This window comes from Rhinatrema bivittatum, chromosome 15, assembly GCF_901001135.1.
Source record: "Rhinatrema bivittatum chromosome 15, aRhiBiv1.1, whole genome shotgun sequence".
Classification (NCBI taxonomy): Eukaryota; Metazoa; Chordata; class Amphibia; order Gymnophiona; family Rhinatrematidae; genus Rhinatrema; species Rhinatrema bivittatum.
In genome coordinates this window covers 57972677-58116248 of record NC_042629.1, presented here as the reverse complement: position 1 = coordinate 58116248, position 143572 = coordinate 57972677, and the positions used below count along the sequence as shown (strand labels likewise).

General features: G+C 44.3%; 3 protein-coding genes and 1 long non-coding RNA gene across 14 annotated transcripts in view; 3 read left to right on the top strand and 1 right to left on the bottom strand.

The window, feature by feature from the left end:
- KIF17 (kinesin family member 17) overlaps positions 1-43223 on the top strand; it is a 49196-nt gene extending 5973 nt beyond the window's left edge. For 2 of the 8 annotated variants that reach the window (XM_029578429.1, XM_029578430.1), the window contains exons 3-16: positions 9038-9139; positions 9918-10245; positions 14807-14953; positions 19426-19527; positions 20992-21181; positions 28703-29155; positions 29580-29650; positions 30296-30488; positions 31499-31539; positions 34153-34310; positions 36498-36729; positions 38683-38941; positions 40334-40398; positions 40742-41727. In XM_029578429.1, coding sequence (XP_029434289.1) covers positions 10015-10245; positions 14807-14953; positions 19426-19527; positions 20992-21181; positions 28703-29155; positions 29580-29650; positions 30296-30488; positions 31499-31539; positions 34153-34310; positions 36498-36729; positions 38683-38941; positions 40334-40398; positions 40742-41092 — 2493 coding nt within the window. In that variant the 5' untranslated portion in view covers positions 9038-9139; positions 9918-10014 and the 3' untranslated portion in view covers positions 41093-41727. The other 6 variants (XR_003852844.1, XM_029578433.1, XM_029578434.1 and 3 more) reach the window with 6 other exon arrangements.
- An 8956-nt stretch (positions 43224-52179) lies between these two features.
- DDOST (dolichyl-diphosphooligosaccharide--protein glycosyltransferase non-catalytic subunit) lies at positions 52180-80300 on the top strand. The gene is made up of 11 exons (XM_029578618.1): positions 52180-52432; positions 62318-62428; positions 64878-64964; positions 65442-65545; positions 66247-66341; positions 66665-66758; positions 67124-67272; positions 67981-68128; positions 74187-74307; positions 75342-75448; positions 79806-80300. Exons 1-11 carry the CDS (start codon positions 52279-52281, stop codon positions 79953-79955), a joined length of 1320 nt encoding a protein of 439 aa, XP_029434478.1. The 5' UTR covers positions 52180-52278; the 3' UTR covers positions 79956-80300.
- Positions 80301-85585: 5285 nt separating this feature from the next.
- On the bottom strand, positions 85586-86574 carry LOC115076557. The gene is made up of 2 exons (XR_003852794.1): positions 86503-86574; positions 85586-85769 (listed from the first exon to the last, which is right to left on the bottom strand). It is a non-coding gene; the product is annotated as an uncharacterized LOC115076557 (long non-coding RNA).
- A 109-nt stretch (positions 86575-86683) lies between these two features.
- DDI2 (DNA damage inducible 1 homolog 2) lies at positions 86684-141954 on the top strand. Of its 4 annotated transcripts, none has more exons than XM_029578129.1 (10): positions 86684-87006; positions 107524-107653; positions 113131-113361; positions 114678-114804; positions 117140-117267; positions 119533-119661; positions 127819-127922; positions 132266-132470; positions 134602-134664; positions 137282-137418. In XM_029578129.1, the coding sequence occupies exons 1-9, from the start codon at positions 86869-86871 to the stop codon at positions 134616-134618; spliced, it is 1209 nt and encodes a 402-aa protein (XP_029433989.1). In that variant the 5' UTR covers positions 86684-86868; the 3' UTR covers positions 134619-134664; positions 137282-137418. The 4 variants fall into 4 exon arrangements, with proteins under 4 accessions (XP_029433989.1, XP_029433987.1, XP_029433986.1 ...); XM_029578130.1 differs by having other exon boundaries at positions 86686-87006; positions 132266-132455; XM_029578127.1 differs by lacking the exon at positions 134602-134664 and having other exon boundaries at positions 86685-87006; positions 132266-132455; positions 137282-141954.
- Positions 141955-143572: the final 1618 nt, after the last annotated feature.

The following is a 143572-nucleotide window of genomic DNA, read 5'->3' as shown; positions in this document are numbered from 1 at the left end:
GTGTAAATGTTGCTGCTCACTTTAAGCTTGCATTGTGGCTCAGATATGTCCCTACAGCCATGGACTTAATGTTTGACTTCCCCTTTGTTTGTTCTTTCCCGGATGTTTGAAATAATAATGTTACATTCCCTTGCTTTGTTAACTAAGGGTTAGCTCTGTGTCTGGGTAGGTGTGTGCTGACTGGACTGGTGCCAGTAGTTAAAAGGCAGCAGATTAATTAACTTATTTTATTTAAAAAAACATATATCCTACCTTGTCTACAAGTCTAAATAGGTGTAATAATGATACATCCACACCTATATGCTAAAACAGAAGTAAATATTACATAAAGCCAAACATCAGTGAAATCCAGCACAGGTACCAATCATACAGAAACATTTATCAGCCCAAGCCCAAACCTTAATATAGCCAGATGAAAATTATTTCTTTATATCTAAATTCTCTTTCAACTCTTCAAATGCTTGTCCACAAACAGTAGGGCTCATAAGTTTACATAACTCTGGCACAATTTGTTAGATGCGTGGTGTAGTATAACAGCAGCTTAGTGTACGGTCCACGATACCAGATCAACAAGTCTCTACCCGGACTCGGCGTATAATGTGGTAAGAAAATCCCCATCCCTCACAGATGCAATTACTATGTCTTCCTGCCAAGTAATTTCACCCAACAGTGTTTTCCTTGGAACATAACATCGAAATATAGAAAATGACGGCAGAAAAGGACCAAAAACCGTCCATCCACTCTGCCCAGCAAGCTTATGGCAGCATCTGCTGTGCCACACAAAAGTCACCCTCTTACTTAAGTTTCCCAAACTGTCAAAGTCCAGGGCTCTTGTTGGTTGCTGTCTGAGACCAATTCCCTGTCACCTCTTGCTGTTGAAGCAGAGAGCAATGTTGGAGTTGCTTCAACAGTATGAAGGCTTGGCCTCTGTTGGAAACAGGATGCTGGGCTTGATGGACCCTTGGTCTGATCCAGCCTGGCAAGTTCTTATGTTCTTATTGGTTAAGGGTAGTAACCACCACACCAGAAAGATACCCCCCATGCACTTTTTTTTTCATTTCCATTCTCCAGCTTTATTGCCAAACTCAAAATGTTTCTGCTTTAGAAGATCTAATTGAAATGCCACCTTTTGCGATATACGAACTTCGGTATATAAAAGCTTTAAATAATAATAATAATAATCTAGTTCTTTCAATTCCCATCTAGTTTCTGTAATTTATGGATCGCCGGAGTTCTCTTATGGCTCATCTCTAGTTTTGCTATCTTCTCTAAAAGCTGTAGCCTTTTCAACTCCCTTTCTTTTTTAAGGAATGAAGCTTGTGAAATCAGTTTGCCCCATACTACTGCCTTTAAACATTCCCATAAAGTCCCTGGAGATAACCCCCCCCCCCCCCCCATCCCCTGTTATTAAGGACTAAGTATTCCCAAATATTTGCTATCTAGCCTCCAATAATGTGTTCCTGCCGCCCTGTCTAAAGATTGTAAAGTTAACTAGACTGGAGCATGATCTGACCATGCAATATTACTCAGGTCTGTTTCTTTAATAGAACCCATCAAAGATCTGTCTATTAAAAAAAAAAAAAATCCAAACGAGAATAAGAATTATGCTAATAAGGGAAAAAAAGGCATAATTCCAAGCTGTGGGATTTTGCAGCCTCCATATATCTACCAATCCTCTGTCCATAATCAAATCCTTTAGTGCTTGCTTAGGCTTCTTCCCATCCCTGAACCCGTATTATCTAAATAAGGATACCTAGTTATATTAAAATCACCCCCCACAATAAGATGGCCTTCTGCCCACTCTCCCAAAATACCAAAAATTGTATCTAAAAACTGTCCTTGATCAGTATTAGGGGCATACATTACATCATTCACCTTTACCTTGACTATGTTAAACCTACCCTCTACATCTCTTAGGTCTGCTTGTATGTCTGCTACCACAGATTTAGAAAAAAGTATATCCACCCCACAATACTTCTTCTCCACTGGGCTGCAGCGTGAAATTGTTGCAGGGACGCTATGGCACAAAGTAGCCATTTTTTCCGATTGGAAAGAAGGGTCTCTTGACAAAAAAACAATAGATGCCTTAAGCCTTGACATTTCTTGAAAAAATAGTCTTCTCTTACTGGAGAATTCAAGCCCTTATTATTAATAGAAACTATTTTTAAGTCGTCCCCCCCCCCCCCCATTGAAAAATATCATCCACCTCCACTGATTTATTATTCCACATTCTTCCTGCCAATCTTCCAAACATAAAGTCATTCTTCCCATGGACAACTCCCAATCAGCCATACAACCATACCAAACAGTCTCATTCCCCATTTCTCTTGGAATCTCATGCACCAATCTGAGCTCTGATACCCCCTCCCCACCACTTCCCTTAACACCTTCCTGCCCATTCCCAGGTTTGGTCCACCTACCACCAGCGTGGACCCCCTCTAACCTGAGGAATGAAATAACTGTGCCAGACCACTACTCCTCACTCCCCCACCCAAACCCATCTATTTCTCATTCAATAATAATGTCTTCTCCTTAGATAAGAAGAATCTATTCAATCCCTAGTGCATACCAAATGTATACCCAACTAGATAATAGCTTATCAATGGGATAAAGATCCCAAGAAGGTCTCAGATCCTATATTCCTCAGCTTGGAGCTTCCTTGGGTGATGACGATCCACCCGATTAGCGTCGTAGCCTTCTTCCTCCTTTACCTACTCTCTGCCATCTCAGTGGCTTCTCTCACTGCTTGCCACCTTCTGACACTTGTGGAACCAACAGGCCTGCCACCCGCAGAATCTCCTTGACCTTCCACCAAATGGATAAGCAATGAAGCTTGAACAATCTGTAAGGTCCTTGACGTAGAGTAAGGTAGCCCAACACAGCACATTACAGTAGTCCGGTGCAAAGATCACCAATGCATGCATAACTGTTTTAAGTCAGGCTCCGATAAGAAAGGTTTGTTAAGAGAGCATACAAAGCTTAAAAAATTAGTTCTTTACCACCTTTCTTAGCAGTGGGGTGACAGGAAAGTTGTACTGAATGAAAAAACATAGGTCATGAAGTTGATTTGGATGAAATCAGAAGGAATGTCTGACAAGGAAATCCTAGCCAAATAGAGAACTTTTTTTTTTTATATATTCAATACCAACTTCTAATTAGCCATACAATCATCTATTTCTGGAAGACACCTTGAAATGGCAGCGAGGGCTTCAGAGACAGGGTAAATTAGCACAAAAAATGGATATCGGCTATCCTACACCCAGATTAGCTGGCATGTTGGGCAGATATAGATATCTGTACAGCAATGCAATTTACCTGCACTTGATTAACTATTAAATGCATCCTAATGCTGTTACCTAAAGCTTACTAAACTGAGGATTAATGAATAAGATCCTGGTGTGGACAAAAATCATTATGAAAGCTCCAGCACGGTACTGTTAATGTATGACTCTTCAGACTAATTGAGGTTGGACTGTCAAGAGGTGGGTTATTATCTGGCTTCTGAGTGATTGAGGGTCTCTGCTAGTCATCCCCCCCTACACAGCTGTCCCTCAGCACGCTGTGCAAGCAGGACGATGATGTGAGCCCCAGCAGTGGAACAGGGGACTCCTTTCCTGGGTGAGGCCACAGGCTGGGAGAAATTCCCAGTTCCCTCTCAGCTTCAACATCACATGGTGTAACTGTATTCAGCAATCACGATCCTGATCCCATAAGGGTGGTACTTGATGCAACTAGGAAATACAAAAGAAGGCTGTATCCAATGACTTACTGATGAGATCTGAGTGGGGGGGAGGATGGAGGTTGGAGTGCAAGGCATAAAGAGGTGAGTGGTTCTGTATGATGGTTCCCTCTTGAGAGTTTCAAGATACAACAATCTGATGCTGGCGTGAAAAGAGGACACAGTTGGATTGGAAAGGCTGGAGGGGGGCCGGGGCAACTGCCCCAGTCTGCTAATGTGAGAGAGTTCAGGCTCGCCGTGTCTGAGACCAAGGTACCATTCCCAGACTGCGCTGCTTCTCCAGAGGCAGCAGGTACAGCCCCTGGGCAGAGGGAATACTTTCTTGTTTTGTCCTGCTCCTTTGGGCTTCCAGATCAATTAGAGCCAGTCTCTATTGTTTATACAAAGCCATGAGCCTTCTTTCACAACTACTGGATTGAGGAGGGTTCACCTCCCCCTCCCCCCCTATTTTACATACCCCTCTCAACTCTGTCCATTCATTACAGCAACAGTCGTCGTTTGCTCCTGCCAGAGCCCTGCAGTTGTGGGCCTGAAGTTCAGCTGCTAGGTGTAGTCTTGCCATGATGACTGTGCTGCCATCCTCCCCTCCCCAGCTGAGAGCTGTGCACACGGCTTCCACCCCCATCCTTGGACAGTTTGGGAACATGGAAGACTGACCTAGAAATCAAATTCCGATCTTCTGCATGGCACTGCACTCCCTTCTGAAGTACGGACTCATCCTCTGAGCTCACGAGGATGGTTACTTAATCCAAAACTTCCATCTCCTCTTCTGCTGCCTTTGATCCTCCACCAGTTCTTCCTCTGGCCAAGGCAAATGCTGTTGAACACAAGCAGAAAGCCTCCAGTCTGGTCCAAAGTAAGGTTTGCTGGAGGCCAAGCATGCACTCATTAACTACCCTGCTGAGCCAGTGGCCACTGTCGTAGTTCTCTTTGGAGTCTGCAGATGTGTGCAGAAACAGAGCTAACAATTGTGGCAAAGGTGAGATACCCACTACTACCTATAAACAAACAATACCTATAAACAAACACCTATAACAATACATATAAACAAACAATAAGCAGGATACATTAACACTATGCAACCTACTGTATACTTCCCTAACACTACTTCGCATCAACTCATTGACTGTACATGTATACTACAGAGCTCTGTTCCATGGATCCCAAGATGTTCTATATCTATATCTATAATAACTTTGAACACTGCCCTGCATCACAATTGAAGGGGTGATTAGAAAAACAAGGAAATAAATACATGGGTATCATGGCAGGAGGCAGGAAACTTAGCCACCACATCTGGCACTAGGTGTTGTCTGATGTGAAATAGAGTGATCTGTGTTTGCAGTAACTTGTTGCAGTGGTTCCTAAACCTGTGCTGTGGAACTCCTAGCCAGTTGTTTTCAGGATATCTGCAATGAATATGCATGCAGTGGAGGCAGAGCATGCAAATCTACCTCATGCATATTCACTGAGGATATCCTAGAAACCTAGAGTCACCCAGGAGAAGTTTGGGAACCACTGTGCTAGAGAAATAGGTGTGTGTCCCAGTGCTACTAGCACTTTGAGTTGGTATGAGTGTTTCTTGCACAGTCATATGAATGTGTGCTGCTATGGCAGTACTGTATGTGATTTGTGTTGTCGCCACAGTCCTAACTGGGGAAGCCCAGAGTGGATGTGCTTGGCGCATGTACTCGGTTTAATGTAGGAATCCTAAGCCTTTGGGGCCATTTGCATAAGAAGGCTTTACCATCTGACAAGCAGTTACTTTGAAGGAGGGAGTTGCTATTCGGAGAGACTATAATACAATTGTAAATGCCTTTGCTCACTTTTTTGTTCCTCTGAATCGAGTTTTTACTGTGTTACTTCGGTTGAACGTTACAATAAATTCTCTCTTTGTGGAACCAACTAACTCCCAGAAGCCTTCTGGTCCCCAAGTGGCCAACCTTGGTGGACTGAAACCCATTCTGGGGCTGCAGCAGTGCTACACCCCACCTCTCCAGCCCCAGAATGGGTTATAAATGGGTATCTGTAAAGCAAAATTCACCAAGCGTTGGATTGTTCACCCACTGATAGCATAAAAATCAAGACGAGCTCTTGCAGAATTCAAGCACGACGAGGGAGGGGAGAGGAAGAAGAAAGTAGGTAGTTTAAGTTTTAGTTTATTAAAACTTAATCGCCTTGCAGTGTATAATAAAGGAATTTACAATAAAAATACACCAAAAACATTTAAAATCAATTATAGCAAAACAATCAATTATTCAAGCATGACATAGCTAAACTAGACTAAAATATGAAGCAATAATAGTCAAGAGAGAGAATAAAGGAATTAATTGAAAACCCAGTAGGACAGAGCAGGTGTGAGCCAAACATTTGGACTGTCAAAGGTCAAAAAGACACCAAAGATCCAAGTCAGGGGCCAACAGCCAATCAGACATGGGAGACTGCAAAAACCCATACATACAGAACTCATAGTCCAAGAAGCAAGCCAGGTGTGCTCTCCAAAAGCCTTTAGCTTGGGGGTTCTCCTTGAGACACACCTAGCCACTCAGGTTTTTGGGATATCTGCAATTAATACGCAAGAGAGATTTGCATGCACTGCCTCCAGAGAACACAAATCTATTTCATGCATATTCATTGTGAATAACTTGAAAATCTGACTGGCTAGATGTGTCCTGAAGAACCCCCTGCTTTAGCTAATTCAATGCAAGTAAACACAACTGAGTTAGAAAGACCCAGTGTCATCGGTTATGTTCTGGTAAGTTGCTCTGATTGGACAGTTAGGACCATGCTATCCAACCCCTGCAGATGCTCCAGGATGCCGCCGCCCGCATCCTCGCCAATGCCCACCAATGTGATCATATTACCCCTGTCCTCAAACACCTACACTGGCTGCCAGTCTCATCCCGGATAACATTCAAGTCCCTCGCCATCCTTCATAAATCCCTCCACAACCAAGACTTGCATTGGTTCAACGAGCACCTACGCTTTCGCACCCCTGACAGACCCACTAGAACTCAATATCAGGCAACGCTGCACACACCCCCTCGCCTGAGCTCACAAAAATTATGACCAGCAGAGAACGTGCCCTCTCCATCGCAGGGCCTGCTCGTTGGAACAATATGCGGCCCCCCCAGCCGTCGCCAGGAATTGTGTCCAAAGAAATTCAAACAGAACCTGGCTTTTTAAACACCTGAACTATTTCGTCCAATCCCCTCCCCCCCCCCCCCCAATGCTTGCACCGCCCCCCTCTGCTGTAAATACTCTTTTTGCAAATACTCTATTTTCTAAACTACCCTGTGAATTCATCTTATGGGTGAATATTTCTCCTCTGTGAACACATCTCATCGAAAACCCTTTAATATCCTGATAATACCTCCCCTGCAGCTACCCTGTTTAAAAACCTTCCCCGATCACCCATTTTATACTTCCCGTTATCAGACCACAATTTATCCTCTTGAATGTTAATGACCTTCCTTTCAAGGTTCTTTTATTGTAGATATTTTCACATGGTTAATCAGTTTGCTGCTGTTCTCTGTGTTTCTTGTAAAGCCTGTTGCTGCGTTATCTTAACTGTAAAAGGAGGCGATGTTCCCAACGTGCCGCGGTATATAAAGATGCTTAAATAAACAAACAAATAAATAAATGAGCATAAGAGGGGGGAAAAAGGATCAGTCAGCCTTCACAGCAGAGGCAGCACCATTACCGTGAGACCCTGAAAATGGAATATGTACCCAAGAAGTGGAGAGAGCGAGATGAGAGGACATAGAGACATCCAGTAGGACAACTTCCAGCTCAGCCTGGGGGTGAGAGACGTCCCAGAGGATAGAGTCTTGTGCTTTTTCCTGCTTGGAACAGAACTGATTATACCCTTAAAGAGAGGCAGAAAAGTTTTGCTAAATAAAGCTTGGGTGACTGCTTATTTTGTTTCCTGGTTAGTGTGTTTCTTGGGTGAAGTATGCCACCAAAGGCCAGCCTTAACCCAGCGGCAGCCTGGAGCTGGAGAGGTCATTCCGTAAAGGGTGGGGCCACAGAAATGACATCATCCAATGACACTGTGCTATGTCACAAAGTGGTGTGCATGCATATAGAAAGTATGGAGAGAACAGGTATGAGTACGTGAATGAGTGAGAGGGAGCAAAGCTGCGAAAGAAAGGGGAAAGTAGACTTGAATTAGGATAAGATACACAACCCTGGTCCTTGAGGATTGCAGACCGGCCTGGTTTTCGGGATATCAATAGTGAAACTTCTTTATTGACATTTGCATACGTTTGATCTGAGAGCCAAGGTTCATTTGCATAGCTTGCTTACTTGTAAAACCAGCCGGATTGTGGTCCCCGAGGATGTGGCTCTATGTCACAGCAGCTTTTACAAGGCGAGTCCTGCCATCCTTAGTGGGAAAAGTGGCACTGATCCATTAAGATGGTTTGCATGAGAGAGATTTTAGCCAGGCTTTGAATATAGAAGGACATTGTAAAGAAATGTTTTTAGGGCTGTTCTTCAGTAGAGCAAAAGAAGAGGGGTTGTTTAAAGTAGCTTTCCTGTTTTTCCAGGAGTGTAAATGCATTTTGAACATGTCCAAATCACTCCAGTAGGAAATAACGAGAGCTGTGTGCCTAGGGCAGTGCTCCAGCCAGGAGCAAGAGTAAAATTTGGGCCTGAGCGCTCCTAGAAGTAAATAAAAGGCTGGTATGCATGGGGTGATCAGGTGTTTGTAAGCTTATCTGAGGGAGAAGTGGAGAGCATTAATGGGGTTTTATAGTGGCGGTTCCACCTTTACGATCTGAATATACATATGTTGCCTTTTTTTGTTGGCCAAGTATATATTTCTTAGGAGGTTAGAATCTGATAAAGCCCAAATATTTTCCACTATTCATCTGCCAGAGGCCCAAAATAGTTGCTTGGATCAAGTGCATAGTGAATAGTAACTCCCTATTTATTCAGACTACTAATACTACTAGAAATCATTTATAGAGAGCCAGTGCAGGAATATTTGGCACTGTAGGTGAACCTTTAATCATGCTCCCTTCTTTGGTGACTGGCTCTGGACCTCACACTGGTGGGAATTTGGCAGTCTAGATAACCACCTAGTTTGCCTAAAGGGAACATTGGCCCTGCACTTACATACTTCTACTTAGGTGCATGCGCTTCTTCACATATCTAGTACATCTATATCATATCTAGTACATCTCTGTACTCTGCTTGACAAGCTGAAGAATCCTACTTTTCAGATTCTCTTTTCGTATCAAAGTTGGTCCTTACCTTTAATCACCTTTGTGGCCTTCTCTGTACCTCTTCTAGGTGTACGATGGCTTTTTTGAGATTGGGTGACCAGAGCTGCACACAACATTCAAGATGTGGGTGCATCAGGGACTTGGCATAATGACCTTTTCTGTTTTGTTTGTAAGTCTCTTCTGAATAATTCCTGACCTGCTGTTAATCTTTACAATTGCTGTTGCATACTGGGCCAGTGTTTTTAGAGAACTATCTATAATTGCTCCAAGATCTCTTTCCTGCACAGTAACGATCAGACTAGCAGTTTATATTGCTTTATTTATTTTAAAACTGTTTGTTTAAGTAAACAGGCAAAGCAGAATAACAAAGTGCAATTCATTCCACAAGTCATGGAGTCTCCAAAACCAACTTTAAAAAGTGAGATAAAATAATAGTAACAGCCCCATTCATCCAGTTATCACACTATACAGTCATATGAGCATAGTCCCAACCCGCTTCCAAACCTGATCATATCTACTTACCTGCCCCTTGAGACTATAGGAGATCTTCTTAATTAAAACTCAGCGCTTCACTATTTGGTTTTGATTATCTGGAATAATTTTGTGTCCTTTGTTTCCAAACTCCCAGAAGGGACTTTTCATTGGACCCTTTCCCTCCCCTCTCATGTAGGTTTAGTGGCAGTAAGCATCAGAGCGGATGCACTGAGTGTGACCTGCATTTACTGTTCTCTAGCAGCAGATGGCAGCGTAAGATTGCAGTGAAGCTCTGGGCCTGATGTAACCAGGGGAAGGTTTGCACAGGGCAGCCAGGGACAGACAGACTAGGGAGGCAGGGAGGGACTTCCTGTCAGAAGCTGGAGGTTAGTTGCTGGAGGCAGGTGTAAAGTTTCCCTCCTGTCTAAAATGCCTTGCAGAGGTAACCAGTGAAGCTGCTTTCATCCCTCCAGGCTACGAGGGATCCTTCCCCGGTCTCCCTGTGCTTGGATGCAGGCAGCAGGCCCCTTCTATGTGCTATCCCCTGACTTGATACGGTGAGCTGGGAGGATGGCCTCGGAGTCTGTGAAGGTGGTGGTGCGCTGCCGGCCCATGAATGAACGGGAGATGGACCTGCGGTGCAGGACGGTGGTCAGCCTGGACAGCAGCCGGGCTCAGTGCTTCATTCAGAAGCCCGGGGCCGAGGACGAACCTCCCAAGCAGTTCACCTTTGATGGGGCGTACAACCAGGAGCACCAGACGGAGCAGATCTATAACGAGGTGGCCTTCCCACTCATAGAGGTGAGTATCCAGGGACCTAAATTTCAGGTTGTCAGATCTGCTTGCATCGAAGGTTTCATCTCGTGATGTAAATGCCTTTTAAAAGACTGGGTTTAGTGTGACTTATTACGGAGACAATTTGTTCTAGAAAAGCAGCTGTGCGCGTGCATGTATGCAGCTGCTTGTGGATGTGTGTGCATGTGAGAGATTTCCTAGGCATACAAAGTTTTTAAATTCATTTTATAAAATATTTAGAAAAAATCCTTGGTAATAGTGGAAATCTCCTTTTTATGAGTGAGGGGGTTTACTTCCTTGTGCATGTTTAATTGGCGTGTTAATTCCATTCATTTCTCTTCAAAAACAAACAAACAAACAAAAAAACTAAAAGAAAACAGTGTAATATCACAGAATGACAGGTACACCCAATATGCATTCATTAGACTGAAAAATCAAAATGTTACCGTATTTACTCTTGGGCCTCCTGTAATTCATGGTCTCTGCTCAGGTTCTTTCTCCTTAGCCCTTGACATTGCAAACGCTGGCTGGACTGTAGAATCCCGAAATGTCTGAAAGTGACAGAGAGCTGCTAAAATAAATCTATTTCAGCCAGCTGCACGCTTTTTATTTGCACTATGAGTTTTCTGCTTGGCTGACCATCACTGCCTTATTCCCAGAGACCTCAGGACAGCCCTGGAGGGATGGCAGTCCTGTCTAAATCTGCATAGCTGAAAGGTGAAAGTGCACAGCATGTTTCAGGGAAAAGGAAGGTCTAGGGTCTACAGCGGCTTAGAATTGGGATGCATTTCTTCACAGAAAGGGTGGGGAATGCATGGAATAGATTCTCAGTGGAGCAAAATCCAATGCAGAAGATCCATAATGGTAGGGAAGTGTGAGGGTAAGACTTGCAGATCATAAGAACATAAGAAATTGCCATGCTGGGACAGACCAAGGGTCCATCAAGCCCAGCATCCTGTTTCCAACAGAGGCCAAAAACCAGGCCACAAGAACCTGGCAAGTACCCAAACACTAAGAAGATCCCATGCTACTGATGCAATTAATAGCAGTGGCTATTCCCTAAGTATAATTGATTAATAGCCATTAATGGACTTCTCCTCCAAGAACTTATCCAAACCTTTTTTGAACCCAGCTACACTAACTGCACTAACCACATCCTCTGGCAACAAATTCCAGAGCTTTATTGTGCGTTGAGTGAAAAATAATTTTCTCCGATTAGTCTTAAATGTGCTACTTGCTAACTTCATGGAATGCCCCCTAGTCCTTCAAATAGTTTTGTGCTGTCTCAACAGGAAGCAAAAATGGGCAGATGAGAGAGGTGTGGATTTCTTTATCAGCTTTCATATATATATTTTTTTCTACAGGGACTGTTCCATTTCTGCTTCTTCCCGCCCACTCCCCTTGTTCCTAGGAAGTACAGCTAGCTGGGGGGGGGGGGGGGGAGGGGATAATGCCTGTAGCCACGACCCCCCCCTTGAGATCCCTGAGCACTGCCTCCACAGTGCTGTAAGAATGCAGATCCTCTCCTGGGGAGATGCTGCCCCTGAAAAGTGCTGCACTCTTCCTGCTGCAAGAAGTTATAGAGGCAAACAGCTTTGTTTTTAATGGCCACTCTCCCTGCTGGGGCATCAGATGGGCTTCTCAACCACCAGCCCGTGGACTGGCACCAGTCCCTCTGGCATTTCTGTCGGTCTGCAGAGCGACAGCGATTACAAGAATGCGCGAAGGAAGCGAGAGCTGCTGCGCAGCCGCACTGAACTCTGCCCCCCCAGCCAGCAGGCGCTTTTCCTAGCCCAGGGGACGGATGTGTGGTTTTTTTTTCAGTTCCGCTCTCAGGCCTCTCCTCCGTATGGGAATCCAGGTGGGGACAGGGCCCCCCACGGGGCCCTGAGAGCAGAACAGACGCTGTCTCCGGTCTCGCGCCAGCTTGTTAACTCTCAGCTGCAGCTGCTCCCCTCCCAGAGATTGAGCCCAACTGGAAAAAAAATTCATTGCAGTAGCATTGGAGAGGGAGATTGGTTTTTTTAAATGAGCGCTGATGACTGATGGTGGGGGGGGGGGGGGGGGGGGGGAGGGAAAGAGAGTGTGAGGGATTTTTTTTTTTCAGTGATGAATTGGTGGCTGGTTGGGAGGGAGAGGGAGGTATTTTGTTTCTTTTCTGAGGAGAATACGAAAGAGAGGGGCTATTGTTTTTTGTTTTGTTTTTTTTTTTAGAAAAGTTTTCTTAAAATGGCACTGCCCAGCTGCAGGGTGACCCATGGGTGGGGGAGAGCGTATAACCCCTCCATGTCCTAATATTTTGTGGATCCCCTCTTCCAGGGCCGGTGCAAGGGTATTAGGTGGCCTGGGTGGAACTGTCTGCCTTGTGACCCATTCTCCCCTCCGCCCTGGCCCAAACTCACAAGTACAAGGTCGACATATATAATAGATTTTACATGAAAAGGGACATTCAAGATGGAGTTTTCTGGGATATTTCCAGCAGTGCATGTAAATATAATACACATATGGTTTGTGAACCAGAAACCCTTGCTAAAAGGTTGGAACTCGTATGGTATTAGACCTATCGTAATGCATGTTGGGTGTAGGCTTGGTACTCAAAGCCAGGAATAAAGTGAATTACAATTACAATATAGTGAACCTCCTGTACCAAAACAGCACTAAGTGCCAGCACTCAAAAAGTAACAACCCTACTTCTGAAAAGGCAACGCTGTATATATTACACCAGGCCCTAAAACACCAATACACCACAAGCTTAGCTGCTATAGAACCCTACACAGAAACTGCGCACTAAGAGGCTGATGCAATGCCATGAGCTCAGGCTAGTGTGTTGATTAACCCACGGTTGGACGTGCGTCCATAACCCCTTATGCAAAACGGGGGTTAGCGCATCCAAACCAGCGCGTAGCTAATAGCGCTTATCACATGTAAATTCATGTTGATGAGACTATTAGCCACTTACATAAAAAAAAAAGTGCGCCCAACACACATTTTTACTTTCAAAAATTAACGCCTGCCCCGGTGCAGGTGTTAAGTCTTAAGGAGCCCCTAAAGTTAACAGAAAAGCAGAACATACTGTAGTTCCTCCGACTTAATACTGTGGAAATATTAAGTTGGAGGAACAAAAAAAAGGAGTAAGGTTAAAAAAAAAAAACTCTTGCCAGTAGTCAGGTTGGGAAAACGGATGCTCAATTAACGAGCGTCCATTTTCCTAACCCGTGCACAGTCACGTCTCCTGGGTGCCTGATGCCAAGGAGGTGCTAGGGACGCACAATTACCCCCAGTGCCTCCTTTTTAAAGCAGTGGCTCATTTGCCTACTGCATCGCACGCCCAGGAGAGGCGGATGAGCGCCCGTTAGGAAAGCCGCTCGATCGTGAGCGCCCGTTTTTCGTGCGCTGATATTGTATTGGTCTGTATCACCCATGCAGAACACAGACAAAACCTCACCAAATATGGAATAAAAAGACTATAAGGTAAAAATTAAAAATGTACAGACAAAAACTGAACTGGAAACCACGATACTGGATTCTGGGTGCAGCGCAATAATGGGAAAACAGAAACACTGACTCCGTTGAGAGAGAATATGTATTGGCCTAAACAGAAAATTACTTCCCTAAAACAATATCTCATCAATTAATAAGGGCACGTATATAATCAATTTCAAGTAAACCTAAACATATTCATTAAAAAATATTTTATTCTTTTAAACAACTTACAAATCAAGTATATAAACAATTAAATGTGTACCCACTTATGTTTATATATCAAAATTTTGTATAACAAATTAAAAAAAAAATAGTAAAGAATAATAAAAAAATCACAAACACATACCCACCAAAACACTCCCATAAACGTCCAAGACAAAATTATAAAGAAAATTACAAAATAACAAAAAGTAAAATGTAAATATATGCAATTTTTGCAGTTTACATAAATAGTCTGTAGATTATCCCTAAAGTATATAAACTGTTCCTCAAAAAATTTCCAAATTTTCATCCAAGATGTAAACCTTCATATACAGGGAAATTCCCATGGGTTTGAATGCGAAACATAGATGTTAATATACATGGGAATCCCAGACTTCATATGTAAGAGAACTTGCAGCGTTTTCAGTTGGGTCGCCTCGGTGCAGACGTTTTGCTGGTTGGAGGATTCTGTTTTCCTAGTGGTCTCGCCGCGGTATTTCTTTGGTGACACGAGTCCTTTTGCATGATTTAAGATTAATAAGCGAGTCTGGTGCCAGGATGAGAGTGAAGCCCCGAAGCAGGCAAGCATTGCCGCTGTTGAAATATAAGCTTGTAGCTGACAAGAAGTGTTCCCCCCAAAGGCTCAGGACACCTGAGTGAACCACGGCCAAGTGGGCACCGCACCTGATATAGGAACAAGTGGCACCTGACGCTGTGTCACTTGTATATACCTGGCACCTGAATGTGCAGTAGGCATGCATGCGTGTCACCCAGAATCGTAGGAGGCGCTGATCAGCTTGTGGATTTTCTTCAATGAATTTTGTCGGCTCTCTTTCCTTTGTGTGACCTCACTCTTATTTTTGTTGGCTCTTTCTACCTGCAGGGCGTTACAGAGGGATACAATGGCACCATCTTTGCCTACGGGCAGACAGGAAGTGGGAAGTCGTTCAGCATGCAGGGCATCCCGGATCCGTCAGCTCAGCGGGGTATCATACCGCGAGCATTTGAACATATCTTTGACTACGTGCAGGTAAGTGGCAGATGGGGCATGCTATAGCTTTATAGAGCATCTTTCGCATAAGCTGTTTCCCAGAGTGATTTGTAAGAACGTAAGTGGTGTCCTTTTGGGATAGACTAATGGTCCATCGAGCCCAGCGTCCTGTCTCTGACACTGGCCAGTTTGGATCACTTGGAAGCTGGACATGTATGTATGACTTTGTGTATAAAGTAATGAAACGAATGGAAACGAAATTTAAAAAAAATGCCACAAAAAAAAAAAGGGAATGAAACAACTTGAATACAATTTTTGCCCATGCACGCTCCTAATACGCAGCAGCCTGTTGCTCACTCCCACGGTAAGAAGTTGTATTCTGCAAATCATCCTAGCTAATAATTGTTAATGGACCTGCCCGCCTGAAACTTGTCCAAACATTTTCTAAACTCCACTATACTATTAACATTGACCACATCCTCCAGCAACAAATTCCACAGCTTAATTGTGCGTTGACTGAAAAAAATGCTTTATTAAATTTTGTTTTAAATCTGTTACTAGTTTCATTGAGTGTCCCTTAGTCTAGTATTGTTTGAAAGAGTAAACATTCCCTATTACACCTCTCATTCTTTTATAATCCTCTGTCATGTCTCTTCTCCAAAAACCATAAGAGAGGGTAAGAAGTGTTCTAGCAGTTTTAGGATATGTGCATGCTGCACAGGGAGGAAGGAGTGCCAGTTGGAGGTTAAGGAAACACAGAGGGAGGTTAAGTGACCTTTTGAAGGTTTCACAGTGAGTAAGTAGCAGCGATGAGACATAGAAGCAAGGCCGTAGCTCTGTGCTCTATTTGCTGGACTCTCGTGATCCTGTGGAAAACGTGGAACTTTCTGGTGTCAGTGAGATGTGGTGGGGCAGATGGTGCTTTCTGCCTCTCTGAGATTGGGAGCAGAATTGGCATCACGGTTGGAGAGGCCCTGTAACCCTTTCCGGAGGGGAAAGAGGGACAAGATCAAAATATCGGACTTTATTGGACAGCTCTAAATCCTATCCTCTTGCACATGCACATGTGCTGAAATGGTTCTCGAGAGCCTGTTAAATGAAAATATCGGGGGGAGGGTTACATTAGTGAAGCACAGCAGGTGAGAACCCCTGCATAACAAATCGGTAGCACATCGCTGTGCAAGTGTGCACATAAACCTTATTGCATGATAACATACTTTTATGCCATAAACTTTAAAGCAGTGAATAGTTTATAAAATAGTATGAGTATGATACTAAAATTGTGCTGAGCTCCTCAGCATAGGTGCTCGTATTCAGCAACCATAAGGCGCCTTAACACTGCTGAATTCCTTAAACTAAGGCCAGCTATGGCCTCTCCTAAGTTGAGGCTCCTAAATTGACCTGGCCCCGCCTACTTTTAAGGTGCTTAAATTTTGGTTAATAGCGGAGGTAGGGGCGGGTGAATTTTTAATTAAGACATAAAAACATAAGAATATAAGATATGCCATACTGGGTCAAACCAAGGGTCCATCAAGCCCAGTATCCTGTTTCCAACAGTGGCCAATCCAGGCCATAAGAACCTGGCGAGTACCCAAACATCAGCTAGATCACAAGCTACTATTGCTTATTAATTACCGTCATAGCAGTTTATGGATTTATCCTCTAGGAACTTATCCAAACCTTTTTTAAACCCATTTACACTAACTGCTGTAACCACATCCTCTGGCAATGAATTCCAGAGCTTAACTATGCGCTGAGTGAAAAAGAACTTTCTTCGATTTGTTTTAAATGAGCTACTTGCTAACTTTGAGTGCTCCCTGGTCCTTCTATTATCTGAGAGAGTAAATAACCAATTTACATTAACTTGTTCAAGTTCTTTCATGATTTTGTAGACTTCTATCATATCCCCCCTCCCTTGTCTCTTCTCCAAACTGAACAGCCCTAACTTCTTTAGCTTTTCCTCACAAGGCAGGTATTCCATGCCCCGTATCATTTTGGTCGCCCTTCTCTGCACTTTCTCCAGTTGTTGCGACCGTCGCTGCCCGACATCTCCACTACGCCCACCTTACCTCTTTGGCGACTCCCTCTTTGCTTGATGGAAGATTGGCCGCCGCGGCATCATCTTGCCGACCTCCTCCGGCGTCCCCGGACTGGCTAGACGCTGCACTCCGCCATGTTTCCCAGAAGCCTAAGGGCGCGCGTGTGCGCGTTGTGGCCCCGACTCAAGTACCAGCAGTGGTGTGAACCTCGGGGGCGTCCCCCTGAGATGACGTCATCCTTACCGGATACTTAAGGTCTCTGAATTCGCTAACTAATCGAGTTAGCAAAGGAACGGAAAGGATTCCTAGCTTCCTCCAGGTATCGCTGTGGATGGGATTCGCTCTCCGCATACTGTGCTACTCTGCCTCCTCGGACTTTACCAGAGGTACCCGCTCCTCGGGGGCCTCGCTCTCTCTCTTGCTTTTCAGGTCGCAGTCTGGAACCGGTACTCGCTCCTCGAGGGCCCACGTTCCCGGACTTGCTACTGAATAGCACTTCTGCCAGGAAGTCTTCGCTGCCTACAACACCAGTGAGTTACCATCTCTCTCTCAGAGCGTTCCCTGGAACCAGGTACTCTCTCCTCGAGGGCCTAATTCATGTCCAGTTCCTGGGCTGCTTCTAAGAGACTATTGTGTGAGTGTTAGCATCAAGGTTCTGTTCCTGAACTCACTATATTCAGTTTCTCTACAGCTCAGTTATCCAGGATCGCTGTTCCAGTAACTGAGGGACTACAGCCCAGCCGGGCACTACCAGCTCACTACTGCCACCTCTGATGGTTCAATATACTGTTTAATAAAAGAACTAGTGTGTGTCTGTCTCCAAACTCTGAGCCTGACCAGTGGTCCCTCTCGGGATCTTCCCCCGAGGGCGTGGTCATCAGCCATCGGCCCAAGGATCCACCCACAACTATCTCAAACACTAACACCAGTGCAGCTATATCCTTTTTGAGATGTGGTGACCAGAACTGCACACAGAATTCAAGATGCGGTCTCACCATGGAGCGATATAGAGGCATTATGTCATCCTCTGTTTTATTTGCCATTCCCTTCCTAATAATTCCTAACATTCTGTTTGCTTTTTTGATCGCCACAGCACACTGGACCGACTATTTCAATGTATTATCCACTATGACACCTAGATCTCTTTCCTGGTTGATAACTCCTAAGGTAGAATCTAACATTGTAACTACAGCAAGGGTTATTTTTCCCTATGTGCATCACTTTGCACTTGTCCACGTTAAATTTCATCTGCCATTTGGATGCCCAGTCTTCCATTCTCACTAGGTCCTCCTGCAATTCATCATAATCCGCTTGAGATTTAACCACTCTGCATAATTTTGTCTCATCCACAAATTTGATTACCTCACTCAACATACCCCTTTCCAGATCATTTATACATATATTAAAAAGCACTGTCCAAATACAGATCCCGGAGGGACTCCACTGTTTAACCTTTTCCACTGTGAAAACTGACCATTTAAAACTACTCTCTGTTTCCTGTCTTTTAACCAACTTGCAATCCACAAAAGGACATCACCTCCTATGTCATGACTTTTTAGTTTTCTTAAAAGCCTCTCATTCGGGACTTTGTCGAATGCCTTTTGAAAATCCAAATATACCGGTTCACCTTTGTTCACATGTTTATTCACCCCTTCAAAAAAAATGTAGGAGATTTGTGAGGTAAAACTTCCCTTGGGTAAATCCATGCTGGCTGTGTCCCATCAAACCATGTCTATCTAAATGTTTTGTGATTTTATTCTTTATTGCAGTTTCCACAATTTTTCCCAGCACTGACGTCAGGCTCCCCAGTCTATTGTTTCCCGGATCACTCCTGGATCCCTTTTTAAATATAGGCGAATAGAGATCAAGTCAACTTAAATCTTTTGATTCTCAAGCTATATATAAACAGTTGATTTTGGTAATAAATCACTTTTACACAATGCATAGAACAAGCAAAGAACCCATAACATAAACCACAGTGTAGCCCTCTAATTGCTCATGTTATTGATCCTCCCAATGCCGTGACAAAAGCACAACTCGCATAAATACACACACTCATATGTCCTCATTCTCACAGCTTGGATCTCTCTCTCTCTCTCTCGTCTCATCTGGCTGGATCCTTCCTGTTTGGTAACTGGCACCTCCTTTTTACTGTGCCAGGATGAAGGAAGGGAGTGAAGGAGGATAATGGCTACCTTGCTAAATTGTCATTTTAGATGCCCGGCAATGCCCCCTTCTCCAAATTCCCTCCTAGTCCTAGCAGGGTTGTACTGTAGCAGTGATCCTTGCAGACATGAGACTGTGTGTGTGTGTGTGTGTGTGTGTGTGTGTGTTTTTTAATGCCTGGCATATATGTATACAACATGGCACAGTATATGTGGTCAGTGGCTTGTGAGTTGAGGTGCAGTGTAGCGTGTGAACACACATGGCATTTTCCTATACACTGAAGGCTTTTCTCTTGGTTTTGTGTAGTGCGCTGAGAATACAAAGTTCCTGGTCAGAGCCTCGTACCTGGAGATTTATAATGAGGATATCCGGGACCTCCTAGGGGAGGACACCAAGAGGAGGCTGGAGGTGAGGACAGAAATGAGGGGTGCGCAGACAGCAGTGTAACATCAATTGCTGTCCCCTGCAGACTCCGTGGGAGAGTTGGGGGAGAGAATAAGTTTCCCTGTGTGCCTCAGACATTTTCCACCCCGGGCACAGACTCTAAGGGGCAGGATTGGGGGGGGGGGGGGGGAGGGTGCCGCCCATCAGTACTACCTCTCCAGCAGAGGGGGAGGATGAGGGATCGCCTCTCCTTGGCACAGACTCTTGTGATGGGGATGGTGGGTTGTTTTGTTTTTTTTGCTATGTCAGTGATTCTGGCAGGGGATGAGGGAGGGGTGTTCAGGTTTTACAGGGTGACTCTCTGAATTGTAACATTATGATGTCCCTTAAGGAAGGATCCGGCTCAGTGTTTGCCTGCACAGGCCTCTCTCCCGTCTCGGGCTTTGTTTTGTGTCCATGGCAACCTGGGTTTCCATGGCAGCCACTGGTGCTGCAGTGAGCCCCCAGGAGGATGTTAGGAAAGTGGCGATGCTACCACAGTAACACTGTCAGGCTCCTGGCAGCACCTTTTGCCACTGGGCTACAAATTACAGCAAAGCCATTTCCTTCAGGTTTGGCCGGTCTGTGCGTTGGGGGTGGATGGAGCTGGAGACCCTGGGACTATATGTGCTCGGACATTCAATAAAACTTGTTTGGGCTTTGCATTCTCCAAAGGAAACCTTTCATTTAGATTTGGTATCTCTCTTATGAAAATGTTTCAGTGAATTAGGTTAATGTGTGAGCTAACAAGATTAAAGATAAGCAGACAGCAGGAATATTTGTACACATATAGTTGTGCCAATGAACCTCAATCCTGCCCTGCAGCATCCCCTGTTATTCCAGTACTGAAACCCACACACATGCAGTTCTGCTAATGCACCTCAGTCCTGACCTCCAGCACCTTTTGCTGTTCCAGTACTGAGACCCACAGACATGCAGTTCTGCTAATGCACCTCAGTCCTGACCTCCAGCACCTTTTGCTGTTCCAATACTGAGACCCACACACATGCAGTTCTGCTAATGCACCTCAGTCCTGACCTCCAGCACCTTTTGCTGTTCCAATACTGAGACCCACAGACATGCAGTTCTGCTAATGCACCTCAGTCCTGACCTGCTCATTTATTATGCCAGTAACCAGACAGTCCCTCATCTCTAATACACCTCACTTCTGCCCCCTAGCAACATCTGCTATTGTGACCCCTATACACAGCTCTGACAATGTACCTTATTCCTGCCATCTACCACCCCCTACCATTCCATTATTGAGACCCCCCAAATAGAACTCTACTAATTCAACTCACTCTACTAATTCAACTCAACTCTGACTTGAACTACAGAGCCCCCTGCTGAGATCCACACACAGTTCTGCCAATGCACCTCCGTCCTTCCCCGCCCCCCACAGATCCATCAGTCCTGTCCTACAGTGCCCTATGCTGTTTCTTGTTGCAGCTGAAGGAGCACCCTGAGAAGGGGGTGTATGTGAAGGGGCTGTCTATGCACACTGTACATAATGTGGCAGAGTGTGAGCGAATAATGGAGACCGGGTGGAAGAACAGAGCTGTGGGTTATACCCTGATGAACAAGGACTCCTCGCGATCCCATTCCATCTTTACCATAAATATGGAAATCTGCTCGATAGGTAGGTGCTGTCCGCAGTTCAGCAGGGCCTCATAGCTGTGTGTGTGTGTGTGTGGGAGGAAGGGAAGTGGCCGCTGTAACTCTGACTTCCTCCTGCTCCTGGTATTTGCAGCACAGCTTTTTTTTTTTTTGCCTTTTTATTTTATGTGGATAACCATGCAAACCACTGTGCTGCAGCAGCTACTGGCGGTGGCTCAGAGTTACCCGCAGGGCGCCGAGCCTCGCCAAACAGTTTCCGAAGAACGGAAGCCCTGTCCTTTATCCCTGGGGGGGCTGTGAGCAATAACTTCGCAGTGCTCCTAGGCCAAAGGTGTAACAGATGCTCATCGGACACGAACCCACGTGTACTGTGTAGTCACTGCCAGCTCCGAGCATTCCTCGTTGCTTTTCTCTGCACTCTGGGGTCCTGGATGGCAGTGCTTGACACCAGGAAGAAATGGCGCTTGGTCAAAGTTTAGGTTTTGCTGCAAAAAATTCTTCTCTGAATTATACTGATGCACAAGTATGTGTGTTTAAAAGACTGCACATGTCTCAAAGGATGCACCTTGGACTGGTTGTACCTGCGTCCTTAACCTCCTCCATTGGCAGAACTGCAGTAATATTGTGTAGAGATCGTTTTGACATCTTAGGGTGGGTGTAGTTGACCCATTTGTTTCCCAAGTGTATCCCATGCCACCTTCTAATTCTTGGACTCAGTTTCACAGCCACTAATGCTGGTTAAATGGCAATTTTTAACTTAGTGAATCTGCTGTCTGAAATTTACCCTCCCTCAATGCTCCTAAAGATATGTGCAGGCTTATACAAATTGCAAGCTTTTAGCCGTATTTGGGGGAGGCAGTTTCGGGAGGTGGGGGGTGGGAAGAGAAGGGGCAGGGAAAATAACAGGTGTGGATTCTGTTTTCAGTTCTGCGTGCATAAGGTTCCATAAAACATTTACCCAGACAGATGGCAGGTAATTTTCCTTTTGAAATTTTGGTGCAGAATCTGCAAGTAAAACGTACATTTGAGCTTTGCACCAAAGCAGACAATTTGAAACTTGCCCCCATAATGTTGTGTTACAGAACGTAATTGATATAAGGTTACAAACAGTCTAGAAAATTGGGATCAGAGCTACCCACTTGTGGCTGCTGCTTGGCTAGCCGGTTACGTTTGCTCAGTTTTTAACGTCTTGAAAGGAAAACTGCTCCTGAACAGCCCTGTGCCAGGTCTCCTGTTTGCCAGGGTTGGCAGAGTTTCGGGTGCGTTATGTTGGCCGCAGAGGGCCCCCTCCCGCTGCAGGGACCTCCTGTGAACAGCACAGGGCAAGGCCGGAGGACTCGGGCTCCTCGGAGACGTCTCCTCCCGCCCCCTTGGGCCGGTGCTGGAACCCTGTGCCCATGGGTGTTCATCCTGCTGATGGCCAAGAGCCGGAGGGATGATGCAGAAATTAAAAAAAAAAAAAAAAAGGCCTGCAAATGGAATGCAGGGCGGGTGGAACGCAGCATTTGGAGTGAATTCTTTCCTTAGCCGATGCCAACTGACAATTAACTGACATCATTAGAGAATGGCCCTCCGAGGGTTGAATGACAGGGCATTGGGAATGGCTGACCCAGCACCTGATGAGATCACACACAGGAAGAACGCATCCTGCACGTCGCATTCTGTCGCCGCTGCGGTGCAGCGGAGAGAGAGAGTGTGAATCAGTGGCAGCGAGGGGCTGTGAGCTGAATATCACAGAGCAGTTTCATACAGGCAAGCCAAGGGGGGGGGGTCCTTTTTTTATTAACGTGGCGGCACCGTAAAGACGAACGCGGCTCTGTGCCGCGTGCGGTGTTTCAGGATTCCCAGTGGCGAGTAGCAACGGCAGTGAACTCTGCCCGGATCAGTTAAACATTTTCACTTTTAAAATTCCTTAGGCTGCTCCCCCCCCCCCTTGCAGGTCCCCCTAAGCCTGTGGAATCGGAGAAACGTAGGAGACATGGACAGGAAATCGCCACTTGGTCCATCTGGTTTGCCCATTTGTCCTTGCTACTGTGTTGTCCCAAATCTTACTTGATCTGTGATTTTCCTCTTTTCTTGTTGCCATTAAAGTCCCTTTGTGGATGTTCCAGGCCTACTTGATGTTTTTTGTTGCTGCTTTTTGGCTCCCATCCCTCACATTGGCAGTCAGGGCCCCAGATGTCGACCACCATCTCAGTGAAAATGTATTTTCTCACATTCCTATTGAGTTTTCCTCCCTTCGACTTCATATGACACCCCATATTCTATGGAAAATGTTACTCTCTGGTCTTTTATTGAGGCCTGCTAGCTATTTGAATGTTTGTATCATATGTCTCTCTTCCCTTGGTTCTATTAGTATTAGATGTACACAAAAAAGTTAAGATTTAAAAGTAGCCTCAAAAGAAGTGGAGTTTTAGGCTGGATTTGAAGAGAGGGAGCATGACACAAAGAGTCTAAGATGACCTTCTGTAGTCCTAGAGGACTGGCAGGATGGTGCTGTTATCCTCAGAGATACGGTAGATACAAAGGGGGGAGAGCAGTGCTGGGCACAGGCATGGTCTGGTCTGGGACCCAGACAGAAAAAGGAGGACCAAAAACTGCATGCCTGCCAACAATTACCTAAATCCACCCAAGCAATCGGGCAGTGTGAGAGGCTCAGAAAAGGAAGGGAAAGGGCCTGCTACCTTGAACAGCTGATCAACCAGCAGCAACAGGAAGGAAAATCAGTGCAGGGGCTGTGAGCCAGTGCATGTTCACAGGCCCTGCATTGTCCCCACCCCTTCCTCCTGCTCATGGCTTCCTATTACCAAGGAAAGCCATGTGAGATGTGAGGCCAGTCCGGGACCTCTGAGTGCACACTGGCTCACAGGCCCTGTGCCGAGTTTTACTTCTCTTGGTGCTGCCACCCCCCGAGCCCTGCCAGATCTGCCAAAAGAGATGATGAGGGCTGGAGATGGAAATAGGGTAAGGACTGGGCCCAGGGAAGGGACCAACGGGGAGATGGAAGAAGGGAGAGAACCTGGAAAGGAAGCAGAGGACCCAGGAAGGGGGCCATGGTGGAGGGACAGGGTGGCAGGCAGAGAGGGACTGGCAATGGGCTGGAGGAGGAAAGGAATGAATCATAGTGGAGCAGGAGACAGAAGACCTGGGAAGGGGGTAGGAATGAGGTGGGGGATAGGAGACGGACAACTTGGCAAGGGACCATTGTGGGAGAACAGGATGGAGAAAACCCAGGAAAGGACCATGGGACATAAAGAAGAGAACATGAGAATAGGCTATGGGAGGGGTAGGATGCAGTTAATTTCCCCATATAAAACACCTTCCAGATGCACTTATTTAAGGACAACAATGTAGGCCATGGATATTTTCCTCCAACAAGCAACAATTTTACATCTTGCAGCAAATACAATTTGAGCTAACCATTCTAGATGTTGATCACGTTACTTTCTGAAATGACAGAATGCAAGGTGTTGAAAGATCCAATTTTTTTTTTTTTTTTTACTGTAGTTGTCAGATTCAAATATTTTTTCTAAAACGATGAAGTTGATATAAGTTGTTGCTGCTGCTCACTGGAAAAGTGTTGTGTTACTGGGTTTGAAAGCACTGCAATGTCATATCTGGAAGGTTATACTTTATGAGCAAATTGACGGCGATAAAGAATGATTGCATTGCTACGTTTCAAGCAGCATGGGACCCTTTGAACTATGGTGTGAAGTGTGATTTTGCCTTTTTTTTTTTTTATGCTGAGTTATAGTTTCCTGATTATTACTGGCTCTGGAAGGGAGAAGAGTTAAGGGATATGTTTTTGGGAGAAAATTGAACCATACTTTGTAGTTGGAGCACTTTGTTTCATTGTTTATTTATTTATTTGTTTAAGAGTATTTATATCTAACCCCGCCAAAGTTTGGGACAGGTTACAACAGTACATACATAATAAGGTTTTGTTTCACGCTTACTGAATGTATAACAAAGCCCCTGTTTACCCGACCCCTTCCCCCCCTCCCCCCAGTTCTATTATCTGTTACACTGAAAAGCCCTGTTGGCTGATTTCACGTTGTATGGAAACCGATGTGATGTTTTCTTAACGAGTATCGGTATATAAAAAACTTTAAATAAATAAATAAAATTAGATTAAAATAAATAACAAAATACAATAACTAATCAAATAAGATAAATATAAAATGACTAACATAAAAATGAATAAAACATAAAATAAAAGGTATAAAACTATAATAAACTGTTAGGACGTATGTAAATCGGGGAAGGCTTGAAGGAATAGATGATGTTTAAGAGCTTTCTTGAATATGTTTTTGTCAGAAATTAGTCTAATATCAAGTGGGATTGAATTCCAAAGTATGGGGCCTGCTATAGAAAATACACGCTCCCTGTTGGAGACTAATCTTGTAGTTTTTGGAGAAGGGACTTGTAGTAGCAGTTTATTTTTGGAGCGGAGATTCTTACACGGAGTGTAAATGTGTAGCATGGCAGAAAGCCAAGATGTGTTGTTACTGTAAATAAGGGTATGGAGAATCATTAATGTTTTATATTGAACACGCCACTTAATTGGGAGCCAGTGTAGTTTATGAAGAACAGGAGTGATGTGGTCATAAGTGTTAGTATTGTGAAGGAGCCGGGCTGTTGAATTTTGTAATAGTTGTAAAGGATGAGTATTTTATTTATTTATTTAATAATTTTTATATACCGACTTTTCATGCAAGCATATCAAATCGGTTTACAGTAGTTGGCAATTAATCATTTAAAATTATTTGCATTTCCAAAGAAGAAAGGAAGTAAATACATTGTTTCATAATATAAATAATTAACATAGTAGTGGTTTGGGGTAGACCTAAGAGCAGGGAATTGCACTAATCAATGCCAGAAAGGATAAAGGATTGGACAACTGTGCAAAAGTGAACTGGGTCGAGCAGGGGTTTGATATGTCTTAATAGTCTGATTTTGAAGCGAGAGTTTTTTAATAGTATTTTAATGTGGGAGTTTAATTCTAGCTTTGGATCTAAAATGACTTCTAGATTGCGTACTTGTTTTACTAAGTTGATAAAGCAGTTATCATGTTGAACAGACGTTGGAATGTTCCCAAAGCGGGGATTTCCTAATACAAGTATTTCTGTTTTTGAAAGATTCAAACTTAATTTATTATGAGTTAGCCATTTTTTGATATTTGAGAGGCATAGTTTAAGGAATTTGAGTGTCTCTAGCCAGGTATGTTTAGTGGGGAAAAAAGAATTGTATGTCCTCTGCGAATATTCTGTAAGTTAGACCAAGAGTAGATAATAATTGGCAAATTGGGGTGAGATATATATATTGAACAAGGCAGCTGAGAGGGGAGATCCTTGTGGTACTGCAGTTTCCATGGCAAAAGGGGGTGGAGTAAGTATGATTGATGTAGATTTGTTGGAACTGGTTTGACAGATAAGATTGAAACCAGTTATATACTGTTCCAGAGATGCCCATATGTGAGAGACGGGTTAGTAAGATTTGATGGTTAATGGTGTCAAATGCTGCCGATAAATCTAGGAAAATGGCAAAGTAAGATGCTCCAAAATCAAAACCACAGAGGATGTCATCAGTGCTGGAGATTAATAACATTTCACTGCTGTAATGTGGTCTGAATCCAAATTGGTATTGGTCTAGGATGGAATGTTGGTTGAGGAAAGAGGTGAGTTCTTTTAGTACAACTGATTCCACGATTTTGGCAAGGAATGGGAGTGATGAAATTTATTTTTATTTAGTATTTATTTATTTATTTAACGTATTTATATACCGTTTTACCAATATGACATTGACCAAAGCGGTTTACAACAACATAATTATAATCAAATCAACATAAAATGTGTCTTTAAAAATAACAAAGAAAAATAATGAAAATAGAATTTGAATAAAAATACAATTTAAAACACGATCAATAACATAAACATTGGATGAGTTAAAAGTTAAAAATACTTGGCCATTACTTTAAAAACTAAAAGAGGGGGAAATCACTTATGTAGGAGAAGAAAAATTACATAAGTGGGACACACCACAGATGAGGGACTTAGAATTATATTTCTGAATATCCAAATGTGGTATTAATGAATAGGATGAATGATTTAGTTATCATATTGTAATAGCATTCAAATTTAACCACGAGGATATTTTGTACAAAATCTTGAACACACAGTGGTGTTTTCCATTATAGAAGACCAACAGCAATGTTAAATTTTTGGGGTTATTTAAGAAGATAAGGGACAGATTGAGGTAAGAAGTAGTATAGAGTTGAGGGCTGTTATTAGTCGGGTTCAAGACTGCATGTTTGTAGGAAATTGTTACTGTGTTCAAAATCAAGCAGTGAATAACATTTCTATTATTGAAAAACTAATATTATATTATATTTTCAATAAAGTATTACAATTTTAGGTAAAAATGGAGTTTTTGGAGTAGTAAATTAATAAGTAATAGTGCTTTTTTTTTTCTTTTTTCCCCAAAATATTTTTTTGGGTTTTTTTGTGTGTATATATATATATATATATATATATATATATATATATATATATATATATATAGGGGAAAAAAGGACTTAGGTTTTCAAGTAAACCATACCAAAAATCTAATTTAGTATATTGACTAAAATCTATTTATTGCAAATACATTAAAACAATAATTTTTTTAATATTTTTTACATAAAACCACTCATGTTTATTGATCCCTTGTGATGATATATTACTTGTTATTTCATACAAACATCTTAACAGTTTTCCAAAGAACCATATCAACCTTAACCCAACTGTTAATAGCCCTCAACACTATTCTACTTCTAACCTCAATCTATCCCTAAAATATTTTGCATTTCCAATCATCTGATGTTAATTGTTGTTGGTCTTTTATATCGGAAAACACCACACTATATTAAATGCTATGAATCGATTTTGTGAGACCGTAGATGCCGCCATAAGGACGGTGAGGTACTTGTAGAAACATTCAAGAGGTGAAGGACGACCTGCTCAATTGCAGGTCTAAATCTAGACGAATATATTTGTATTGGGAAGGAGCGAGTTGGATTGAGATTGTGATGGGTGTTTTATTGCCTAAGGATCCTAAGGTATTGTTAATCTCTCTTCCCCTGTGATTTGCCTATGAAAAAGTTAATTTACCAATTTGTTATTACTGCCAAACCTGAAATTGCTGCATCCTGGAGGAAAGTGTCTGCCTACATTAACATCTTTAATCATATAGGGAAAGTCTTTTTGATGAGGAAATTGACTGCATTGCAAAGGGGTTCTGTGCAACCCTTTTTAAGTGTCTGGGAGTCCTATTTGTCCTGGTGCGACAATCAATCTTGATGTGGTTTTATTTGATTGCTTTATACGATGGGAGGGGAGGCTTTTGGAGGGTGGGTTTAGATCTTGAAAAACAAATCTTGTGGACCTTACTGCTGAAAGTTGTGGGTCCTCTGAGATGCATGCGCTGCCTTTGTTTTGCTTGAGTTTTTCTGTGCTTTTGATATTGCTCAATAACACTTGATTTGAAAAGCCTGTTTATGCTGCAGATGAGAAGGGGAAGGATTACCTTCGGGCTGGCAAACTCAATCTGGTGGATCTGGCTGGGAGTGAGCGGCAGTCCAAAACGGGGGCTACCGGGGAGCGTTTGAAGGAGGCCACCAAAATCAACCTGTCGCTTTCTGCTCTGGGCAACGTCATCTCTGCCCTGGTGGACAGTAAGTCCAAGCACATTCCGTACCGGGACTCGAAACTCACCCGCCTGCTGCAGGACTCCCTTGGTGGGAACACCAAGACGCTGATGGTAGCCTGCCTCTCTCCGGCTGATAACAACTATGATGAGACCCTCAGCACACTGCGGTATGCCAACCGTGCCAAGAACATTAAGAACAAACCACGCATTAATGAAGACCCCAAGGATGCCCTGCTGAGGGAATATCAGGAAGAGATCAAGAAGCTGAGGGCTCTGCTGGCCAAACAGAGAGGAGTAAAAAACCTAGAAGGTAAGGTCCTGTAAAACTTTGTTTGAAAAACTACAAAGCACAGCCAAGGTAAGGGGGTCCTGTCAGGCCACTGGTGTTCTCCCCACGTTAGGAGATCAGCCTGTCCTCTGCCTGGCTCCATTAATACTGCTCCCTGGTTGGGAGCACCGTCTCTTGCTGCCGCTCCTTGTTCCTCTCATGTGATATTTTGGTTCATGAGTGTACCCACAGCTGACTTCCCATGTAGGAATATATAATGATGCGCAGCAAGGGCCAACAAACCAAGCTCACTATTAGGCTTTACTCATATTGTTAGGCACCTAACATCCTCTGTCCCTGGGTACGTTTGCTTACCTTGTATATTTTGCCTGCAGTGTCTCCCATCTTGTACTGCTTCGAACTCTAGTAGCTCTCTGAGCCTCGTGCTTTTGCTCTTGTCTCTTAGTGTTGGAGTCTGAGATGAGGGTACCCTCGCTTCATGAGGACACAGAAGCCGAGAGTCAGCTCATCAGACAGGTACACCTAGGGAGGAAATGAGGGCACGCTTGAAATCACATCAGTATAATACTGCTTACTCTTTTTTTTTTTTTCTAAGGTAAAGCATCCAGGCTTGCTTCTCTAAATCTATGTCTGACTGTTTATCTTTGCCAGGAGCGGCATCTTAGTTTAACTTTGAAAAAGGAGAGGGGAAACGTAGGCAACAAAATCCGGCCTGCCAAAGTCACGAGAAAGTGTTGCATGAGAATATCATGGCAAGAATGCATGGAAGTTAGGGCAGAAGCAGCTGTGATAGGAACATCATAGAATGTTTAATTTTGAAAATCATGCGAGTTCTTCAAAGCTGCTACAAAGTCCTTGCATTCATCCATTAGCTTGGATTCTCAAAGGGAAACTCCACAGAGTACAAAGCATCCTCTGGTCTTCTAGCTCTGTGGGTCCTTAATACAAGTGCTTATTACTGCTCATAGTGTGTGCTCTTGAAACCTTACACTATCAGCAGTGTGTGTGTGTGTGTGGAGGGGGGGTTTCCAGCTTCAGATTGAAAAGGATTTTTCAAACACTGATTTACAGGAAGTATAGACATACATTAAGGTGCCACTTCTCAGAGCTGCCTCTGTGTTTGATGCATTCCCCTTGCTTGTATTGCGAATCTCCCCTCAGTCCCGTTGCTGTCGCACAGGTGAATGTAGTGCTTTCCTTACCTGTCAGGAGTACGAGGTGAGGTTTGCCAGGCTGCAGGCAGATTATGAAGCGGAGCAGAGATCCCGGGCACAGCTGGAGGAGGACATCAGTGCACTGCGCCTCTCCTACGACCAGCAGCTGGCCACGTTGGAAGAGAACCTGAAGAGGAAAGGTCAGCGTGAGGCTGTGTGCCTGGGGGTGGGGAGGCAGGATGGAAGGCTAGACCTGAGTGCTGTCCCACTGGCTGCTAAAACTAACTTCAGCCTTTCTGTATCTAAGTTGCACTTTCTTTGGGGTCGATGCAATATTGAGTGCGAAAAAACGTGCGTCCAAACTGGGCGCACGTTTTTTCAAGGCGTGCACATGCTCCTCTCCTGGACACCCGATGCAATAGATACATTGTGCGTCCCTGGCGTGTCCATGGCATCAGGCACCCAGGAGCTGTGGGTGTGCACCAGTTGGGAAAATGGATGCTCAATTAACAAGCATCCATTTTCCTAACCCATGCACAGCCACGGGTTAGGAAAATGGACACTCGGAAATTGAGCATCCGTTTTCCTAACCTGACCGTGTCAAGATTTTTTTTTTTTTTCATGCTGCTTTCTGTGGTATTTTTGGCTTTTTTTGTGGTGGTTTGGAGCATGTGAAGACTTAATGCCAGTTTCGGGACTGGTGTTAAGTTTTGCATGTTAAAACATGCGCATCAGGTGCATGGTGATTTTTTTGCATTGGGGGTAATAGCTTCAGCTGCATGGCATTTACATGTGATGAGTGCTTTTAGCTACGTGCGTTTTAGATGCGCTGATCCCCTTATTGCATCGGGAGTTATTCTAGCGTGTCCAAAACGCACATCCAACCACGCGGCAAACTGTGCCCTAGGCTGAGCGCGCTGTATTGTGTGTATCATTATTCAGTGGTTACTTACTTTTTGGATTATCTGGATGAATAGTTTGCTCTCTTCTTTCTACTAAAAACCACAAACCTTTGCTAATACACCTCAATCCTGCCCTGCAGCGCCCTCTGCTGTTCCAGTATTGGAACTGTCAACTGCATTGAATTATTCCACCTGGGGAACTGGTTTGTCTGACATTCATGTAGGGCACTATCAAAATTCACAAAACTCATTAAGTTTTTTCTCCTGAGAAAATTGTGCTTATGTATGTATGTTTTCTGTTGCTGCAGATGTGGCTGAACCTCACATAGCTGATGGGACATCAGGGAAGGTAAAGTGAAAACTAGTACCATATAGCGTTGGCTCTAGAAACATCTGCTGTCGGCCGCTGTCTGTGCCTACTGCCCTATACCACCAATTTGTAAAACCAGCAACTACCCCTGGCCACCCATGCATACGCCGGTATACCACCTATTGGAAGAAACAGATGCTGCTGCTCGCTGCTTGCTCATACCCAAGCATAATGCCAATTGTAGAAACATCTGCTGACACCTGCTCATACTGATCAGTTGTGTCAGATGTATGCAGCGCAGTACGGATACACATGAGAGAGTCACTGCTCTGTGGAGTTTACAGTCTAGGCAAGACAGATAGGAGGAGCCACTGCCTGGGCATATTCAAAATTATACCAAAACACACCAAAAAAGGGATATGTACAAGATTATTTCAATAAATTTGTAATTCTGTTCAAGAAACACGGCATCAGAAATAAGTGGTGTCAATTGATGTGCCTCCAACACCTCTCGCCATGCAATGGACCCCCAAGCGGTGACAGTAACACCTAAGGTTTCAGTCATTTGCCGGTCCCTTTCACTTATACCACTTTAAACTACACTAAAATGTCATTATACATAATTTAAACAAAATAACAAAGTATGTCTCCCACCACTAACCTCTAAGATAAAAAGTGTATTCACCCCCCCTCCCCAAAAAAAAGTTTACTACTTAACATTGAAAAACCGAACACGATTCAAAATTGGCAAATGTTCCTTTCAAACCGACTCCTCCAGAGCTCAAAATGGCCGACCTGAGCCCATGTTTTGGCAGATTATTCTGCATGCCTCAGGGGCAAAGTAAATGAAGACCGATGTTTAAACATTTCATTTTTAAATTATGTACAATGACATTTTAGTGCTAATTTTCCACAATAGTCTCACACTACTGAGAGCTCCCAAATTACCCCATGTCACTTAACCTCTCCTCCCTTCACCACCTTTAAATAGCTGTGTGTGGCTGGTGTGCCTGTGATATATTCATGGCGGCAGGACCATCGTAGGGCTAAATGGTGTCCCAGGTGACCACAGAGGGTCCCCCTGCTGATGTAGCTGGCCCCTCCAATGGCAGATCACCATACTGTAGCATCATTCCTGACAGGAGCAAAAGTAATTGATCATGCAACTCTCATTTTGAAGGATTTCCAGCATTCAGTGTTTAAACTTTGCTTTTTTGTGTTTTTTTGTTCTGTAGTTTTTAATTATGATTATTTAGCTGTGTTTTAGTATTTGTTTTAATTGAAATTGTCAGCTATGATGTATGATGTGGACTTCTGACTTACCTTACCCTATCCTGAAATGTATAGAAAGAGGCGAGTTATCAAGTTGAAATATAGATCAACAGATAGACAGAGGAAGTGAGCTCCCGTAGCCACACAGGAGCGGCCATGGAAATTACATTCATCACTATAATGATAGAGGTGGTTGCAGCAGAATGGCTCGCTGGCACCCCAGTGTCCCACCCACCACTTCCAGTGGCCATGCATGAGCTAAATATGGATACAATACCCTGTTCCACCAAGTACACAGAATACCCAGAGGTCCCCAGGCAATTCAAGAATACACACCTATTCCATGAAGTGTCCAAGTAGCACATTTAAAGCAAATCAGAGAAAATACGTTTTCACTTGGTGCGCAATTAAGCTTAGCAACTCATTGCCAGAGGATATGGTAAAGACAGATAGCTGGATTTAAAAAAGATTTGGACAGGTTCCTAGAGGGAAAAGTCCATAAACTATTATTAACCAGGTAGACTTGAGGAAAGCCACTGCTTATCCCTGGGCATAAGCAACTTGGATTCTGTCTACTATTTGGAAACCTGCTAGGTAATTATGACCTGGATTGGTCATTGCTGGGAACAGGATATTGGGCTTGATTGATCTTTGGTCTGATCCAGTGTAGCTGTCCTTATTTACTTCATGCTAAACTGCACTATGGACATGTTGGGAGCCCTCTTCTGGGAGACATGGGGAGAACACTTTTAATATATGTCAGACAAGAGTGATCACGCCGCCTTTTCACCCTCTACCCACACCCTGGCAATGCCTGTGCCTTTTGTCAGCACTTGCTGGCATACACCCTTTCCCATGAGGCAAAGAACCAGAACTTGGTGCCCAGGAAGACGAAAATCAGAAATGTTTTTAAGTTCCATCCTTAAACCAGCCCTGCGCCTCAGTGGTAGGGCTGTCATTTGGGAGATGTGGGTTTCAGTGCCAAGCTTGGCCTCCGTTGTTTAGGTCAGCTGGGCTGGAGCTGCTGTGGAGGGGAGAGGGCAGCGTTTCTGTCATTGCATTTCACGGACATTTACTGGCCTGACTTAGGGCATATAAGCTGGGCTTCTTGAGGGAGTTGCAGTCTGTGACTGCTGGCCAAGGACTATTGCCGTGACAGATGAGCTGCTTGGCTGGGTGGAGGAAATCTCATCAGTCTAATGCTCCAGTAAGGGCCGGTTGCCCATGAGAGCAGAAGGAAACTGCTGGGATCCAAAAAAAGAGGACCTTTTTTTTTTTATGGGGTATAAGTGAAGATATTTGAATGTATTCCACCTTCTAGATATTAATGCCACAAAACCAGTGATCACATCCCAGCTACATCTTTGTGTCCCCTGTCAGTCAGATGCTGCCCAGCCTCAGATAGCTCAGCCCCTGCAGACGAGGAGGGAGATCCCAGGAATGGAAGCTACCGCTGCTGCTCTGGTCTCCCCTGCTACTTTGCCCCTGGATGCTGAGGAAGCGGGCATCTCTGTCGAGCAGTGGCAAGTGCTGGCCAGGTCAGTAGCAAGTTGCACAATGCCGGCTAAGGGGGGGGGAAGAGGAGACAAGGCTGAACTGTGCGGTGTAAACCACAGATAATCCCTGCAGGAAGTCAGGGGTGAGCTGCACGGTGATGGCCACGTGCAAGCATTGCAGGGAGTCAGGAGTGAGCCGATAGGTCCCTGTAGGGATTAAGGGGTGAGCCATGCAATGGCGGCTTCACGTTGAGGGGGGCAAAAATCAAAAGTGTTTATTTGTTTCCACCCTCCCCCCGCCATATACAGGCAAAAGTAAGCACATTGTAAGACTGCTGCAAACTTTGTGGCTGGTCAAAGGAGTGAAAGTGCATGCAGAAATATTATGTCTGGCCCATACCTTGCATCTGCTTCCACACGGATGCAAAGAGTGTGAGTATTTTTCCACCTATGTTGTGCACCCAATGTATTTTAAAAAGGAAACACCATGAGGGAGTTTCCCTTTGAAAATTAGTTTGTATCTTTGGGACTCCAAACTCCATGGGGAGTGTGAAAAAAATGCCCTCCGTAGGGGCAATAATCAAAATGGTCCACACTGGTGCAAATTGCAAGGGTACTTTTTACCATAATGAAAGCAAAGGTCCACACAGGCTTTTGCTTTGATTATCGCCCCCGGAAAGATTACCTGCCTTCTCGTTGCATAATTTTTCCATTGGAAACTATGCAGGCAGGACTCAAACCTGCACGGGCAGCTCCTCTCTCTCTCTCTGTCCCCAAGAATGCCTCCAGAACCCGCGGATAAAAGTGCAAGCGGCATTCAGCAATGAGCTTAGGTAACATTCAGAGTCCCCACTCTCATGGGTATAATGTGGTTTTGCCCCTAGCTGGGTAATTTCAAACAGCTGTCATGAAAAATAGTTGAAAAAATATGCATTGGGAGACACCATCGGTCCTCTTGGAAAATGATGCCACCCGCCTAGGTTCCACTTGCTAAGCTGTGCGTACAGACTTTCCCCGAATTTACGCTGGACGATTTTAAAATCTAAAAGTCCGCGTAGAAGTCCGACCCCTCCCGAGCTCTGCGTCCAGGGACACCTCTGCTCAGTCTGGGTAAACTTATGCCTGAACGCAACACAGGCTTCATACATTTCCATGCATGTCAAGCGGGCAATATCATAAACGGCCATTTCCCTGTACGTACCCGTTTCTGCAGGTAAAACACTGTTGTATCTGCAGAAGCCCCTTTTGAAAGTGATCCTTCCTGAGGACACTTCCCAAACCATTCCTGTGGCTGCGTGAAAGCGCCCTCCCTCATTGCGGCTAATTGTACACCCGTGTTCTTCACGATGTGGGCGCATTTAGCCACATTTGGGGTAGGGGATGGAAAGTAACGTGTGTAAATTGCATTTTCAACTCTCTGCATGTTTTCCAAGCAACGTACCCTCCACAAAAAGGAGGTGGAAAAGTCCTGGTGACAAATTTAAAATGGAAAATACCTATTGTATGTTCAGTTTTGAAACTTCATACAAAGTCTGCTGGTAAAGTTTTCCCATGAACTTTATCCCAGGGCAGAGATTTTGAAAATTGCACACAATCAGGGAGTCGGGGATGAGACACACAATGTCAGCCATACATGATCAGTTCTTGCAGGGATATGGGGATGAGACACACAATGTCAGCCATGAACGATAAATCCTTGCAGGGAGACAGGGGTGAGCAGCACAATGTCAGCCATGAACGATCAATCCTTGCAGGGAGACAGGGGTGAGCAGCACAATGTCAGCCATGAACGATCAATCCTTGCAGGGAGACAGGGGTGAGACGCACAGTGTCAGCCATGAACGATCAATCCTTGCAGGGAGACAGGGGTGAGCAGCACAATGTCAGCCATGAACGATCAATCTTTGCAGGGAGACAGGGGTGAGCAGCACAATGTCAGCCATGAACGATCAATCCTTGCAGGGAGACAGGGGTGAGACGCACAGTGTCAGCCATGAACGATCAATCCTTGCAGGGAGACAGGGGTGAGCAGCACAATGTCAGCTATACATGATCAATAGTTGCAGAGAGTTGCGAGTAAACCACACAGTGTCAGCCATACATGATCAATCCTTTCAAGGAGACGGGGGTGAGACACAGTCTTAGCAGCACATATTCAGTGCTTGCAGGGAGCCAGCTGCTCATGCTCGGTCTGGTATTTACATCTGTGTGATCTACCCCCCTTCATAGGCTGCATGTGCTGGAACAGGCAGTGGTCGGAGGCGAGCAGGCCAGGAACAAAGACCTGATGGAGAAGGTCCGATGCCGCAGGAGGTTTGCAGATGAGAGGAAGAAGCAGCTGATGACCGCATTGCAGAGCAGCGATGAGGAAAGTGCTGACCAGATCCTACTCAATGTCTATGAGTCCATCCAAGAAGAGCTGCAGGCCAAGAACAAGCTGCTGGAGAAGATGCAGAGAAAGGTAAGGCAGTGGCCCCAGTGTATATGAAGCAGTGTCAGTTTTACTTTCTCTGTCTCCATCTGCTGGCATGGCTGAATAAACCCAGGAGTCTGGACTGATCCGGGTACGTACAGGGAAAGGTAAGGCAGTGTCTCTCTCATGTGGACATGCAGTTAGATGTTAGTGTCTCAAAGGCCCACATGCAGGAAACTGAGAGAGAGGCCCAGAGACCAAGTGAAAAATTGCAGAGGGTGAGGGCGCATAACACTGCAAGCTGAGACACACAGTTACATAGTTTAATTGAATTAAAAATCTGGTAATTCAATAGCTGCAAAAATGGCATACTCCTTGAAGCCAATACCTCCACCGATAAAGGCTAGCCGGAGTACTTGGCTTACCATTTAATCATCACGTGCCAAAAGCACTTCTGTAATTGACTAACTTTCACAATGTTCTTATATTTTCAATAATGTCCTTTAAAATCTAATGAGGTCATTTTTAGGTGCTTAACTGTGGGAGAGAGGCTTCTAAATTTTAAGTTAATCATTCAAACATCAGTTAAAGAAGAGGTTTTGTCATGTGTTGATTAAATTGTAAGCCCCTGCTAGCCTCTATCGCTGGAGATACTGGCGTCGATGCACATTCCATTTTTTCATCTGCTGCATTACAGGATATCTGATTATATTAAACTTATCGGGTTTTAGATCTCATTAACAACAAAACAAAATTCCCTCCATTCCAGGCACATTGGGACATTTGTGGTGCATAACAAACACCAATAAAATATTTCAGAATAGCAGACAAATCAGATAACACCTGAAAAATAAAACTAAAAAGGATTTTAAACATTCATACTCTCCGTAGCTGGGACCTTTTGATTTCCAGTCACCCTGCACTGTGAGATGAGAATACCGGAAGCGATAGCACTGCGAGTGTTGAATACCGCGGGGCTAGCACTTGAGGAGGAGCTGAAGGGCGGGTTTTATCTTCTGCTCTGGCCTCCTGCTTCTTCCACTGCTGGTGGGATGGGGTCCATCGGCAATACAAAGGGCCTCTTCTTGTTCCTGATGCCGCCCCCTCCCGGGTGTGCCACACTGTGCAATTGCACGGTTTGCACACCCGGTGGTGCTGGGCCTGCAGAGAAAGCTTGTAGTAAGCCTGCCATTACACATCAGCACTAATTCCCAGGACTCAATCAGCAATCCTACCTCTGAAAAGGCAGCACTTCAAATATGCTCATTTTCCCTTTTCCACCTCACCCTCTCTTGATTGGCCTTCAGTATTGTCCCCCTTTGCACCCCACTATCCACAAGGCTTAACCCTAGCAGCACTCTCCCTCTTCATCTCTTCTGCTTCCCGCCCCACCTTTCTCCCCTGCACCAAGGCAGGGTGCCCAAACGTTTAGCCAGTGGGACCCCATTTTAGCACCATCCCTGCACTCCAACTCATTCCCTCTCTCAACCTCCACACTTCTTTGGCTTTCCACCTTATTGATCTATTGAAAGCTTTTGGCATTGTTAATTCAAGCCATTTAAGTCAGACTCGTTGCTTGTAATCGTGGCTGCCGAGCTGAGAATAGCAGGGCTTGTAGATTCCATGGCTATGACCCACCAGATCAGTAATCTTGACTGGAATTAGTCTTCAATTATGTTTTACAATTAGTTTTGCAAACACATACTTGATGTGATGTCCGCAGGGACAGAGTAAACCAGTATTGGGTTTGCCCCCACTGTATCTGTGGATTTGTAGTCCTGGTTTTCTTAAGGAAACTGAAAGTGTAAGTCCATAGATTTGTCTGAGTTATTACTAAGCAGCAACTGACTGTCCAGTAATAAATTACATAAAACTTTACCACCACTGACTTAGTGGAAAGGGACACTTCAGCAGGGATGTGCATTTTCTTTTTTAACAGTTCCTGAGTTTGTGATGCTTTGCCCCAGGGATTCACTGTTAATCCTTTTCTCTGTCGCTCAGCTGAGGGCTGCAGAACTGGAGATCCAGGACTTGCACTATGAATTTGAGCGGGAGAGAAAGGACTACCTGAGTACCATCCGCCGGCAGGAACGAGACTCCCTGCTTTCCCAGCAGCTCCTGGACAATATCCAGCCCCTAATTCGTCGTGACTGTAACTACAGCAACCTAGACAGAATCCGATGTGAGGCCGTTTGGGATGAGGACAGCAGCTCCTGGAAGATCCCTGAGTCCATGGTACAGAAAACCAGCCTCCCCATGGGTGAGAAGCAGGGCATCAATGCAGGGTTTGCCCCCTCTAAGCAGCACCTTAACCTGTGAACAATTTCTATATAACCAATAATGGATCCCCCAACTGTGTGCAGAAGAAGTAGGCAACCAGTTTTAGGGCTGAAAGCCAAATTACTCCCAATAAACTTTAAAATTGGAGATAAACTCAATAAAATGCCACAGAAAATGTATCCAATGCAATATTTATAGTAAGAGTTGAAAGTAAATTCGGCTCTGGTGCATCCCTTACTCTTTGAGGATGACCTGTCCACTCTCACAGCATCTGGTTCCACTCAGGCTGTCCTGGTTATGTCTTTTTAAACATTTGATCCCAAAAGGTCTGAATTTGCAGTACTTTCCATCTGATTTGTTTACACTCAGATTTTGGAAAATCCAGAGAGCTAATTGATAAGACTATGAGGCTGAAAGTTGAATTGTCAAAGTCCCCAGCATACCCTGAGATGCTGTTCAAGCCTGCACCATGCTGGGGATATGTTGTGAATTACTCCATTAGGAGAAGCTCGCCCCTCTGTGAAAATCTATCCAGTACTGACTGTATGTGCAAGGCTTTGTGTTCTGCCTCTCCTGATGGTTGGCGACACATAGTACTGTGTCAGAAGACAAATGCCGATTAAGCCTGCTGAATCATCTAGTAAATCTCTCAGTGGTTTGGACTATTTGAATGCTTACGAGTTTCATTTAAGATACAGACTTGACCGCATTTTATTCTCCCAGCTGTGTCCAGCTCTGCCTGTATGACTGGAGCACTTAAAGTATATAAGTTACAGAAGTGCCTATAGGGATCTCATGTCAGTGTGAGCTGAGACTTTTTCCTGGTGCTGCTTTTAGCCCCTTAGTGATGTTACCTGTCGTCTTTAGTAGGTTGGCATGCCTGGCAAATTTTGTGTGCACATCCACTTGACTTAACTAAATTGTCCCGAGTTGGCATGGGTGCACTTTGAAGCAGTGAGAAGGGCAAGTTCTGTCTGGGCTGAGCCCTCAGGAGTCCAAAGAGATTAGCTACTCAAAACTAAAAGAGACGATGAGGGGAGTCCAATCTGTCCTGTTAACAACTGTCTGGACTTAGGGCTTGATATACTAGCGGTAGAAAACATTTATGTAGTGCTACACCATGTGCGCAGCACTGAACAGACACAAAAGACAGCCCCTGCTTGATGGAGCTTACAATCTAGTCAAAACACACAGAAAACACAAAGGAGGTTTCTGTAAAATGTAGTTGTCATTGCTTATATATCTAGATAAGTACAGCTCTCTGGTACTCTTTCTGGGTGAAGCACTTCTTGGGAGACTGGGTTAACAGGTCACCATGCCTTCTAAGCTGAAGTTCCTGTCAGTAATGACTTTCTTCTCTTTGTGTTCCCAGCTGCCTCAGGGCTCAGCAAGACCCTCAAAAAGATGTCCTCATCGGAGAACGAGGAGCAACCAGAGGTATGTGGACTTCATGGCAGTTTGTACAGAACACCCCTGCACACATTGGCTCTCTGTGGTTCTCCCTGGCATCCCGAGACCCGCCCGCCTCATTGGCTGGGTCCTGAATTGCTTCCCATGGGATGACCGCTCCTATACAAGCCTATTAGATGAGATCCTGTGACAGGGCAGACTATAAGGGACTAGATATGAATGTTGAACCTTCACAAAGTGCTTAGAGGATTGTATCTGCCTAGAGGTGAGATGTCCTGTGGGGACTGTCCGTGCTTGGGCTGGGCTATAACTTAGGGGTACAGATGTGTGCTGGTTATGTGGGGCTGAAGTCTTTCTAACACTCCTGTAGGAGGAAGATCGCTATAAGCAGATGTTGGAGAGGAGCAGGAGTGAAACCATTGCAAGCAGTTACTTCACCCCAAAAAGGGCCAATCAGCTCCTGAGCACAGACCCCATGCGCAGCCTTGGTAACCCTCATTTTATCTGTGTATTGGGACGTTTGAGGCACTGGGGATTGACCATTCCTTATGCCTGGCTGAGCATGTCTTCTCTTCCCTCTAATCCCCGGTTACATTTTGTCTGGGCAAGTTGTTACCAATTTACCCATCTACACGGAGGCGGCTACGCCCAGTACCTGCACAAAAGGCATCAGGCCCCCATGGTGCAGTTTCACTTTATCTGGACAAAGTTAGTCAGGTAAGTCTGATTGGAAAAAATATCTGCCCTAAAGTCATCCGGGTAACTTTATCCAGTATATTTGGCAGAACACTTATCTGGCTTTGTTCCCCTGAACAGGCTATTAAAAATTATACGAGTAACTTTTCTGCCCCCTATTTACCCAATATGAACCTCATTTGTAAACAGAGGGAAGAGAACAGCGTGTTAGCAAGTTAATTGCAAGAAGCTGGACCAAGCTGTGGTTTCCTGTTGTAGGATCACAGCGGCGTTTTGGCAGTTGGGAGTGAAGGGCTTAACCTCTGGGGCGGGGAGGGTATCCCTGCTGCCGTAAGCCAGTCTTCCTCTGCCCGTAAACAACTCTTCAGTCTCCGAGACTAGAAAAAGTTGAACCCAGCAAGCAAATATATGTAGTAAGAGCTCTCCCTTTAGCTTTTTTTTTTGGCTTGGCTTTCAGCAAATTACAGTATCTGCTCAGGTTCTTACATGGTAACATAGTTATTGACAGCAGATAAAGACCACATGGTCCATCAAGTCTGTCTAGCAAGTGGCTTATGGTGGTAACTGCTGCTCCATGTAGGCTGCTACCCCCATGTGTTCTGCTAAAGGTAGTAACTGCCACACTGTGTCATTGTAATTAATCCATCTTCCCTCTGGCCCCTTTAGAGGCTGGTATGAGTGTCCTTGCTCTGAAAAATTGGAAGTGACCATCGAACTCTTATCCAGTACTGAAGCAACTCAGCCTTTGACTGGTGGCCTCATAGCTGAACCTGTATGTCTTCAAATGGGCAAATAAATCATTGCTGCTTGTATCTTAAAGGCCCTGTTGAAATAGGGCAGGTTCGTTGTGTGACATGCAGCTCATATATGCTTACTTTCTTGCATAAAATAAATAAGTGTGGGCTGCACTTCACCTACCACAGGCATTCGAGCATCTGTTCCCCCACCATCACTATTTTGGTTCTCACATGCATCCTTCCACAAGCCTTGCAAGAGCAGCCCTTCGGTAGCTGGGGGTAATTGTAATTTGATAGCCCTATCCCATGTTAAAATGCATCTGTGGGCAAATGTTAATGCCCACCTGCTCAGGGTCTTGATTAAAATCATCTTTTTTTTGTCTTTATACATGGTTGCTGCACACTAACTAAAACAGGAAGTTTAGAATGTGTTCTGTCTATAATATGACATCACTTAATGACGTCAACTCCCTGATGCCATCAGCCGTAGAAACAACTCATCCTGAACTTTGGATTCTGTTTCATGGGGGTGGAGGTGCATGAAAAACAAGGCTAGTTCCTTGGACATTGCGAGGGGTGGCGAGCCAGGTGATAATTATAAGCAAAGACTGGCATTATTGCAGGAAAGCTGGCGCTGTGTTTTAAAGGGGGGGGGGGGGGGGGGGTGAAGATGGTCTATCATAATGCTGATCCATTCCCTTTCTCTTCCTCGCAGCTATGCACAAGACTTCCTTGGGAGCCACAGCCACCATGAGCTGCAATATGGCCTCTGTGTCTCCTGTCCAGGTGCTAGATATGCCCCCTCCCAGACCTTACCGCCTTGAGTCTCTCCATGTCTCCTCCACCAAAACCAAACGCAAGAAGAGCAAAAGCCAGCCTGCCACTGAGCTGCAGTGACAATGAATGACACGACCTCTCCCTTCTGCAGCGAACGCACAGCCCATGACTTCCTCAGGGGGTCACTGCCAGGCTGAGGACAGGGCAACTTTATCAGTGAACATTACAATACCACCTAACCCAAGTGGTGCTTTCTCTTCGGCCCGCGTGCCAAGGAAAGCGACAAGCTCACAGCTACATTAGGAAGAACGAGTAGGTGTGGAGTTTCTACCAGAAGACTCATCGGCCATCCCTCAAAAAGCCTTCAGACTCAGCACCTGAGGAGTCCTGTCTCCTTTTTCAACCATTAGCAGATCTCAGCTGGGTGAAACATCCACAAACATATAGGCTTGCAATACAAGCAGGGTGATTACAGCCTTCCTAGCTGGAAATGTCCAACTCCAGTGGTAGACAGTGTGCCGCAGTATATTCTGGATTCTGACAAGCTGCTTGCATTAAGTATCCTCTATTCTTGGCCGTGAGCTGTAACCCAAGCCTGATCTGCCCTTAAGCAACATGGTGATTACAGGCACTCTCTCTTCATTGATTTTTGCACCTGTTTCATATCTAGAGTCGTAATTCAGTACAGTTGATAAAAGTGCCTTTCCTTCTCACTAATGCCACTATCTTCACTCTTCCTCCTGTCTCCCTGTACCAACTGCACCAAGTGATCTGGGTACTTTTGCTGGCTGAAGACAAGGCACGAAGCACCTCCAGGCCTGAATCCATCAACACTCCCTGCTCTGCTAGAAAATAACTCATGATATGAACACGGTGACCTCCCATCCATCTACACCCATACCCAAGTGAAAGCTGCACTTTGAATGACAGGAGCACTGAGGCTGGAGATCTCTCCTCTGACTGATGCAATGTTTAGTGCTTGCAGGAATACCCCTGGTGTAATATTACCTATTTATTTTTATTGTGCTGCTGAAATTATAGCATTGTGAAAACTTAGGACAGCACAAATAGGGCTGTCATAAAGGGGAGGGGGGCATGCTGCAAACAAGGGTGACTGCCCTGGGACTGGCCATTTAGGGGCCCCTAACTCTATAATTTCAGCGTTCCAGGCCCCTGCACCCTCCCAAAGTCAGCCCTAAGCACAAAGGATGAGAAAGGCAGACGAATTAGAGCAATTATGAAAGACAGCAAGTGACACAAACTTGGGGATATGCATCTGCTGGGGTATCAGGGAGATTCTACCATCGGCCTGGGATTTTCTTGTACTGTTGTTAGTAAGGAAAAAGAGTCATGGGGAAGGGATCACTATAGTCTGAGCCCAGCAGCCAGTCTGATTCCTGGGATCTTGCAGGACTGTCCCTGTCAAAAGCAACCCTAGATACAAGAGCTTGGTATAGAGACATGCACAAAACACTCATTGCCTCTGCTGTGAACATTTCTGGGGGTGGCCCAATAAGAAGACCAGCCCCACCAATCAGGTACCTGCAGTACCCTAATACAGCCAAACCTACTCCCTCCTTGCCAAATGAGACCATGTGCATTGACAGTTCAGCAGCTTTGTGGGGACCATGGTCAGAATTCTCTGATCCTCAGCGTGAGTAGCGATATTTTAAACTCATCCTGTTTTCCTTTCCCTTTAGTTGTGAGTCTAGATACAGTAATGCAAGTGCACAACATTACAGGTCTGCACAAAGAGTTATCCAAATCTGAAGCTACATATAGACTTTTTCCAATTCTGTTTTTTTGAATTTACATTACAGGGCATTTATAGTCTTGCTCTTTCCACTGAGGTACTAAAATGCATCCATAACATCCATAAGGTGTTTCCTAAAGTTGTAACTGGCCCAAAGCTGCCTTTCCCAAACTAGAACACGTGGTAAATCTGCAGCTCTCAGCACATGTTTCTGAGGGTGTTTTTTAATATTCCCATCATAAAGCAGGCTGGGATTTATAGCTTTATAGTTCCAATAGAAAATCCAAGGCTATAAATCTCAGAATGCTTGAAGTGTCCAGAATACTTGGGGTGGCCCCGGCGACTCCCTGAATTTGTTCTGGTGAGAGCTGTCTGGTTACCTTGGGCCTAGACTAAGTATGAGCTATGTATACAGCGAACGTGTACACAGCTACCTTCACAGGAAGCAGAGCTTTCTGGTTATATACCAGCGCTGCTTCATCAGAATACTTTTTTATTTATTTGTTCTTTAAGAGAGTGTGACAGAAGGCATACTGCACCTTAAGTGATCATGCTGAGCACAGGAGCGAAACAACAACAAACACACACAACAGGTATTCCAAAGTGCCTCCTGATCCTTGGACTGAGTAATCAGCCCTACATTTAGACTTCCATCTGTCAATCCATTCTAGGACTTGCAAGTCTTTTCTGTTTTTTTGATACTTAGATCACTTTTTTGAAAGGCGTTTGTCCCAGAACGCGGAGCTGCTCTCCCTTCTGTTCAAGAGAAACCAAGACTACACATCCCAGAATGCACTCAGGCAGTTCCCCGATTTGTGGAGCGGTGTAATTCTAATCCTTACTAAGGAATCCCTAAGGAAGGTAATTCTGATGCAACCTGCAAATGGCTAAAGTTTGCAAGTTGCTTTCTACAGGCAGCCTTCAACCCAAAATTTGCAGGTGTTCTCAAAAGGCACCCTGACATATGTACATGAAGCTACGCCAGCTCCTGAGCAGGAGTAACTTTGTGAATGGAGATTTATAGGTAGACTTTTGAAAAAACCAAAGTGTGCATCTAAATCCTTTCCTCCTGTGCCCAAAAGTATGTGCAAAATCCAGTTTCACAGATGTGGTTTGGTTTTCAAAGTGCAGTTTATGTGCACAAAACAGGTGTTTTTATGTCTGAAAATCAAGCCCTAAATGAACTTTCCAGTTCAGTAGGAAACACCGCTCACTCTAGACAGTGGCCTCAAAATAGGATTATTTCTTCACAGAAAGCTAACATGGTTTAGAAAGAAGGTTTGCTCTCAAAGGGTTAGTAAAAAAGGGTAAAAAATGCCCAGCTCTTTGAAAAGGTCAACATTCTATGTAAGCTGCCAGTATGTAAGCTGCCAGACAAGTCATCATGAATAAACTGCCTTGTGGTGAGGAGAAATGAAACTTGATTTAATAAAACAGATTCCAAAGGGCAGATAAGAAGTGTCAGGCCATCCTTGTTACAGTGCCAAGTTGATCTCTGGTTTTACCCTTACTTCCTTGCACATAAGGGTCCTCTTTGCTTACCCAGATTTTTTTTTTTATTTAGTTAACTGTTTTTGTCACCACTACTTCCACTCTTCATGTGGATTACAGGGGCAAGTTTCAGACTGCCAGCATTGGTGCAAAGTCCAGTCCTTGCACCACTTTGCAAAAGGAAGAGAGCAGGTAGACTTTACAGTCGACAGCTGCCAAAGGAAAAAGAACCTGCCGAGAGCTGCACCTGCCTTTTTTTTTTTTTAATAACTTTTTCCAACCAAGCCTCTGGGGGTAGTTTTCTCTCCCCATTTAATGCCCACCCTGGAGACGCAGCCAGTACAGGGTGGCTAAAAGTTATGCGAGTATGCTCACCACTCTATGAAGTTATCAGATGGATGATTTACAAGGGTAAAATGCTTTTTACTTGCAGAAATCCCCTTAGAGAAATCCACATAACCCAGCAATTTTCAATCAGCTCTCTTCTCGTGTGCAGTGGTTCTCTTGATAGGCCCAGTCAGGTTTTCAGGATATTCACTATGAATATGCATGAGAGATTTACATGCACTGCTTCCATTGGATGCAGATCGGTCTCATGCATGTTTGTTGTGCATAGCCTGAAAAGCTGATTGGCTGAGTGTGTTCCAAGGACTGGGTTGAGAACTCCTTCTTTAGGGTATATATTTACAGTGCCTTACAACAGTCTTCATACGTGACCATTTTTTTCACAAATGTATTACAGTAGGAATTTGTTTTATTTAAATAACATACTCTACTCATCATGAAAGGACAATTATAGAAATAATTCAAAAATAAGAATAAAAAACCCCCCACACCTATCTTCACCCCCTTTGACTCAATGCTTGGTAGAAGTCCCTTCTGCAGCAATAACAGCCATGAGTCATTTAGGATAAATGTCTCCTCCGGTAGAAGGCGGTCAAACTTGCACCCGTATAGGACTATGGCAAGGATTCTATTCTTGGTCTTTCCTAACACCAAAGAAGGTGGGGGAGGGGGGGGATTGCGGTCTATGCTCCTTTTTTATGAAGACCGTGTTTAAAATCATGAGAGGTCTAGAACGGGTAGATGAGAATCGGTTATTTACTCTTTCTGATAATAGAAAGACTAGGGGGCACTCCATGAAGTTAGCATGGGGCACATTTAAAACTAATCGGAGAAAGTTCTTTTTTACTCAACGCACAATTAAACTCTGGAATTTGTTGCCAGAGGATGTGGTTAGTGCAGTTAGTATTGCTGTGTTTAAAAAAGGATTGGATAAGTTCTTGGAGGAGAAGTCCATTACCTGCTATTAATTTAGCTGACTTAGAAAATAGCCACTGCTATTACTAGCAACGGTAACATGGAATAGACTTAGTTTTTGGGTACTTGCCAGGTTCTTATGGCCTGGATTGGCCACTGTTAGAAACAGGATGCTGGGTTTGATGGACCCTTGGTCTGACCCAGTATGGCATGTTCTTATGAACAAGTTGCTAATTCAGCATGGTTCAAAATGAACTCTTAGATGATTTTCCCTTTCATTCAACTGAGGGAATGGCTGTGCACTCTGAAGTTGAAAGACATTTACACATAAATTCCCATTTATCATGCCTGTCATTTTTGACTGATATGCACCACCCTTGTCCCTGGACTGTGAACTTTTTCTATAGAAGCTGGGCCTGATAGTAACACCACCACCACCACCACAATACTCTGAAGATGCACCATCTGGGGTCTAAGCCAGCATGTCTACTATGCTCCCTTGGCAATCACAATACTATACAGTTTAGGTGAAACTTCTAGCTTTAAATACTCAGGAAACTGTGATCTGACCTAAAAGACAATAATAATAAATTTGCTTTAAACTCCCATGTTGTGTTTAAGTGTGAATCTTAGCTTGCACCCTATATGACAACACAATTAATTTATGCCCCTTGTCAGCAGATGTCATCTTAAGCCCAAAGCAGTCTGTCCATCCTCCCAGTAATCAAGCTCTAACTGCTCTTCCAATACTTTTTTCCCCCCTTCAACGCTCCAGTACCATTATTATTCTGCCTTCCAAATGCATGAGCCCTTTTGTACTTCTAAAAAATCGAAAATATTAGTGAATTCCAGTATTTAGCTTTTTAGTTTAATGGGGTTCAGTAAGTAAAACGAGCATTATTGCCTCTGCTCAAGCTGAGACGTTCTGTCCATCAGTGTAGTTGCTGGCAGTTGGAGGGAGGAGAGAGCATACCGGTGGAAGGTTGGGCCAATTCACTAGCATCTAGAGCAGTGAATGACAAAAGCTGGTTGCATTTTATACACTAAGCAATTTGTGGGCACCCCGTCTATCAAACTACACCTTCAGTGGCTCTAGATTTACATAGCCACACAGTCAAGCTCGAGCTTCGCATTCCCATAGCAACCGCAAGTCACCAGCCCACCAGAGAGATATGGTCATTAACATAGCTGAAGAACCGAGCAGTGGTTCATCGCTCAGAGCAATTCCCATCCTGCTGCTCTCACATCATCTTCTGCACCAAGGTCTCGTGCCCTCCATCCCCGATCGGCTGTCCCAGGGCCCTCACTTTACCTGTCCCCTGTCCCCTCCCCGGAATAAGAACATAAGAATAATCATGAATACAAAATAATACTATCTACAATAAAGATTTTTCTATATTTCTCACCATCGTTCAACCCAGTGTTTCAAATTACACATATTGCTTGCTTTACAAGCAAGAAAGCCTGCCCTCCACTGTACCTGATAAGGAGCAGAGGCAGCTCGCAAGGCACATGTGCAACATTATTAGTCTCTGTGGGTCCGGAAACAACAGTTGAAATCCAATCCGTCTTTCGTCAGTGGCCACCTGTGACGTCCTTCATCTTGGTACGCATGCACGGAGTACCGCCCCGCCTTTCCACGGTGTTGGCCAGAGCCGAATGTGAAAGCGAGGGAGTCGCGACTGTTAGTCGACAACAGCGCGGTGAAGAACGTGCTGGAAAAAAAAAAAACACACCTAAAAAAATAAAAGCGATCCCATTGGGGGCGGGGGGCGAGAAATTGCCTAATTAGCAACCAGGGTTGCCAGGTTTTCATGAAAGAACAAGCACTTTTTTCCAAAAAAAAACCCAAGCCCAAAAAAAGCCCAAAAAAAGTGAAATTGAAACACCAATGTCTGAGTCGCATAGATGACAAAGGAGCTTAGCTTTTTGCATGTTTCTCTGTTTTAGCATGTTGCAGAAGGTCTGCATGATGTGCACGATTGTCACACTTACAAAATTTGCACGTAGCCTTATTCTCATTGCTGAAAACAGGCTGAATCCATGCTTTTAGTTCAAGTTCCTCTTCCCATGCTTTGCAGTACTTTTTACTGTATTTAGCCCAGTTCTTTACTGTAGCCATAGTAGATCAAAACCATTTAGTAGTGTAGCAGCCAAGGACGGAAACAGTAGGTATAGACTGGCTTTCTTACAGAGGTGATCTTCTACAGGGAGAAGAAATGAAAGAAAAAAAAAAGCAAAATTAGAGGAAAGCAAAAGTGGTGTAGAAAAATAAGAAAAATAGCATTACAAGTTTCCATGTCACATTTTTTTTTACCTGTAGTCAGCAGGTATGGACAAGCTTTCTTTTTGTCAAAATAAGGGTTGTTTTTTTTATAAAAGGTGATCAGCTACAGGGAAGAAATGAGAAAAAAAAATAGATGAAATCAAGTGGAGTAGAACCAATTGGAGAAATTACCTGATAATTTTGTTTTCCTTAGTGTAGACAGATGGACTCAGGACCAATGGGTATAGTGTACTCCTGTTAGCAGCTGGAGATTGAGCAGATTTCAATCTGACGTCAGCCCCTAGTACAGTGATGGCCAACCTTTTGCGCTCAGTGTGTCAAAATTCATAAAAAAACAGAGCATAACTCGGGTGGTGTGTCACTTCTAGAAAAATCCATAATTTTGTGATAATTGTCATGTTCTGTATTTATTAATAAAGCAAAAACAAATAATTATTTACCTTACCTGCTTAGTGACTTTTTTTTTGCTGAATTTCATTGGCTAAATCTTTAATTAAAACACTCTCTCCCCCTCCACACCCCCCCCCCCACCAAACTCTCACTCCCCTGGATTTTCTCATACACACTCATGCTCTCACACTCACTGGTTCACACACACACACACACACACACACACACACTGAACCCCAGGCAGGCTCCCATTCATTTGCACACCACTCCCGCTCCATCCTCCAGGCAGGCACCAATTCATTCTCACGCAGGCACCCATGCGTTCACACACATACACCCCCATGCAGAGTCCCATTCATTCACATGCACACACTAAAGGCAGACTCCCCTCTCTTTTGCCAGCAACCTCAGAACCTCTCTCATTCCTCTGCTGCCACTGTCATTGCTGCGGCATGGCTATTGGGGAGATGCCGATTGCTGCTACTGACACTGAAGCCCATTCTGCTGCCTCCTCTGTGCAGGCCCCGTGGGCTTCCATTTTCTCCATGCTGATCTCGTACATTGTGAGATCCACATAGAGAAAGTGATATTCTTGCACATTCCCAAAGATTACATGTGCCAGTCACTAAAGTAATTTATTTTGTTTTTTACCTTTGCTGTCTGATCTTCATTTTCTAATTGGTTGGTCACAGGCTTTTTTTCCCACCTTCCCTTTCTTATTTTTTTTTGCCAATTCCTTTTATATTGTCTTTTTTCTGTTTCTTTTCTCTCCATCTTTTTCTCTCAAACACACAGATTCTCATTCTCACATGCTCTTCTCTCTCACACACACACACAGGCTCTCACTGTCACATGCTCTCTCTCATACAATTATTCATACACACAGTCTCTCACTGGCACATGCTGTCTCACTCTCACACAGGCTCTCTCTCACTCCCACATGCTGTCTTGCTCAAGCACATGCTGTCTCTGCAAACATTCAAGTCCTCACTCTCACACACAATCTCTCAACTCATCTCGTACACACACACACACACCCTCAGCCTCTCTCTCACCTCTGGGCCTCCTCTTCGCAGGTGGTCGCAGGATGGGCTCTGCGGCAGCCCTGCTACCAGGCCTCTTCCTCTTCTCGGGCCGCTGCGACTTGGGATTCGCGGCTGCCCGTAAACGCAAGCGCTGCTCCTCTTCTGCACGCGCCGATGCTTCACCTCCTTCCAGCCCACGTGGCTCCGGCAACGTTTACTTCCGGGGCCGCACAGGCAGGAAGGAGGAGGAGCATCAGCGTGTTTGAACGTGATCTTTTTCTTCGGGCCGTGGCCCTGCCTATCTGCCTGTCGTTGCGCCCGGGGGCATTGGGGGGGATACTAAAAAACTAGTTTTAAAGGGTCAGCGCAGCCGATTAAAAAAAAAAAAAAAGGCTCGGCACAGCCGATTAAAAAAAAAAATTCCCGATAGTCCACGAAAAGCTGCGCATGTCAGCAAAAAATCTTGGCGTGTCACCTCTGACATGCATGTCATAGGTTAGTCATCACTGCCCTAGTACACATACCCCTGCAGGAAGTGCAGCTCCTCAGTATTCTTCCTTGAAAAGCATTGTGGATATATATGTGACTGACTGATTAACTTCATATCATGGTTAACTTAACTAACTTGTTAGAACGTTTAAACTCGATTAAACTTGATTAACTTGAACTCAACAGGAAAGCGTCGACACCGGGCAGGGTGGACGTCTTAGGTAAATAAAGACATGGCGCCCACACACTCACTCATTCCCCTCTCCCCACCCCCCTCCAAGCACATCTCTGGCCCCCACACACTCACTCATTCCGCTCTCCCACCCCCCTCCAAGCACATCTCTGGCCCCCACACACTCACTCATTCCCCTCTCTCCGGCCCCCACACTCTCACTCATTCCCCTCTCTCCACCCCCCTCCAAGCACATCTCTGGCCCCCCACACTCTCATTCCCCCTCCCCACATACTAATGCCTCCCCTCCTGATACCTGGCTGTAGCTGCACCGTTTGAAGATTCCTTTGCTGTTGTCCTCCAATGTCATGCTGCTGGCCTTCCCGTTCCAGGTCTGCCAACACAAATGTGCTTGTAAGGTATCCATCAACAAGGCTTGCAGCTCACTATTTGAATCCTGCTCTGATTGGCTTACTGCTGCCCTATAGGGATAGGGTGTGCCTGTTATGGACAGGCTTCATAGCAGCAGCAGCAGCCAATCACTGTAACATCAGAGCACAAGTCCCGCCCAACAAGCCCAAAAAAACGCGACTGGCAGAAAAAATAGCCCAATTAAAAGCAACCAGCGCATCGGAAAAAAAACCGCGAATGACTAGGAAAAGAAGCCCAATCTCGCGGTAAATAAGCAAGGTTGGCCATCCTGTTAGCAACACTGCGCTATTAACGTTTTCCGGCTGGTCACTGATGACGCGACGCTAAGCGGCGGAAGTGGTTGCTGATTGGTGGGCTTGTTTCCGCTGACGAGCCCTGCTGGGTCTGAGGAGGGAAAGATGGCCGCCCTTGTCTCCCACCTTTTCTCACTGATGCTTCTAGCTCTCTGCTTGGCCTCGCTGCGCGTAACTTTGGCGTCTGGGCGGACGCTTGTGCTGCTGGAGAATATCAACTTGCGGGAGACGCACTCTCTCTTCTTCCGGAGTTTAGCAGGTGAGGCCTGAGGGGGACAGTCTGCTGATCGGCGACCGTCAGCTCTTTGGGGTCGGGGAATAGTGTTTAATGTTAGTTAAATATAGGGGGTAAAAGACTGACGCAAGGTTATCATAGAAAGGCTGAACTTTTCCTACTCTTGCTTATTGCATGCAGAGCGTTGTAATTCTGCAGTCTATCAAAACCTAAGGAATGGTTCAGTCTGCAAAGAGCTGCTTTGGTCCTAGGAGTCACAAACTGATCTGTTGTTAAGGATTCCACAGTGATTAATTATAATAACTGTATAAATTAATGCAGAAAAACAGCAATGCCTTCTCTAGGCTGCCCAGCAAAGTGTTTACGGTTGTAATTGCTGTTCCATGCATATTACTCCCAACTCTTCAGTTTTGTGTAGTATCTGTGCAGTAACCCCCTTCTCCCGTGCTTTTCTGGGAAAACAATACAATCATTTAAGTACCGTTTTTAGGTTCAACCGCTGCTCTGTGCCAATGTTTTTTTATTTACATCTTCTTGAGAGGGTTGGGGGTATTTTTTGAGACTGCAGTTGACCTGTCTTATGTACTTTTTCTTTTCTACTTTTTACTACTTTCAAAGCAGATTACATTCGGGTACTGTAGGATGTCCCTATTCCCAGAGGGTTACAAGGTAAGGGCCAGATTTACTAAGGCTCTTCTCCCATTCTGTGTCTGTGGGGAAAATGCTTAGTAAATGAGACCCTAGGTTTGTTCCTGTGGCAATGGAGGGTAAAGTGACTTGCCAAAGGTCACAAGGAGCAGCGGTGGGATTTGAATCTTGGTTTCCCTGTTCTGTAGCCTGACGCTTTAACTATAAGGCTACTTGTCCACTTCAATATGGCTTTTGCAGCAAGCTAGACTTAATCTGGCAGGTTAGTGTCACAGCTACTGCATGCTCTGGCATGTAAAAGATCATATTGGAGCTCCATTCATCTTTCCTTAGAGCACTGGAGTTGTCATAATAGCTGTGCCAAGCTTACTGCCTTTGCACTGGCATACGTGCAACACTAAATTAGTTCTGCTGAAGGATATCCTAGTGCAAATGCTCTTGTAAAGCCTGACCCCTGACCTTTTGTCGAATGAATAAATGTAAATTGTAATGATATTAACATGTTTGCCTATTATTCTCCCTAACATGTAGAAATATTTAACAGGCTTTACTGTATTATAGGAAGGTGAAATATTTTTCATAGGAAAGGAATTGTAGGATGAAAGAATCATAAGTAGTTGGTTAGAGAATGGTTCAAAGAAAATACTTTTCTGAGGGATTGGTAGGTGCCTGGCATAACTTACACTGAAGCTCATTTGGTCATTTTCCTAGTATCAGTGTAGTTTGCCTGAAGTTGGTGGTGATTTGGGCCGATTCAGCACTAGCACCTAGAGTAGCTGGGTTCATGTTAAAATATTATTATTAGAAAAAGGAAGTGAGCAGGCTTGTGTACAGGATTTATTTAATATATATTTCTATACCGGACTTCACGAATAGAATTCACATCAGGCCGGTTTACATGGAACTTAGGGGATAAACAAGAGTAACCAAAAACAAGAAGGCTGAATCAAGCAAAGTTACATAAAACAAGGGCATTGAACTTGGGGGCTAGAGTAGCCAGGAAGAAAGGTAGAGCGGAAATTAGCAACAAATAAATAATATATAACTGGTTATGAGATTGGTAATTATCTCATTCCTTAGGCTGAGTCCGAAGTGACATTTTGACTAGGGAAAGGCTTGGAGGAAAAGCCACGACTTCAGTTGTCTTCGAAAGGTATGAAGGCAAGGTTCCAGTCTTAGGTCAGTCGGAAGTCTGTTCTAGAGGACAGGGCCTGCTGTGGAGAAGGAACGTTCTTCCGTCTAAAAACCACCAAATCCTTGGTGAGATGACATCTCACCAAGGATCTTGGTGAGATGTCATCTAGCACTGTGTACCTAATTCTGGAGGCTGTAACTCCTAAAAGATATAAACAGAGTAGAGGTGGCCTAGAGATGGGCTACCTAAATAATGCATGGTCTACATTTAAAACCTTGTGAGATGAAACTTAAATGTCTACTATTACTGCTTATCATTTCTATAATAGTACTAGACATTTATTTATAGTCTAGATAATAAAGAGGGGATATGAGATAAAAATATTCCAATACCTTCAAGGTAGGATAAAAGCTCAAGAAGCAACCTGAAAAGGATGCGCTAGAACAAAAGGTTATGATATGAGGCTCTTAAGGGATAAACTTAATAACTCCAGAACATTTCTTCATGGAGAGAGAAGTGGATATATGGAACAGCTTTCTGAAGGAAGTAGAGGAGACAGCAGAAGCAAAATTTAAAAAAGGATGGGACACATACAAACTGTGTCCTTGGCCACAAAGAAGTGAGGGAAAGCCTGAGATAACTGGGTTTATGGCATACAGCAAGAAGTTTCTTCAGTAGGAATAGCCTAGAGAGGTGCTGGATGATGAGCCAGTGTCGTCATTCTGGCTTCACTTTGGGAGATTTTGGAGGGTTTTAATGAAAGAGGGGGATTTGGGGAGGCAGTTATTTGTGAAATTGGGTGAGGAAAGCGGTGGACAGTATGTTGTGAAATTGAGCAGGTCAGAGAGGGAAGCATGTGGATGTTTTGTTTTTTTTTTTCTTAGCAAAATTGGGTGCGTGGGGGGGAGGGGGCTATTGCTGATCTAGGTAATGAGGGAAGCTCATCACTAGGTTCCAGGGTACAGCAGGAGCACCTACATTTAGGATTTTCTCTGGGGTGCCTAACTTCCCTTTCCTGAACCCAGATTAGTCCAGACAAGTAGGCTCTGCATCCCTACCAGCAGATGGAGGCAGAGAACAAAAACTTTGAGGCACTGCTACATAAAGAGAGCGCCGCCTGCAGTCCCTTAGTATTTCTCTGTCTTCAGCAGATGGTAGAGGTGCAAATCTGCAGTTTCCTGTACGAACCCAGATCAGTCCAGACTCCTGGGGTTTATGCATCCCTGCCAGCAGATAGAGGCAGAAAGCTTCACTGACACGTCTTCATAATCCCCAGTGCCACCTGCAGTTCCTCAGTATTTCTCTGTCTCCAGCAGATGGTGGCTGGTGCAAAATCCTGCAGTCTGGTGAGTGTTTTGTTTTTTTTTGTGAGCCTTCCTCCCAGGGTTTGGGTCCTGGAGGATACCCTTCCCTGTTTGGTCGAGGTGGACAAACTGGAGGATGGGGACCTTTTTGTGTACTCGCTCCGTTTTTCCATGGGGTGTAAATTTGGTGGTCCAGATCCCTCCTCTTCACGAGGCCACTTAGGCAGTTCTTGGCTCAGGGCTGTGGGAACTTGGTTCCTCCGCTGCTCTCTTCTTTTTGGTCACCTTCCTCTCCTTCTTTAACTTTGGCTGAGCTGAGTTGGACAGCTCTGTTTTACTTTGAGAGGGTTATTTTTTGACATTTTGATTAAAGTAAAAAAAAAAAAAGCAACAGGAGCAGCTTGAGAGGTAAGGTTCTGATGGACAGCTTTCCTCCCTCAGTGCGATTGATCGGCTGTAAGGGATGGGCTTTTTGCTCTTCTCTGCTGCTTGGTGGTGCTTGGACTTGGGGTGTGTGTGTGTGGGGGGGGGGAGTTGTCCCGCCGGTGTGGTTATGGTTCTTGGCTCGGTGTGCCACACTTAAGCTTCCTTGGGCTTTGTTCTGCATGTATTTCAGGGGGAGAAAGGTCTTCAGAGTCTCCGGCAGCTGCAAAATGCAGGAAGCAGGGTGCCGGCACAGCTGCAGTTGCTAATCCTGTGAGTGACAGGTCAATGTGCGCCAGGCTTTCGGGCTCTGTTGGCGTGGGAATGATGCCCATTTTAGGTACTCAGGTAGTTTTGCCTGCGCCATCAGAGGGGGAGGGAGATTTGCCCCCGAGATTTTCTCCAGTCCACCTGGGTCCCATGGAGGTACAGGGGGGCAGAGGAAGCAGCTGGTTTGGATCTGCCTGCTTCAAGGGGCGCTAGAACTCAGGCCATGCATTTCCCAATGGCTCCTCGCTCTTTCCCCTGATTTTGTTCTGCTACTCCATGCCGCTTATTTGGTGCAGCAGGTGGGGCTGGGGTCCCAGGCTCCGTCCCCGGTGGGTCACGACTTGGCTGCTGGGCCTAATTGGTCCCTTGGTAACCGGCCTTCAGTGGTGCAGTATTTATTAGACCCTGTTTGGGCTGATGAAGATTCCGATGACTCTGTTGGGTCATCGGAGGCCCCCAGATATTCAGGGACAGTGTTGGGGGGGGGGGGGGGGATCAGGGTGCTGATCCGGATGCTGTAGACACAGTCCCAGGAGATGATATGGAGAATATTCCGATCTCGGAGGGGGATGTCCCCAAGATACTCCTCTTGTTCCAGAGGGAGGAATTAGGTCCTTTGATTCCTCAGGTTCTTGAGGAACTGGGCCTAAAGGTCCCTCAGGAAGACTCAGACATGGAAGGGGCAGATCCAGTCCTGGATAGTCTTAGGGCACCCCCCCCCCTCCCCGAGGGCATTCCCTTATCATAAGTCCGTGAAAAAGATGGTGGATTGGGAGTGAATTGCTCCTGATTCCGGCTCGACACTGGGAAGAGCGATGTCAAAGCTTTATCCCTTGCTTGAATAGATGACTGAGCTTTTTTCTCTTCCAAAAGTGGATGCGGCGGTTTTAGCAATCACAAAGAAGATGACTATCCCTGTCATTGGCTCCACGGCTTTGAAGATGTTCAGGATTGGAAGCTGGAGATCCACTTCAAAAGGATCTTTGAGGTGTCAGCCCTGAGTCTGCGGCCCACCATTTGCTCCAGCTTGCAAGGCCTGAGGGCTTTAGTCTGCCCACTTGAATTCCCGCTCCCTCTGCACAGGTTGTGTTTTGGAGGGGGGGAGGGATCCTCTGCCCAAGAGGAGGGGGTCTCCGCTTTTTGTGCTCTAAAGGGGGATCGCAGTCAGGGGACCCCGGAATCCGGTAACTTTCCTCCCCCACTCCTGTGGGGCAGGAACCTGAGGATAGTCAGGAGGAGGGAGTGGATTTGGAGTCCAGTCTTCCTGAACATGGGCTTGAAGGCCCATGGGGTTTTTCCCCCCGAATTTGTCCTGCTGATGCATGAGGCTTTCCTGGCTAGGAAGTGTGCAAGAGAGAGGAGATCCAGAGAGAGAAGACCAGGGCCATCCAAAAGACATAGGCTGGCCTCAGCAGGCAGTTCTGGAAGCATCCTCAAGCACCTGGGGTTGTGTGGTGCTTGTGCGGAGGGTGACCCCAGGAATCTGGATGACTTGGACGAGATGCAGGAGGATGCGGTGTCTCCCCAGGGAGCGGATCCAGATGAGGGTCCGATTCTGGATCGGGATCTCGTTAAAGGGCCCAGGACCAAGGGGGATGACCCTCAGGTGGTTCATTTGTTTAAGAAGGAGGAGCTTCAGCCACTCTTTCCTCAGGTGTTGGAAGAATTGGGGCTGAAGCTAACTCAGGAAGAGTCAGATAATGAGGGTGCCAATCCGGTTCTGGACTGGCTGCGAAGTCTGCGTAATGCCTTTCCCAGACCTAAAAAGATTCAGAAGCTGATTAGCCAGGAGTGGGATTTCCTGGAAGCAGGCTTGAAGGTCTGTAGGACGATGGCAAAGCATTATCCTTTGCTAGAAGAGCATTTGGACTGCCTGAAAACTCCTAAGGTGGATGTGGTGGACTCTGCAGTTTCTAAGAAGACTAAAATTCCGGTGGCAGAGTCTGCTGCTCTGAAAGCTGCCCAGGACCGCAAATCGGAAATTCAGTTAAAGCGCATGTTTGAGGTGTCAGCCTTGTGTCTTTGAGCCGTGGTAGTATGATGCAACGGGCTTGCTTGTGCTGGATTCAGAAGCTTCAGGAGAAAGCCTCATCGAGCGTGCTCTTCCCCGTTTAGGCGGCTCGTCTGGAAGCGGGGGTGGCCTTATGTGGTGGCTGCATGTTATGATTTGTTGCATGGTCTCTGTGGTGGCTGCGTGTAGGCTTCTGTGGTTGTGCAATTAGTCGGTGGACATGTGGTCCAAGACTCAGTTATGCAATCTTCCTTTTAAGGGGAAGCTGCTTTTTGAAGAGGAGATGGATCAGCTGGGGGAAACCAAGGGAAATAGGCTGCCAGAGGATAAGAAGGGCAATAAAAAGGTCTTGCTACCCTGATCCCATTTTCGGGAGTCGAGGAGGTTTCAGTCCGGGAGAGGGACTTCCACCTCTGGTCGTCAGCAGACATTTCGGGGTGCTGGCAGGTCATCCAGAAGCAGGTCTGGTCAGGGGATTGGAGGGAGTGAGGCCTCCCAATGAAGCCAGGTTTGCCACTCCTTTCTGGAAGTGATAGAAGACAGGTTGTCCCATTTTTACAAGGAGTGAGTCAACCTCGGATCGTTGGGTTCTGGTGGTTGTACGAGACGGTTACACCTTAGAATTTTCACGCCCACTCAGGGAAGCCTTTCTGGAGTCCAACTGCTCTTCGCGAAGCAAACAGGGAGCAGTAGAGGGGGACTCTGCAAAGGTTGATAAGCTTAGAGGCCATACTTCTGGTACCATTGAGCAAGCAGGGGCGGGGAAGATACATCATCTAATTTGTGGTTCCAAAAAAGGAGAGGCACCTTCCATCCCATTTTGGATATGCAAAAGGTAAACGTAAGCTGGCAGGTGCCACATTTCCAGAGGGAGATGTTGCGTACAGTTATTGTAGCGGTTTGCAAAGGAAAAATCCTGGTGTCTTTGAATCTAACCAAAGCTTATCTGCATATTCCCATTCGAAAGGACCATCAAAAATGTCTGTGGGTCAGGGTAGTGGGCCAGCACTTCCAGGTACGGGCTCTTCCCTTCGGATTGACTTTGGCTCCCCGAACCTTCACAAAGATGGTGGTGGTGGTGGCGGCAGCCTTGTGATGAGAAGGGATTCTGGTCCATCCATATCTGGACAATTGGCTTATCCGGGAGAAGATGGAGGAGGAGTGCGGTCGTTCTGTGCAACGAGTGATGAACACCCTCAGCTCTCTGGGTTGGGTTATAAATGTAGCAAAGAGCCACCTGGTTCTGTCTCAATTGTTGGAATATCTAGGGGCCTGCTTTGATATAGCAGACAGATTGTCGAAGTTGGAGGGACAGGTGACCCAGCTCTTACGTCTTCCAGGCCAAGGGTCTGGGATTACTTACAGGTGCTTGGCTCCATGGCCTCTATGTTGGATCTGGTTCTGTGGGCATTTGCTCACATGCGTCCGTTGCAGAAGGCACTGTTGTCCAGGTGGAATCTGATGATGACGGAACAGTACTATCTACCATTACTGCTTCTAAAAAAAAAAAAAAAAAATCCAGGTCCAGTCTTTCGTGGTGGCTGTCGCGGAACAATTTGGAAAGGGGAGTGGACCTGGAAGCTCTGGACTGGGTAGTTGTAACCATGGATGCCAGCCTCAAGGGCTGAGGAGCAGTGTGCCTGGGTTGATCGGACCAGGGGCTTTGGTCCATGGTGGAGATGGCCTGGTCCATCTAGAGATGAGAGTGGTGTGCATGGCCCTAGAAGTGTTTCTGCCTCTGTTTCATGCGACAGTGGTGATGTACATCAACCGTCAAGGTGGAAAGAAGAGTCACGCAGTGGCTTGGGAAACTCAGCTATTTGTGTGGGCGGAGCATCACCTCGAGGGAATTGCGGCCTCCCACGTAGCGGTAGTGGAAAACATGAAGGCAGGTTTTCTAAGCTGCCGACAACTGAATCCCGGGGAGTGGGAGCTGTTCCCGGAAGCCTGGGATCACATTTATGTCAGATTGGGTGTTCCTCAGCTGGATCTCATAGCGATGCGGACCAAGGTAAAGACAGCAAGGTTCTTCAGTCACAAAGTCTGTTTAGTAGGTCTAGATGATGTAGTATGCCCGTGGCCAGCAGGGATCCTTCTGTATGTGTTTCCTCCATGGCCACTCATAGTTCATGTTACAGCGTATAGAAGCACATCCAGGAACAGTAGTGCTGGTGGCGCTGGAGTGGCCTCGTTGTTCTTGGTTCGCGGACCTGGTGTATCTGGCAGTGAACAAACCTTTTCAGCTGGCTTATCTGCCGGGATTGCTATAGCAGGGACCCGCATTTTCAGATAGAGGGGATTGCGTTTGTCTCGCGACTTGGCTTTTGAGAGGCGGCGCTTGCGCATGAAGGGATATTTGAAACCAGTGATTTCTACCCTTTCCAGGCTAGATGGCCGCCTACTTCCATGGCGTACGTCAGGGTTTGGAAGGTTTTTGAGACCTGGTGTTTACAGCAGCGGCTGGATCTTCTGTTGGCAACGGTTCCGCATATTTTATCCTTCCTGCAGCAGGCCTTGTCCAAGGGTTTGGCCTATAGTTTGCTCCATGTCCAGATTTCTGCCTTGGGTTGTCTCAGAGGCGCAGGGTGTGGGGCGCAAGTCTTTGGCCTCCCATCCAGATGTCATCAGATTCCTGAAAGAGGTTAAGCATTTGCAACCTCTGTTTTGGAAGGTGTGTCCAGATTGGAATCTGAACTTGGTCTTACAGGGAATCTGTGAGGCACCTTTTGAGCCTTTAGGATGAACTTCTTTGAAGGACCTTATGTTGAAGACTTTGTTTTTCTGCTTGCAATTTGTTCAATCAGGAGGATTTCGGAACTTCAGGCTCTATCTTCTTGTGACCCTTTTTTGCATATTACTAACGACAGGGTGTCCTTTGCATATGGTGCCTTCCTTTTTGCAGAAAGTGGTTTCTGCCTTCCATGTGAATCAGATAGTTGAATTACTAGATTGCCCAGAATGGTCTAGAGATTCTTCAGAGGGTAGAGATCTCTATCTTCTGGATGTGTATTGCACTTTTTTGCGTTAATTTGAAGGTCACTAAATCCTTTTGGCGATCAGACCATCTTTTTCAGTGGATCGAAAAAAGGAGAGAGAGTTTCCAAAGCTGCTTTGGCCGAAAGCTGCTATTTGTTCGGCCTATATTTGTAAGAGTCGCACTATTCCAACGGGTCTTAAGGCGCATTCAACTAGAGCACAGGTAGCCCCTTGGGCAGAGTGTCAGTAGGTATCTCCCCAAGAGATCTGTAGGGCCGCAGTGTGGTCCTCACTTCATACTTTCACCAAACATTACTGATTGGATGTTCGGGCACAAGATGATATGACTTTCGATGAAAGTGTGTTGAGAGCGGGTCTTTCAGGTTCCCGCCTGGTGTAGGGGTTGTTTTGGTATATCCCACTTGTCTGGACTGATCTGGGTATGTTAAGGAAAGGAAAATTGGTTCTTACCATTTCCATTCCTGTAATACCACAGATCAGTCCAGAGACCCACCCCGGTATTACTGCCAAAAGACTGATTTTCCTGATATTTATATGCTGTATATTAAAGATTTTTCTTACCAATTGAACAGTTATGTTTGCGTTAAGAGGTTTTTTTGGTACTGGAGTTATGGAGGTCTCCAGTTCAGGGGGATCCAACCCTGGGTTTTCCGGTTTTCCCTGGTAAAGGGGAATGCTATCTAATCATTGGTTTGGGTCCAGGTCAATACGTAGGGATTGCAGGTGGCACTCTCTAGTTTTATGTAGCAGTGCATCAAAGTTTTTGTTCTCTGTCTTCATCTGCTGGTAGGGATGCAAAACTCACTTGTCTAGACTGATCTGTGGTATTACAGGAACAAAATTTAGCTGGTAAGAACCAGTTTTCCCTTTCTAGCCATACCCTACTCCCACCCACTTTATAAACTCCTAAATTTAGGTTACTGACTATAAATGCTTAGCCCTAGTACATTTTTAGAGGGGTTTATTTGGTTGCCTAATTAAGTGGCTAAATCTCTTTGAAAATCCACCCCTAGTTTGTTTGTTTTTTTTGTATGCTGTGCTTGAACACTGCTGGCTCTGGTCATGTTAACAATGATAGCTCTGCTGAGGATTTGTGTTATGATCTGTGTTTCTTGTTGCAGAAAGAGGCTTTGATCTCTCCTTCAGGACCTCTGACGACCCTGGCTTATCCCTCATTAAATACGGCGAATTTCTTTATGACAACCTTATCATCTTCTCCCCATCTGTAGAAGGTATGAAAAAGATTCTTTCTACATTGGGGCCATGTCAGGTATCCCTCTGCCTACATCATTACTTCTAGGCAACTTTAGGTTGTAAAAAGAATAGTAGGAGATAGAAACTGTTGGCAGATTTTATTTAATGTGACTTGATCTGTTTGTGCTATGCCTAATTATGCATGTAATTTATTTTCTTTTATGCATGTAAACTGCTGTGAGTTGCAGTATAAAAATAATTTTAAATAAAACTGCCAGGCCAGCAGTTACCTTGATACTATGTTTCTCATTACTGAGCATTAGACATACTGAGGAGCTTATGCTTAGGGGTGGAGAACCTAAACAGCCAAAATTTGTATTAATTTTTTTATTTTTTGTTACTTAATATTTATTTTGACTTTCTTTACTTTCCCTTTTCCACCTGTGTTTCTGTCCCTTCTGTTACTGGGCTGCACAAGGACAATTTTTTGAAGGCTAAAATGCATTTAACTCAATCAATTATGAAATACAGAAGAGTGATTCTTAGATTGCTGAATCCTACAGGTTTCATAAGAAATGGCTTAAACTGCAGATAAATATTGATGTACTGATCTTCCAGAATTTCCCAGAGCCTGTTTCATTTTATCCAGCTTGTGCTGGTACAGGCTGAAGAGATGTCCAAGACTTTTTTTGCATTTCAGTGTAAAGTGTCAGCTTGCCTTGTTGGATGTGTTGACGTTTTGCATAATGTATATCCTAGTTATGGCTGGTATGGTGATATGGCACCTATTTCTCAGGCCAAAATGCACAGCAGTTAGTACATAAGAAGTTGCCATACTAGGTCAGACTATAAGGGTCCATCAAGCCCAGCATCCTGTTTCCAACAGTGGCCAAACCAGGCTAAAAGTACCTGGCAAGTACCCAAACTTGAAGTAGATCCCATGCCAGTAATAGAGGCTGTTCCCTAAGTCAACTTGATTAATAGTAGTTAATGGACTTCTCCTCCAAGAACTTATCCAAACCTTTTTTAAACCCAACTTCACTAAACACATCCTCTGGCAACAAATTTCAGAGCTTAATTGTGTGTTGAGTGAAAAAGAATTTTCTCAGATTAGTTTTCAATGTGCTACTTGCTAACTTCATGGAGTGCCCCTAATCCTTCTATTATCCAATAGAGTAAATAACCGATTTACATCTACCCATTCTAGACCTCTCATGATTTTAAAGACATCTATCATATCCCCTCTCAGCCGTCTCTTCTCCAAGCTGAACAATCCTAACCTCTTTAACTTTTCCTCATAGGGGAGCTGTTCCATCCCCTTAATCATTTTGGTTGCCCTTCTCTGTACCCTCCCCAGTGCGACTATATCTTTTTTTTTAGATGCAGTGACCGCACCTTGAGTACTGTGTATCGTTCTGGTCTCATCATGGAGCGATAGAGGCATTATGACATTTTCCGTTTTGTTTACCATTCCTTTCCTAATAATTCCTAACATTGTTTGTTTGGGTTTTTTTTTTGACTGCTGCAGCACAGTGAGCGACGATGTCAATGTGTTTTCCACTATGATGCCTAGATCGATCTTGGATGGTAGTTCCTAATATGGAACCTAACATTGTGTAACTACAGCAAGAGTTATTTTTCCCTATGTGCAACACCTTGCACTTGTCCACATTACATTTCATCTGCTATTTGGATGCCCGATCTTCCAGTCTCTCAAGGTCCTCCTGCAATTTATCACAATCTGCTTGTGATTTAACTTCTCTGAATAATTTAGTATCATCTGCAAATTTGATAACCTCACTTGAGGACATCGCCTTCTATCCCATGACATTTTAGTTTTCGTAGAAGCCTCTCATGAGGGACTTTGTCAAACGCCTTCTGAAAATCCAAATACATTACATCTACTGGTTCACCTTCATCCACATGTTTATTAACCCCTTCAAAAAAAGTGAAGCAAGATTTGTGAGGCAAGACTTTCCTTGAGTAAATTCATGTTGACTGTGTTCCATTAAACCATGTCTTTCTATATGCTCTACGATTTTGATCTTTCTAACAGTTTCCATTATTTTTCCTGGCACAGACGTTAGGCTCACTGATCTATAGTTTCCCGGATCGCCCCTGGAGCCCTTTTAAAATATTGGAATTACACTGGCCACCCTCCAGTCTCCAGATACAATGGATGATTTTAATGATAGTTACAAATTTTAACTAATAGATCTGAAATTTCATTTTTTAGTTCCTTCAGAACCCTGGGATGCATACCATCCGGTCCAGGTGATTTGCTACTCTTTAGCTTCAGTCTGGCTTACTACATCTTCCAGGTTCACAGTGATTTGGTTCAGTTCATCTGACTCATCAGCCTTGAAAACCATCTCTGGAACCGGTATCTCCCCAACATCCTCATTAGTAAACACAGATAATATTGTCATGCAGGAGAGTCCAAGCTGGACAGCAATAAGATGGCAATAAACCCCTCTGCTTTTTCAGACTTTGGCGGGAACATTAATGTTGAGACCATCAGCACTTTCATTGATGGAGGAGGAAATGTCCTTGTGGCTGCCAGCTCAGATATTGGTGAGTAAGAATTTCTCCGATGATCCAAGGTGAAATTGCATAGTAACGTGGCCATGATGTTACTTTGGGCTTGGTTCTGTAAACGAGCATATTAGTAAAATATCCAAGTTGTTATGTAGCTGTTTATTTTTATTGATGTTTGCACAAAGTTTTCCAGCACACACGAGCTTTTTAGTAACTACCATGGTTTTTGTTCTTTCCTTTTCCCTTATAGCTATTATTTTGTCTTTTGCAACTCTCCTTTTAGAAGTCCTTACCTTTCTTGGGAGATAATGTTACCTCCAGGAATTACATAGGAAGGAAAAAAAAAAGAGTAATTATATGGAGAGAGTTTGTTTTGCTTGAATTTATTAAAATCTTTTCTTTCACATTTGTGTAGTTAGGAAGGGGACTGTCCAATGCCATATAAGGAATTAAGAATTTTTGTCTTCTCTCTGGCCAGTCCCTGTGTTTCAGTTGGTTTGGGTGTGTTTTCAGGTGACCCCCTCCGGGAGCTAGCCAGCGAGTGTGGCATCGAATTTGATGAGGAGAAGACAGCCGTTATTGATCACCACAACTATGCCGTCTCTGACCATGGGGAGGTAGGTTTACTGTATCACAAACACCTTAGGCAGGGCACGGAAGTCCCTAGAAGCCTTTGAGACTTATTACATAGAGCGTAATAATATACTCTTTTATTGCATCTCTAGTATTAGTCAAAAGTGCTAGAGATGGAGCTAGTCTGCATGATCTGGCCGTCTTTCAAGTGACATCAGTCAGTGCTTCTTAATCATCCTTGATTCTCTGGGGCCTAAGCTGAAATGAGGCTTTATTTAAAAAAAAAAAAAAAAAGGCAAATAATTAATAGATACGGTTGCACAGCACATTTTTAAGTAGCCTTTTTTAATGTATATAGTAAAAAAAAAATGTTTAAAGCTGCTTGTGACTTGCTATACTACTGTTTTCCTGTTCTGAGGTTTCTCAAGTGGTTGGTCTTCAAGCATTCACGCCATTTCACATTATACCATATCATACTTGGTATGTGAAAAGTGGCAGTGGCCATAGCCCCTTTCGTATTTTGAGGTAGGCAGCTTTAATGCAGAAACACAGAAGCAGTGTATGTTTTTTTGTTTGTTTTTTCATATACCCGTCGAATACTGGAGCCAAACAAAGGGAGAGATGCACCTGATCTTAGATTCAAAGTATTGATGATTAGTGGAAAAACTGGGATTTATTTCTGAGGAGGTGACCTGGCAAATCACTATACCTTGTGACTGACATTGTTTGCTTTTGCCCTCTGAAGCACACCCTTATTGTGGCGGATGCCGAGAATCTGCTGAAGGCTCCTACTATTGTTGGGAAATCCCCACTGAACCCCATCCTCTTCCGGGGAGTAGGGTAAGTGAGCTAAGAAATAAAACTGCCATGAACTGAAATGATTACCAACTTGCTGAAGTTGGGCTTGCCTGCTGGCCTAACAGCCGATACAACATATCTGTAAGAAGGAAAGCTCGATCGGATGCCAAGCTCTCGGTGGCTGTGGCAAGGGGTGAGAAGGGTTAGATATGATGATGATGCTGACTGGAGTGCAGTGCAGGCGATGACAGAGCTGCTGTGGTGGGGGGTCCCCTTGTGCTGCACTGATTTACAGGGCTATATCTGAAGGGTAGAAGTGGGTTCAGTACTGTCCTCTTGATTGCCTGTCCTGCTTCTTTCTGCAGCATGGTGGCAGATCCCGAAAACCCTCTTGTACTGGATATCCTGACTGGCTCATCCACCTCGTATTCCTTCTTTCCTGATAAACCAATTACACAGGTGCGCAGTCAGCACTAAAAGTATTTACTTTGTACTAGTTTTAGCAAGTTTTACACACACTGCTTAGGTAGCAAAAAACTATAATCCATTTAAAAATATCATTCCCTGTGCTTTGTGCAGTGAAATATGTTCTGTGTATGGTAGAAAAAATTTTTTATCTGGTGCAAACTACTTACAATTATTTTATTTTTTAAATAAAAAGTGGCTTAAAGCAATCCTGTAATATTAATAGTATCCATTTTGTCCCTATATTTGTGTGTAAAAAAAAAAAAATAAAATGTTTTTTTTAGAAGTGGGAGGAAAGTGCTTCCGCAACGCACTGTGTATATCGTGGGTGACTAAACTCGCTTCCCCTCTTCTCCCAGTATCCTCATGCTGTGGGGAAGAACACTCTCTTGATCGCAGGTCTACAAGCCAGAAATAATGCCCGTGTCATCTTCAGTGGCTCTCTGGATTTCTTCAGCGATGCTTTCTTTAATTCCGAGGTGCAGAAAGCAGTCCTGGGCTCTCAGAGGTATTTTCCCCTTAGAATGGATTTCAAGGCGGGAAGGGGCTGTTCGGGTCCTAATGTAGATTTCCCCCCCTTTTCCTCTCCATGTTCGGAGGAGGAGGGGTCAGAATCCGGCACACACCCCCCAACTCTTGCGCCAATGTGCTTCTACGCCTAGTTTCTGCTGGAGCGGGAAGGGAAGAGCGTTTCACGTGAATGAGGTGTGGACAACTGATTTAAAGGGCAGTCTCCCAAAACAACCATAGTGGGCTCACTGTATTGGAGTGGGGGGGGGGGGGGGGGCGTCGGCACCTAGTGGACAAATCCCATGATTACAGGGTTCTGGAGGGAAGAGCCCTGGTGCATGGTCGCTGCAATGACTGGGTTAGATGACATGGGAGGGGGTATAAAATGGGGGGGAATATAATCCTTGGTAGTTACAAATGAAGACTCGTGGCTCTGGGATTCCAGTCTAAGGTCCGATTCAGCTGGAAATCCAAAGGAACAGGAGGAAACTGCTGGTCTTCCCCCCCCCCCCCCCCCATATAAACAAAACCTAAAAATAATTAACGTTGTTAGTTTGCATTTTTAATTGCATGCAATGTTAATGCAAACCCATGCTGATTTTTATTCCTATTAAGATTCTCTGTTTTGAGAGAACCCTGATCTGAAGGTTCTTCTCTCTGGACGGTGTAAGCTTGTTCTGCTTAGCCAGCTTTCCTTTGTGCCTAGGTACTCTCGGACTGGTAACTACGAGCTGGCAGTAGCTTTGTCCCGCTGGGTGTTCAAGGAAGAGGGGGTTCTGCGTGTTGGACCTGTGACGCATCACCGCGTGGGGGAGACATCCCCACCCAATGCCTACACAGTCATGGATCTCGTGGTAAGATATCCCAGTACGACAAGCAGAAGTAGAGCTGCCCAGTGTGTCTGTACATGTCTGTGCTTGGGATGAGGGAGGAGCAAACCTTTTTATTTTTGTAAAGGTGACAAGAGTAGACCGGAAAGTTCAGAGTTAGGCCTGAGTAACTTAATGACAGGATGGTTCAAGGAAGCATGCCAGGCACTAGAGGAAACTATAGACTATGCATGTCCCAGACAAAATCTTGTAGTGCTGTATCTTCTGCCTGCCATAGAGAGAGCGGTGTGCATGACTGTTTGACAGCCAGGAGGAGAAAATGGACTCTTCTGAAAGACACAAGTCCCCCTGAATGTTAGAGGAATCTGTTGTATCATTTTAGATTTGACTTGTTAGTGATGGAACTTTAATGTTTGAAAAAATACTTTGCCCTTCGCTGCTTAGCATTTCAGAAGGAGCAAATGATGAGTGGTAATGATCCTCCTGTATGAGTAAGACTATTAATTGAGTACTGCTTCAGAAATGATTTAGAGGGCAGTTTGCAAAGGCATTTACCCAGCAAAAATTGCTGCTTTTGAGTGTGGGTAAAAATATAGACGGCTTCCATTAAAGGGGGAGGGCAGTGTGGATGATAAACACATGGACATTCCAGATGCACACGTTACTTTGTACAAATAGCAGGTGCCAAGTATGTAGATGCTTTTAACGTGTGTGCATGCTGATTTTCAGAAAGAAACAAGGTGGGTAGGGTTGCTTTGCAAGCTTTCATGAAGTACGTACATTAAAATTGTCTGCCCACAGGCTGTGTGTTGCCATTTGGAAAGTGGCCAGGGAAACACCTGCTGGTCAGATTCGGAGCCCCATGATACTGGGCTCCTGGCCTCAGGACAGTTGCTGCAGTAACCTGACTGGGAACAGTGTATGTGGCCGAAAGGGAGGAAGTGGGGTCTGTTACAGTGGGGGGGGGGGGGGGAATCCCTGGGGCAGTTACGAATGAAGACTCATGGCACCAGATCCCAGTGCTGGTTCCAGTTGAACTGGAAGGAGACAGGAATTGTTGAACCACCAAAAAAAAATAAAATGCCTGTGTAGTTTGCAACTTATGCAGGTTGTTGGAAAATTGCCCCCCCCCCCCCCCCCAGGAGAAACCTTGTTAGTCACATCATCAATTTCCCTTCCATCCAATAAATTCATGCCAAGTAGGTGTGAGAGACAGCCAGCATGCAAAGCAGTTTGCTTGGAGAGGAAAGAAGAAACACAAAGGGACACAGATAATGTGGGCAAATAGAAATAATGATTAACAAATAAAAGCAAAAACTAATGGTTTAGGTAGAACATTTCCTAGCGTGGAGACAGATGTACTCTGCCAGCAGATGGAGACGGAATCAAGTTTCAAAGCTGACGTCACCCTAGATACACCCCTGCAGTGACCTCATCCCTTCAGTATTTCTCCGTCTCCTAGCAGTTACTGACATGCTTTCCCTATGGGGGGATCGCTGTACCTTTTGGAAGAAGAAATTCTACTTTTAAATTGGAGAAAAAATTGAGCCCCAATCTCTCCTGCAGTGATACCTAAAGGTCCTCCCATAGTTGAGAATTCCTGAAGTGATTTCAGAGATCCCTCAGAGGTGTGCCTTGGTCCGGTATGGACTTTGCGTGCGTTCATACGTGCACAACTTACCAGGCAGAGAATATGGGCGCACGGGCTGTGCGTGTATATGCCTCACTGCAGCCCACATAGGTGCCTGAAATCTGAGCGCATAAAACTTTAAGCATGAGCCTTCTGAACACGCGGTTACCATCGCCAATGGCTCTGGCAGAAAAGAAACATAAGCGCCTTTCTCTCTGCGTTGCTTGTCATATTGGGGCTGCAGAGTCTGACCTGGATTCTTGCTTATGTCCGCACTGTGAGGAAGCCCAGGGAGAGTTGGCCTCTCCGGACTTTGCTAAGCCCGGGTCCTCCCATTCAGAGGATGAGCTAGTCGCAGCCTTAACTGGGACTGAGTCATCCATGCGAGAGGGAAATTTAGCGGCACCTACCCCAGTACCTCCTGGGCTAGGCTTGGGGACCCGGCTGCCTTCTCTTGGGTTGAATTCTTTCAAGGCCTTCAAGCCTTCGTATGCTGGAATTTCGCAGCACTCCTCTGGACATATTCATGATATCTCTTTGCTACTCCCAGCACAAGAAGCAGGCAGTGGAGACTACCCTGTTAAGGCTGCACAGGATGAGGGCTATAATACCAGTACCTGCGCCCCAGGAAAATACAGGGCATTATTCCATCTACTTCATTGTACCCAAGAAGGAAGGTTCCTTTCACCCCATCCTGAACCTCAAGAGCGTCAACCAACATCTATGAGTGATTAATTTCTGCACAGAAAACCTACGCTCTGTGATAATGGCCGTATAATCAGGAGAGTTCTTAACCTCCCTGGACCTATCTGAGGCCTACCTACATATTCCAATCCGGCAAGAACACAGTTTCCTACGCTTTGCAGTTCTGGGTCGCCATTATCAGTTCAGGGTCCTGCCCTTTGGCCTGGCCACCACCCCCAGAACATTTTCCAAGATTATGGTGGTAAGCAATTTCTCCATTTGACACTTATTACAAATTATCTGTATTAGCAATTCCTAACTTATAGGCTTTTATCACATCAATATAGCTATGATGTAAAATCTTAAAGTGCATTTATTGGAATCCAGCATTCAGTGAGAGTTTAGTAATATTTTCCAAGCACTGTACCGTATCTCCTGCTGTGGACCATTAAAAGTGCCAAATCATTCAAGATCTTCGGTTTACATTGAGCCAAACGTAGTTCATTTAAATGAGAAAGTTTATTGACCTTAGTACCCACAGCTCTAAGAGCTTTCTCAAGTGAGTCAGAATGAAATAATTTCCCAGAGGACTTCTGTAACTGATAAATGTAATGTCTGGTTTGCAAATGGGCATAAAAATGCGAACATGGTAATTCATGTTGGATTTGTAATTGCTGAAAAGAATAGAAGGTATTACTGACTACATAATATACCACATTTTAAACCCTGGAGGAAAAGCCAAATTCCCGGCAAAAGGCAAAAACCTAGAATTAGTAAAAGGTGCACCCCCACCATTTGCAGACACAACACCAGGGCAGATGGCACCGGCCTAAAATATCAGCAATTCTTCAACATCTCTGGCACATCTGTTTACATTTTTAACCTATAAATGTATCTTAATGTTAAATTCGAACCGCCTAATATTTCCTAACATACAGATAGGCTCAACTTATACACATAGTTTATTATTCTAAAATGTTACAGTACTTTGGCACATGTTTAACTTGTAAATCTATACCACTCATATTTTACTTTACCATGCCTCTATGTAAACCGTTGTGATGGTTACCTAACTTAACAACGGTATAGAAGAGTTCTGAAATAAATAAACATCTGAATCCACTCCATGTAATAGACTAAGTAGTGAGAAAGGGAGTACTTTGGGTTCTAACAATTTAGGAGCACAGTACTTTATAAATCTTGGTTATCCAGTCCCAAAGGAATCAAAGTTGACAAGCTACATTGTAAAATCTGAAATCAGGCATGTTTTAATCCAGCTTCCCCACACACACGCTTTGTAGGGCATATTTTGTTTTTATTTCCATGCTTTCAAGTGACTGACGCAACAATCGCACTGCTTTTATGCAGTGCGGCTGAAGAGAACGTTTGATGCTTGCTGGCATTTCTTTGCAGTGGCAGGTCCCCAGTAAGTGTCTGAAACTGGAAAGCCCAGGATTAGCCCCGTAGAAGGAGGTGTTGCACCTAAAGGTTCTCAAGACAGGCTAATTTAATGCATGGAAAATTATGAATGTTGTAAGCCACACAGATTGGCAAGTATTGGATATTGTGAATTGTAAGTATAACTAATAAATAGTCCGCACTTGAGCAGTCTTTTGAGGCTATTAGCATGGCGCCGCTGATAGCAGCTTGCAGCTGTATAGTTGCAAAATCTGTCTTGGGTCTGGTGCAGTATGTCTAGGAAGAGCTGGTGAATGAATCCTTCCAACAGGAACTAGGGGCAGAGTATTTGGCAGATGCCTGTTCTGATTTGATATGGTTATCTGCTAGAGGTATGGCTTCTATGTTGCAGGTAGAAGACTTCTTTAGTTATGAAATTGGTCAGTAGACTCCATATCTAAGACCAATTTGACATAACTATAGTTTTTAAAGGATAGCTTTCGTTTGGGAAAGATCTTGAAAAAATGTCTAAAGCCTGGTGGGACTCCAAGATACTAAGACTTACAGAGGGGCAGGTCTGGAGGTTCATCTCGTCCTCGTCTGGAGAGTACTAGACTTGAAGGCAGTAGCCCCTGTTCCAAGAAACTAGTGGGGTCTAGGTTAATATTCTGTTTACTTTGTCATTCCCAAAAAAGAGGGATTCTTTTCCCATTCTAGATCTGAAACATGCCAACAAATTTATGAAGGTTACTCACATCAGGATGGAAACTTTTTGAAGTCAAAGATTATGGCTCTTTGAGGGGAAGAAATCTTGACCTTTATTTCTCACAGCTGCTTATTGTCACATTCCAGTAAGGGCAGATCATCAGCGTTTGATTTGGTTTGCATTACTATCATGGCATTTTCAGTTGCAAGCCCCACCTTTCAGATTAGCTACAGCTTCCCAGGACTTTTTCAAAGGTGATGGTGGTCATGGCAGCAGCGCTGGCCATTTATCAATCAAGGAAAGCAAGAACTGTCCGCTACCTAGGAAGGAGAATCTCTTCTGACCCGAACAGTAGCTAAATAGAGCTAATGTTACCCATTCATAGGTAACCGGTGAAACCTCTCCTGGAATGCTGTGTTCACATTTTGAAAGGATGTTGAGAAGAGGATTAACAAACAACGTAGGGTCTGCAACATGAGCTGTACACACACACACACAGCTCAATGTGTTCTAGGGAAAAGGGGTTATTGTAGAAAGTCAAGTATCTGGAATGCTTTAGTAAGGTAGAAGAAACTCCAAGGACAAAACTCCCAAACCCAGGGATGAGGAACACTGGTCTCCAGTGTGAAAACTAGGGTAGGTATGGAAGGCAGCTCCTCTATAAACTTAACCCAAAGCAGCACCTGTTTCCCGAGCAGGACATCACAGCTTCCAACTGTCATGTACAGTGTAATCCTTTACCTGGAGAGGAAGATTATGTAGCTTGGTCAGTTCAGAGGGAGCTTCGGGCCCAGAAAGCTATAATTTAAGCAGACCTTGCTGAGAAGGTAAGTACTGCCTCTGTGGAGAGGAACAGAGACCTGCTGTGTGCAGCCTCTGACCCTGGCTTCAGAGCAGTCAGATCCTGGCAAGGGTAAGACACACACTGCAGAACAAGGTCTTCTTAAAAAGACAGCATATACTTCTACACGTAGCCTGAAGCTCTCTCTTCCACACAAGCAGAATAGGCAGCACATTTCAGAATTATAATGTGGTAGAACTGTTTTCTAGTAGCATAGAGTAACTTTGTGTATTATAATTTTGAAAAATATACCAGTATTGAGGCAAGCACAAATCCTGCCCTGCGGCGCCTGCTACTCCAGTACTGAGACACAAGCACACACAATGCACCTCACTCTTGACCTGCAGTACCTGCTGCTGTTCTAGTATGGAGCCCAGATCTAATTTATTTGTGGGGTGTTTGTAAATTATCTGCATCACTGAATGTAGGGTGATTTTATGACTATTTTGCTAAAAAGGCTACTTCTGAGATTCAGAGGAACTGCAAGGGAATACTTTAAAAGTTTTCAAAACTAAAGGGGCCTATGCTTTTTTCCTCCATAGATGCAAAGTGAGAAGAAACCTTTTGGTACATCTGGTCATTAAGTGATAAAAGACCAGTGTCTCTGCTTGGGGTGTGAACTTATGAACTATTAGAACAGGCTGGGGTTTGGGCATTTAATGTTTAAAGCGTGCACTGATAGAGGGTGAGGATGGTTACTTGCTTGTATCGGAGTAGTCCTTACAAACACCTGACTTAGCCCTTTACTCCTGGATTGGCCAGTTCCATGGGGGCTTCGCTTTGTGTTTGCAGTGTTGATGGGCCGTGTTCTTGTGTTGTGCAGGAGTACAGCATTGTGATTGAAAAGCTCTCCAGTGGGGAGTGGGTCCCCTTTGATGGCGATGATATCCAGCTGGAATTTGTCCGCATTGATCCATTTATCAGGACATTCCTTAAGAAAAATGGTGAGTTTCAAATGTTATGATCGCGTTGCTTCATGTGCACCCCTTCGTGCAACCTTTTGTGCCACCTTTTTTGTTTAACTTCTATATTTCTTCTTATTTTGTTTTACCTTTATCCCTTGTTAACAATTTTCCTTGTTATTAATGTTTCAATGTATTTGACAAAGATAACATTTTTCCTACATCTTCTGTTTTAATGTAAACCGGTATGATTTGTATTTTATACAAGAATGTCTGTATATAAAAATTAAAAATAAATGTTGGAGACTGATTAAGAACAGAAAACATGGAAGCTGTACATCTGACGTGACCACACTATTACAGTGTTTGAATACTACAAGATCTGTTTAACTGTAGATCTGGTGGTTTCAGGACCATGAAAGACATACAGCTTCTCTGGCTCCTTGAAAGGCTAACCTTCAAAACTCATTTTCCTAGCGTGTAGCCAGATGGACTCAGGACCAAAGGGTTATGCTCCCCTGCCAACAGATGGAGACAGTCAAATTTCAAAGCTGTCGTCACACTACATATACATAAGCACATACCATACTGGGTCAGACCAAGGGTCCAGTAAGCCCAGCATCCTGTTTCCAACAGTGGCCAATCCAGGCCATAAGAACCTGGCAAGTACCCAAATATTAAAATAGATCCCATGCTACAAATTCCAGTAATAGCAGTGGCTTTTCCCCAAGTCAGCTTGATTAATAGCAGTTTATGGTGGACTTATCCAAACCTTTTTTTAAAACCAGCTACACTAACTGCCTCAACCACACCTTCTGGCAACAAAATCCAGAGCTAATTGTGCATTGAGTGAAAAGAATTTTCTCAGATTTAGTTTTAAATGTGCTACTTGCTAACTTCATGGAGGGCCCCCTAGGTTTTCTATTATCTGAAAGATAATGCATCCACCATCCTTTCCGTGAAGAAATACTTGCTGACGTTGTGCCTGAGAACTTAGATTAGAGTAACTGAGAGCTCCTATTCCTGTCTCTTCCATCCTGCTCTTAGCCAGGTGTAACTGGAGCTTTGTTTCCTAGGTGGCAAATACAGTGTGCAGTTCAAGCTGCCAGACGTGTATGGTGTCTTCCAGTTTAAAGTGGATTACAACAGACTGGGATACACACACCTCTCTTCCTCCACTCAGGTAAATGTTGAACTATCAGAACGTCCTGTTGTGAAATATTTTCCACAGGCATAGCTTGGCAAAGGTGCTGTTAACAATGAGATCTACAGAGATGAATGAAATGTGCCCCGAGGTGTATCTGCAGCTACTGGTGACACGGAGACCTGCATATTGGAGGAAGGGGACAGTCTTTCATTCTCAATATTGTGCATCATGTTTAGGAGCCAGCAGCATCTAATGCAAGTGTTGAAAATGAAATGTACATTTTATTTTGTATTTCTTACATTTTTATAGCACCCATTCAATCAGATTGAGTAGTGTACAATTATAATATACAAAACATAAACATATTAAATAACAGACACAAACACAAAATAGTGTTAATCTCCTGAATGTAAAAGAAAATGATTTTTGGCCCAAAGTTAACATTCTTCTGATCTGCTTACCAAAATCAGAAAGCTTTACGTTACCTTCTAAAGATTAAGTAACAGGTTTAAATCTCTGACATTTTTGGCAGTAAATTACAAAGACTAGGACCAATGTTAGATTTAACTTTATTGAATTCTCAGTAAATATGAACAAATGTAGAGACCATAATCAGACACACATTAGGATGAAATATCCCCTCCTCCTTTCAACAAAACCCCATAGGTTACAATCCCCTCTATACCAGTTCCATTAATAACACAATAAAGTAGATGTACTTCCACATGACCCAGAAAAAGTGTTAGTGCAATAGCGGAAATTGTCAAACCATGACCTTCCCACCCATTCCCTTCAACAATAAACTGTACATATAACCACTACCAATATTTAGTATCAATTTCTCATATTTCAACATTCATTCCCACCATTTTCATGCTAGGCTTGGTGTCCCTTTCCTCTTATCTGTTAGAACTTCCAGTTCCAGAATCCATCCCACGCTGGCTAACCACTCTTTCCATTTACACAGTATCGCCCTCCTTCCCAACAATAAGAACTTCTTAACCAAATGACCTACATTCCCCTCATTAAGATGTTCAGGTAGAAACTTAAAAATATATATTGGGTCATCTGGCACAGAAAGATTGGTGACCCTGCTCCATGATAGTTTGTTTTTGTGTTTGGTTTTTTTTTTTGTTTTTTTTTTTACTTCAGAAGGGGCAGGAGGTATTGGACAGGCATGAAGAATATGGGTTAAACATATAACCTGACCACAGCCCCTCCAACGTTGCTTGGAGGGAACATTGCTCATCGCACTAGAGTGAAGTAGGCTCTCTACAATGTTAGCTGAGATTGAGCACTTCCACTCATTTAGTATAATCTGATCCTAATCCTCCTCCTTCCAGTTACTGCCAATTTTCTTTTTCCTACTTCCTTCTACCTGGGATATTACAAGTTTCCTCTCTCCAAATTCAATTGACCCTCTCCTTGTATTGTCCCCTCTCAAAAATTGCTTTCTCCAACAGAGTTGGCTGCCTCAGGATCTGACCTCCAATATCTTTTATCTAAAACCAGATTCCGCAACTCAGAAAGCGAAAGATTTGTGCAATCCTGACGCTGTCATTTTTCCTTAAACAGGTCCAATCAGAATCTGCCTGCCATAAACAAACAGGAAAAGTTCCTAAGCTGAGAGTAGAAGAGTATATTGTGTATCTTATAGGCCATATACTTAGTAAAGCATCACCAACCAAAACTGGCATATACCTCGCAAATCTCTCTATACCAGGTCTGTTCCAAAAAGATCACTTCTTTGTAGCAATGATGGGACCATAGGGCCTCTGCTTATCCCCAGTGCTCCATGGCTACCCGGGAACACTAGCTCTATCATCCAAAACATCGACTTCAATCCAATGTGGAGCCACCAGAAGTGAGCAGTTCTGAGCTAATAAACGAAAAAGGACTACTAAATAATATTGGAAATTCAGCAAACCTGCTCCCCCCCCTCATATTTGTGCCTTCCTGTTTCTTCAAATGAAACTACTCTCCACCTTGTCCAAGAAAGAAGATGGTATATCCAAGGGGAACAAATATAATAAGCGCGGTAACAGTTAACGTGAACTGCATTTATTCCATCTAACCAACCAATACAGAGATCTCTCCATCTGCGAGCAGCTTCTTAAAGGGGAATATTGGGGCTAAAGTTGACTTAAATGTGCAGCAAGCTAAATGCCTAAATATTGATGCGGTCCTCTTTTACCCGCGATAAAGGACCAGCATAATTTCTTCTTTAGTCCTTCCAGCTGCTCCTGGTGTAATCCCAATACAGTACAGATAGCCACAGTACAATCCAAATTCCCTTCAAACCACTAGAACTCTTGGTAGAGTAGATTCCTAATCAGTTAAATATAGCAGAATATAATCTGCAATCTTCTGCTCTTTATTCTCTGTTGTAATACTTTTAATCAGGACATCTTCCCTTATCACTGCAGCAAGGGTTCAATGACCAGAGCAAATAACAGCAGTGAGAGAGGACAACCTTGTCTCATATCTCTTTCCCACTGAAATTGTTCAGAAACACCATTAACCTTTACTACTGCCCTGGGTTTTCTATACATGGCTTGGATCCATTTCCTGAAATGGGGACCAGTACCTACCTTGCCTACAGCTGCCTCCATGAACCCCCACTCCATACAGCTGAAGGCTTTTTCTGCATCTAAAGCGACCAGTACTGCATCCACCAGACTCCTAAGGACCTCATAAACCACACCTAGTGTCCTCAAAAGATTATCGCTAGATTGTCGTCCGGGAATAAAAACAATTTGATCTAATGTGTTATCTTATATAAGACTCATCCAACCACCTGGCTAATACCTTTGCCAAAATCTTAATATTGGTATTTTATAAGGATACTGGGCGGCAAGAAACACAATTGTCTCTAGCTTTTCCCGGTTTCAATACTGCACTAACACATGCTTCATGTATGGAACCTGCCATCTCACCTGTCTCTAAGGTTTCCGGGAAGACACAAACCAATATCAGGGCCAAGCAGGTCAGCAAATGTTTTCTGAAAACCAGTACTGAAACCATCCAGACCACTTGCTTTTCCAAGCTTGAGATTTTTTATGGAATTCAATGAATTGCATGATCAGAGGCAGCATAGTTTTACCAGCGGTAAATCTTGTCAGACGAATCTGATCAATTTATTTGATTGGGTGACCAGAGTTGGCTCAAGGGAGAGCGCTAGATATAGTGTATTTGGATTTCAGCAAGGTCTTTGACACGGTTCCACACAGAAGACTTATAAATAAATTGTGTGCCCTTGGTATAGATCCTAGCATAACTGACTGAGTTAGAACCTGCTGAGTGGGAGGTGAGAGGGGGTAGTTAATTATATAGTTTTCTCTGAGGAGTGGGTGGCTGTTAGTGGTTTGCCTCAAGAATTGGTCTTTTTCAACATTTTTGTGAGCAACATAATGGAAGGATTATCAGGAAAGGGTTTTTTGGGGTTTTTTTTGCAAATGATACCAAAATCTGTAACTGGGTGGATAGCCTGAAAGGAGAGGAAAACATGAGGCGGGATCTAGCAAAGCTGAGGGATTGGTCTAAGGTTTGGCAGCTAAGATTTAATGCTAAAAAAAAAAAAAAAAAAGAGTAATGCATTTAGGATGCAAAAACCCAAGAGAGATGTACAGTATTGGAAGTGAAATTCTTCTAAGCACAATGGAAGAGTGGATCTGGGGGTAATTGTATCTGATCTTAAGGTGAATAAAGTGATGGTAAAAGCCAGAAAGATGCTTGGCTGCATAGGGAGAGGAATGGTCAGCAGAAAAAGGGAGGTGAATGTTGCCCCTGTATAGGTCCCTGCTGAGACCTCACTTGGAATACTGTGTACAGTTCTGGAGCCCACACCTTCAAAAGGATATAACCAGGATGGAGTCGGTCCACATGTAAGTTGGGGAAAAAAAAAAAAAATGGCATGGGCCCTTTTTGTGTTGATGTGTTAAAGTTTCTTCCAAGCTACAATTTAAAAGAGCAGGAACGGTAAGCAAAATTTCCTGTGAGAGGAGTAGCAGGCATAAGGTTCCAAGCAATACGGACCCGACCCACTACTGGCTTTAAAACCCACAGAGCATTTTCAACTGAATTTGTGGTAAAATTGGGAGCCCGCGGAGGTTAACAAGTGCCGAAGTAATAAGGATCATATAGTTTTAGTTCTAAAAGTAGTAGAATAGGAAATGACAAGTTCCTTTTTCTGAATATAGGATCCTACTTATTTTTTGTGGGCTGGAGGAGGAGGAAGCTGGTTATGGTTCTCGGTCCTATGGGAGCCTACTTCAGCCCTGCTTTCTGCAGGCGCGTTTGAAACCGCCACCTCCCCCCCCCCCCCCTCCAAGCCAGGCTTAAAGCAGTTTGGTTTGGTGCTCGGGACTGATCTGTCTCTTTTTTTTTTTTGTAGGTGTCTGTACGCCCCCTGCAGCACACACAGTATGAGCGCTTCATTCCCTCTGCCTTCCCATACTATGCCAGTGCCTTCTCCATGATGTTTGGTCTCTTCATCTTCAGCATTGTCTTCTTGCACATGAAAGAGAAGGAGAAGTCGGACTGAGGCGCGCAGAGACCTCGTTCTCAGATGGGAGAATGGCAGCTCCGGGGGGAGTCTGTGTGTGAGGGGCACTGATCGGCTGCCTGGGGCCAGATGTATTGTTCTTGCTAAGACTGGGACAGAGAGGTTTGGGAAGCTGGTTGGATTTTTATTTTTTGGTACCTCATAGGGGAAATGTCCATTTGGATTAAAAAAAACACTGAAGCAATTTGGAAGTTCATTAAATAAGATTTGTATGTATTTAAATGTTTCATGAATAATTTGATACCATTTCCACCTTATGGAAAGAAGGATATTGGACCTGAAAGAATTATTTTCTTATTTACTAAATAAAAGCTTTTCCCCTAGTGTGTGGTGTACTTCCAGTGAAGTGGTTGATAGCTAAACAATTATTTGTTAAAATGTGGGCCTTTAAAAACCAAACATCACCCCTGCAAAGTATTCCCGCTGGCTTTCTTACTGGTATCCTTTCTTCACTTTCTCTTTCTTGTACTGAATACAGTTTTCCTCATCACGTGTCTTTATGGCTGGCTTATAGTGTGGTGGCTTTCCTTTGAATTGTCTCTACCATAACAATGTACTGCTGAGTCTTTTGAATCAAAAGGGATCACTTAAAAAAAATGTACATTTCTAGTACCAGGGCTGTATGCAAGTTTCTAATGTACAGACAGGAAAAGGTTGGAATTCTCAAAATGGACAAAGTAAAATTGGTTCTTACCTGCTAATTTTTGTTACTGGAATACCACAAATTAGTCCAGACCCCTGGGTTTTGCCTCCCTGCCAGCAGATGGAGACAGAAGTTTCATTGACCCTGCCAAACCTCAGTATTGACCTGTATCCAAACGAAGATGATAAACACTAACAACTAAACTCCAAAACCCCTCCTCAATGAACAGGAAAAAGGAGAAGTCTCAAAAATTGGAAAACCTTTCCAACAACCACAAAAAAGAGCCACCTTGAATTCCTCAACCATTTTGCATTATATATATATATATATAATGCCCACGCCCTATGCAGTTCCTTTGCATAGGGCGTGGGCAAATTCAAATTTGGAAAGGCCGGAAGCTCCACTGTTTGACTACGGGGGAATGCAGAAACAACCTTTGGAAGAAAGGAGGGTACTGTATGCAAAAAGACCCTAGTCTGAAATATGTAGAAAAGGATCTCTACATGACAAAGCCTGAAGTTCAGAAATTCTTCTGGCTGAACAAATAGCCACCAGAAAAACTACCCTCACAGTTGCCCTCCTCAGTGGTTCAAATGGAGCCTGAAACATACCCCTCAGAACCAAATTTAGGTTCCAAGACAAATAAACCTTGTGCACTAGTGGATGCAAATCTTTAGCTCTGCAAAGAAAACGAATGTGCTGCCAGGGACACTCCCTGCACTTTACTCGGAAGACATCCCAAAGCTGCCACCTGTACTTGAAAAGAGTTAAAGGCTAGACCTTTAACAAATCCCTTCTCCAGAAAAGTCAAAATATGAAACCAAAGCATGAGTTGGCTGCACTCCCTAACTGATACACTGACTCAAAAACCCTCCAAAGCCTCACATAGGCCAAGGATATGGATGGTTATGATATCCTCAGAATAACCCTTCCATCTCAGCTGCTTCCTTTCAAAATCCAAACCACAAGATAGAAGTGAACCACCTGATCAAAAGATATACAACCCTGATGAAGAAACCTCAGCAGATAACCGATCCTTAATGGCCTGTCCACTGCCACATTGACCAGATCTGTGAACCACAGTTGATGTAGCTATTCTGGAGCCACCAGAATCATCCTGGCCAGGATGTTTCTCTGTCCACTGAAGCACCTTGCCCACTAGCAGCCATCGAGGAAACACAAAGAATTCATGGAGGCCAGGGTAGAACCAGAGCATTGATTCCTTCTGGCCCATGCTCCTGTCTGCGACTGCCATTAAGTCCATGTGGGGTATTCACCATTTAACCTGAATGACACATTGCTTCCTCTGCCAGTACCCACTCTCTGGGGTCTAGCCATTTGCAAGCGAGAGAATTTGCTTGGATGTTGTCTACTTCAGCAATGTGAGATGCCACCAGGTGTGACATTGTTCCGCCCAGCAAACAGACTCTTGGTCCTCCTGAGCCACCGCTCGACTCTTGGTTACTCACTATCGGATGATGTAAGCCACCACTGTTACACTGACTGACAGGACCCAAACTAGACAACTGCGTAACTGTGGCAGAAAAGCAAGCAACACGAAATGTACCGCCTGCCATTTCTAACCGATTGATAGACCATGATGTCTCATCCATTGGCCTTGTGCCAACTGACCTTGACCTAAAGCCACCCTCATCCTTTTGACCATTGGCCTTGCGACAACTGACCTTGACATAAAGCCACCCAACCAGAAAAGCTAGCATTGGTAGTTATCACTCATTTTGGGATTTTCAGCTCAACTCTCTGACTCAGATTGGCCCAACCACATCATCATAAGAGACTGGACCTGGTGTCCCCCTTGAGAAGAAGCAGTAAACATTCCTCCACTGACTGATTCCCATGAGAGACAAGGGCCAGACCTAGGATTCTACAGACACTTGCAGATGCCTTTTTTCCCTGAAACTTTGGATGTCTTCATAGGCCATGAATCACAGCAGGCTGAACTAGAGACCATGGTCTCTTATCCCCTGCTAGTTTCCTGGCTAGGTGTGCAGGAGTAGCACAAACTCCAAAAAAAAGTAGAGGAATCCCAGATTCCTCCCCCCAACAGGTCCTCTTCCACCTCAGAGGCTGCCTGCCCTTCTGTGTGGTCCTGCACTGCCAGAGATAATGGAGGTAGGGAATCCCCTGCCTCCCTCGAGGTCTCTGCTGCCACTGAAGCCAAAATGGCTGCTATCCCTGCTCTGATGGGAAAGGCATCAGTGGCAGCTCTCAGTGCTCGTTTGAGTGACCGAGCAGGGCCTTTCTCACCTGAACTGCTTTCTCCTCCAGCGATGCAGTGAGAGCATAATCTGGCCAGAGAAAGATGCGCACATGGCTCCCCCCAGGAGCAACAGCTTTTACCGTGCACTATCGTCTAGCTGATGAGGCCAGAGCTGCGTGTTGTGAGCATCTGCATGCCGAGACCCCTGGCCACTAGTTCTATACTAGCTCAGTAAGTATAGTCCAACTCTGAGAGAGGTAATGGTGGTGGGGCCACTTGCCAATAGTGATCATAACATGATCAAATTTGTATTAATGACTATAAGGGGAAAATTAGTGCTAGAGCTGTAGATTTACTTAACTTTCAAAAGGGAGACTTTGATAAAATGAGGAAAATAGAAAAAACTGACAGGGGCCCTTACAAGGTTAAGAGTTTACAATAGGTGTGGACATTGTTTAAAAATATCATTGTAGAAGTGCAGTCTATATGTATTACATGCATTAAGAAATGGGGAAGGCCAAACAATTGCTAGTATGGTTAAAAGGTGAGGTGAGAGGCTATTTTAGCCAAACTAACTTTCTTCAAAAATTGGATGGCTCACTCTGAAGAAAAAGCATGAGCATTGCCAAGTTAAATGTAAAACACTGATAAGACAGGCTAAGAGAGAATTTGAAAAGAAGTTGGCTGTAAAGGCAAAAACTCATAATAAAAACGTTTTAAACTATATCCAAAGCAGGAAGCCTGCAAGGGAGTCAGTTGGACAGTTAACGTTGGTGTTTAATAATGAGGATGTTGGGGAGATACCCATGAAAATTTGTCTCTGGAATGGATGGTGATTAGATGAACTGAACCAAATCATGAGAACAACTAGAAGATGTAGTAGGCCACATTGACAAAGTGAACAGTAGCAGATTGCCTGGTCCACATGGTATACACCCCAGCGTTCTGAAAGAACTAAAACACAAATGACATTTCAGATCTATTACTAATAATTTATAACCTGTCATTAAAATGGTACCTGAAGACTGTAGGGTGGCCAATGTAACCCTCCAGGGGTGATCCAGGAAACTATAGATTAATGAGCCTGACCTTGGTGCTGAGAAAAATCATGGACACTACTGTAAAGAATAAAATTACAGAACATATACCTAGATGTTTAATGGGGCACAGCCAATATGATTTACCCAAGAGGGAAGTCTTGCCTCATAAATCTGCTACATTTTTTTTGAAGGGGTGAATAAATGTGGATAAAGGTGAGCTGGTACGTAGTGTATTTGGATGTTTAGAAGGTGTTACACAAAGTCCCTCATGACAGGCTTCTAAGAAAATTAAAATATCACAGAATAAGAGGCAATGTCCTTTTGTGGCTTGCAAACTGGTAAAAAAATAGGAAACAGAGTAGGATTAAATGGTCAGTTTTCTCAGTTGAAAAAGGTAAACAAATTAGATGGAAAGGGGTACAAGTGAGGTGATCAAATTTACTGATGGCACACAATTATTCAGAATCGTTAATTCAAAAGTGGATTGTGATAAATTGCAGGATGACCTTGTGAGACTTAAAGATTGGCAACCAAATGGCAGATGAAATGTAATGTGAACAAGTGCAAAGTGATGCATATAGGGAAAAATAACCAATCCTATAGTTACATGTTAGGTTTCATATTAGTTTTTATGCAGGAAAATTGTATAAATGTCATTGTGGGCAAGACATTGAAATCATTGCCTCTGTATAGTGAGGTTAAAAAAGCAAATAATCCCCTAGATTCATTAAAATGCTGTATCACATGCATAATGCCTGTGGTTTTTTTTTAGTAGTATTGCATAGGGATGTGAATCGTTTTTTGACGATTTAAAATATCGTCCGATATATTTTAAATCGTCAAAAATCGTTAGGGCCACGATACAATACCAATTCCCCCGATTTATCGTCAAAAAATCGTAAATCGGGGGAAGGGGGAGGGCAGGAAAACCGGCGCACTAAAACCCCCTAAAACCCACCCCCGACCCTTTAAATTAAATCCCCCACCCTCCCGAACCCCCCCCCCCCAAATGCATTAAATTACCTGGGAGTCCTCCGTAGCGGCGGTCCGTGGCTAAATCGGGGGAAGGGGAGAGCACGAAAACCGGCACACTAGATCGTGAGGTCTTCAGCCGGCGCCATTTTTCAAAATGGCCGCCGCAAAATGGCGGCGGCCATAGACGAAAATGATTCGACGCAAGAGGTCGTTCCGGACCCCCGCTGGACTTTTGGCAAGTCTTGTGGGGGTCAGGAGGCCCCCCCCAAGCTGGCCAAAAGTTCCTGGGGGTCCAGCGGGGGTCAAGGAGCGATTTCCTGCCGCGAATCGTTTTCCGTACGGAAAATGGCGCCGGCAGGAGATCGACTGCAGGAGGTCGTTCAGCGAGGTCCGGAAATCTCGCGAGGGTTCCGGACCTCGCTGAACGACCTCCTGCAGTCGATCTCCTGCCGGCGCCATTTTCCGTACGGAAAACGATTCGCGGCAGGAAATCGCTCCTTGACCCCCGCTGGACCCCCAGGAACTTTTGGCCAGCTTGGGGGGGGCCTCCTGACCCCCACAAGACTTGCCAAAAGTCCAGCGGGGGTCCGGAACGACCTCTTGCGTCGAATCGTTTTCATCTATGGCCGCTGCCATTTTGCGGCGGCCATTTTGAAAAATGGCGCCGGCTGAAGACCTCATGATCTAGTGTGCCGGTTTTCGTGCTCTCCCCCTTCCCCCGATTTAGCCATGCATGGTGCAATAAAGTTTTCGCAGCTCATGAAGTGCCCAGACAGCCTATCTATAAGATCCTCATACGGTATGTGTAGTATTATAGAATTACTTACTACTTTAGAAATAGTGAAGAAGGGGATTAGCACATCTCACATCTTTCAAGTTTGGTACTGTCATAAGGTTGCCTTCGCATACATCATCTTCAATAAAAAGGAAATGGGGTTTACATATGCTAACCAAGTAGCTTCTACTGCCTAGAAGCACAATTAAAAGCTAAACAGACACATTTCTAAAGTGGATAATATTTAAAAAATAAATAGGAATTATCAAGATCCACTATTTACAAACGGGAGGTTAGTAATGCTGAAAACTCTATACACGTTTGGTAGCATTCTAAAAGTACCATATAAGAATATAAGATTTGCCATACTGTCAGATCATCAAGCCTAGTATCTTATTTCCAACAGTGGTCATTCCAGACCACAAGTTCTTGGCAGGATCCGAAAAGGGCACTAGATTAAATACTGTAAATCCCAGAGATTAGCAGTGGATTTCCCCAAACCCATTTTCCAGAAACTTGTCTAAACCTTTTTTAAACTCAGCTGCACTAACATCTTTAACTAGTTTACAGACATATCAATAACCGTCCCGCATTTCTATTTCTATGTTATAAAATAATATGTTGTGTAGAGCATTTATATTTTTTGTTAAAGCGCTTGTGCAGTGACTAGGCAAGGAAAAGGTTAGCGAGGTCCAAACCTATCCAACGTGCAGCTACCGCCTTTAACGCTGCAACGGGCCCAGCACTGCACAGGAAGGCGGAGCTATTCCTATAAAGTTACTTCTTGTCAAAACTACTTGTTTTATTTTTTTTATCGCCGTTTTAAAACGTTGTGCAATGTATTTTCCTTGCGCTTCCCGCCGCTAACCTACGTCTCTTTCGCAGCCAGCAAACTCATGCACTGAGCACAGATCCCGGAAGCGTTGGCAGCCGGAAGAAGACCCACGTGCACGCGACGAGCAGAGGAGACGCAGGGCTTCACGAGGTGCGCACGCGCTCGGATGCAAACTTGGCCCTCTCGCCAGGCGGGGAAGGGTGCAAGCGCGCGCTAGGATGTTGACGCCGTGTTTGGCGGCTGCGCGCACGCGCCTGGCTGCGGTCTTGGCGTCTGCGCGGTGGGTACCGGGTGCGCGCAGGCGCGCCGGTCTCGCACTCCCCCAGTCTTTCGCTTTCTGTCTGTTTGTGTCCCCGGGAGCGGAGGCGCCGCGCGCCCTCCGCCGGCCCAGCCCGCAGTCGCCATGCTGGTCACTGTGTATTGCGTCCGGAGGGACCTGTCCGAGATCACGTTTTCCTTGGAAGTGGACGCTGACTTCGAGCTGCAGAACTTCCGGGCATTGTGCGAGCTGGAGAGCGGGATCCCGGCAGCCGAGAGCCAGGTGAGTCGGGAGAGAGGCCGCTCAGGGAAAGGTCTGGGTATCGCGCGCTGCGGGGAGAGGGTGTTCAGGGTGACAGAGGCACCCGGGTCCTGCAACGACAGAAAACGGTCCGAGATGTGGAAAGATGGACGTCGCTTAGAGAGCAGGGACAGATCTTAAGGCTAGACACTTCTGAGAAGACAGAAACAAACTTCGCCTCACCCCAGACACCTCCGAGAGAGGAGAAACTTTAATTCCAGAGACATTTCTGAGTCTAGCGTCAGCCCTCTCCCCAAGGGATCCTTTCGTGAGGGAGCAGGCGGTGGCCCTCGCCTTCACATTCCTCCCCACAAGGGATCTCTCTTTAAGAGAGCCGGAGTGTCCTTTCTCCCCCCCCAGGGAGGGAGAGCAGTGGTGGTCCTCGCATTCACTTCCCACTCCCACGTCTCTATGGGAGAAAGGGGATGACCCTCATTTCTTAGGGACTCCTCTGACTGTGTTCCATGATGCAGCTTCTGCCTGGTGAGGTGGTGGACCCTGTTTTATTCCCCTACCGGTTATGTTCTACAGAGTTGTCCTGGTAATCTTCCTTCTCTTTTCAGTGTGCATTCTGGGTAGTTGACAGGTGTTATTTGTCTGTCTCTGAGGCTCATGCTGCTTTTCTCTCTCTCTTTTTTTTTTTTTATAGCCCCCAAAATAAATTGTTTTTTGATTTTCTCCCCAGTATATAATTATACATTTATTTGGATTTATTACTCTTTTTTAAAAATATGAAATTCACCTAGAGTGGGCTAGAACATATTAAAATAGCAGTCTAACTGTCAGAGGTGATTAGATCAGCAGGTTGCAAACCAGGGAAGCCAGGGTTCAAATCCTGCTGGCACTCCTTGTGCCCTTGGGTATGTCACTTCACCCGCCATTGCCTCAGGTACAAACAGTAGAAAGCACTGGAAACTTTACTCCACCTCTGACCAGAAGTAAAATTTCCAGCGCTAAGAAAATCTGAGTTAAGCCACTGCACCTCTCTGTTTTGGGGAACATCATTAAATGCTTTCATTTGTATGGGCATTCCATGTGAGGATGCTAAACAGGACCCACAGTTTTACATGCATATTCTTTGTGCACAAAATTTGCATTTGTTCTTAAGTTCTTATGAGCCATGCTTAATGCTCTGTTTTCAGGTTTCTCCAACGTCTCAAATGTACTTTTGCTCTAATTGTTTAAGGTTTTATGTAACGCCCTCCGGTGGCAGTTCTGTTTTTACTGTAAACCGGTGTGATCTGTATACTTTCTTACAGGAATGTCTGTATATAAGAATTCAAAATAAATACATTTATTTATTCATTTGTGTACAAAAAATATGTGCACAGCTCAGTTAAAACTGCACTTTACTGAGTTCACCTTATTGCATTGGCCTTTTAGATTGTGAGCCCTCTATAATCTGCTTTGAAGTGCTTGAAAAGCGGATTATAAATCAAGTAAACAAATTAGCATCTTGACTAAACTTTAAATAAATTCAGACATTTACTAGATTCTAATAACACAGCACAAAATTCACATTCTTAAAAATAAAGAACACCATTGGAAAACAATAGATTGTAACAGCACATTGAAAGGCATTCGAGGTGATTCTAGGCAGTTTCCCCTTGTCAGTTCAGCAGCTCAGCATTAAAGGCTTACATGCTTTCTGAAGTGAGGAGCAGTCATGTATTTTGTGAAGGGAGGGAGTTCCAGAGAGCAGGTGCTCCTCCTGTGAAGGATCGATTGCGTGTATCTGTTCTGTTAATTCTTTTGTCGATGGAGTTGTTATGCATGCTCTGACAGAGGATCTTAAGTCATCTGGTAGCTTGTATAAGGGCAATTCTTTCTCATGTAAATAAATCCGTCTCCTTTTAGAGTCTTAAATATCAGTATCAGTGTTTTAAATTTGTTTCTGTATGAGATAAGTAACCAGTGTAGGACAGGTGTGATTATGGTAGTGTGGTTGCATCCTTTTGGTCAGTTGTGCAGTAGAGTTTTGCGCTATCTGGAGTTTGTGGAGGGCATTATCAGTTAGACTCTTGTACAGTGCATTGTGGAAATCCAGCCATGCAGTAAACTTGGCATGAACAACTGAGTGTAGGATTGTCTTTTCACTGAGCAAATGCAGGCTTCATAGGTTGAATAATTGAAAGTGACAACTCTTTACTGTTGCCTGGATTTGTGGGAGCATGGTGAGTTACAATTCTAGTAAGAACCTGAGTTTTTAGTGAGAGCTCATAGGTGCCAAATGGGATTTTCAGATCAGGGACTTGTCTGTACATGTTTTATATCCTGCGGATCTCTGTTTTGTTGGGATTCAGATGGATTTTGTTGTTGAGTGGCTGTGGGGTGTAATTAGCTTATTTATAGCTATGGATGGGTACCGATTTATCAGTAGCTGGACATTATTATTATTATTTATTGGACTTTATATACTGCTAGTAAAACAAGTTATTCCAGTGGTTTACACAATAAAACATACTTAATATGTGCAAAAGTCTACATAAATGTAAGCTTTTATATCGCAGGTTTAGATCAGCTGTGCTGGTGGTGTGCGGTATATGTTGAATAATACTGGCAATAGTATGAATCATTGGGGGACCTCACAGTTTAAGATCTAGGCTGCTGGCATGATGTCTGAGAAATGTACAGATTGTTGCCTGTCAGACACAAAGGAATTGAACCAAGTTAGGACTTTCCAACTTACATCAGCCTCTGCTAGTCATGATAGTATGACATTGTGGTTTACGGTGTCAAAGGCTACTGAAAGGTCCACTAGCACTTAAACCGCTGCCTGGTTTCTATTGCAATATCTCAGGAGATCATCCAGCAGGGCAACAAGGGTTGTCTCTGTTGTGGATTGATTCCATGATATAATGAAAATATCAGCTATATCATTGCTGCACTAACTAGGAAGAATTAAAATGAAGACAAAATCATGTCAGAGTTGTGCAGCACATGGATTGTTTTCACACATCTATTTTGAAGGGTTGCTGCTTTTCTCTGGTACTTCCTAGCCAAACCATGCTAAATAATTTCTTACTTTGAGTCATTTCACAAGGATTAGTTAATTTTTTGCACAAAAGTATTGCATTCGGTTCTTTGGTGAAAACTTTCACAGAACATGGTTACAGTGTGTGGTGGCAGAGAAGGACCAATTGGCCCATCCATTATATCAACTTCGTCTTTGGTTCTCTACTTCTCTTTTGGTAGGTGAGTGTATAAATTCCTGTAGTTAAACCAAAATCAGTTCTCTGCCCCTCTCCCTCCACTTTTGATGTCTGCTACCTGTGTCTCAGTACTGTTCATAAGCACTGCCTATATATCTGTCCCAAGCATTCCTTTTCAATTCTGACTTTTGCCTCCTCCCCTGGTAGACTGTTCCAAACCTTATCTTCCTTTTTGGTTCTTACATGTTCCATACTTCATCCAATTCCCAGGTCTCCTCCCATGTCTTACCAGCAAATTTTGTATTAAACCAGCAACCACCAAAATCAGTGAGGCTTTTGTCTGAAATATCCAGGCACCCTGTACACTAAGGTTAGGGTTATAACCATGGGTTCTCCTTGAAGGTTATCCACCCTTCTTGGACGCCTGATGTGGTCATAGTACTGCTGTTAGAGTTTTAACCATGGTTGTTCCATGTAGATTACTGCAGCTCTAGCACAATGACTTGTATTCTCACCTCCTTTGCCTCTGAAGTTCCTTATGATTGAGCAAACACTCCAGTTCTCTTCCTGATATCTTCTACCCGTTACCCCTTACCAGTGCACTCTGTGTCTGTCCTAGGCAGGTTTACATTCTGTCACGGTTGGGTTGCTGGTAAACTATTCTGGGCATCTCCCATTCTCTTAGGAAGAAAGGATTTTTTTTCTCATGTTTCCTCTGAACCTTTCTTCCTGCGACTTTATATTACGATCCCAGAATCAGCTAACATCTAGCAAAAGCTTTCATTTAAAAGGGAAAATGACTATATAACATTTGGGTGAAATGTGGGAACTGAGAATTGTGGCAAATTCTCATACAGAGCAGTATAAAATCGATTGGAAAGAATAACTTGGAGAAGTCGATTATAAGTGTCTGGAAACTTTTCTGATTAGATTCTTAAATGAGCTTCATTTGACAAGAAGCTCTAGTATCTTTTTCATTTCTAGCCTGTGCAAGATGGGAAATCTCCACCACCAATGGGTGCTGGTGGTGTTTGAGGGAGTTTTGTGCCTGTGTGTTTTGTCAGGGAGAGGATCATATTCTAACTTTATGGATAAATTTGCTGTAGTATAATTAACTTTTACACTGAGTACTTTTTTTTTTTTCTAGTTCTGGGTCAAGCTATTGAAAAAACTGAAACTTAAACAAGGTACAGAGGCACAATCAATATTATTCATATAGCATCGTGAAGTATAAACAGTATCGTACAAAATAATTCCTCGTTGCAGTGTCCCTGTCCCAAATAACTCAAAATGTGTTTTTAGCAGTGAGAGTTCAAGGCTTTGCTTAAGATCTGATTGAGTGAGCATTCCAGATCAGAATTGAATTGGGTCTCCTGGTTCACAGCTCTGTGCTTTAACTGCTAAGCCAGGGTTTCCCAAACTGTGGGTCGGGACCCCATATGGAGTCGCAAAACCTTCAGCTGAGGTTACAAGTGCCTCTAATGGCAGTACTGTGCAGACGCCAGCAGCATTAGTAGTGGACGTCAGTGTGGGGCCTGTGAGCCAGGAGCCTGTGGTGGCACTGCCCTTGCATGAGTTTTTGGGGTAATGGGAAGCCCTGCATCAGAAGGGATCAGGCCCACCACAAGACCTGTGAACTTGCACTAATCCACAGTCCCAGTGAGTGCTGACACTCAATAAGTAATGTTGCTGCTGCTTGCAAGTCATCATCAGCCTTGGTTCCAGCCATGAGGATAGAGAAGGACTGAGAGTGTATGGGCTAGTGGACTGTTCTCTTTTCACCCCAAGAGAAAAATGTTGCCCCTGTCATCAGCCTGCCCTCTCTTCCCATCAGCTGTCATTCACCTTTTTCCTACTCCCATAGGAAAATGTTGCTGCTGACCCTGGCCAGGGAAGGTTTGGAGGAGGGGATATTTGAATGGAGGAATGAGATGCAGGAGGGGTTTGAAGATTGGATAAGATGGAGAGGTAGTGGCAGTAGAGGTGAGGGAGTAATGATAGAAGAGATGCAGGTGTAAGAGAATTGGGAAGGGTGAGAGGTGATCAGCTGAGGAGAATAAGGGAGGAGATAAGGTTGGGAGGTGAGAGAGGGGATGACAGAGGATCAATTGAGGGTTATAAGAACATTTTGGAGGTGAGAGAGCATCAGCTGGGGGGGATGTGAAAATGGCTGGAGGGGAGGAGGTTAAAAGAGTAGTTTCTCTGGAGAGGGTGGAGGTTGAAAGAGAGAATCAGCTGGAGGGTGAGAAGGAATAATTGTTGGAGGGGATCCTCACCCCTAGTCATTTCTTTTGGTCATCCTTTGGGTCACGTGTTAAAAAGGGGTCATATTGGCCAAAAGTGTGGGAAGCCCTGCGCTAAGCGGAGGAGCATGGAGCTATCGGTTTGCTGCTGTATTTGGGCAGCTTGATTTGAAGTAGAATGACATTTGTTAGTGACTTTGGTATTTGCAAAATGCAGTGTATCTTCAGTCATCTTGCAGATGTATCACTCCTATTGTCAGGCGTACCATGTTCTAGATACACAATCCAGAAATGCCAGGTCAGTAACACAGAGAAACTTTAAGCAAGCTGCTGAATCAGTTCATCGTTGCTGTCCACAATCTCCTCTCTATCACAGGACCCAGGGTCTCCCTTTTCTGTCTGAGCTCTAATGCAGGACTCACAATCTGGGAGCAGCACCAGAACTGGAGTAGAAAGCAGACCAGAGCAATGCACCTGGACCAAACCTTGAAAGTTAGATGGAGAAATAGGTAGTTTTTCTTTTTGTTGGATGAAATATTGTGAATCTTTTTCCAAAGTCTGTGGGTAAAAAGTACTCTTGGACTTCACAGTTGTGCGGGTATTTTGAATATCTGCCTCCTGGGGTCTAGTGTTCACCGTGCTGTGTGGTTCAGTAGAAAGACTGGATCAGAACAAAAGTTTAGTAGAACAAGGGTCCTAGATTTCAGAAGAGCTGACTTGAAGGCAATGAATCATCATGTTAAGGAAGCCTCATCACGAGCAGGGGATCTAAGAGGTATGGAGGGGCTGTATATAGCAGGAAAAATCATAGAAATGGCAGCAAATCCTAGCAAGGGGAAGAGAATGGAAAGACCACTCAGTCACTAAAAATCAAAAAGGAAAACACTCAAGAAATACAAACGGAATTACCAGCGCAACAAAGGGAGGTGGGGAAGAGCAATTAGACAGGCACAAATAGAGGAGGCAGGTGCTAAAACTTTAGAAAGAATGAAAGGGTAGTTTATTTTTTGTGATTTATATCTCACTCCTGTCACACAGGGTGTGCCTGGAGCAGGTTACAGCAAATTAACAATAATAAAACACATAATAACATACAGCCCAAAATAAAACAGCAATTCCCTGTATGTACCAGGATCAGTCCAGAACCAATAATAAACCCACAAAGTAAAGTTATGCAATACGACAGCATCTCTGCCAACCCACCTCAGGAAATCCTTCCCATTGATTTGCATAACAAAGGTTCAAAAGCCAAGACACTTGCCCAGGCATACAAAATCTGCCTGAGCGAGGAGGATCAGAAGAAAGCAGATATTTAAACAAATACTTTTGCACTCTAGAAGGAGATTGATGGACAACCGAGCAGGACATCTAGGGGAATGTGAGATGAACGCTTTGCCGCTTTCTCAGGAGGTAGAAGGCAAGGTGCTGGCACAACAAAGTAATTAAGGGAGCCCATGAGACCGGGGGCAGGGAGAGAGGGGGGTACATCCCAGGATATTGGAGGTAAAGGAGGCACCGACCACTTGAATCAGGAGAGGTTCCAGAACCACATCTCAAGGATGGGAAGGAGGAAGCCATAAACTTCATATCAGTGGTGGGCAAGGTGATGAAGGCGTTTCTAAAAGGTAGAATAGTGCAGTACCTTGAAACTAGGGCTTAGAGGATTATAGGCAAAATCGTGCCACAAGGGAAAAATCTTGAACAAATTTGTTTTGATGAAGTGACCAGCGCAGTAGATCAGCTTAGGGCACATGTAAATAAATCTGTGCTCCCAACACCATTTTATAGCAAAATTTGCAGAAAGGTCTAACACAATATTCTTGCCTCTGTAATGTGGACTGGGTAAGGGCTGAGAACACCCTGCTCCACTCTGCAGGGCTGAGGGATTAAACGCAGTAAGAGCATCTCGGAGAAAGCAATCTTTCCATTAAAGAGCTAGTTTCCCATGCACAGCACTGTGCTTTAGCATTGCCAACCCATCACGTGCATTTCAGGAGGTCAGATTTCAGTTTGAGATACCGAAGCACTCCTTTAGGACAAAGCCAACTCAGTGCCAAAAGGGGTATTGAGGGAGGGGGAAAGGAGGCTGGGACAGAGATGCATGGACACCTGAAAAGTGGTGATTTCCCGCTTTCTGGCAAGGAGTCTGCATTCTTCCTGTGGTGCTTTGACCAGAGCCAGTGGAGTCAGGATTAGTCTTAAGCAGAGAAGCACAGAAACACACACAAGAAATCCCACCCAGAATGCAAGGACCCTGCTTTCTGGAGCAGGGGCACATTCTGGAGATATCTGAGGATTTGGGGGAAAAAAAAAAAATAAAACTCAGCCCTGACAACTGTCCTCATGTAACGATCTTATAAGCCACCTTTTTCCTTCCAAAAATAGTCAAAACATCTTCCATCTACTGCTAAAAAAAAATATCTTCTGTTTGAGATGTTAGGTGACGCTTTAATATGCAATCCAGCTAACGTGGATGGAGGGAGGTGTCTTCTTATGTGGGCTTTCCTCCATGCTGTGTTCTCTGTGGATTGTTTTCCTGTGCCAGATTCGAAAAGGCAGGCTTTTCCCAGAAGAGGAATTTCAAGGACAGAGAGAGGGAGGGGTTTGGAGAGGAGGATGTGAGAAAATGCTTTACTGAGAGAGTGGCAGATGCCTGGAATAACCTGCCAGCAGGGATAGCGAACTCCAAATCCATGACCCAGTTCAAGTGGTAAGAACAGTGTTGGGGGGCTGCAGTTTGCAAACAGCTCATCTTTAATTTCTTTTGGGAGTGGAGGCAGTGGGAGAGGTGACGTGAAGGAAGCACGATCTAGCAACGTCATAATCCAATGGCTAGCCGGGTTAGAATTCCCCAGCAGGTTTGTGGTGGCCGGGTAGCACCCAGAATGGTCATGATCAGATGTTTTGGGCAGTAACCGATACAAATGGGGGGGGGGGGGGCAGGCTGCTGTGTCTTGGATTAAGTATGAAACGTGTAGGCTCATTTACCTAGGATGGTAAAGAACCAAAGAGGAGGAAGACGAAAATGGAAGTGGAAAAGGAATGAGATCCTACAAGCGGTCAGTCTTTTACGGCTAGTAGCAGGGCCCTCCTGAACGTACATCATAGCATTTTGTACGTCAGCTGGGACATCTCAATGTACACCCATTATTTTTATATACATAAAGCAACGTATATTCTTATTACTGCCAGACCCCCTGCTTTTGTTAATCTCCCTGTCTATGAAAGATTCAGAGATGCAAAGAGGGTCAGGTGCCATCATAGTTTCAACCATAAATGATGCCCACTAATAATGATCCTGCCAGCTTTATTTCCATAACCTGCCAGGCAGCTTCCAGAAACCAGAATCTTTGGGTGCCAGGGGGCGTATGGCTACAAAGCTGAAACCTAAAGGAATTGATGGAAAGATACCACCAGGCGTGTAGCTTGTGACTTAATTTGACTGAACATGCAAAGAAAGGGTTGATAGTTTTCTCTCCATTCTGTTAATGATGGTGTGTGATTATTGTTAGTTGGTGGTGCAATTTGGTTAATTCCAATAAACTGAGAGACGACGGGCATTGAGCCACACAAGATCAAGCAGTAAGATTTCTGTGATGCTGTCAGAAAGCCAGGGCTGCATATGCATTACACTGAAGGGCTCGGCGTTCCCTTCAGTGACAAGTCTGAATAATCAGCTGAGTCCTGTTTGTGAGAGGGATTAGGATTACAATTAATTCCCACAGTAAGTGAAGCTCAAAAACTCACATTAAGTCCTTACTTGCCCTTTGTACACACTGCTTATTGCCACTACCAGCTAAATAGTTTAGTGATGTCTTCAGATTGCCCTCCACCAATGTTGACAGTGATCATGGCAGAGAGCCAAGAAAATGATCAAACTTGATTACAGTATCTTGAGGAAGTAAAAAATATGTAATGAGGTTTCTGTAGGTGAACTTGCAGAAAAATCATTACCCTTGCTGGTTGTATGGCACGGGCAACCCAGCTATCTGTTTGACACCTCAGCCTGGGTCCTTAACCCTCCTGCGCATGGACCTTGTAGCCACATTATTTACCGTGTACAGTATGGTGAAATAAATCTGACCGAAGTCGTCTGTTAATTAGGGGTCCTCTCCTGTGCACCACTGACTTTCCTGAGTCAGGGGATGAGTTGATGTAATAATTCAGGGGAAGTAGTGGTGACGGTGGTACCAACCCTGATGGCTTGGTTTCCTCTTCATTTATTTATTTAAAAAGTGACAGAGATCTGGTTGAAGACATCCAAAAGATGAGAAAGAAGGGAGAAGTGGTGATTGTTGGAGACTTTAATTTGCTGGATGTAGACTGGAGAATCCCATCTTGAGAATCTAACAATAGTAGAAAAATAGTGGATGCTCTGCAAGGAGCTTTGTTCAAACAAAATGGTAATGGAACCCACAAGAGAGGGAGCTATACTCGATTTAGTGCTCACTAATGGAGATAATGTCTCTGTCCAGGTGGGCGCCCACCTCAGCACCAGTGATCATCAAACGGTATGGTTTAATATCACATAAAGGATACGGAAAAGAAGCACATGGACCTGAGTTTTGCAGTTCAGAAACACGGACTTTGAGGAAATGGGGAAGTACCTGGAAGAAGAACTAGAAGGCTGGGAGAAAGAGAGAGATGTGGATCAGCAGTGGACCAAACTAAAAGGAGCAATTATCAAGGCAACTAATCTATATGTTAGAAAAGTAAAGAAAAGCAAAAGAAAAATGAAACTTATCTGGTTCTCCAAGGAGGTGGCTGACAAAATAAAGGCTAAAAGAACAGCGTTCAAGAAATATTAAGGATCCCAAAGGGAGGAGCACAAAGAAGAATATCTGGTAGTACTGAGGGAGACAAAGAAAGCAATCAAGACGGCAAAAAGTCAAGCGGAAGAAAGGATTGCCAAAGAGGTAAAGAGAGGTGACAAAACATTTTACCAGAATCCCAGTGTAAAGACCATCACTCTGCCTTATTCATCATACTCTTCCTATTTTAGCCTCAATTTTTCCAGCCCATGACCACCTTTAGTCTTGACTTTAATTTTGTACATATTGTAAATATTATCTTGTAATTTTGTTTTTTGTACCTATTGCTATATTTTTCTTCTTGCTTCCTCCTCTCCCAGTTGTATTTTTCCTTGTTTTATTGTAACTGCTATTCCTGCACCAGTTCAGTTCATCTAGTTTATGTTCATTACACTAAATGTTAAATGTAAACCGGGTTGATGCGACTACTAGTCGTGAAAGCCGGTATAGAAAAATATTAAATAAATAAATAAATAAATAAAGGAAAAAAGTTCAAAGTGGTATAGTAAAATTGAAAGGTGAAAAGGATCAATGTGTGGAGAGAGACGAAGAAAAGGCAGAAATATTAAACGAATACTTCAGTTCTGTGTTCACTAAAGAAGACCCTGGAGAAGGACCGTCACTAGTTAACAAGAAACTAGAGGGGAATGGAGTAGATGTAATTTCATTTACAGTAGAGAATGTATGGGAAGAGCTGGGGAAACTGAAAGTGGACAAAGCCATGGGGCCTGATGAGGTTCATCCCAGGATACTGAGGGTACTCAGAGATGTGCTGGCGGGTCCACTGTGTGACCTGTTCAATAGATCCCTAGAAATGGGAGTGGTGCCGAGTGATTGGAGAAGAGCGGTGGTGATCCCGCTTTACAAGAGTGGAAACAGAGAAGAGGCTGGTAACTACAGACCGGTTAGCCTCACCTCGGTGGTGGGAAAAGTAATGGAGTCGCTATTAAAAGAAGGAATAGTGAACTATCTACAGTTGGAAGAATTGCTGGACCAGAGGCAGCATGGATTCACCAGGGGAAGATCCTGTCCGACAAATCTGATAGGCTTTTTTGACTGAGTAACCAAGGAATTGGATCAAGGAAGAGCACTCTATGTCATCTACTTGGACTTCAGCAAAGCTTTTGATACGGTTCCGCACAGGAGACTGGTGAATAAAATAAGAAGCTTAGGAGTGAGTGCCAAGGTGGTGGCCTGGATTGCAAACTGGTTGATGGACAGAATACAATGTGTGATGGTAAATGGAACTTACTCTGAAGAGAGCGGTGTTGAGCAGAGTGCCGCAAGGGTCTGTGTTGGGACCAGTCCTGTTCAATATCTTTGTGAGCGACATTGCGGACGGGATAGAAGGTAAGGTTTGTCTTTTTGCGGATGACACTAAGATCTGCAACAGAGTGGACACACCGGAAGGAGTGGAGAGAATGAGACGGGATTTAAGGAAACTGGAAGATTGGTAGAAGATATGGCAGCTGAGATTCAATGCCAAGAAGTGCAGAGTCATGCATATGGGGTGTGGAAATCCAAAAGAACTGTATTCAGTGGGGGGAGAAGGGCTGATGTGCACGGGGCAGGAGAGAGACCTTGGGGTGATAGTGTAGAATGATCTTAAGTCGGCGAAACAATGTGACAAGACGATAGCTAAAGCCAGAAGAATGCTGGGCTGCAGAGAGTGAGGAATATCAAGTAAGAAAAGGGAAGTGATTATCCCCTTGTACAGGTCCTTGGTGAGGCCTCACCTGGAGTACTGTGTTCAGTTCTGGAGACCGTATCTCCGAAGGGACAGAGACAGGATGGAGGCGGTCCAGAGAAGGGTGACCAAAAAGGTGGAGGGTCTTCCTCAAATGACTTATGAGGAGAGATTGAAGAATCTAAATATGTACACCCTGGAGGAAAGGAGGAGCAGGGGTGATAAGATACAGACTTTCAGATACTTGAAAGGTTTTAATGATCCAAAGACAACGACAAACCTTTTCCGTTGCAAAAAAATCAGCAGAACCAGGGGTCATGATTTAAAACTCCAGGGAGGAAGACTCAGAACCAATGTCAGGAAGTATTTCTTCATGGAGAGGGTGGTGGATGCCTGGAACGCCTTCCGGAGGAAGTGGTGAAGAACCAAAACTGTGAAGGATCTCAAAGGGGCGTGGGATAAATACTGTGGATCTATAAAGTCTAGAGGAAGTGAATGAAGAGAAGAGGCATGGGGGTAGCTTGCGGGGATGACAGCTACTACCTGGAGATGAATATCCTTATTCAATAAACATACGGTTAATGCGACTCCAACATTGCTCTATGCTTCAACGGCAAGAGGAAATGTGGAAAAAAGGATTTGCATCCACATAAAAGCAGGGGAGTAGCTTGCTTGTTACAGCGGTTACTACCCCAAACCAAAAATGTCTGATACTTCACTTTCAATGCATATCCAGCATAGCTCTATGCTTCAATGAAGAAAAGATGTTTTATATTCAGACATCTACCAACAAGGACTGAATTACATAGTCTGGGTAAAACAAATAAGCATGGGTGTAGATTGCTTGTTACGGCGGTTACTACCCAAAATCAAGCCTGATATTTCATTTAGAATACATATCCAGCGCAGCTCACTGCTTCAGCGGCAGGGGGAATGAAGAAAAGAGGATTTATATTCAAACAACCAACAAGGACTGAATTGCACAGGCTGGGTAAACAAGTGTGGGAGTAGCTTGCTTATTGCGGCAGTTACTACCCCAAACCAATTAGCTGGATACTTCATTTAGATGCAGCTCCAGCACTGCTATCTACGATGGCGGGGGTGGAAGGGAAATAGAACCAAAAAAATTATTTAAAGGGATAAGAGTAACAGAAAAGTATGAAAATAAAAAGGGTGAAAGCTTGCTGGGCAGACTGGATGGACCGTTTTGGTCGTCTTCTGCTGTCATTTCTATGTTTCTATGTATAGGCCGCATTATCCAAGGTCCTGGTTGATTATAGGGACTTTGTAAGAGTGTTTTCCTCTTAGCATCCTTAGCTTGTGCTTTGTTTGCAACCCGAGTGTAAGGAAGCACTGTTACCCCAAAGCCTGTCCTTAACACTCATGTAAATGTCTGGATTCCGTGCAGGTTGTGATTCATGCTGATTCATAATCTGAGCCTAATTTCCTGTAGGACTAAAACACTACTGATTCTTTGCACTTTCACTGTCAGAAATGAAGATGCAGGATTTCCTTACTCTGTAATTAGACAGCAGGAAACGGATGCAGGTATCTGTACAAGTGTTAATAGATCTGATTTAAATCATGCTGGAGCTGCAAGAAGCCAATGTGAAATTCATCACAAGAAGCGTCTCCCCTCTGTGGCCAGGGGTCCATTTCTCCTCATCCATCAAGGTCTGTTCTTGGCTTTGTATCATATCCATGAACCAATGTAAAAACTAGATTTAAACAGCCTGTACATGCCTCTCAGCTAGTGCACCTCTTTGCATTGGGAAAGCAGACTTAATGCCCTCATTAGCATGGGATTTCCATGCGAGGGCACTGAGCTGACCGCACACTTTTCAACGCTCATTTTGTGAGCATAAAACTCCTTGCTGCATCGGGAGTAAGGTTTACGCTCACAAAATGAGCGTTCAAGAGCTGGTCGCCGCATCTCAAAAAAGATTTAATTGCGATGGAGAAGGTACAGAGAAGGGCTGCCAAAATTATAAGGGGAATGGAACAACTCCCCTATGAGGAAAGACTAAAGAGGTTAGGACTTTTCAGCTTGGAGAAGAGACGACTGAGGGGGGATATGATAGAGGTGTTAAAATCATGAGAGGTCTAGAACGGGTAGATGTGAATTGGTTATTTACTCTTTCGGATAATAGAAAGACTAGGGGACACTCCATGAAGTTAGCATGGGGCACATTTAAAACTAATCGGAGAAAGTTCTTTTTTACTCAATGCACAATAAAGCTCTGGAATTTGTTGCCAGAGGATGTGGTTAGTGCAGTTAGTATAGCTGTGTTTAAAAAAGGATTGGATAAGTTCTTGGAGGAGAAGTCCATTACCTGCTATTAAGTTCACTTAGAGAATAGCCACTGCCATTAGCAATGGTAACATGGAATAGACTTAGTTTTTGGGTACTTGCCAGGTTCTTGTGGCCTGGATTGGCCACTGTTGGAAGCAGGATGCTGGGCTTGATGGACCCTTGGTCTGACTCAGTATGGCATTTTCTTATGTTCTTATGGTAAACCTGTGCGTTTGGCTGAACGCACTTTTCTGTATCAGTCTGCGAGTTAGCGGTGGACGGAAATGAAATGAGCGAGATTCCTCTTGGCCTTTTACCTCTGTCCTTTTCTTTAGTCCTATTAAACACATCAACCAACCAAAAACAGCCAAGGCATGAGAGAACAGAGCAGCAGTGCAGAGAGAATCAAACTGCTTTTAATTCCCTTTTTTTTATATTCATTTTTATTAGTCACTTTGATAAGAGAACAAGTTGAAAAGTGCATGCCCACAGGTATTCCATGAGAGCGTGTTTCACCTCACTCCCATGGCCGCCACCTTCCCGCTGCCAGCAGCAGGAGCTGAGTGGTGCTGGCGCCAAATCACTGGCTACAACTCCGACTCTCTGAAGACACCGGCGTCGCTGTCTAGCTGCAGCCAGCAGGGCACAGATTCCTGCTGCCACTCACAATCTTGTGCCGACTCCTCTGATGGACCTGCGGCCGTGCTCCTACAAACGCATGCATGCATTCGAGCAGATGCATCCTCCCCCAGCAGATGCACTTGCTATGGCAAAACGTGCCTTAAAAGCAAACATAAAATACGGTGTTGGTTCAGTCTACCCATTTTCATCAGCAATAATCTATAATATTTAAAAAAGAGAGGCCCAAGTTCCACAGCTCATTGAAGGGCTAAGAAAGCCCAACTATTGGTTTTCCTCTAGCAAATTCTGTGATGCATGTATCACTTTTTTTCATGTCATGTGATCAAAGCCATATCTTTTAGTTTTGCCTTTATTAAGGATTTATTAATTGATATCAATCTGAGGTCCACCTGCACTTTCTTAATATAGCCCATTTAACACAAGAGTACGCAATTGCTAATGACTTTTTATGGTGAATAGATTGGTAAAGTTATGCAGTTTGCCAATACCTGTGATCCGTGGTGTGGAAGTAGATAAGCTTTTTATCCATGCTTGACCAGCTCTCCTTGTTCCCAAAACTAGTGCCTTGGGCACTCCTGAAGTATATGCAGCAGGTGTGCATCCTACTCTGAGCACCTCTAACAAGCCCTGTTAATTGCCTAATCCTGCCTTAACTAATTTAGTAGGAGACCAGAATCATATAACTGAATGTATTACTTTGGGGAGATGAGATAGGCTCCTAATGAATTCCAAGTAAGACCTTCATGAAGCAAAATTGTTACTAAATGATACCCTTAACACAGCACATGGGAGTAACCTACACGGAGCGGCAGTTACTACACTTAAGAGAAGGCATGGGAGTAACCTGCACAGAGAGGTATTTGCTAACCTTAACAGAGCACATGGGGGTAACGTGTGTGGTGCGGCAGTTACTACCATGAGCAAATTACTGGGCAGACTGGCTGGACCATTTGGTCTTTATCTACTGTCATTATTATGAAACATGTTATGTTATGTTAGCTCAGATTCCCAGGATGAATTTTGTTTCTGTAGTTAAGAGGCTGGAATGGCAATTCCAGGAGCAAACCACAAAAGGGCGAGGCTACGTAGGCAATATGACAGGACGTTCTTAAAACAAATATATAAACAAGGATTCAGGAGCTACTGAGAGAGAATTTACATTTGGGATCCTCGGAGCACATGTGAGTTTGTTGATTTATAAAGAAAGCAAGAAAACTATGTAAGAAGTTGCAGCATAAAATACATTATAACTAATAAGAAGGCACACTTACAATTTCTTGTGGCAGAGCAGCAGATTGAAACTACCTATAACGTGACAATTTGGAAGATGATAAACTTGATGAACGTGTAAAATAACCATTGGACTGTATGATAGCTCTACACCCCCCCACCTTGAGCATTTGGAAAGCTGGACTGTGAATTAGATAAGATATACAGTGTGTGCCATTATTTAATTTGATCGACCACTGACCTTTCCAGAAAATGGTCTTCTGTCCAGTCGGGATTCCTGGGCTGTCCCAGATATCAGTATGGAACATCTTGCTGTAAATCTCCTTTGGTTAAGCTTTTAATTCTAATAATAGGTTGGCTTTGAATGTAGAACTTCCTATTTCATAAGTATCGTGAAGCTGGCGTTAAAGTATTTTGCATCTCTCTGCTACTGCAGGGCCCAGAAAGTGAGATGTCATCCTGGCCCCTGAAGCACAGACTTCAGGCTTCTTGTAATGGACTAAAGCCACATGAGCTAAAATGTTAGAAATTCTTAGATGAAGCTGAGAGGTTTCGGAAAATATACTGGGAGGGGTAGGGCAGGATAGTTGGCTTTGGCGTATGTGACAGCAGAAGATGACCATACACCCATCCACAGATTATAAGTGAGAGCAAATCGGAGTTCCTCCCCTGGTGTGTCCCTGAACGTCTCCCTTGTCAACGGGCAGAGGAACTCGGGTGCTGAATCTGGGCATCCTGAGTGAGGTGAAGAAGCCCAGTAGAGTGCCATCTATTGAAAAGAATGTTTTACCTAGAATTTCATTTTTGCTGTCGTTGCCTGTTCAGGATTCTGAAAGAATTCTTAAGGATTTAGGTGGAGCCATTCAGATATTTCCCAGGGGTGGGACGAGGATGGGGGTAAACGTAGGGTGTCTAGAATAATTTTAAGGAAACCTAAAATATAAAATGCAGCTGTGAGAATTTTGACCAATACTAAGCGAAGAGATCACATCACGCCAATACTAAAAGACCTACATTGGCTTCCAGTTAACTTTAGAATACTCCACAAATCTCTCACTATCATCCACAAAAATATCTACCACCAGACCCCTCTAGACCTTCTACACCCTCTCAAATTACACTCTTCGACCAGACCTTTAAGAGATGCCTATAAGGGATCCCTACATGTTCCCCTGATTAAAATGGTACATAAGCTAAACATCAGAGACAGGGCTTTTTCAACAGCAGGCCCTACCATCTGGAGCACACTGCCCCCAGACCTCCGACAGGAAACCTGCCTCGTAACTTTTAAAAAGAAACTCAAAACCTGGCTGTTCGGTCGAGCCTTCCCCGACCCCTAGACTAGCTGTTTTTCAGTCATTTCATATTACTACATAACCTAGCAGAATGTCACATAATCATGTTATAATGCTAGAGTTAATCTCTAGAGGTTGGCTTCAAGCCCCTTCTCTCTGTTTATACCTCTCTACATTGGTTTCTCCTACTCTTCACTTCCAACTCCCAGTTGCTCACCCTTGTTATAATGTAACTTTTTACTCTGCTCCCACTCTGTCTCCTCTAATTGAGGTATTGACTTGTTATAGTTAAAGAGCTATTGTTATTGTTGTTTACTGTTATTGTTAACGAGCTATTGTTCTATGTAAACCAAGTTGATTTGATCTGTATCAAGAAAGTCGGTATATAAAAACCCCTAAATAAATAAATAATAAATAATAGTATATGAGGATAGTAAAACCCATCTAGTCTGCCCTGACTGCCAGAAAATTGAATAGAGGGTGGTCCTCATGGATCTGAATTTCTGCTTCCTTTCAGATGAAATACATTTCAGGCTGGAGCCTTAGCAGCCTCAACAAGTACTGAGTTAGGCTGTAGTTGACCTCTGTTTCTCTCCTATCCATACCAGAGGGACCGTGAAGCAGGCATGACCCAGCCTGTGAACAGGGGCAGGCAGGCATCGGCCCATTTGAATGTATTCGGCCATATCCTCCTGTTTAGTTTGCACTCTGTTTTTAAACAACGCCTTCTGGAGAAATGTCACCATTTACACAAGGATTCCAGCTGTGGGAGTGTCGTACATCAAATTCCAGTCCTGATGTTTGCACGAAAAGGCTAAATGTCAAGACTTGTGTGGTGAGAAGAGCTGGTCGAAGAGGCACTTCTTGGGTCCCTGTGCTGTATCTGTTGGGTAGGGAAAATGGGTTCCTGAGTACGAACTGGATTGCAAGTGAGGGCTTTGTGTGCAGAACATACAGTTCAAGTGCAAGTCCTTAATGTCCTGAATTTCTTTAAAGCATTTAAGCCTGTGGTTAGCATCTTTCCCTCCTCTCCTCTCGCAGACAGCGTTCCTACGTGGCCCTGAAAATCCTTGCCGAGACGCCTCCGCCTCCGTGGCGCACCCTCGGCGTTGCTTGTGGGGCCTTCTGAAGGCCATCAGTAGCGGTAGCCTTCTTTCTACCGTCTCTGACAGCTGTTGAAACAGTCACGGTGTTGGGGTTTCATAATTGTATTTCATCTATAATAAAAGCAACTGCTTCTCTCCCCGGGTCATAAACATAGCCACAGGACTCACAGTATCAGTCACTCTCTACATCCCTTCCCACCCTCTGCTGAGATAGCGGGCTGAACCAAGAGACCAAGGAAAAGACGTAGCCACAGAAATCGTCAGCATTACCGAATGACGTGATAGACATGGCCCCCTGTTTCTGCTAGCCTCGGTCTCCGTGGCCTGCCCTGGTCACCATTTGCGTGGGGCTCCTGTGGTCAAAGAATCTCTGAATGAGTTGCTCCAGGTTTCAGCACTGACTGCTGATACCACTGTGCATGACTTGCAGTGGCTATTGCTGGGTAAGAAAGCGATAGCCCCCACAGGGATGGTATGCTGGAGGCATTACGATGACAGCAGGAGGATGGCTGGTGTAGTAATATCCGTGAAAAGTCCTGAAAGCGGGCTTTCAAACAAACAGTTTAGCATGTTTTCTTTATTAATACAATAAGCTATGTAGAGCTAATATTTTGGGATATGTTTCGTTACCTGTTACTGTTATGCATGATTACAAGGGTTTAATAAAGATTTTGAAAGTTTGTAGGTCCCAGGTAATGTGTTAGAAATGTTTTTCTGCTGAGGCTGTCTCTTACCAAAGGTGAAAGAACTTGCCAGCTCCCTTTGTGGTGCCCAAGAGTTGGTCCCTCTCTAGAACATTTGTCCCTAACCTGATCCTGGAAGATCCTCATAGCCAGTCAGGTTTTCAGGATGGCCACAATGAATAAGCACACAATGAAAGCACTGCGTGCAAGTTTATCTCATGAATATTCATTATGGCTATCCTGAAAACCAATCTGGCCAGGGGATCCTCTGAGCCACCGAGCTAGCCTTCATAATTAAAAAAAAAAAAAAAAAATTCCTTGTATCTCTAGTAGCCGTCACCTATTGAACAGTCAGTGGACAGTATCACTCTTCCTTCTCCCCTGGGCCTGACCTGAACACTCTTCCCCTTGACCCCCTCCTCCTACCCGTCAATCTGAGCATCCTCTGTGTTTTAGACCGCCTAACCCTCTGCAAACTACGGCCCGCAGTGCCCCCTCTTAGCCAAATTCACAACTGCGCAACCAGCACAGTCCCCGACAGACACCGCCAAAAGCATCTTAAATGTGTTATGTATATATTCCTTTGTTTTGTTTCCTCTTTTTTTATCTCTTGGTTATTGTTTTAAGTTTCTTTGTGCTTTTTCCTTCCCTCCAGCCAGGACTGGGAAAATCTTTGAGCAGCAAATTATTCCGGTGCCTAAAATTCAGTGTTTGCCACCGTGTTGGGAAGAGAAACCTCTTAGCGGTGGGGATCTGGGGAGAGACATGACTGCCGCCGACACCCTGGAGGGCTTCTCCCTACCCACCCGGCCATGTAGAAGTAAAACGGGTGGGAGACAGAGAGTGTGTGAAGGAAATGGAAGGGAAAAGCAAAAAAATAACATGCAGAATGAGAAAAATAAGAGGGAAAACATTTTATCCTGGCTCCTAAATCTTTTGACTGGTGCCCAAGGTTTCTTAATATTTTCTCACCCTCCCCTACCAGCCTTTCCTCCCCCATCCCCTTCTGTGCCCTCCAGTCTCTCCTCTTCAGTGGTCAGCAGCAGGTGGCAGCTCTTCTCCCACCTGTGCTCGGAAATTCTCCAGTCCTAGCCCAGCTCTTCTCTTGCCCAGGCTAAGCCCTCAGTCTCCCGAGCTGGGACGCAGGTGAGAAATTTGAGGCCTGCAGAGGTTTTTCAGCCTTTGCTTTGTGACATCTATTCCTGTGCCTTGTTTATTTAAAAAATTCTTATTACCTGCTTTGTCAGTTCTAAAAAGAGCTGTCCGTCTGGTAGCAAAGTGTGTGAGTGCTTCCTTGAGCGATGAAGAGGTAGCCGGTGCCTTCAGGTCATGCTTCCCTCTGGCTCTCCCTCTACAGATTATCTATGCAGAGGTTCCCCTGACTGACAGCCATCGCTCACTGGCCTCCTACGGCTTGAAGGATGGAGATGTGGTGATTCTCAGACAGAAGGAGAATGCGGACGCTCGGCCTGCTGCATCATTTCCAGGTGAGGAGACCTCCCTTGTCAATGCTGCTGGCCCCAGATTCTTGGGTCACAGCCATGCCATCTTAGGTTTGACGACTTGTTCATTAAGCTTTTAGTTGTTTTGGTCTTAAATGGACTTCCTTTTGTCTTGCTTCGTAAAACATTATTTTCTTCTTTCAACTAATTTCAATTAGACTACATGCACTTAAAAAAAAAAAAAAAAAAAAGCCATGCTCCTTGGGCCAGCTCAGTGGCAGCGCGGTGCGCTGTGATGTGGAGAATTTTGGTTCAGTTCCCTGGTCACGGCCCCAAAGGGCATGCATACCGGGTTCTGTGGGCCGAAAGTAAGTCAGGAGGGCATATCGAGTGCGGGAAAACATTTGCGGAGAGTTGCAAACAAAGTCTCCTGGCCCCAAATCCCAGCCCTGGTTCCGACTGAGCTGGAAACCCAGAGGAGGAGGAGGAAACTCGGGTCAAATAAAGGGTGGTAGATGCATGGGACAGCCTCCCAGTAGATGTACTAAAGGCAGAGACAGCATCTGAATCCAGGAAAACCTGGCATAGGCACAGAAGAACTGTAGTTGTGAAGGCAGATCCACTGAGGCCTAAGGCAATGCAAAGAGTAGATGGGCCTTACTGTCATAACTTTTTCTTTCTGTTTCCTCTCAAGATCTCTTTATTTGGTTAAAGATAAATCACTTATTCTTCGTGTCCCTACAAGAGACCCAGCTCTGCACTTTAGGCCAGCCATGTCTGGAGGTGCTGCGGAGGCAGTATTCACAGTTCCAGACGTTGCCCAACAGCAGCACCAGGTAGCCACACGTGTACTCGATTCCAGAGGACACTGCAGTCGCTGGCTGAAGATTGTGGGTGCAGTGGCTGGGCTAGATAGGAGAGGTTTAACAAGGGGGGAAGACCTCAGGTGGCTACGAAGGAGTTGTAGCCTAAAACCTCTTTCTAGACCAGCTCAAGTCTGGGAGGAGAGAGTTCCTTCCCCACCTACTCATGCTGCTGGTCATCCTTTGCATCTCAGTGCTGGCAGTTCTCCGCTTCCCCCACACCCTTATCTGAGCAGGTTATTATCTGCGAAAGGAACGCAAAGCATAAATCACACGACCTGAGAGTTCAGTCATTTTGAGGGCCTGTTCCCTCTGGAAAGGTGTGCTCCCTGGAATACATCATTTCCAAAAGAATCTACATTGTCTGTGATCTTCAGTCATTTGTCTCTCTCAGCCCGCTCAGTCTTCAGCCTTTTCTCCTCCTCTCCTGCTGGATGCACTCTTCCTCCAGTGCTCCCCACCAGCAACTTCACTGGGCTTTACTCGTCTCCCTTTAGCTCCCTTCGACCTTCTCTCCCCCTCAGTATCTCATTTCCTTTTCTCGGTAGAATGGGTCAGCAGCCCCCTTCCCAGCCTCAGTGCCCCTGGGAGTGTGCCCAAGTATGTGAGGCTCCTTTTAGCAACTCAGAGAAGCAAACCTACTGGGACTTTGAGCTGCTGGCTAGTGATGAGGATGCCTAGCTCTCAACCTGGTCCTCAAGACATAGCCACAATTTGTGGGGTTTTCAGGATATGCATAGTGAATATGCATGAGAGGGGGGGTCTGCATGCGCTGCCTCTATTGTGTGCAGCTCTGTCTCCTATATGTTCCTTCTGGATATCCTGCAAACCTGGCTGACTGGCTTCAGAGCCACTGGCCTTTGGGCTTAGAGCTCTGATTCTAAAGCAAGAAACTTTGAGGTCAGACTCCATTTATGGCTTTTATTTTATAGCATTTGGCTGCTTCCAACCCTAACCCTGCCACTCTTGCTGCTCTACATCACTTCATGTGACTTGGATAACTCACTTCTCTCTCTCCCTTCTCTTCCTCCTCCTGCTTTATGTTCGCTGGACTCTTAGTTCTGCTCTTCTCCTTGCTGTCTCTTTTTATGCCTTAAACCCGGGCCTGGATGAATTCTGTCCCAAACAGCACAAGCTTCACTAGGCTCAGCTGCATTGGAAGAGATCCAAATTCCCCACACCAACGTAGGTTTGACTCTCTTTACCAGTCCTGTCCTTTTGGGTTTGTTCTGCAATCTGCCATGGTGACCACATAGCATTCTCTGTTCTCTTCCTTGACCAGTAGCCTTCAGTGGCAGGGATGAAAAACCCCCCGAGGTACCTAAAATTTGGAGCCTGGTTACCTGTCCAGGGAGAAGAGCTGCAGTTTCTGAAGCCAGGTCAGGGCTGTGGAGACCTGACAGTACTGGGCTTAGATAGAGGCCGGAGATGGGGAGAAGGAATGGGAGGAAAGAGTCAAAAGTAGTGGAGGCTAAAATGCAAAATTAAAATAAAGAAAAAACAGCAAAAAACCCAAAACAGCAAAATAAGCAAAAACAAATCTGGAATTGCATGTGTGTTTTATAACTCCATGGCCTGCACGTGTGTGTTACACTTAGTCTAGTTTGTCTGTATGTGCTTTGAGGATGGGTAGGTGGGTGAGATCGGCATGGAGGGGGAGGTTTCATTTTCTGTGTGTAGGGATGGTGTGAGTTGCTTGAGTAGGGGGAGTGTTTAGGAGGTCCCACACGCTTGCACCCTCTCCACTCTTATCATTGTCATTATTATATATTGACCTAATGTACTATAATTACATTAATACCATCAAAGTGATGAATAAAAAAAACAAAAACACCCTGAGTCACCTCCCTCCCTCCCTCTGCTCTCACCCCATCTCTGCATTCTCCTCCCCTGTCCGCTTCCCTGCCCTCTCCCAGCCTCTCTTCCCCTGTCCCTAGCACCCTTTCTCCCCCCACCACTTTCTGCACTTCCCCTCGCTCCTTCTCTGTTTCCCCTTTCCTCCCGCTTTTATCCCAGACAGCGTAGTTGTAGGAGAGTTGGGGCCAGGCAGCGGTAGCGGAAGGAATTTGTTTTTTTTATTTAAAACATTTTTATATATTGTCATTCTGATTTTCAGTCATGACGGTTTACAATAAAATAAAGAGTAATTAGAAAAAATACAATGAAACTTAAGATTTAGTTTATAATAGCAGCGTAATCAAATTAAAAAAATAAGTTTAAAAATAAAAAATGCCAGCTAAAAGTATCAGTAATATAAAACAAATATTTTTAAATCAAAATAAAATAAATCCTGGCCACATAATAGCATCCTCAATCCGTTATTAGGTCTAGCTTTCAAATGCCTTATCAAATAGCCATGGTTTTAGGTTCTTTCTAAAAGCCATTTGATCTGTCTGCATTCTTAATTCCAAAGGTAATGAATTCCACAATTTCGGTCCTGTTGAAATGGCTCTTTCTCTGACCTCACTGAGGTGGGCTGTTACGTATAGTCGGTACCACAAGGAAGCCTTTATCAGATCGCAAATTTCTTTGCGGTGTGTAAAGATGGATAGTTGCATTTAACCACTCTGTACTGTTATTTAAGTATTTCTGTAAGAAACATATAAGACTTTAAACTCAATCCTTTATTTAACAGGCAGTCAGTGCAACAAATTTAGAATTGGTGTTATAGGATCACATTTTCTGGCTCCTGTTAATATTCTAGCAGTCGCATTTTGTAAAAGCTGTAATGGTCTTGTTGATAGGCCGAGTAGTAAGGCATTAGAGTAGTCTAAGCTAGAAAAAAAGCGTAATGCTTGAAGTACTGTCCGAAAATGCTCATAGTGTAATAGCGGTTTGTTTTAAACGTTTCTGTATTTGAAGTTTATTGTAGCCGTCTCTAATTTTTGTACTCGTATGCTTTTTTTCAAATGTAATTGCTTTGGCCCCCAGTTCCTCCAGGAGTTTGCCTAGCAGGTTCTGGGAAGCTCCAATGGCCCCTACCTTCAGTCACCACATCTGCTGGTGGGGTCTGGAAATCCCCAGTAGCCACGCTGCTTTCTGTCTCTGCCGGGTCCTGTGCTTATCTTTTTGGTTTTGTCGGCCTGCTGGTCCTGCCTGTCACGTCAGTGTCGCAGACAGAGGGGCAAAACTGAAAATATGCTGAAAAATAGGCCCAAAAAAAAAAAGGAGCAAAAATCATTGCCACAATTGTGAAGAATTTACAGCCCTTGACAGGACGGGTATAGGAAGAAAACAGGAGCGGTCACTGTTGTCAGCCCCCAGTTTCCTGGGTTTCGGGAGAGTGGATGAACTGGAGGAGAGAGGGGGTCAGTGGTAGAGGATTGTGTGGGACACAGCTACGAATTAGTAAGAGCCATCATAGAGCCAAAAAGGTTTTGAGGCTGCTAATAATCGAAGCAGGAGAAGCCGTCGCAAAGGCTGGAGGGGTTCAGAAGGCATGGAAGGAGGTGCTCTGCTCAGATTCATGGAGGCCTTTCTGCCAAAAGTACTGAATATTGAATGTGAAGAAAAAGGTCTGAGATTGAAAGAGCACACGTGTGCAGTTGCGTAATACAACGGAGGCCGGGCCCAGATTGGTGGCCCTGCAGCAGGAGACTCTTGCCCCTTGGGCTAATGGGGGTGCACAAAGCTGCTTCTTAACTGGCCTAAGAGCATTTTTTCACTAGGCCTCTAGCCCTCAGCCAGAGGACTGGGGGTGAAATTCTGAAGGTTACGAATGATGGGGACTCAGCCTTGTATAGTTTTCCTCCCTGTTCTCCATCGATGGAGACTGGCTAGATTCAGACTCGGCTGGAATTAAGGCGCCAGAGGGAGGGCTAGCCAGGCCAAAAACAATGGAGCCGGATGTATTTCAGGGGCGCAGTGCAGTGCTGGGAGATCTCCCTCGCCTGCCTTTGTCTGTACCAGAAGTGTTACCTTGTGTGGCTGCGGCGATTGCCTAGCGATAGCTTCAGGAGTGGTTTCATAGAAACATAGAAATGACGGCAGAAGAAGACCAAATGGCCCATCAAGTCTGCCCAGCAAGCTACGCACTTTATCCATTTTTTTCCCCCTTTTTCTCTCTCCCACCTGTTACTATTGGCTTCCAGTACCCTCCAGCCCTAATTCCCCTCCACCCAATTTAGAGAGCAGCTTTGAATCTGCATCCAAGTGACATCCAGCTCAATTGGGGGTAGCAACTGCTGCAACAAGCAGGCCACCCCCTTGCCCCCATACTCTTACCCACCCCTGTTTTTATTTATTTAATTTTTTTGGAAATAGCAGCCCTCCATCCTTCCGCTCCGTGAAGGTGGAACACCAACTACTGGCCACTGGCATCCCGCTCCGTGAGTGCCTCTGTGGCTACTGCCGCTCCGTGCAGTGTTTGAATGCCTCTGTGGCTACTGCCACAGAGGCATTCAAACACTGACTCTTCCTTTGGGGGAGAAGAAAAAATTATTTTTTTGAAAGCCGAAAATTGTGCAGATTGAACTGCAAGACTTTAATTCTAAAATGTAAGAATCGAGCAAAAGTCCCCCAGTGCTTTCTTTCACAATTTGTTTTTTTTTTTTCTGTCACGGATTAAAGGACACGGAGATTCCCCTGCTGATGAATATCCTCAAGGTATAAGCGCAGTAACGCTTTCCTCTCTCTTTTTTTTTTTTTTTTTTTTTTAAGGTTTGCCTGCCATAGATTTCAGCAGCATTGCGGTTCCTGGAGCATCCCGTCGGCAGTCGGCGCAGGCCTGCCGCTCATCTCCCTCTGCCGCCTCCTCTTCCTCCGCCTCCCCGCAGGGATTGGACAATCCGGCGATGTTGCGGGAGATGTTGCTTAGCAACCCGCACGAGTTGTCCCTGCTGAAGGAGCGCAACCCCCCGCTGGCCGACGCCCTGCTGAGCGGAGATCTGGGTGAGTTGGGGGCCGGCCCTCCCCGCGTCGGGGGCAGCGCGCCAGTCCTGCGTGCAGAGTGGGATCCAGGGGAAGCGTGTGTTTGGGATTGTGTTAGCCGTGTAAGATGATGAAACTTGTTCCCAAGGGCTTTCCTGCTTTGTGCGTCCGCTTTACAGCTTAGGGGGTTGCGATTCATGTCCAGATTTTAATGCAACAGTTGAGCGTACGCGGGGAGGGCCGTTTCATCTGCCGCCTTATCGTGGGTAACTTAACGTTACGTCCCCACCGCTGTGTCAGGCCGTGGAAATGCTGTTTCTCTTGGCACAGGAAAAAGGCTGCCATTTCAGCAAGCTTAGGAAATGAAACTGAGGCAGACCCACTGCAAGCAAAGAAACAGTGTGAAGGAGAGGGGGTCAGAAAAAAAAAGAATCTAAGAAATTAATGTGGATTTCCGAACTCAAGCTTCTGATATAAATAATGTAAAATCAGTTCTTTCTCTGTGGGCTATAGTGGCGCTGCCAGCTGATTCGTAGCTTACATGTAGGAAAGCACGCTTGGTAGGGGAGTAGTTTTATTAAACGAGTATATCTCAACTCTCAGTGCCGCTGACCAGCCTGTAGTCAAAATGCTTAAAGTCCACACCTTGCGTTTATGTTGCACTGAGCTTATACTGACATGAGTCATCTATATTAAATAACATGGCGACTTCTTGTCAGAGCCAGTAATGAAATGTAATGTAAGAATTAGATATCGCTGCCATGCAAAGCAGAAGGTCCCGTTCTCAGGGCTGCGTGGCAGTGCTGGGTACTGCCCTGCAGAAGGGACCTGGGCTGGGAAGAGAGTCCCAGTCATCGCACAGCAGCGTGGCTTGGTGGCCAGACACGGGGCCCACGGCTGCAGAGTCCTGGCTAAGGACTATCGCTGTAATGTTTGGGCTAAGCGAGTTGGAAGAGGGAGGGGAAAAGCCCGGCCCATGGCCACACAGCCCCAGCCGAGCTTGAAAGTCCCAAAGGTGTCAGAGGAAATTGCCAGGCAGAACCAAACAAAGAAAACGACTGACTGCAGGTGAGACCTGCTGGTAAACTTTCCTTCCTCGCTCTCCCATGTCCCTAGAGTCCGGGCATGTCACTGCCCTCATCCTGCTAGCCCCAGCAGGTGGAATAGCGAAACATGAATCTTTGCTTTTGGGCCTTAGCTGATCAAGCTGATAGGCCTAACTCTGTGCTGCCCGAATGCTGCTCCTGTTCTGTAATCCTGCTCAGACGCTCAAGCAAAGCACTAAACTGCACCTTTAACCCCAAGCCTTATCTCTCTGGCTTTCCTCACTCTAACAGAGAAATTTATCAGGGTGCTGTTAGATCAGCAGCAGGAGAGAGCCAGGCGGGAGCAAGAGAGGATTCGGCTCTTCTCAGCAGATCCCTTTGACCTTGAAGCTCAGGCCAAAATAGAAGAGGACATCAGGTAAGTGTACAGTGCACGGGCCAGGCCACAGCCGAAGTGTACACTGCAGTAGAGGGAGAGGGTCTCAGCCCTGCTGAGTGGAAGGGGCACTCCTACTGCAGGCAAGGAGGGAACTCATCCTGGCATGTTCGCTGCCTGTTGGGGAAGAGAGGGTTCAGCCTGTAGGCAAGGAGGAGGCCTGAGTCTAGCATGTGGGAGAGGAGAGGCCTGTCGGGCGTTCCTGTTGTCTGCAAGAGAGGAGGGGTTCAGCCTGGTACTCTCACTGCCTGCTGGGGAAGGGAGAGGGTGTCAAGTGGCCAGACGCCCACTGGAGTGAAGTGAATGACAGAACCAAACTTTGTGTGTGTTTTGGTAAGTGTAAAGAATCGCGGGTCCTATAGCCAAAGTTTAGTTATTTAGGCTGCTGGTCACTCGTTCAGCTCTTGTTCCCTGCCATGGTCAAAGTAACTCAGCATTGGTTGTTAAGTTAAAGTCACCAGTGAAGCTGTACAAAGCACGATGAAGGAGCAGCAGCAGAGGGAACAGGATTAGGGTGCTTTTGGTGCAGTTGTAAGGGCAACAACGATGGTAAAGAAATGGCTCCCTTATGAAGAGAGGCTCAGCAGTAGGAGAAGAGACAACCAAGAAGGGGATGTGATAGAGGTTTATAAAATCATGAGTGGGGCGGAACCGATTATTTGGGAACTGTTGTTTATCCTTTCAGATAATACTAGGAGTAGGTGAAACGCCATTAAACTGACTGGTAACAGGTTTGAAATAAATTTAACAAAGCAGTTTTCAGTCAATGAACAATCAACCCGTGGAATTTGAAGCAGATTTAAAAAGGTTTGGATGTGTTTCTGGAAGACAGGTCCATTAACAGACTTGGGGATTGACTACAGGAAGCTGGGAGTGATCAAGAGGGAATGGATCTCCCCATTAGGATCTGTTGGCTGGCACTTCCACACACCTGGATTGGGGGAAAGGATGCTGGGCTCTAAGGGCCATTGGTCTGACCCAGTATGGCCTTATAATATCCATAGTGACTTGAGGATGGGCACTGGAGTCCTTACTCTCTAAACTGCATCATCGCAGTGTTGTGGGGGTTGATGGAAAGCTTTATGTGAGTTAATCTCCAGTCATTTGCTCATTAGCCAACTCCTAGACTTGTTGGATCCACATGATACTCTTTAAAGCAGGGCTTCCCAAACGGTAGGTCAGGACGAAAAGTGGGGTCATAGAACCTTCAAATGGGGTCACAAATGTCTCAAAAGACTGCATTCTTCGGGCACCAGCAGCAGTATTAATAGTGGAAGTCAGTATGGGCCTGTGAGCCAGCACGTGCTCACAGGCCTTAGGGTAGCACTGCCCGAGCATGAGTTTCTGTAGTAACCAGAAACCCTGTGTGAGTAGAGATCAGGGCCGCTGCCATGGCTCAGAGGCCCCAAACTGACTTCCCTCACTAATGCTGCTGCCGCTTGCAGATCGTAGTCAGGCCTTGCAGCAGCCATGAAGGGAAAGGCGGGCTGAGTGTACAAGGGCCAGTGAGGTGGCCATTGCTTTCCTCTCCTCACTCACCACTGAACCCTACCCAAGAGAAAAATGTTGCCTCTGTCTTCAGCCTTCTCTCTCTTCCCACCAGTTGTTGTCCAGCTTTGGCCCAAGGGACTGGGAGATATGAGATGAGGGAAGGGATGACAAATGATCGGTGGGGGTTATAAAAAAGGATTGAAGGTGGGAGGATGTAGAAAGGGGCTGGAGGGATGGGCTAAGAAGTTGAGGAGCCCAGGGCATGTAAGAGAGGATCTGCTGGAGGTTGAGAGAGGATGGCGGCTGAGAGGGTGGAGGAGGACTGCATCCTCACTGATTTGTTGTAGTTATTCCCTGGGGTCATGTTAAGTTTGGGAAGCCCTGCGTTAAGGGCTTTCTACATGTTGTTTTTATAATGGGTCATGTTGGCTCACAACCTGAATACACAGGCACAGAGAGAGAAAGTGACTTGCCCAGGGTCACACAGTCAGTGAGAGAGAGAGAGATTTGAACCCTTGCTTTAGAAGAAATTTTCTGACTGTGGACCTTTTTCTGGTCGTTAGTTCTTTGAGGTTTTTGTAAGAGTTTTTTCCTTTCTCTCATTCTTTGTCCTCTCCTGCCCTGTCTCACTTTCCCATCTGACTCATTTCAAGGAGATGCCCTGTATAGCCTGCATCATTCCCTGTTGCCTTTCACGTCCCCTCTCAGGACCTGCTGTGAAAACCTATGCCCCTTGAACTGGTGTTTGTGCGTCCATGTGGTTTAGATGTTCTTTGTGTGCGAGAAGTGTGGTTTCCAGTTTTGGTTTCTGCTTTATGGGCTGCAGGCAGCAGAACATTGAGGAGAACATGACGATTGCTATGGAGGAGGCGCCGGAGAGCTTTGGCCAGGTGGTGATGCTATACATTAACTGCAAAGTGAACGGATATCCAGTGAAAGCCTTCGTCGACTCAGGTGACTGCTCTCGGGTTAGCAGTACAGTAAATGGGGGGGAATGGAGCAGCCTGATTGGGCGAGTGAGATCACATGACCGCACAAGACCCAGCTTTTGCTGACTTTATCTAAGAAGCCTTTCACACCAAATATTTTCCGCCTTCACAACACCCCAGAGGAAGGGGTAATAGAGTGTGGCTTGGTGTGCCACAGGCCACTCTTTACAGATAAAAATAAAAGGAAGCCCAAGGTGTTTTATCTAGCAATTCAGTTTTAAAATGCCATGCTTTGGCCATTTGTGACTGTTTGGCTAGGTCCTTCAGCCCTATAGAACTATTAATTAGCAATTACTTTGTTAGAGCATTATCCTATAATGCTCTGAGGCCCCTGCTGCTCCTCCTCCTGATGGGATAGAAGCAGTAACTTCCCAGTGGGGAAAGAAAATATCAAATAATTGTGTGAAAAGAGACTGCGCTGGGTGTGACTGTTCACACCTCTAAGTGTGTACATTAAAGACCGCAAACACGTTTAACCCTAAAGGTGCAAAATACAACAGGATTTAGGAGTTGCCCATGTAACATGCTGCCTGGCTCACATGTCCCAGATGTACATGTGAGGGGAAGGGCAGGGTGGATAGTCCATGTTAACTACGAAGGCTTCCCTGACTCTCCAGAGATCATCCCTTCAGCACATCAGCACGACGACAACTCAGTAATGCTGTCGTGAAACCCTTTCAGCTTATACATCAGTAGTTGTGGCTAGTAAAAGCTGTGATTAGCCAGCAGCGTGCACTTACCTGTTTCAGTGTAGCTAGTAAATGATCATTTTAAATCTAATACAACACCACAAACCGTTTTGGATAGCACATTGACCCAGTAAGCTTTAAAGGTGGTGCGATGTATAAATGACAACAACTTAGCTACAGAAAAAGCTTTATGCCATTAAAAGTGAACATTGCTATGACCTTCACTGGATATAACTGGTATCTTGGGGCCTGCAGCAGATGCTGAATCCCTGGTGATTAGACTAGGTGGGGCTCTATGGTCCTTATCTATGGTAAAACATAAACCTTCAAGTGGTGTTGCTCTGTGATTTTGGACACTGATGAGTTGCTTTATTAACATGCCTTGCTTTGCATATTTAGCTCTTGTACAGGAAGAGTAGAATTCAGAGCTCTGGGCATGTCCTTTCCTTAGCTGATCTCACGGAAATTGACAGCCCCAGGCTCATCTAGGCCACTCCTTTTTCCTGCTTGTTGCTGTACCACAGACCCTGCTAGATTTCTCCCTTCCTCATCACGAAGGGTCCTCTGTGCCCAGCCCAACCTTTCTTCAATTCCAGTCGTTTCCATTCATCCCTCCACCTCCACTGACAAGTATGCTCCATGCATCCTCCGCCCTTTCAGAAAAAAAATGCTTCTTTACATCGCTTCTGAATCCACCCAGCTTCAAACTGACACCTTTTCCTAGACCTTCTTTTCCATTGAAAAAATGCTTGCCTTTTGCTTACTATCTGAATGTATCTTTCATATCAGCTACTCACAGTATATATGTTGCTGCTGTTTGGGAACTTTAATCAGTTTTCTTACCTCACGCTGTACTGGTCACGTTATCTGCGCGGGCTCCCAGTCTGAGCCAGCTGTAGCCAAACCCCCGACCCGTGCGGGCTCCCAGTCTGAGCCAGCTGTAGACATACCCCCCGACCCGTGCGGGCTCCCTGTCTGAGCCAGCTGTAGACATACCCCCCGACCCGTGCGGGCTCCCTGTCTGAGCCAGCTGTAGCCAAACCCCCCCCCGACCCCTGCGGGCTCCCTGTCTGAGCCAGCTGTAGCCAAAACCCCCCCCCCCCCCCCCCCCCCCCCGACCCCTGCGGGCTCCCTGTCTGAGCCAGCTGTAGCCAAACCTCCGACCCGCACTGCAGTCTCATCCAAACCAAGGTGTGGAATCTCTGGTTGTCTTGCTGCTAGCGACAGAAACTTTCACATAATTTTCTATCGGGAGCCATTTTTTTCCTGCAAGGTGTGCACACAGGAGGAGGAAAATAGAATGGCGCTTCAGATAGCTCTGCGCACAGATGTTGTACACACTGGGCCTAAATATTGCACATGAGAACCTTTTTTTTTTGTGGGCAGAGCCCCCAGATTCTTAAGAGGGTTTTGCAAAGCTGAGAACTGAAATGGTGCATTCTCTGTTGACAAGCAGGATGGAGAGTCCTGTGGGTGGGAGCAGTGCTTTCGGCATGCGCAGACGTTCCTGCATCACTCTCTTGTTTGGTATTTTGTGTCAGGTGCCCAGATGACCATCATGAGCCAGGCTTGTGCCGAGAGATGCCACATAATGAGACTGGTAGACAAGCGATGGGCAGGAATCGCCAAGGGTGTGGGCACACAGAAGATTATTGGCAGGGTGCACCTAGGTAAGCAAATATGTTTTATACAATTCTTGTACATGAACAGTCTAAGTGAATGTGCATTGAATCTCAAGTATAAAGAACATTCACTGTATACTTGAAATACTTAATACAATTTGGCAGCTATTTAAGAAAAAAGCAAACATTAAGGGACCATCATAGATGAATGCATGGGTACAAGTGCCTCTGATATTTCCAACTCATGTTCTGCAAAATTATAATGCCAGTTCTCCAATGATATTTTCAGTTTTAGATTTTCTGATGTTTTTATTTATAGACATCTGATATTCCGCTTTTTACCAGTGGTCCCGAGGTGGATTACAAATGTAATTATGGTTGGATCTTAGTTTTAATAATTGAAGAATTCATAATCATAAGGGTAGAGCTGGGAGAAGTAGAAAGAGGGTAGAGAATTAGTGGATGTTGGGCTGGAGGAGGAGCATGTCCGATGGACGTCTTAGTTAGTGGTGATGGATGAGTACAGAGGGATCAAGCAGGTACTGGTAGAAGAGAATGAGATAGTCAATAAAAAAATAAATTGGGATAAACCCCTCAGATGAATGTCCCTTGATAGGCTGGAGGAATAGCCATGCCTTGACTAGCTTTCTGAAGTTACAGTAGTTTGTTTCGCGGTAAAGAGCTAATGGTTGTCTGTTCCATCATTTTGGGGCATGGCCATTAAATGCCCAAGGTCATGTATACGTGAGTTTGGCAGCTGCCAAAGAAGGGCAGGAGAGGAAGGCCACTTGGGAGGATGGTAGGTTTCTTGTGGCCATGTAGGGGAACAGAAGCTGGGAGAGAGATTCAGGGAAAACGCAATATAAAACTCATCCAACCAACTAACCAGATACAGATCTGTAATAAACCCACTGGGGGCCAACTATGATTTCTATTAAAAAAAAAAAAAAACTCCCACTATTTTTAGTTCATTTTGTTTTTTCTTAATGTAATTTCTATCAGAAAATCCTAAATACTCTACCATTTTATTAATCTTAATATTATCTAAGGGTGCAATTTTTTTTTTTTAAGCATACAGATTTTTATTTTCTAAAGGGGAAAAAACCTCAGATAGCAGAGAAGTCGTTGACCTCCCAGAATGCTAAACATCAAGCTGCCATCACAGGAGAAAAAACCTTTGTTCTTCCCAAGTCAGTTCATAACATTTATGATGAAGATTTTCTTTGAAAACTGTCAGTGTGTAGACCTTAAAAAATGTCATTCTATAAGGACTTAAGTCAAAAGATCCATTGCTTTCCTAACGTAACGGCTGAGCCCCGCGGTCTCCACCACTGAAAAGATGTCCCAGAGCCATACAGCGTTGAACTAGTGGTGCCTCAATGCATTGATGAACAATGCAAGAAAAAACAAAATGAGCTAAACATATTGTTGGCACCCGTAGTCTTGCTAAGACATTCAGAGGCCGGTTTGTTCACACATTTCGAGACCAGGCAGAGAGGTTTGACTTGCATCCTGTATGCACGTCCCTTCTCTTGATGTGACTTAACATCAGGCCCGATAGAGCACTGTGTTTCGAGACTATTGCTGTCTCTACCTCAGGGGGTTCTTTCAGCTGCTGCCACTTCCTTTCCAAATCTAGAAACGCGCCACCACGTAAAAGCCAGTCCAAGAAACAAACATCTTTTCCGATAGGCTAAAGGGTTTTCAGACTTACTTCATGATATTCCCGTTGTCCAACTGCATAATGATCACACCTCACAAAATTGAACTACCCCCATGTATTAAATAAGCATTAATTCATAATTCCACTTCATTTATTTCAACAACAAGTATTTTGTGAGCTTTCCTTTTAAATGTTTATCTTTAATGTTAATTAATGTCTGCATTTACAAATTGTCCATCCCAAGGGATTAAATGCAGAGGCTGCTTTTAAATCTTACGCCTGATTGTCCACCTTCAGCCTCTTTAACTCCCTCATTTTAACCATTGTCTTACTATATGAAACTCCCCAGATCTCTTGACATATATGTTTGTTTTGATTAGACTGTAAGCTCTATTGAGCAGGGGCGGTCCCTTATGTGTGTTTGTAGAGCACTGTTATATGTCAAGTAGCGTTATAGAAATGTTAAGTGGTGATAGTAGAAATATTTTTGTAAAAATATTATATGTTTCATATAAACTCCCTTTCATAAAAATGTTAACATTGGCATTAACATTTGATTGGATTTTATGTGATGACATATTTCTTACACTGTGCTATAAAGATATTATTGGGGATTATTATAAATTTGCCCAGCAGGTATTATAAATATAGGAGGTACTTGTACCTGTGCACTCATCTATGATGAACCCTTATTGTGCGCTTTTTTTTCTTGAAATAGCTGCCAAATTGTATTAACTATTTCAGTTATACAGCGTATACAATTCTACCATTGGCTTAAAGATAACCGAGTATGTTTCCAATATTGTTTCAGTAAAGTTGCAAATCTTGACGCCCCCCCCAAGATCTTGTCAATTTTTTTTTTCCACAGTAGATTGTGCTATCACAGCTGCCATGTGTTTTGTGTTTTTTTGTTTTTTTTAACCAAATAGCTCTTTGGTTAAAAAAGTCCCCTTTTTTTCTGGGGAGGGATCTCTGAAAGTGTAAGGGATTGGTCTGTTTTACATTCTCACCGGCGCTGTTTCCTGTCCAAGGAGATGATTCTGAATTGGTGACCTGGTCTCCCGCAGTATGGGGCAGGCAGACAGGTCCGGGGTTTCAGTAAATCCACAGTGATTGAGGTACATTTGCTCATAAGAATATCTCATTCATTTTCATTGTGGATCTCCCGAAACCTAGACATGTTTATGACACCCGAGGACCAAAATTGCCTTCTCCCCATCATTGGGTTGTCAACCAAGTTTTCTGTGAACTTTCAAGTTTATTTTTATTTAAAAAAAAAAAAAAAAAAAAAGGAGAAATCAGTGGGAAAGTGATGAAGCCTGCTTATTGCAGAGACAATAGTTATTGTGCTAGATTTGTTTATGTTGGTTCCTCCTCTCATAACAGGTGTAACCAGCTTTTGCCAGTTCAAGGGATAACATGAGGCCTTTGTAAAACCTGAGGGTCACAACTAACTCCTGGACCATGAGGCCTTACAGCTCTGACACACAACAAATGCATCCAGCACATACTGTGTGGTTATTTAGAAAAACGTTGTCTTCTAGAAACGGAGCGTGAAGCAGATCAGAGCTGTAAGGCCAGTTTAGTCTAATTGTATTCCTGCTAAAGATGCCATTGACTCCAGTTCATCTCTGGTTTCTCTCTCTCACTTCTTCACAACCTGGGATCCTCTGTGCTTATCCTAGAGTTTCGTGTATTTTTTTTTTTTGACCAGGCAGTTTTCCTCCTCCTCCTCTATACTCGCTGCTCAGGTGAAACCAGTGCTAGGATCCGGCACCACAAGGCTTCGTTTGTAGGCACCTAAGAATTTTTCCTATGTTTCGTATCTCTTCTGCCCTCCTCCCCTGCATGCTTATTCTGGACATTGCCGTGATGGTCCTGGGCCAAGCGCCAGGACGCCTTCTGGAATCATACACTCGGGGGTGCTTGAATCCAGCCACCAAGTGTCACCCTTAAGCAATGACCTTGCCTCTCCCCCTTTCCCAGTCGGAGGGAAGGGAAAGAGTTGTCAGCACTGCCTCTGCAGCAGTCCCAGCTGATCCCGCAGAGCGGACTGACCCAGGGACCTCCTGCATGGCAGGGCACAGTACTTGCCACTGGATCAGCCAACCTAATGGAGTTCTGTTTCCACCGCCTCCGCTGGGAGGCCATTCCATGCACCAGCCTTTCTGTAAAGAAATGTGTTCTGATATTACTCCCGAGTCCACCCCCACGGGGCCTCCTGCCGTGACCTCTTGTTCTAGAACACCCTTTCTGCTAAAAAAAAAGTTTGCTTCTGTTGCATTATGTATATCTTTGAGGTATTTGAACATCTCTTTCCTCTCCTCTAAGATCTTTGTATTTAGGTCCTTAAGTCTCATTTCACAGGGCTTAAGGTGCAGATCTCTAGACGTCCTCTATTCCGCCTTTATCGTTTGGGATATAACCATGCTACTGCTAGGGAAGAACCTTCTGGCAGGCTGAGGGAGGTGGGAGGCTAAGTGCTATGGAGCACTAATGGCATTGCACTCCTTTTGCTGACAATGGCTCTGATAAAAGCATCTGCCCCAAATAATATTTAATAGTGGCACATTTTTGTTTCACTTCTGACCTATACAAAAGGGATAGCAGCCAGGAGAACGGGAAACACTAGAACATAACAGGTTAGATGATGCCAATGAAACTGGGGACGCACATGCAAGCCCTCGCTGTCTCCAGCTGTAGATAAAGGAGGAGAGGAGAAGAATTCAGTTTGGTTCTCAAGGAGGTGAAAGCACTGCCAACCTCGTTCATGGCTGACTTTTCCAGCAGTCAGACTCCATGAGGAGTTTGGAATCAAAAATAGTTCCCATTAGCTTGCATTTAGCACAGATTGAATGGTAGCTAAACAATATAGAAATCCGGGGAAAAAACATAATTGCAGTTGTTGTAGAACTCGGGGGGGGGGGGGGGGGGGGGGGAGTGATAGAGGCGGAAGATCGATCTTGGAGATGTAACATGCAAGTTATTGAAGTCCCAAAAGGAGCAAGCAACTCATATGTGTTGGTTTTTGTTGGTGGCTTGAGGAGGCAGAGATGATCCTGAAAGCAAAGAAATGGATAATGAAGGGGGGAATAGGTAAAGCAAGAGGCTTTGGTTGGATGTGTATATGGGTAATATGAAAGCCATACCAAATAAATATGTTTTTATAATTTACCCAATACTTTTTTATTTAATCCTAAATATATAACATGAAATAAATCAAAATCACAATTCTCATCAGCTAATCCAAAATATATAAATAAATGGCTACCATCTAAGATAGAAAAAAATAAGCAAAATACAAAAAAAAAGCGCCAAAATAAGTGCAGACAAAACACCGTCACCTGACACTTAAAAATAGTCTTTCTGATCCACCAAGTCAGGCATGACTACCGAATCAGGAGTGCAGATCTCAGAGCTATGTAAACCAGCGTGCCCTTAAAACGCCGTGCGTGCGTGCCCAGCAATTTATATAGACCGTTTCAAAAAGAATTAGCGTACAAATATCAAAAGCACTCAGAAAACATCACTTAATCCATAAAAACACAAAGCAGTAGATTAAAAAATGTAATAAGATAAAGATATAAAAATATCACTACTATTATACATAAAACAGGTTTACAATGCTATCATGCGCAGTATCTTGTGGACTCCAAATGAACGAAACTCAAAGAGCCACTCCTAAAGTTGTAGCATTAAGAACTCCGCCCATTCAATTTGCATGATCATATCATTTGGTGACAGAGTCCAGTTCATAAATCCATCTCTGTTCTTTCTGAAGCAAAAGGCGATTGACATCCCTCCCTACTGTCAACCTGCTGTAGCACACAAAATCGTATGTCCGATATGCTGTGGCCATGCTGTAACCAATGTTCAGTCAAAGAGGCTTCTAAACGCTTCGTACGAATTCCACAATTCTGAACTTTATGGCTCTAATAGTCTTGCCTACATAAATTACATGGGTATAATATCTTGTTTTCAAAATTGAAAACATAAAGAGAAGCTATGTCAGGGGCTATTGAGGCCCCCCACAGCTGAGCCCTTGGCCTGTTTAAAAAATACCCCATCAAATTCCTAATAGTTTTCAGTCCGAGCCGGTTCTGCTAGGCTTACCAGAAAAGAGGTGGGTGCTCTCACTGGTGAGCTACGATTACCTAAAACCGGCCTTGTCGCTGTCAGAGCCTCCTACTGAGGGAGGTTACAGTACAATGACACTACCAACCATGTTTCCAATCTTCAAAATGAGGTAGCACATACATCTGGTTTTTGGTCTTGCATTTTATTGGTGACATAATTTTAATTTGGAAGGGAACACAAGTAGCCTTTCTCAGTTTATTTATTTATTTTTTCAATTTTTGAGCAGTAGTAATCCTAATTTGAAATTTACACACACAATGCATAGAGCGCGAGTTTCCTTTCTAGATATGTCTTGTCATTCTAATGGGAATTGACCACCATATTATTCAGGAAATCTAGTGATAGCAATAGCTTATTACACTACCATAATTTTCATCCATGAAACTTTAGAAACAATCTTCTCGTAGGCCATTTTTTCTTTTTTGCTTACGTTGAACATATGCATCTATCACAGAATTCAGATGAAATGCAATTGATTTGCAGGTGCCTTTTTTTTTTTTTTTACAACATGGCTACCATATGCAGGTAGTAAAACGTGCAGATAAACAGGCCCTTTATATAAACCGGGACCTCCTTTTTAAACCCCCTGAGGAGCATTCGAATCAATGTGCGGTGTGTGGGTGTTAACTTACACCACTCTTACCAGTAAGGTGGTTAGGCTTGATTCACGCTTCTTGAACCTCCCTTGTTTGATTATGAAAGGGCATGGTATTTAGGGGACCATTTGGTCTCCCCCAGCTTTTCTGGTCGTCTAGTGGACATTGTAAAGTATGTGATATGTCCCTTACCACTCAGGTCTTTATACACTCATGCATGCAGAAATAGTATAACTCGAGTGCGTCTACAAATTGTGATTCAAATCAAGCAATTTATGTGATGATATGCCCATGCAATTTAATTTATGTAGGCAAGACTATTAGAGCCATAAAGTTCAGAATTGTGGAATTCGTACGAAGCGTTTAGAAGCCTCTTTGACTGAACATTGGTTACAGCATGGCCACAGTATATCGGACATGCGATTTTGTGTGCTACAGCAGGTTGACAGTAGGGAGGGATGTAAATAGCCTTTTGCTTCAGAAAGAACAGAGATGGATTTATGAACTGGACTCTGTCACCAAATGATATGATCATGCAAATTGAATGGGCGGAGTTCTTAATGCTACAACTTTAGGAATGGCTCTTTGAGTTTCGCTCATTTGGGGTCTACAAGGTACTGTGCATGCATAGTATTGTAAACCTGTTTTATGTATAATAGTGGTGATATTTTTATGTCTTTACCTTATTACATTTTTTAATCTGCTGTTTTGTGTTTTTATGGATTAAGTGATGTTTTCTGAGTGCTTTTGATATTTGTACGCTAATTCTTTTTGAAACGGTCTATATAAATTGCTGGGCACGCTGGTTTACATAGCTCTGAGATCTGCACTCCTGATTCGGTAATCGTGCCTGACTGGATTAGAAAAAGTATCTTTTCGAGTACATGCTTTTGTCTATGCTGCAGAAGGAAGGGTAATACTGGTGGCTGTCTGTGTATGCGTGCGTCGGCGGATAGGTGTTGGGGTTTTGTTTGCACTTTTTTTGGTGCTTTGTCTTTTTGGGGGTTTTTTTTCTTATATATATATATATATTTTTTTTTTTTTTATCTTGATGAGGACGCTGGTGGTGGCCATTATTTTATTTATTTTGGATTAGTTGATAAGTATTGTGATTTTTTTTTCATGTTATGTATTTATGATTAAATAAAGTAACATTGTGTAAATTATTAAAAATTATTTGGTATGGCTTTCATATTTTGTGGGATTTCTTGAATAGCTATACATTTTGAGACCATTGAGTTATTTCATAGGTAGAAAAAAATGACATGTAATATGGAAATAAGAAGAAGACATGTAGAAATTGAGTGAAATAAACGCAAGGAAGCTGCTTCAGTAGAATGGAAATGAGCCTGAATACAACAAAGGTATGACAATCTTTCTTATTTTTTAATTGATAACCCCTTAACCATACAGAATAATATCAGCTTTAGGCGTTCTATAGGATGCCGTAGATCTCATGGTCCAGGAGTTAGCGCTGGCTCTCAAGTGTTTTCCAAAACAGTTGTTTGGACCTGGGGCTGGTAAAAGTTGGTCAACCCTGCTCTAGCGCATTTGAAAATATTCTTGTGCCTCCTAATTTTGGAAAGCTTCTTTTGGAGCACACCACTTATATTACTCTTTCTCTCTGCCTCTCGGTGGCCTTTCCTCTCTTGAACTTTTTTTTTTCCTTGCTGCTTTGCCTAGTGTTGATCATTTTCAATCGGTGCTGCTTGTCTGTTTGTTGATGAATTTCCCCATGTCTGCCATGTGTGTGTGGATGTCTCCCTGATGATCATTGTCCTGTGGGGTGGGGGGGATATTTTGTTTTAGCTCAGGTTCAGATTGAAGGCGATTTCCTGCCATGTTCCTTCTCAATCCTTGAGGAGCAGCCCATGGACATGCTGCTGGGACTGGACATGCTCAAACGGCATCAGGTAATGGGCCATCTCTCTCTGGCTGGACATATTCTCTTAGCTGCTGTAAAAGGTAGAAGGAAATATAAGATTCTGGTTGTATGGCAGTTGGAGGAATTCTGTCTTTTATTATGAGCTTCACTGGCCACATTTGGGCAGATAAGAAATCCAGACCCATGCATTTCCAGGGTAGAAGAAAATCTCAGGTTTGCCTAGTTGAGCTCAAAGTAAGAGATTCTTTTGGGGCCGAAAGAGTGCGAGGATCACAGCCATCATGCAGCAGTGACACCTGGCTGGCTCAGGTTCCCAAAGGTGCTTGGGTGTACAATGGGGGGAAATCCTTAGCATAAAACGAAAACCCTCGGGTGTTTCAGACTGCTGTCCAATAGGAATAGTAGAGAATTGCCTGTTATGCAGTGAGTTGTGGAGAGGTCTTAAGTTGGTTCTGTCTGTACTTTGTCTTCTAGCTTGCCCAAACTTTATTTCTGGAGGAGGATTACTGTTGTTATTTTCTTGTTTTTGTTGTTGACTTGAGTGGAAGGTGACTTTCACTCTTTCTCTTAAATTCATGCTATGTGGGATTTTGTCAATAAAAAAATGTGAAATTGTGGGGAGGGGACAACGACTGGGTGTTTGATCTGTTTCATAGAAAATGTTTCCTTGTGGTTATGTTGGATTTACTTTGAATATGCCAATAAAACTACTTACGCAAAAAAAATGTCCGGAGGAGGAAGCACTGTATAGATCTCTGCAGAGAACTCTTGCGATGCTCATTCAGAGGCCTCCCTGGGATGATGATAATTCCATTTGCTCTCTGTCTTGCTCAGAAGTTTCTCATCCAGCCTGGGAACCAGAAATAGTTGCATGCTCATTTCTTCATCTGGGAAGCTTTAAAGTAAGAATTTAAGAAGTGCCATGCCCAGTGCTCCGTCTCCGACAATGGCCACTCCAAGCCGCACGTACCCGGCAGAACCCCAATAGTTGATCTGTTTCTTTTATCTCACTCCCAGGCATAAAACACTGATTTTCCCAAGTCTACCTGGCTAATAATTATACACTTTTCCTTCAGGAGCCTATCCGATCCTCCTTTGAGCTCATAGCTTGATTGTGTACTGAGTGTCAAAAAACTGCCTGTAATTTGTTTTAAATTTGCCAATTGCTACTTTCACGGAGTGCCCCTAGTCCTAGTGTTGTTTGAAAGGGTAAATAACTGTTCCCTGTTTACTCATTCCACCCCACTCATGATTTATAAATTTCCATCATATCCCCATTCAGTCATCCCAATTGCAAGCTAAAGAGCCCTAATCTGTTTAGCCTTTCTCCATAAGGGAGCTTTTCCATCCCCTTTATCGTTTGGGTTGCTCTTTGTACCGTTTCTGTGTCTGCTCCGTCTTTTATTTGAGATGGGGGGTGACCAGAACTGCATACAGTACTCGAGATGCGGTCGCACCATGCATCTTACAAAGGCATTATGATATTCTCAGCTTTGTTCTCAGTTCATAGCATTCTGTTTGTCTTTTTGACTACAGCCACACATGGCGCCATAGATTTCAAGGTATTGTCCACAAGGACACCGAGGTTCTTTTCCTGGGTGATGACTCCTGTGGCTGGGATTATTTTCCGTCTGAATTGCTTTGCACTTGTCCACATTAAATTGCGTCTGCTATTTAGAAACCCGGTCTCCTAGTCTCACCAGATTTTTCTGCAGTTCTTCACAATCCGCTGCCATATTAACGACTTGAAACGATCTTGTGTCACCTACAGATATGGTCACTTCACTGCTTACTTTCTCCAGACCATTTATGAATTTGCTAGATAGCATGGGGCACTGCACTAATGACCTTTCTCTGTTTGGAAACTGACCATTTAGTTCTACCTCCCTTTTCCTGTCTTATATCCAGTTACCAATCCACAATAGGACACTGCCTCCGATCCCATGACCTTCCAATTTCAAGAGGAGTCTTTCATGATAGACTGTCAAATACCTTCCGAAAAGCCAGATATGCTATATCAAGTGGCTCACCTTTATCTGCATGTTTATTTATGCACGCAAACAAAATCTAGTAAATTGGTAAGGCAAGACTTCCCTTAGCAAAAACCATGTTGATTCTCCCCCATTAAACCATGTCTGTATATGTGGTCAGTAATTTTGTTTTTAAGGATAGCTTCTACCATTTTGCCTGCCACTGATGTCAGGCTCACCAGTCTGTGGTTTCCCAGATCACCCTGGAGCCCTTCTTAAAAATTGGCATCACATTGGCCTCCCCTCAAGTCTTCTGGTTCATTGTATTGCAGTGAGGTGGTGGGATACTGCACACCAGGTTTGATTCCTTGGCTTTCTGGCACAACAACTGGACATCAGGCAACTCCATGTTCCTGCTACCGAGCCACAAAAAACCCACCTTAGAGCCCCAGATTTCATGCTTGGGGTTTTCTCTGATACCTCTCCTAATCTTTCTTTCCAGGGCAAAACTAAGTATGAAGTAATCAGCTAGCTAGCCCTTAGAGGACCTAGGAAGGAGTAATGCAGCGTATTAGCTCTGGGGGATTTCTTGTTATATAATGCTTCAGTTGCCCACTGGAAAACTGATCCACACTCATAACATATGCTGTAAAGTAAAGGCAAGACCATAGTTTCTTTAGCGTCTGTGTCTAAATTCAAAGTCTATACCACATCTTCTTCCAAAATGTTCACGTTTTATTGCCTGAAGTAAAATTAAATTCGTGTTCGTTCCATAACATAGTAATGATGGCAGAAAAGGACCAGATGGCCCATCCAGTCTGCCCAGCAAACTTAGCATGGGGCACATTTAAAACTTAGCATGGGGCACATTTAAAACTAATCTGAGAAAGTTCTTTTTTACTCAACGCACAATTAAACTCTGGAATTTGTTGCCAGATGATGTGGTTAGTGCAGTTAGTATAGCTGTGTTTAAAAAAGGATTGGATAAGTTCTTGGAGGAGAAGTCCATTACCTGCTATTAAGTTCACCTAGAGAATAGCCACTGCCATTAGTAATGGTTACATGGAATAGACTTAGTTTTTGGGTACTTGCCAGGTTCTTATGGCCTGGATTGGCCACTGTTGGAAACAGGATGCTGGGCTTGATGGACCCTTGGTCTGATCCAGTATGGCATTTTCTTATGTTTTTTTTCTTATGTTTTTATGGTAGTATCTGCTGCACCATGCAGGTTACCCCCACATTTCGCTCAAGGGTAGTGACTGCCGCTCTGTGCAATTACCCCCAAGCCTTATGATAAGGGTAGTGTAATTTAAAATCATGATTCGCACACCCTACCCCACAACTGCCAAGTGAAAAATATATTCCAGAATTCCTTAGGAAATAAAGAATAAATAAATACATGGAATGGCTTGGTTGACTAAGTGTTCACTCCCTTGTACTTAAAGCACTGGTGTAACCAATAACAGTCAAAAGCACCCAGCAAGTGAATTGTCCCAAACTGTTAAATTTTACTGATTCACATGACAGGATACATTACTGGGTAATGCATTTCAAAGCAAAAACCCAACCATGATCATCAAGAAGCTGTCAAAGAACTCCCGGATAGAGTTGTGGAAAGGCGGGGATCTGGAGATGAGCATAAATGAATTGCATAGTCCTTTTGAATATCTCTTGGAGCAGGGTCCAAGACCATTATTAAGACATGAAAGGTCTATGGCACCACCAAGACCCTGCCTAGATCAGGCCATCCCTCCCAACTGGATAACCATGCAAGAGGGAGACTGATCAGGGAGGGAACGAAGAGGCCAGCAACAACTTTTGAAAGAGCTACAGACTTCCAGGCCAAGACCGGTCAAAGTGTGCGTGTGACAACAGTATCCCGAGTACCTTAAAGGTCTGGCCTGTGGCAAGAAGGAAACCACCTCACAAGAAATTAAAGGGGTGAGATGTAGAAGGGAGGTGAGATCATTTAAAAAAACAAAACAAAAGGGGGGGAACGATAAAGGAGGGGACACAAGTTAATCAGTGTTTATGGCTTTTCTTTGTCAAACATTTGTTTGGTAGTCTGTGTGACAGTACGGAATAATAATTGTTAGGTTTTCTATGTAAATGCTTAATGTTGGATGTGTTAAGTGGTGGTTAATAAACGTTAAATTACAAAAAAAAAATCCATTTAATTGCGTGCAAGTCTGGCACACTAAAATGTATAAAATGTTCAGGTGGGTGTAGACTTTCTGTAGCTGCTGTAAGTGCAGGTGTTTTACACACAAGCAGGCAGGGAGTAATGTCGCCCAGCGAGTCGCAGGGCAGGGTTTCGCTGCTCTGGTTAGGGGGGACAGGGAGCTGTCCCTGGGCCACGGAAGCTCCTTGGTGCATGATTGCTTTTCTGACTCTTCTCCAGTGTTCCATTGACCTCAAGATGAACGTGCTTCTGATTGGCACCACGGGTACCCAGACCACCTTCCTGCCGGAGGGAGAGCTTCCTGAGTGTGCCAGGCTGGCCTACGGGCCAGGGCGGGAAGATATGCAGCCAGAGGACATTGCAGATCAAGAACTGGCTGAAGTGCTGCAGAAGTCGGCAGAGGAAGCAGGTACCGGGCATGCAGGTGAAAGGAGGGAGTCGTTAGCCGAAGTGCATGGACAAACTTACTAGCACCTGCTCTGTCATTTTATAACTTTTTTTTTTTATCTAATTAAAGTAAGATAAGGTGTGACAAGCCCTGCAGGTTATTTCCCTGACATACATATAACACCTGTAACTAAGGATTCCTCTTCCTTCCTGCAGGGAAGCAGCATTGCCTCCAGTTCACAGGGTTTGTGGTGCTGAGGTTTTATAATGTTTTTCTGCTAGAGAGAAGGGGGGGGTGGGGCGTGTCAGGATCCAGGGGCCGCTCGGTAAGCTCAAGACGAGCAGTGTGCTGCAGGAAATACTTCTCACAGAGCTCAGACTGCAGGGTGTCCTAAGCAGGGCTTTATTTGGAGCGTAGGGGCCTCTCCCTTCGATCAGTGTATGGCCAGTGTGTCACTGGGCCCAGTGCTTCTTTTCCAAACTCTCCCCGTGTGGCTCGCCCATGCTGTCCCTTTCCTCTGGAGTTTCCTCCCTGGCACTCCTTGAAGGCTTCCTATCATGTAACATAGTCACGACGGCGGAAAAAAAGACCAAATGGTCCATCCAGTCTGCCCAGTAAGGGAGGTTTCTCATATTGCAGTCATTCATTTTCCTTCTGGACTGTGCTGTGGCAGTTACTTCCTGAGCTCAGGAGCAGCTTCCATCTCTCTTGGTGTTTGGGGAAGGGGACAGGGAGAGGTAAAGATCAGTTCAGTGCCAGCCACTGGCAGATAGATACTGCTTAGCAAACGCTACTCTGGCAATCTAGCATGTTTGTGTCTCCGTTATTTCTGTTCATCCCTGGATTCCTTAGCTGAAAGTGCATCATTTGAAGCGCAGCACAAAAACAATACAAATGATCTAACAGCATTTTATGTGAGGCTCAAAGACTCTGCTTTCATATGGATATTGCTTCCATGTGGTGCAGCAGGAGCACTATTGATTTTTCTTCTAAACATCAGTTTGCCTGTTCTGGCTTGATGTTTTCCTATTGGACTGGTTCTCCTCATTCTTTGGCCTATTTATTTCCAGATAGAAGGTGGGCAGCTTTTTAGCCCCATTCCTGTTTTTTTTTTTTTCTCCCTTCCTAAGCTGTGCCCGCATTTGTTTGCACATGCTGTTCATGTTTTAGTCTTCTGGTGGTCTTAGTACAGACGTTTGACTCTTGTCAAGACAGCAAGAGCGCACGCCAGGCAGATTGAGAAGAGCAGAAACTCCTAAGGAGCTTCGGCCCTGAACCAAACCCAGGCCAGCCCGGTAGCAGTGCTGCCGTGCCACAGGCAGATCTTCCATTCCCCAGGTCAGCCGGGGCTGGGGATGCTATGGAAGCAGCGTTCACAGCCCCTGTGGGGGAGCGAGTTTTGGCCCTCGCTCGGTGGTGCCACCTACTGGCTGGACTTAGGCTGCATGGCTACCACACTCTGGAGGGAGCTGCGGTCTGTGGTCCCTGAGTAAGGACGCTGCAGTGGGCTGAGTCAGGTTGAGGGGGAGTGGGAGATAAGGTTATAAAAGAAAAATTAGAAATAGGGGCAATACCCTGGGTTGTTTGGCCCATGGCACTGGATCCCAGTCTTAGTTTTGATTGACCTCAAAACCCCAAGGAGCAGAAGTGAAAAAAAAAAAAGGAGTGAACCTTCCCTTGTAGAAAGGGAAAATAGTGAGGGAGTTGTAGTTGCTGTATACTTTCAGCATACAGCAGGCAGTAATACTCACCTGATGTCTCTGAAAATATTTACCTTTAGGTAGTTAGCCTTGAAATTCTTTAAGATGCTCCTTTTGACTCCCTGAAAATCTGCGTATTAGCAGAGGAGTCACAGATTACCTCACCCTGAGAGATGCTGATTGGTCCACATTAGCTATGATGCAGCAAGTGACATCACACACAGTGCCAGAATATCAAAATAAAATTGCCACGTTTTTAGGGTGGGGTTGTTGGTTTTTTTTTTTTTTTGTAAAATAATTCTTCTTTTCAGATGCTGACTCTGTTTAGAGTATGTTTTGGGTATTCCTGCTGCTTTGAAATCCACAAGCCCTGTCCTGGGAGAGATTGTATTGTAACTCTGGCATGCTGCTTGCTTTGAATTCCTAACCCCGTTTGCTGTTTGTGTTTTATTTCCTAATTCAAACAGAAGATGAGAGGCCTTGATGCATGTAGTGTGTGCTTACTGCCGCTGGAGTGGGCCACAGACCAGGTATTTACAGTGCAGGGGAGCTCCTCTCCCCAGAGTACTTAGCATGCTCGGTCCCTGCAGAACAGTGTCTCTCCCGTCGGGGCATACCATCCCACTGCAGAACTGCCCTACTAAGATCTTGCGCTTGATTATGGAATAAGTCATTTTAGAGAATGTTATTTTGGATTTTAAGTACTTTGAATTTGTTTAGGCAGTTGGAAAAAAATATAAAATCCTTAATAATAAGATGAAGGTCCATCCCACCACCACAAACCGCAGAGTATTTTAAAGTATTAAGAAGTTAAAGCGATTGTAGACCATCTATCTGCCTTTAAATGTTTTCCTTCTGTTTGTCTGCCACCTTCAATAATGGTTTGATTTTTACTGTTTCGATTAACTTTTCATCTCTCTGCACCTTTCCTCAGCAGTTCCAGCTCTCATGTCTCCTATGGTGGGGCATTCGCGGTGACATCAGTTAATCTGAGTACACCCGCTCCTGGGGGTTCCTGTAAGCTACGGAGTAACGCCGGCAGGGCAGCTTTCTTTGCACAGTTTTAAGCCACCTGTCTTTTATCCAAGGATTTAATGATCTGCAGCTCCTGTAAGAGAAACATTTCCACAAAGAAAAACTTGGGCCTTATCATTGCAGGGCTTTAGCCAAAAAGGGCAAACATTGCAAAGCAGCTGACCTGCGGGTTTATGCACCTAGCGTGTTCACCTGGGATGAACAGGGAGAGAAGGAACTGCAGAGAAAAGGGGCTGGGGTTTTAGACTTGGCTTTTTGTCAAGAGTTTGGATATGATTAAAAAGAATAAAATGCAGCTCTTTAAACCTGAAAACGCCTCCAATCAAGTGTAAGGGTTTTGACTGTTTGTAGTGTATTGGAAAAAGACCCACGATGGCAACCGGGGTAGCCTCATGTTGGGAAAGGTAAACGGCTTAACGAGGGAGGAAATATTCTATCTGGTAACATGCCTGGGTAATTGGGTGGCTGCACCCAGAATCTGAAAGGCGGCAGGATAAACTGATGAAGAGATGCAGAGTGACACAACCTTAAAAGCTTTAGCTATAACCAGTGTCGCCATGTGAGGGAAGATCTCTTTCCGCATACATGCAGACACATGTAGTGGCAGCCATTTTTTCCCCCCAGTTCTGTACTTTGCTAGTTCGGCTGTGGTTCATTAAGTATATATGGCCTGGGATGACATAGCCAAAACTCTGCTATCTATATCCGGCAACTGCAAAAAAGCACAGGGAATGCAGCTGAACCGTGACTGTGAAGCCAGACATCCCTTGCAAACTGACAGGGGTGTACGGTGTTAACCGTATTAATAAAGTGTATGCTACCTCAAGTGCCCAGCTTTCTTCCTTTCAGAAGAGTTGGTTAATTTTGCTGTAGTTAATATATAGTTAAAATAAATTTACTTAAATTAAACTGATTGCCACTTTATATTAAAGAAATATAGTTTTGTGTTCGTAAACAAACTGTGATTGAGGGAGTCATTGGCAAATATAAAAGCTGTATTTCTGCAACAGAAATAAACATGTCTACAATATAATGAAAAGATGGGAAAATGTTTTATAACTGTTGTTTCATTGCTCCTTAATTTACTGAAGACGTAGCCTTCAGCTGTGCCTTCTCATTGACTGAGACTTCTCTTGTCCTTGCTCTTCTTATTGCCTGGGTCCACCTAAACAGGTGGGATCAGGGTACTTGCCTGGCATGGTCAAGTATTGACTTTGTAATAAATGAATCATTAATTTGTTTAGATTGGCAATGCACAATTCTAGCTCTGGAGGGCAATAGACAGGTCTGGTTTTCAGTGTAACTAAAAACTGCAAATTAACTGGTTTCTTAACCCAAGGGTATCATATTTAGTCCAGTAAAAAGATGTCACTCGACTAAATATGATTTTATATATATATGTTATTTGTTAACCTCTAATTTGTGTGCATAAGCTAGGCTGCTGAATTGTATCACCAGTATTGTTTTGGTAATACCTGCCAGCTCTTGACTCTTATTTAATGTCTTAAAAAAATCACTCTGTTAATGGACAGTAAAAATCACTTGGCAGTGGGTGAAAATGTTTCTGTTTTTACATCTTACAACTCAAAAAAGGAGAGCCTTCAGTGTGTTGTCCATGAGAAATTCCCAAGGGAAAGTGATTGGTTCATCTTCCAGTGCCTGACACACAAAGACAATAATTAATAAAAGATTGGTGTAGTCTGTTAATGATTCCAAAAGCATAACTAGAGTCAAGGGAACTTGAGGGTTGTGGGGAGAGAATGTAGACCTGTATCACAGAAAGGGTGACAGATACATGGAATGACCTCCCAGTGGCATGGTGGAGATAAAAATGATTATGCTCAAGAAAACCATCATTTCTTTGTTACAGAACTCTAGCAAGTGGGGTTTTGAGATTTTATTCTGGGATCCTGGTGTAAAAGTATCCAAAGTAACTCAGGACTTGGAGATAAAGTCAAAGAGTTCATCATTAAGGAACAGGAAATGCTCAAACTAGCTGCTAGCAAGCAACATGAAATAATCATAGTTTATTTTTGTTTCATGTAGTATTTAACAGCTCTCAGCTCAACCTAAATATTTGTTTCTTTTTTTTTTCCCCCGCTATCTTTATAGGAAACAGAGAGAGAGAATCTACCTCACTGGACATGCCATCACTACCACCTACTGATGGATTGAGCAGGTCAACTGCTCCATCAGGACTAGGTTCTGAGATCTGTAACCCCCCAGATCATTTGCTAGATCGTTCGGTCTCTGCCCCTGCATCAGTTTGTTCACACAAGTCCAGTTTAACAGAGAATGTTGAACCTGAAGTTGTGGGGCCTCTGGTGACCCCCACTGAATACATAGCTTCCCCAGAAAAGGAGAAATGCAGTTTTCCTCTACAGGGGCCTTCTGAGCATCCTTCTTCGATAGACAATGACACCACCTCTGTCCAGATGAGATCATCCAGCTTTCATAGCCCAATCATTGCTTCACAGAATACATCTGAAGAACCAATCAGTGTAGAAGATGCTCATGTTTGTGAACCTTGTACAGGTGAAACACAAGAAGGAGGTTCTTCCTTAGCAGCTGCCAGTATGCCAGCTGTGGTTCTAGGTGAAGAACTTACATGTTGCAAACATCTAGAATTCAGCCCATTGGATGAGCTTTCCTTAGACCCTCAGCTGCATGGAGAACCAGTAAATAAACAATTTGTGCAAAAATTGGAATCAGGTGATATAAAGCATCCTGGTATGCTTGGAAACCTTGAGTTACATGCTGAAGAGAATCATGACATCCAAAAAGAATCCCTCGTTAATTTATTAAAAGGTAGCATGCACAGAGATGAGCAGAAGATGGACCTTCCACCTCTGGAAGAGGTTGCTCCAGCATTGACATTTTTCAATAAAGATATTGAAATCCTTATGGATCTAGATAGAGGTAAAGACCGCTTAACAGAGATGCACGATTTGGCAGGCGAGCAGAACACTAAGGACAGTTGTGGCGTTGGTCTAAACTCAGATTGCTCTGAGATGGAAATAATGGAAAGTGGCTTTTCTTTGCCTGAAGCTGGGAGCCAGGAGATTTCCAGTGGCTGCTTAACACAATCAGAAAATAATATTGAGATGACTAGAACGGAGACAGAGTCGTCCAGGCTCCCATCTGAAAATCATCATTCCCCGTTCACAGCATCGCCTGATAAGCGTCCACTTAAACTAGAACCCATAGAGGAACCATGTTTATCCTTAGCAGCGGCCTTGAAGGAACTTCACAAACTTTTGATCGTAAGTGGTTCAGGAACCTCAACAAACCTGCCTGAAGAAGTTATCTCTTCACCAGATATAGATTTTGATGATCAAACTAAGATCACAGAGTTCGCTGAGAAAAATGCAAAAAATGAACCTTTAAATGTGGATCCGGCCAGCCTAAATCCAAGGGCCTCCTTGCTGGAAGAGGTATCTGAACTTGAATGTTTGAATGCCTGTGAGTTTCAGGTGCCACCATCTTGCCTTGACATAATGAGAAATGGTGATACCAAGCAGTTAGAGCATAGCCAAGCAACAGTTGTAAAAGAAACTCAAAAGATGCCAGGACCAGATCATCAAGACGACACTACAGTTGCTGAAACATCTCATCAGAACCACACCCCGTGCACTAGCCTTCCATCTGATTCTGAGTCCCCAGCCAGGGACCCATATCTGCTTCAGCAGAGTTCAGAGCAGGATGATTTGTCAGCGTCGAGGAGCACATTAAACCAAGGCTTTCTCCCTCAGGGCATTCAGAAGGCTGAAACGCACATGAGCGAGGCAGCTGATGCCGCTCCCCAGCCAAAGTCGTGGAGGCCTGAACTTGAAGGTTCCCAGAGTTCTCCTGTCAACCAACCCGGCTTGAGTTTGGCAGAGCCTTCACCCGTTTTCCCCATCACGGCTGTCCGTCAGATTCTGAGTGCCGGCTTTAGTCTGCAGGAGGCTCATGAGGCCTTGCAACAGGCTGATGGAAATGTAGACCTTGCCCTGCTCTCTCTGCTAGCCAAAAATATTGTAGTTCCTACATGATTCTAGGTGAGAACAACTGTCAACATCCTTTCTTATCAAGGAGGAACAGTGTTGAGCCAGATTTCTGTTTAGGTTTTCATTTTTGGCCAAATTTTATCCATGTCTATGTGATTTTTTTTTCCCCCCCCCCTGTACGTTTCCCTTGTTAAATGTGAGATGGTTTTAACATCCTGGCCCTTTCTGAAGCTGGGCTTTTAATTCTTTCGTAAGGTGTGTGCTAGAACAACAACAACAAAAAAAAACTAGTGAACTTTTTTTTTAAATTTAATTCTGTAACCAGCTTGAAGCGTCATGGAAAATAAAAGCCATTGAGAGTCGGCTGTCAGTGCAGTAAAAGGAAGCTCAGCATGTTGAAGCACTCCAGGGGAGGGAAGAAAAGGAGGAGACCACAACTGGAAAATGCGTAGGCCACAGAGTCAAATATGAGTTGATCAATACCGTGAAACCTAGCTCAATAATTAGAGCAGAATGTGTCTTGTAGCCAATAGGCTATAAGTTCCTGCACTTTTTTGAATTTCTCAGCAGATGTGCTACGTAGTTTCACCAGAAATGCAAAAAGAATGAAATTCCTTTCTGTATTTAGCCCTAAAATCTGTCATGACTGTGTCTTTAAAAAAACCCCCCCAAAAAATCCTTAGTCCACTTGATAGCTTTTACCACCTAAAAAATTGCTTTAGATTGCCCATAAATCCCTTCAGTTTGGGGCAAATCACAGGAATTGAGAGCCGTTCTATGACAGTAGCAGCCATGTGCTTTGGGCCTTGCACATAAAAAAAACTGCCCGTTCAGGGCTGCAAATCAGCTGTGTCCCTGAATGGCTGTATTTGCTAATATTGAAGTTTGAATGCTTGATCTACACCCACCAATATACCTCTCAACCTTCCAGGCCCCTAACTGTTCCGAGCAAATGGTCCAGATGTGGGAGCTCCCACTTCCCTGTCGGTAGCACTTAGATTGGGCTGAACATTTTGCCCAATGGCATCGTCCTGGCTCCTTTGAGCTTCCAGTTCGTCAGAACGTGTCTCAGCTGGGGTTAGTTTGCCATAAGATTACATTTACGTCTACCTGGTTTTTTTTCCCCCTATTTTGCCCCCTCCTGCCCTAGCCCAGCCATTGCCAGTATTAGTCCTTTGCCTGCAAGGCCTGGCACTTCATGTGCTCCTTTGAGCAGTGACTGGGACCGCCTCCTTCGCAGGGACTATGGTCACTGCCTCCAGTGTTACCATCCTCTGCTAGCTTGAGAAGCAAGCAGGATGTGAAGATCAAGTTGGGAATGAATAGGATGGTGATGGGGGACAGTGGATGAATATTTGCAGAATCAGGACATCCTCCCAAGATGGGGGGGGCATTTTGAGAGATGTTCACCTGGCCCCTTCCCCTGTCGGCAGAATGCCAGATCCCAGAATATGCGTGTCCGCTCACATCTTGGACTTTTTATGCTGAGAACCTCAGAGTGATTGTATGCCAAGATATCTTTCACGATTGAAGGAATATCTGAAGGTAATTACTTCGGATGCATCAGGATAAAGATGGCAAAATAAAAGGAAAAACTGCTGAAAATTTGTAATGTTGCCATAAAGAAAAATTCATAAGAAATGTTATTTTAATTTGCTAAAAGAATTGCCCTAAATAGTTGTTTCTGCCTACCAAAATGTACTTTAGTCTAATTGTCTAGATGGAATGAAACTGCTTTAAGGTGTATTTTATGTGTCCTGATGATCTGTCCTTGCCATTTTTCTTGTGGGTTTTAAATCTGTTATGTGTTGATGTGGATTTGGAGATGCTCTGGCTCAGGTTCAGAAAAGGAGTGCCTTGTGTTTTATTAATCGGGTGGGAGATTTACAGATTTTGTCATCTGTTGCAGTAGTGTAGGGGGGTGACCTGGTCCTCAAGAGCCACAAACAGGCATGGTTTTCAGAATATTCACGATGACTATGCATGAGAGATTTGCATGCCCTGTCTCCATTGTATGCAGATCTCTCTCATGCATATTCATTATGATATCCTGGAAGTCAGGCTTGTTTGTGGTTCTCGAGGACCAGAGTTGGCTACCCCTGCGGAAGCAGTGATGGGCACCGGATAGTTAATTTTTACCTCTGCTGGGTTTTAGTGATGGCAGACTCTCACCAATACCCATGATATTTGCACAGATCGCATAAACACTCGGCCCTGGCTACAAGAGCATGGTGGTCGCTGCACCACGCGTAGTGCCATCTTGGCTGGATTTGTAAGAATGCCAGGGGCAGACCGGTCCCTGGCTGGCACACTGCTGTGACTTAGAGTGAGTGCAGTCACTTTAGAGTTTTGCATTTTATTCCTGAAAGCCTCAAACCCTGAACACTGGGTGGTAGGCATTCATTGTCTACACAGCGCTGCTGCATCAACTGGAATTGCTTTATTATGTTGTGCTGATATTTTACTTGAAAGATTTTAAACCTAAAGGGTGTTCTTGTTCTACAGATCCTCCCCCCATGTGCCCAAGCTGAACGCTGATGTGTGTCTGGTTTTTGATAGTAGGTACACAACTCAAAAGGTTTGCTCCCATTTTGTGCTTCTGGTAAAAAATTGTAAATTGGGGTTCAGACAAAGCAAAAGCCATGTCATGAAATGCTGGTTAATGAATATCTTACGTTCTTTGTTTCCCCCTCTTTATCCAATAGTATTCAGCAAGGGATTGCAGCTGTTTGGTGAATAACCTCTGTATGTACCAAATAGTAAAATGACTAAAGAAATAAAGCATTCTGCTCTAAACATGTGTATCTGTGCTTATACTAGTGATCGCTGCCTTGCACCATTCTTTGTGTCCTTCCCAGGAGACTGTGCATTGTCCTCTTTGGTACAAGACTCAACAAGTTTTGCTTCTTTTATAGTGAAGGCAAGAAGGGGGCAAATGTTGTGGTTATGCAAATTGAAGACCCGGATTCCAATCTAACCATTGTGATCATGGTCACAGTTCTTAAGCACCTTACCAAGGTGGGAACTGTAAGCTCTTTAGAGTAGGAAATATGCAACTTGTAGTTTGTTATAATCTTATGTGTTAACACTCCTGCACGTAAATAATAATAGAACTTTAGCCGGTTAGACAGAGCTAAAATGTACAAAACTTCTTTAGTAAAAACGTTGACCTTAGATTGGTTGAAACACCAGTTTGTTTCTAGCCAGTCAGAATGCCCCTTGCTCAGTAATGATTCCCCAGTGGCTGTTGGATATTACATACTGTCATTTCAGCTCTAACTCTCACATGGTTCTCAGGAGCTTAAAATTGCATACATCTACTAAAAACCACAGGTGAAGTGAGAAGTCAGAGGCAAGAAGCATCTGCTTAAACCGCAGGGCTAAAGGTCAGACCTAGACTCGGTGTGGAAGAAACCCACAGTGACACGGCATAGGCAGAGGGACTTTCTACTCCATACAGGTGCACATGGTTGCTGGCCTACAGGATGGAGTTGGGTGCTAGGGGAGAGGAAAGCTTAAGTGACCATAGAGCCAAAGTTTAGCCTTGCTTGTCAGCTCAGCTTTCTGAAAACAGAAGAGATACTTGCCATCTCTCGTCCACAACAAAAAAGGTTGCTTCTCCATCTCCGACTGCTTCAACGCTTTTGATAATCGGGGGCTTTTCAAAGCTGGACAACCTGCATCTTGCTTATAGTTAATAATATCTTGCCTCGCTTGCCTGCGTTATTTCCATTTAGCTAAAGATCCTTAACAGCTAGAAGCTATAGGTATAATTAAAAGGTACAAATGACTATTTGCAAAGCTGATCTGGCAGAAGTTATATTTCTATCTAAAGGATTCTTTTCATAATTCTGAACAATTTACAATAATTTCTTATCTACTTTAGCACATTGGAGGATGGCTAGGACAGAGAGCATAACATCAGTCTAGAACAATCAAACTGACAGTTGTTCAGTACCCAGAGGAAAGTTAGGATAGGGGAGATATTATAGAGACATTTAAATACGTCTAAGATATCATTGCACAGGAAGTGGGCCTCTAGATGGACATGAGGCTCTGGAAAAGGGGTCATGCAGTGAGGGTGAAAGGGGGTAGATTCAGGAGTAATCTAAAGAAATATTTCTTTACACAGAGGCTGGTGGATGCATGGAACAACCTCTGAGTGGAGACAAGGATAATATCTGAAGTAGTAGTAGGGATTGTAGAGTTAGGCAGACTAAACATCCCATATGGTACTTTTCTGCTGTCATGTTTGTGTTTTATTGTTTCTGTGTATGGTATAAATCTGGGCAGGGATTTAAGCACCATTCTCCACACTTAGGTCTGGATGTGATTTCAGAATCTGCAGTCACAGAAACACAGGTGGGAACAGCCAATACATCAATATTCTAAAGAAGAAAATTACTGAACATAA

Bases quoted from the DNA above. Each gene is read 5' to 3' on its own strand.
- DDOST (XM_029578618.1), top strand. From the start codon at position 52,279: ATGGCCGCCCTTGTCTCCCACCTTTTCTCACTGATGCTTCTAGCTCTC. The intron at 52,433-62,317 runs GTGAGGCCTGAG...TTCTTGTTGCAG, and splicing joins CTTCTTCCGGAGTTTAGCAG to AAAGAGGCTTTGATCTCTCC. The intron at 67,273-67,980 runs GTATTTTCCCCT...CTTTGTGCCTAG, and splicing joins GCAGTCCTGGGCTCTCAGAG to GTACTCTCGGACTGGTAACT.
- DDI2 (XM_029578126.1), top strand. From the start codon at position 86,869: ATGCTGGTCACTGTGTATTGCGTCCGGAGGGACCTGTCCGAGATCACG. The intron at 87,007-107,523 runs GTGAGTCGGGAG...CTCCCTCTACAG, and splicing joins TCCCGGCAGCCGAGAGCCAG to ATTATCTATGCAGAGGTTCC. The intron at 127,923-132,265 runs GTAATGGGCCAT...ACTCTTCTCCAG, and splicing joins ACATGCTCAAACGGCATCAG to TGTTCCATTGACCTCAAGAT.